This window comes from Ammospiza caudacuta, chromosome 22 (assembly GCF_027887145.1).
Source record: "Ammospiza caudacuta isolate bAmmCau1 chromosome 22, bAmmCau1.pri, whole genome shotgun sequence".
Classification (NCBI taxonomy): domain Eukaryota; kingdom Metazoa; phylum Chordata; class Aves; order Passeriformes; family Passerellidae; genus Ammospiza; species Ammospiza caudacuta.
In genome coordinates this window covers 5,303,763-5,446,581 of record NC_080614.1, presented here as the reverse complement: position 1 = coordinate 5,446,581, position 142,819 = coordinate 5,303,763, and the positions used below count along the sequence as shown (strand labels likewise).

Below are 142,819 nucleotides of genomic sequence, written 5' to 3'. Positions count from 1 at the left end.
TGCAGCTTTACTAAGTGCACTGAATAAAATACCACCAATACTTGAGAGAAGGGATTACCATGAGAGAAGGAGGTTAAAAAAAAAGTGACAGAGATGTGATACTCCAGGAGCACTGGAGAGTGTGTGTCACTCTCTCAAGGCAGGTAATTGCAGTTGCACCTGATCAAAGATTACACAAACACACACACACACGCAGAATCTGGCAATCAAACTGAGTCAGCAGTTGCTGACTGAACCAAATTAATATTGTGAGGTTGAATTAGCCACATGCTGGCACTGTGATTCTAATTGTTTTCAAATACACATTGTAATAAAAGTCTAATTAGCACACATCTCCAAGTGGAGCTGATGGTACCTAGGATGGTTTTGCATTGCTGACAATTAATGAAGGATTATAGGATTATACACATTCACCTGCTACTTCTGGGGTACTTTTCTCCTCATCTTGTTTTTTTGGGTTTTGTGGTAGAGGTGTGACCATGTTCACAGGGGTGTCAGGTTGAGGGAAGAGACGAGGATCTGACTCCATGTTTCAGAAGGCTTGATTTATTATTTTATCATATATATTGTATTAAAACTATGCTAAAAGAATAGAAGTAAGGATTTCATCAGAAGGCTGGCTAAGAATAGAAAAAGAAAGAATGATAACAAAGGTTTGTGGCCCGGACAGAGAGTCCCGGCCAGCTGACTGTGATTGGCCATTAATTAGAAACAACTTTATGAGACCAATCACAGATGCACCTGTTGCATTCCACAGCAGTAGATAATCAATGTTTACATTTTGTTCCTGAGGCCTCTCAGCTTCTCTGAACAATGTCACAGAATAGCTTGCCATTGGGTGATGAGAAGATGGAGTAACTTACTGAAACACAAGGATATAGTACCCACATCCTGCATAACAGATTAATTAATGGTGAAGCTCTTTCCAGCACAGCTGTCTCCATCTCACCTGGCAGGTGACTCATTATTCTGAAGGCAAACAGCAGAAGCACAGGCCATGAAAGGGAGTGTAGCCCCTTCCCAAACCTACCTGCCATTCCATTGCCACATTTTTTCTGAGCCAGCCAGACCCAGGTAAACAGAAGGGAGCCAATTAGGTGCTCATCTGAGTGGTTCCATGGAAAGTTATTACTTAAAAGCTAATTAAAATAATTAGGGGGCATTTTAATTAAAACATCAACGTAAAATGAATGCAGTAGGTATCAGCCCAGCAGGATGCACAGCTAGCAGATTCCCCTTGGAGGCTGCTAATTAGTGTTTGAAGTGACTGCTAACAATAAATAAAATAATAATATTCCTTTAGGCCTTAGAAATTTTAAGAATCTGATTCCTTTTTGTCCAGTGCATGCTCAAGGCTCTATCCCCACTGCATGCCCAAATAGTTTGAAGCAGTATTTCAGGATATTAGAAGATTAGACAGCTGTAGTAACTCAGACTAAATCTTTTTAATGTCCCTGTATTCCTTTAATCTAACAGTCCTTTGCAGCAGAGAGAAAACCACTGGAGTTCCCAGGAACCACACCACCCACTGGGGCACATTGCAGGGCTGCTGTTTTATGTGGCTCCTCTGTTCTCATATCAGGAGCACTTCCATGAGCAGGTTGTTTATGATCAGGAAATGAAAGAAAACCTGATTTTTCTTTACTCTGATACCAGAAGTGTTATAGCCTGGAAAAGTTGCACATCTGGAGATGTGCTGATGGTCCACTGAAAAATACAGAAACCCACACAGAGCTCAAGCCCACCTTGATACTGTGCCTCCCTCTCCAAAGAGGGATGCACCAGCCTTTGTTACCTTTGAAAGTCCTGCAAGTCGTTTTTCAGTTTTCTTGCAGTGGAAAATTCTGAGATCTTTTTTCTACTTGCAACTTTGCTGACTTGTTTGCCTGTGCTATCTTCCTGCTTGGTAAAAACATCTTTTTGTTTGAGGTGGGTTTATCCTTTGCTCTAAGCCATAAAAACCCCTTCTAACCAACACACCCTTTGCTTCCTTGGTTATCCAGTAAGACTGGCTCAGCAATTCTTTTCTTCTATATCAAAACTTGCTTTCATTTCTATCCTTTCATCAGCGTCTACATTTAAAAATCTTTCTGCTAAGCACACATATCTGTGAGACTTTCTTGTCAAACTTTCATCCTTCCCAACATCTAATCTCTCTTATCTAATCCAATATCCTATTCCACAGTGCAACTGAACAGGACAATAACATTTTCCGAGTGCTGGCAAAGCCAATTGCTGGCATTTCTATTTCACATCCATCCATCCATCCATCCATCCATCCATCCATCCATCCATCCATCCATCCATCATCCATCCAGGGACAGCTGCAGTGAAGGATGAAGGACAGGGCACTGGCAGGACACAGTTACACAGATCAGCTCTGCCTTTAGTCCAGGGAGGTGATGCAGCAGCACCAACCCAGCATGAACACAGACTGGGATAAAGGGCTGGGAATGGCTTTGGGCAAAGACAGAAGACACAGTGTTGTTGGCAAGAAGTGAACAGAAAGGGCTGGCCTTGATCTCTGTGCTCTCTGAAGTGCTCCTGTAAGGAAGCTCCAGGATCAGAGGGGAATAAAGGCCCTTGTGCCTTGTGGCCACCAGCTACTGCCTGAATTGATCCAGCTCTGCCCATGGTGACTGTGCAGGCTCAAGGCACACATGAAATATGGGTTCAACACTACCCTGGAGGGCAGCACATCAATAATTGTACCCAGGGACAGCCCTTGCTCTAGAGGAGCAATAGCTGAAATAACTCATTGCTGCAGATCTAAACAAATCTGGGTTGCATTTGCATTTAATTCCGATTTAATAACATAGTTATTGTTTGTTAAGCATGTGCCAATTGATTACTGCAGCAACATATTTATTAAAGAGGAATAATTCAGCTGAAGATGCACATTCTATTCATCTAAATTGAATCAAGCAGATGAAGTGTCATTGAGCATCCAACCCCAGTTTACACGCACTTGGGAAAAATTTCTGCAATCTGGAAGACAAGCTGCTCTGTTCCACAGCAGCCTGTGACTGGGAGGAAGCATCACCCATGAAAGACTTGAGTGTAGGATGCTGGAAGCCAATTATAGCTTGCAGACCCTGAAAGCCACAAAACCTTGCTCTGCCAGGAGCCCTTGTAGTGATGTACAGCAGCTTCTGCCAAGAAGAGCTGTACACACAAAGAGTAAACACAGAAATAAATGAAAAGACACAAAAAAAGAAATCCCAAGAGCCATTGCTCCCATCCATCTTTCCAGTAAAAAGCAAGTTCTTGTTTCCACTAAACTCCACAGAGAGCTGAAAAATCAGGAGGTTGGCAAAGATCACCCCTACAAAAGGTGGAGAAAAGGCAGAGTTCAGAGCTTCTGCCAGTTCTGGGAAGGAGATGTGAGGTATGTGGGGGTGGGGGGAAATTAAATCCCATTTGATGAATATGAAAAACTAATGATCCTCTTCATGGTGGTCTCTGCACACAAGCAGCTGCAAATTAGAAGACTGCTCCAGCCTGGAAATGTCAATTGTATGGAAATGTCATCCTCATTGCAGAGCTCTCCTGGGGCTGCTGGAAACTGCAACTCAACTGCATTGATTTCCATCCCTTTTTCTCTGTCTAATTTTCTTTTATTTTTCAATCTTTTAACCTTTATTAAAATGTTTGAAACAACCACCTTTTCTGCATTCAGTAAAAATTTGTATAACTGTGCAGAAAGGTTAAAGATTTCAATTAGAAAGGTCACTCCAGGATGAGTGTGCAGCTGGATTCGTTTGCTCCCTGCTGTTTGGAACGTTTGATACCCTTGAGTTCCTTCCTGTGCCAGGGCTGACATCTCCAGCTTTTTTAGTCCCAACAAAAATAAACTTTCAGACCTTACTCTTCAAATAATGTAAAATGAAATAAACAATGCAGTAAATCAAAAGAGTCAGAACCCAGCCTGACACCCTGTGGGTCAGGGTGTTGGCAGCAGTCCCATTGGAATTGTGGCTCAGCCCTCCTGCAGTGTCAGGGCTGGTTCTGTTGGAGCAGGGATCCTGTAGAAAAGGATGTATTCTTCCTCTGAAGGTCCAGTGGAAGAAGAGGCAGCTGCTGTTCCTCTGGGAAATCCAATGGAAATCTATCTAGCTGTGCTGGTGTTGCAGAATCTCCAGAATATATCCAGGTAGGAATGCTTGGCTCCTCCCTCTGGGCTCACATCTCCCAATGGGATGTTATAGTTCTTATCAGTCATGCAGTGACATTCCATAGCTGTTATCAGCAATGTCCCCTCTTGAGGGAGGTGTGATTGTGGTCACTCAAAGACAGAGATAAAGCAAACTGCCCACTTGACAATCTGCCATACAGATGGTAATAGAAAACAACTTGCATTGCAATCTTCAACATTCCCCTACCCTAAACTATACCTTGTTTCATAGAAAAATAGATGAATGAATTCCCTGGTGTTGAAATCAGGGAGAAACAACAAAGTGCACAGGAATGACAAGCATATGGCTGGTCAGGAGAGAGGGATTAGGTGAATCACAATTGATTTTCCTCTGTTAATAAGCCATGGAGTGCTTGTGATTGCATCTTGAGGAGATTTATAATTATTCATTGAATCTCAGAAGATAATTAAACTTCATTAAACATAGACATGACAAGTTTGCATAGTAAAGAATAAATCCCAGAGCTGGTTCCTTATCAGAGAGGGAGATACCATGTGGGAGAACCAGGGGAAATAAAAGGATTTTTCACTAAAAGCAGTTTTTGTCCAAACAAGAAACTACTGCCCTCAATGTGTCCTTTTCACTCTTTTCCTTTGTTTTTAAGGGTTTTTTTGCTTTGTCTTTTACACTCTGCTTTTGAGTGGCAGTGAATGCTTTATGTGAAGCCACTTTCCTATTCTGCAGCAGTTGCTGTATTAAAATGTTAAGGATGTTTTAGAGCCAGTGGGGACTGGTCCTGTTGCATGTTTACCAAAGAGTCTGAGATCTCCAAAACTGAAGAAGGAGCAGGGCAGAAGCAAGGGGACACTGGTGTGGGGAGATGCAGTTCATCACCACGTGGATCAGAATTCCCAAATAAATCTCAGCATTTGTGGTAGCAGGGGAGTGCAGATCTCTTTCAAATAGTTTCCTCCCATTCAGTTGGATGAATTTAAAATCAGTTTCAGAAAATCTTTGCAAAGCTTGTAAAGGGATTTCCAGTTCTTTCAGAGAAGAGAAAGGCTGAAGGGACACTCTTCACACCCAAGGTCCTTTCTCTCATATTTTGCAATGACTCACACATCCCAGCTTTGCAATGAAGATTTCTAAAGGCAGAATTTACTCTGGCTCTCACCCCACCTGCTGTAGCACCATGTGTTTTACAGCATTGTCAAACATAATGATTCTTATCCTGGAGAGAAATTGAGTCTCATTTTATATTTTACTACCTAAGAAAGGAGATTTTTTTTTTTTTACTTTCTCCAGTCCACAGTTGGCAGCAACAGCCCAATAAATCTTGTCAAATGCTTTTTTGTTGAAATATTGTCCAGCAAGATATCTGTGAGGCTGGGGCCTGCATAGAGTAAACAAGTGAATGGCTTCCTGATCCATGTCTGAGATGTGTTGAAGATTGCAATGCAAGATGTTTTCAATTACCATCTGTATGGCAGATTACCTTTGTCAAGTGGGCAGTTTGCTTTATCTGTCTCTTTGAGTGACCACAATCACACCTCCCTCTGGGGAGACATCTGCTGATAACAGACTATTGAATGTCACTGCATGGCTGATAAGAGCTGCAGCATCCCATTGGGAGATGTGAGCCCAGAGGGAGGAGCCAAGCATTCCTACCTGGATATAATCTGGAGATTCTGGAACACCAGCACAGCTTCTCCACTGGATTTTCCAGAGGAGCAGCAGCTGCCTCTGCCCCTGGATCTTCAGAGGCAGAGACTGCACCTTTCTCCAGGATCCCTGCTCCAGCAGAACCAGCCCTGACACTGCAGGAGGGCTGAGCCACAATTCCAATGGGACTGCTGCCAACAGCCTGACCCACAGGGTGTCAGGTTGGGTTCTGACTCTGCCAGTGTTGTTCTAGTGTACTGCATTGTTTATTTCATCCTTTATTTTCTTTTTCTTTTCCCTATTAAAGAACTGCTATTTACTGCTCCCATATTTTTGCCTGAGAGCCTCTTAATTTAAAATTTATAGCAATTCGGAAGAGTGGGGAAAGTTTACATTCTCCATTTCAGGAGAGGTTTCTGCCTTCCTTAGCAGGCACCTGTCTTTCCAAACCAAGACAAGAAGGAAGGGCAGCAGGGATAAAGAGTGCTGCAGTCATTGCAGGCAGAGTCCAGCAGCTCTGGGTGAGCTGAGACACCACTGGGAGTTTGTTTCCCATGTTTCATCCAGAATAACATGTAAGCTGCAAAGCTTCCTGGCTCCCAAGAAAGGGGTCTTGTTCAGGAAATGTCACCTAGCCCTGGTGCCAGCACACTCTGCCAATTCTTGTGTTGATGGTGTTCACAGGGGTCTGAGAATGAGGGAAGAAATTAGGATCTGACTCCATGTTTCAGAAGGCTTGATTTTTTTATTTTATGATATATATTACATTAAAACTATACTAAAAGAATAGAAGAAAGGATTTCATCAGAAGGCTGGCTAAGAATAGAAAAAGAAGGAATGATAACAAAGGCTTGTGGCTCAGAGTCTGAGCCAGCTGACTGTGATTGGCCATTAATTACAAACATCCACATGAGACCAATCCCAGATGCACCTGTTGCATTCCACAGCAGCAGATAATCAATGTTTACATTTCGTTCCTGAGGCCTCTCAGCTCCTCAGGAGGAAAATCCTAAGGAAAGGATTTTTCATAAAAGGTGTCTGTGACAGGAAGGAAAAATGATTGTTCTTGCACTGTGGGAGCATCCAAGATGTGCATTGCATAGGTATTACTTGGTGCAGGTTTATGTCCTTTTTGGGTGCTGACAGAGCCTCTTCTAAGAGAGAGATGTTCAGTTTTATTCCTTTGGGGCAGTTAATGAGCCCTTTCCCTCCTCTCTCTCTTTTTCCCCTGCTCCTCCCCACCCTACAACAGCACTCTGTGGGTAATGAAGAGATAAGGCCATAACGACTCAGTGTGTTCTGCTCAGCCCTGTTGTGATGCCTTGGGACAAATAACTGTCACTGTGGGAGCTCTGTCAGCTCAGCTGGTCCCTGTCTGCCTCTCTGGGCTCAGGATGTTTCATTGAACCTTCATCCTGCAAAACCAAACAAAACCTTGCTTTACTGCAGCTTCACTGCCCCACACTTTTCCTGCAGCCATGCAGCAGGAATGCAGCCCTACACACGAACCTGGGCCAGTTTCTGTGGGCTGGCTGTGATTCCCTGTGAGCTGGAAATTCTCCTGAGGCCTCAAGAATAAAAATACTGCTAATCTTGGCTGGAAGCATAAGGAACAGGAAGGAAGATTGATTGCTGGGTAATTAAGGGAGAGCTTTGATAGCCTCATAAGCTGTAAGAGGCAAACCGGAGTCGTGTGGAATCACAGTGGCATGGAGTCCCTCCCTGCATCCTGCCACCCTCTCCTTTTAGGATTCTGAGCACACAGCTGTCCTGCTTCAGGCTTTATAGGCTACAAGTCATTTTAAGGGGAAATGGAAGAAATGAGCTTCCCACAGATGAGTGTGAGAGGAGGCTCAGGGACTGGCTGCAGTGGGAGGGAGCAGGAATTGGCAAGCTGCCTCCAGCCTGTGCCTCACCTCCCACTCTCTGCCTCACCTGATTATGAGGTGTCTGTCCACATAAAGCACAGAATTGCATTCATTTATAGTCTGTGAACCATGGCTCATACACAGAGCAGGAGGGCAGGGGGAGAGGAGACAGAAAAAGGAGGGAATAATGAGCCACCAAGGGCTTGAATCCAACGAGATTTACACCCTTCCTCAGCCATAAACATCTCTGTGGGCTCTATACATAAACACACTTACTCAGCAGAAGCAAATGCTGCCTGCCAGCCTCCAGCTGCTCAGCCTCCCTGCATCCACCAAGAAAAACCCAATTATCCAAGGGGATGCAGCTTCCTCCAGCCCACTCCTCTCCCATTTGCAGTGGTATCCTCACTGGATATCTCATTCACAGCATGTCTGGTGTTCTAAGAAGGACAAAGATAGTTTTTCCTCTTAGTTGAGGCTAATTGTCACAGACATCTTTTATGAAAAATCCTTTCCTTAGGATTTTTTCCTCCTGAGAAGCTGAGAGGAACAAAATGCAAACATTGATTATCTGCTGCTGTGGGATGCAACAGGTGCATCTGTGATTGGTCTCATGGGGTTGTTTCTAATTAACGGCCAATCACAGTCAGCTGGCTCGGGGTCTCTGTCCCAGACACAAGCTTTTGTTACCTTTCTTTTCTTTTTCTGTTCTTAGTTAGCCTTCTGATTAAACCTTTTCTTCTATTGTTTTAGTATAGTTTAAATATAATATATACCATAAAATAATAAATCAGCCTTCTGAAACATGGAGTCAGATCCTCATCTCTTCCCTCATCCTCAGACCCCTGTGAACATGGTCACAGCTTTTTGCAGCACAACCACACCAGTATATCCCCACACAATGGAAAAATCATCACAGCATCTCTCTCCCCCTGCTCCTCCTCCCAGTCCAGCTTGCCACACACAGTTCTTGGGCTGGAGTGGCTTCTGTGACAACAGAAAAACTGCTCATACACCAGAAAAGAAGAAATTTCCACGTGGCTTCAGCAAAGATCTCTGTGAAAAACGCCAATCACTTGTTTATAGAATTTTAAAAGTTTAATAGTAATAGAATGGTTATAAAAGTGGCAATATCATTAGAGTAATAATAATTTTAGACAATTTGGATTAGCACAATACGAGACAATATAAACAAAGAGTTACAGACAGTCCGGGTACCTCTTTCTGGGCAAAATAAGCCCGAAAAAGGACCCACGTTAGCAGAGGATTAACCCTTAAAAGCAACAGCCTGTTGCATATTCATACAGCTCATCCATGATGCATAAATTCCGTTCAAACACGGGATTCTGTCTGGGCAGGGTCCACTTAACGATCTCGGGGTTGCAGTGACCCAGAGAGAGATTCAAACCTCCACCCAAGCCCTCCTTTATTCTCAGAGGAGGTGAATGTGTGCCCAGAGGCTTTGCACAGCCTCACCCTTCCCTCGAGGAGTGACCCAGCTCTCAGCTCTCCTTACACTCTGGGCTGAGCACCACCGAGGGCTCTGCAGCCTCTCCAGCACTGCAGACAAACTCCACTTCTCTGTCCTGACCTTCCTGCTAATATCCCAAACCCCAATCCAAACACCTGCACCTCAGTGAAATTGAGTCAGGATTGCCATGAACTCATCTCCAGCCTCATTTTCCTCCTCCTCTGCCTGATTGTGAGCCTTGCCTGGGTGACAGCTTTATTACAAGCGACCTTCAGCGCTGGCTTTTGTGGGGAAGTGATTTAGAACCAAATTACTGATATATTTCTTTCATCTCCTCCCTCTTACTGAAAGTAGCAATAGCAGCCCTGCAGAGGCTGCCTGAAACAGCATTTTTTAAACACATTACAGAAGGGGAGAAAGAGAGCAGGAAGCCATCCCCCATCACAGGCCAACATGAAGGGGCTAAACTGGTCTTGGAGAAGTGCTGAAACAATTGTACAATTTATTCCATGTTCTCAGAAGGCTGATTTCTATTCTATTCTATTCTATTCTATTCTATTCTATTCTATTCTATTCTATATCATTATATTACATTATATTTATTATGTTATGTTATACCATGTTATGATTATATTATATTATATTATATTATATTATATTATATTATATTATATTATATTATATTATATTATGCCATACTAAAACTATACTAAAGAAAGAAAAAGGATGCATCAGAAGGCTTAACAAGAATGAATAATAAAAAAAAAAAAATAAAATAGTGGCTCACTCCTTGAGTGAGTGTCCAGATCAAAGATTGAAAACCTTGATCCAGCCATGAGACACTCATTCTCCTTTCCAGCAGCAGCATCCCCAGCCAGCCAACAACTCCTGAGCAAGACTGCAGTGTGATGAACCACACAAAAGAGAATCTCTGTGATTCTTCACCCATGTGGGCTCAGGATGTTACGAATAAGAAGCTTGACTAGGCCAATATTCAAGCAGCAATCAATTTATTAATTAATATGGTAAAGTATGAGCAATACAGTGCTGGGTACAGTGGGGGAAGTCTTCCCTCCAACTGCACACCCATAGTTGAGGGCTACAGGTATTTATAGGGGTACTCATCAGCTTTCTCAGCAATTTCTATTCCAATTTTTTTACTCATCAGCAATTTCTATTCCCAGTTTTTACATCACAATTCTCTACACTATTGTGATTTAGTTTTTCTCAGGATGTATCCCAAAAGGATTATCCCCAGGTGGTTGTGGTCTTGTTTCCTAAAGAAGAAAGACAAATCCCATCTGGTGGGGTCCAGCTCCCCAGATGTGTGTCCACCTTTTAATTGCAAGGACTATAAATCTCATAACAGTGATGTCCAGCTTCCCTGGGTCGAAACCATAAATCCTTGAGGTGATGTTCATCTTTTCTCAAGCTGTTTTTCTCTGCTTTATTAAGGTGTGAGATAAGCATATTTCCTTTATATATATTCCAAAGCTATAGTTTCAAGGATACAAGTAATATTCTAAAATTATACTTCAAAAGGTTATTATTGCAAAACTCTTTAAGGATTTACTACAAGCAAAAAGCAACATCCTTAATGCTTTAATTCCAATGTTCCTTAATCAACCAGGGTTAATTGCAAACAAAAGACGGGTTCAAAGGCCTTCTTCCATGCTTTATTTTCCTCAGTTATTATTAGAATTAGAACTGTCCCATGGTGGGTCTCCACACATATCACAATCACAAATACACACATTGCCTGTGTGTACCTGACACGAAACACAGGAACAGAGGGGCAGAGACACACTGAACCATTCACAGAACGGAACCAGGAGCAGGCTGTTTCAGCACAACCATTTCAGCAGAGTCACAGGCCAGATGATAAGAGCCTAATTTACGAACAGAAAACATAAAAGGAAAGCCAAGATTGCAAGCAAAGCAACAACAGAGCGGGCAGTGATGAGAGGCTCACACAAGGGGAGATTGGCTGATGTGTGTGGTGAAGAGCAGCACACAGGGGCATGGCAGGAGGAGATTAACTGCTAACTCTGAAGTGCTATTTCCTGCTGACATTTATCTCTGCCTTGAAATTCCCAGCTGGAGAAGTGAATACAAACAGGAGGAATTTACACTGGCCCCTCTATGCAAATCTAACCTTTGTGCACCTGCCAGGTAGGGAGCATTTATTTACATTCTGGCTCCACTGGCAGAGGGAGTGAATCCAAACAAAGACAAAAAGAATATGGCCCATGGCTGTAATTTCAGGACTTGTTACAGGCATTACAATTTTAATGTGGCAGCTCAGAGATATACACCCCAGGCAAATGGACTGGCAGAAGACCTGTGCATGTGCCAGTGCATTGCTCCACATGGGAATTTCATTGCTCCCATTTCATCCCATTGCTTCATTTCATCCAGAGATGTAAATCAATGACACAGTCTGTGCCTTGCTCATAAAGGACCTCAGCAAATTCCTTCAGCATTATGTATGGAGAGAGATGAATTCTACACCAGATGGATCTGAGTCAAATCTCCTCTTCCACAATGATTTTTTAAGATGAAAATATGTTGAGCAGTAACTGTGAGGTGTCTGGGGGTGAATTTGTCATATTTTGAAACAGAAAGATAGCACTCATATACACTATCAAATTAACAAGTTCATATTGTACTCTTAACAAGTGAAAATGAATTGCCATCACCCCAGACATAAGACTGCCTTCTTTTTGGCATGTCAAATATCTCTTTGCAAAATAAAGTCATTTTAAGCTTTTTACATTAAAAAATCTCTTTTTTTTCCATGTAAACACAATGCAGGTGTCTCTTCAGCAGAAAATAGCACAAGAGCCCTTTGTACAAAAGACCAGGAAAAAAGTAAATGTCATGATAGAGATGAACAAAGACACCTGTTCCTTGGTGCACCATGCCAAATCTTTATTGCACACAGTTATGTGGTTATCAGAAGGCACTGTGTTTAATTCCAATTTGGTCAGCAGTTCATTGGTTGGTAATTTCTAGTGTCTGAAATAGGGGTCTCATCAAGCCTGGTCTCACAAGCTCTTGGAGATCTATTTCACACCCAAGATATCTCAACTACCTTAGAAGGCATAAAATCAGCAGGATGGCTTCTGTGGTAGTGCTGGAAACAAACTTAAGGTTTTAATAAAAGGCAAAATAACAAAACTCTTTACAGAAAAAAACCGAGCCTGGTGCAAGAGGTTCTTGCTCCTGGTAAAACACCTCACAAAAGTGATTCATTTCTTTGTTCTCTTCTTTTTCTAGTAAATTGCTCAGGTGGGAAGTTTTGACTTCTGTCTAATTAGCTATCCTTAAGTTTGAGTCCCCCAGTTCCTATGAGGTGTCTTTTTCACCTAATTGAGGAGAGAAACTTCTGGGCTTTTTTCCTTTTCCAGTTTTGTCACTCCCTCAACATAGGGCACATTCCTATAAGTGTACATGTCCATCAAAACTTCTCTCTCTAATGACGTTTGCATATTTGTCTCCTAGGTAACAAAACATTTTCTCATGGATAAGAGTCTTTCTCCTCACAGGAGCAATCAGTTCCTGCAGGAATAGATTGATATCCAAGCTGATTTTTACAGTTACAATTCTTTTCTCACAGGAACTTATCAGGCTGGCTGTTAGTTGTATTTAGCCAAGGCAACAAGGCCTGAACCATGATTTTACAAGGCCTTTCTTTTGTAAGGTTTTACCTATATGTGACAAGTAAATAACCACATATTCAGCTAAAAGGAGAAGGTTTCAGAAGGATTGCTAGAGCCTTTGCACCATATTGAACTCCATGTTTTGCTCCTCTGGAATGTGATTTGGAGAATTGTTTACCCAGCCTGTGAATTGTTTTTAATTAATGGCCAATCTCAGCCAGCTGTGTTGGACTCTCAGAGTCTGTCACGAGATTTTATTTTTCATTCCTTTCTAGCCTTCTGATGTCCCCTTTCTCTTTCTTTGGTATAGTTTTAGTATAGCATTTTTAATAAAATAAGATTAATTAAATAGATAATATAATATAATATAATATAATATAATATAATATAATATAATATAATATGATATGATATGATATGATATGATATGATATGATATGATATGATATGATATAATATAATATAATATAATATATATTATATTATATTATATTATATTAACTATAATATAAAACATAAAATATAAAATATAAAATATATAATATATAATATATAATATATAATATGCAATATATAACATATAATATATAACATATATAATATATAATATATAGTATATATAATGTAATGTATAATGTAAAGTAATATAGTAAGATAATGGTAAGATATAATATAATAAAATAATAAATCAGCCCTCTGAAACATGGAGTCAAGACTCTCATCTCTTCCCTCGTCCTGGGAACCCTCAAACACCACCACAGCTGACAGCCAAGTATTGATAGAACTGCTTGAAGTCTCTTGAATTCAAATCTAAGTCAAACACTTTGTAACTCATGAAATTGGCTTAGAAAACAAGAAAAGTTTTAAAGCATACCTGGGTGAAATGTTCAAGCTTTTCACTACAGCTGTGAGACTGGAATTGATTTCTCAGCACAACACAACAGCTTCTGGCATGTTGTTCCTCTAGGGTCTCCAGAAGGAGAAATCATGCCAAGTTTGCAGTAATTACTATAGAAATGGGCAACCTTTCAGCAAAGTCAAGTAAATGCTATAGAAAATACTTTATAGTATTTACTGTAGTAAATGCTATAGAAATGGGCAACCTTTGAGCAAAAACCAAGTAAGTACTGTAGAAAAATACTCAACTGATCTCCCATACCTCATGCCCACATGGGACCAAGCTAATTGGTGTCACACTTAAGAGCCTTGTGCACACAAAGCCCCCAGGTTTCCAACATTTTCTTCTATAAAATCAGGTTTCTTTCAGCATCTACCTCCCAGACCAATTTTGCTTAGTAGTACACAAGAGCTGACAACAGCTTTTGGTGATGGGGCTGCAGGACACTGAACCAGGCCCACCCTGCATCTCTGCCTGCCTGGTTTTGTGCAAGAAATGGGGAAAAAAGGATTCATGAAGGGTCAGAGAAAAACAGAACTCCCATAGAATAAAGGAGATGAGAAATTCAAGGTAGTTTTCAAGCAGTTAGTGAAGTCAAGAGACCAAGCTGACCTGAAGTCAGGGCAGCGAGACAGTAATTGGACATTTAAAGGCTCAGACTGAGGTTTTCAAAGCCTTTTCAACAACCTGAATGTTCTTTTTCATTTTACTGGATTCTAGCCAAGAAAATCCTGTGGGCTGTTCTGATACTGGAGGTCTGAATTTGGAAAAAAAGAAGCTAGACTTTGCTTTACTTTTCCTCTTTATATATATAGAGAGATCATTATAAAGAATCAGCAAAACGAGCCAAAAATTTCCTCATCAGAGCACCTGAAGGAAGGGTCAGGAATTGCAGGCTACAGACTTCTCCCACTCCAATTCAAGATATTAGAAAAAGCCCACCCATATGAGGCATTGGGTTGCTTGTCTTTCCAGTAGGAAAGAGCAGTGGTGGAAATTGCTTTTTTCTGTTTTCCAGCTCTCATGAGCTCTGGGATGAGAAGATTTGGAGTTCCAGTTCTGTCAGAAAATCAGCTGCAGGTAAAGGAAGCAGTAAGCAAAAAGTAACTGACAGCAGCAGATAGCTCAAATAAGTTTCTAAATCAATACAATTTATAGCAGAGACAAGTCCAAACACTCAAGTAGAGAAACCCAGCTTAATACGTTTACAGTATTTCTCACTTTGCTTTGCTCGTTTTCCCTTCCCTACTTCTTTCAGCCATGATTTTTTTTTGAGAACTAATTTCTCCATGGAAGTAAAAAGTTCATGTTTCGTTCACCATTTCCTTACAAACTCTTCATAAATTTAATTACCTGTGTGGCCAAGGGGAACTGCCCTAGTCCTGCAGGCTCCTTAGTGGAACTCGGACATGTGGCCTTTCTCTTAGCAGAAAGAAATTATTTTTCCTATTATTGGATTTAACGTGAGGATAAATGAGTGGAAAGCAGATAACAAAATAGCCACTCCCCAAAAAGAATGGACAGAACAAGCCAAACCACGATGAAATTACAAAAACACGTCGGAGGTTTTCTTTGTGGAGGGGACAACTTTGATGGGACAGGTCTTCCCATGGGGATAATCAACGAGGAGCCTAAAGAGGAGATAAAATTCTGCCATGAGCAAAGATCCAGACCAGATACACTCCAAGCCCTCAGGAGGATGCTGAGAAATATTTAAATCTGTTCCCAAACCTAAAGCAGGGGGATTCATTATTGTCCCTGGGAACAGGGGAGAAGTGCTGTGTCAGCCATGAGAGAGCTGCAGAAGGTGCTGGGACCTGGTGGGGAACTCTCCATACCCCATGCCTGTTGTATTTGCTGGGAATGTCCCAACGAGGCAGGAATGATGGATCTGACTCCATGTTCTCAGAAGGCTAATTTATTATTTTATGATACTATAATATATTAAAGAATACTAAACTGTACTAAGGAATACAGAAAGGATACTTACAGAAGGCTAAAAAGGTAATAATGAAAACTTGGGATTCTGTAAAGAGTCCTGACACAGCTTGGCCCCAATTGGCCAGAGAGTGAAAACAACTCACAGCAGAATCCAATGAAACAATCACCAAACTCATTCACATGTGAGCACAACACAGGAGAAGCAAATGAGATAAGAATTGTTTTCATTTTCTCTGAGACTTCTCCGCTTCCCAGGAGAAAATTCCTGGGCAAAGGGATTTTATCAGAGAATGTGAATGCCACACCATGCTGAGCATCTGACTCCACAACCAAAGCCCAACTGCAGCAATGCCAAAGGAAGAGATACTGTGAGAGTGAGATGGTTTCCCTCTCTTTTAAGGACATTTTAAGGGAATGAATAATTCATCCTGAATTACTTTGAGCCGAGGCAACGCTCCACATTACCACCTGATTATGTGTCCCATAAAAAGCAATGACAGGAATTTATCTCTTTTCTTTTGCTGGGTGGGCTGGTGGGGGGATAAACATGCTGCCACCAAATGAGAGTGATGAATCATCCCTCAGTGATTTGGCAGCTCATCCTTCCTAGTGGGAGAAATAGGAAGGAGGATTTCAGGATAAACCTTCAGGAGAGGAGAGAAGATCATGGGGAAGGGAGGGCTCAGTTCTCTTAATTCCCATAGGACTGGGGAGTACCCAGTAAAGGTGTCTGGGCAGAAGAACCTTTATTCTGAGAGCAGTGGATTCTGCAAAGATCAGGTGCCCATTGCTGCTTGGCGATAAGTAAATTATTCTGCTTTATTGTTGACTGAACAGTGGGGCTGGGCTGGAGAAGAGGATCTCCATTAGACATTACCCACAATCGTCCTTTTTTCTGGTATAACAAGCTGTGAGTACATGCCCATTGCTCATCTGGAAAATGGGAGGGAGAGATTTGTCCTGTGTAAGAGCTGAAATGAGAGATGTGGGACTCCAGGGGGTCTCCAAAATGCAGTTTATTCCACCCTGACTCCTTCTTCAACTGCTGGGCTGTGAAAAGAGACTTTCTAACACATATCAGGTGTCAGGACTCAGTGCATCCCTCTGGGTGTCCAGAGTTGCCAAGGACCCCATCAGGGGGCTCAGAGACCCTGGCATGCTCCCCAGAACACCTGGAGATTTGATTTTGACCCCTGGAGCAAGTTGCCAGCTTTGTATGAGGACCTGAAAGTCACACAGGTTTGAATGGTGTAATAACAAAATGATCACAGGGTGAAAATGTAGATTTTAGGATTTTTGGTGTGGGGATTATGGGGACAAGATGGAGGAATCTGGGCATGTCCAGCCTTTCCTCTTCTTCTTGCTCTCCATTTTCTGCAGTGATGTTGGCACTTTGGAATTGGTTTAGAGTAGAGGTGCACTGTCTAACATAGGTGATGGGTATTGGGAATGAAGTGTAAATATGTTATATGTAGTTTGTAGTGTAAAAGGACAACACAGAGAGTGCCTGTGGCTGCCTTGCTGAGCAGAAAGAAAATTTTATAGATAAGAATTAATAAACAACTTCAAGACTGAAAAGTGAAGAGTCCAGACTCGTTCTTCAGCCACGTGGGCTGAAATAGAGACATCCTGCACATTTGGGGACAGCAATTAACAACCAAAACCCAAGACTCAGGGTCATCCTGACCAGCAGAGATTCCAAGAGCACCACAGAACTTTTGGCACTCGTGCAGTGAAAGATGAGGGAGAGAGAAAATCAAGGCAAGGACAGAAGTGAGGACACCGTGTCTGGTCCCTCTGATCAACTTGACCAGGGGAGATGCAGCAAGGACTTTACTGGCCAAAGAGATAACAAAGGACATTACTAGCATAAGAATAACCAGAAGATTGTGTTTCTAAGTGGAGTGGGACAAAGAGGTTGGAGTGGAAAATTCTGTACAAATGTAGTGACTAATACAGGTAAATCATGTAATAAACTGGCTTTGCTTTGCTGGCAGAAGCAGAGTCCACATCAGTCTCTCCTCACAGATACCCCACATGTTTATGGCCATGCAGACAGCTGCAATCGAGCCACACCAAGCCAAAGGCAGCCAGATGCTTGATCGGCTTCCCTACAAGCAGCATGTCCTGGATGAAAGTTTTCTCCCTCTGCACATGCTCCCACCTGTGCCCTCAAAACCAGTTATGTTTCATGCTATGCCATGAATTATCTGCAGCCAGGGGCACCCACAAGCACTGGAGCAAAGGAAACATTTTCTTGTACACATGGACACCTCCTCACCTGCACACCTTGTTCTGCTGCCTCCGTCTTCCCAGCCTGCAAGGGGCTGAGAGAGGATGTAAATCTGCCACAAAAACACCTCCCTCCCACCCCCATGCTGGATATGGGGGACATAAAACACAGCGCAGACTGCTGCTGCTCTATTATTTATGAAGCTTTGGTTATTTCATATATAAATAATCCAAAACTGCAAAATGTTGCTGGCGCTGTAATTGAATATTCATGGGGTGTTTTTGTTGAGAATTTTCACCATCATTCCAAATCCAGCCGTAAAAATAAACATTTCAGGTGTCATTTCAGTTTCAAGTCCTGAGAAACGAAATCTCCTTCCTGCCCTGCTGGCTTTGTGTGTGGGGTGGAACAAACCAGGGTTAATGTGGAAGGCAAGTTCATGCTGCACTGGAAAGAAGTGGGAGCATCCTTCATTGCAGCTCTGTCTGCTGCCTTCTAACGCTGCCAGGATGCTTCATCTGGGGATGTATGCTGCCTGCATGGAGCGTGTGCAAATTCCTTCCCTCCCTTCTAGAAACATTTCTCTTTTCAGGTTTCATCCCAGCCAGCACCTCGACAGAGAAGCACCCAAGTGGGAATCCCTCAGCATGGAAACTGAAAGCATGTTGCTGCCACCCTGTGGAAAATGGTGGCCCAGAATCGTTGGGGACCACTCCAGGTGTTCCCAAGACTTCAGGTGGTTAAAGAGGTGAGTGGAGCCTTCATTAGCCTGATGAGACCCAGAGTGGGAGAAACCAGGGAATTTCCATTAAATAACTTCAGGATTTGCAGGAAAGATGTTTGGATGCTTTACAGGAACAGTTGGTGGTATCAGTGCCATCCCCATGGTGGACCAGGAGGGTTAAATACCTGTGCTGCAGGTGCTTTCAAGGACATCCTTGGCAAATTCCTGACATGGGCAATGACTGAGCATCTCCTGCATTCTGGGGTAGTCAAATGTGCAGCTTCACCTGCTTGCATTCCCTTGTTCTTTCCTACAAGGGTCTTTCTTCTTATGCTTTTCAGCTCCTTCTATTCCACAGACCAAAAAAACCCAAAAAAACCCAAAACCAAAACAAACAAACAAAAAATAAAACCAAAAAACAAAAAAAAAAAAAACCCAACCAACCCCACCTCCCAAAAAAAAAAAAAAAACCCAAAAAACCGCAAAAACCAAAAAACCAAACCCAAAAAAAGGAGGATGGAAGGACTAAGCAAAAGGTAGCAGCACTATCCAAACTCTCCCCTTTCCCTGTTTTCTGTCCACATCTTCTGTGAAAAGGTCTCACAGCTGCCTGCATGACACATAAGCCACTGGCCCAATTCTCCTCTGCAATTCCTTCAGATCACAGCTCCTTATTTTTCAATTCTGTGCACAGAAAGGAAGCAGCAGAAGGAGAAACAGCAAGTTGCCAACCCCTCTAACGCAGCTGTCTCAAAAATTGGGGCATAGGAGAGCCTGGCAGCCAGATCTGAGACCCCCATCCACACAGATCTCCTGTCCATGTGCATGTGAGTCTGTGCCACCTGAGCATATCCCAAATGGGGCCGGAGCTCTGGGAGCCCCTTTGCTTCCAGGAATGATTGATGGACCCTCTCAGTCCAGCAGACTGAGCTGCAGAGACAGCTGGAGCAGGCAGCAAAGAGCACAGCAATCCATCAGCACCAGCTGAGAATCACCCAGGAATCCATCAGGAGCTTCATCATGGTGACATCCTTGCAGAGGCAGGAGGAGAAACAAAGGAAAAAGACAGAGACAGAGTGAGCAGGGAGCAGACCATCCACGCAGGATTTACCAGAACTTCAAAGCCATGGAAGTAAAGCAAGATGACAGACATTTTTTGGGTCTTTAGTGATTGAAGAGGTCCTGTTTCAAAGCCACAAATTACAATGCCTCACACAGCTGAGCAGTGCCCTGAGTGTGTCCCTGCATGGCTGATAAAATTACATCATCCCATGGGGAGATGCTCCACCCCAGAGGAGGAGCCAAGAATTCCTGCCTGGGTATAATCTGAGATTTGGAACACCACAGTCAGGATTCCCAGAGGAATAGGTTTCTTTTCTGCTGGATTCCCAGAAGAGGGCCAGGCCCATCTACACAAACCCTGGACCTTCAGAGGAAAACTCAAAACTCCACCCTTCTACAGAATCACAGCTTTTACAGAACCACATTTGCCACTCCAGCAGGACTGTAGCCACCATTTAATCAGATTGCTATCAACACCCTGACCAAGGTGGTGTCAGGTCATATTCTGACTCTGTCAGTCTTGTTTTGTATTACTGCACTTTTATTTTTATATGTTCTTTTTTTTTTTTTCTTAATAAGGAGAAGTTATTTCTACTCCCATATATTTTCCAGAGAGCCCCTTAATTTCAAAATTATAACAATTCAGAGGGAGGGGTTTTGCATTTTCTGTTTCTAGGGAGGCTCCAGCCTTTCCTTAGCAAACACCTGTCTTTTCAAACCAAGAAACCAGAGTACCAGTGTCACCCTGTTTTTTTAAGATTTTCTAAGCCTTCTGATGTTAACATTCTTGCAGTGAACTTTCTTACACACTTTCTGTAAATAACTCATTGCTTTGCATTCTCTTATAGAGGAAGAGAAATTTGATAGACTGTTGGTTTGACCAGTGTCATTGGAGAGGTGGCACTGTCACCCTCCAATCCACTGTCACTTTTGGAAATCTATAAATGTTGGAGTCAGAAATTAAACTTCCATTTTTTTCTTCACCTTGAGAACGGCAGTGTGTGCTTGAGTTTTTCCATGTCCTGTTGTGACATACCAGGAACTGTTTTCACAGCACAAGACAGGCTGAGCTGTATCCAGCCACTGCCAGCACATCCTCTGGTGCCAACTGAGTCACACAGACTACCTGGAGCCATTTCAGTTTATGATCCTTTTATCTGTCCAGCCAAGGGATCACACACTGCCTGTCCCAAGAAGAATAATGAAGCCTCATACATTACACATCCCTCCCAAGGGGTTTAATTTCCCTTAACCTAAGGGGAGGATTTGCCTTTAGTCCCTTTATTATCCATTTGTTGCTCCATCTACAGCACAGATCACAAAGGAATTATTTTTTTAACTCAGCCTTTGCTTGGGCATCATTAAGGCTTTACACAGAGTCTCATGCTGCTCACAGCTTAGAGAAGTAGAGTGAGACAGAGGCACTGAAGGCTGTATGGCCTTGTTCTGCCTCTTAACAGTGCTCTGCAAGGACAAGGGGATGTCCGGCTCACAACCAGAAAAATTAAATGATGGGTCAAGAGAAATGAAGCACTGACACTTACCCTTCCCTCAGACCCAGGTTTGCTCTGAAATAGGCTGTTCAGACAAACAATAATAGCTCTGGCTTGGTGAAATACTGCTATTCACTGCTGCATCACCTCAGGTTTTGTACAGAAAAAAAGTTGTCCGTATCCAAGCTTAATTCTCAGAATTTTGTGTGTTCAAGTCCTGTAAAAACAGATGATTCTGAGGAGACATGACAGTAGCCTGGTGCAATTTTAAGAACGTGTGTTCCAAGGCACCTTCTGTGTTTATCTTTGTTTGGCTGTAGAGCCAGATGGAAAGAATAAATACCTTGTATGTTAGAAGACTGAAGTGAATTAATAGACTGCTGTGTGGAAAGGAAAGGGAAAGGAAAGGGAAAGGGAAAGGGAAAGGGAAAGGGAAAGGGAAAGGGAAAGGGAAAGGAAAGGGAAAGGGAAAGGGAAAGGGAAAGGGAAAGGGAAAGGGAAAGGGAAAGGAAAGGAAAGGAAAGGAAAGGAAAGGAAAGGAAAGGAAAGGAAAGGAAAGGAAAGGAAAGGAAAGGAAAGGAAAGGAAAGGAAAGGAAAGGAAAGGAAAGGAAAGGAAAGGAAAGGAAAGGAAAGGAAAGGAAAGGAAAGGAAAGGAAAGGAAAGGAACTTTGACTTTTCTTAAGTATACAGAGAGCAGCAACATTAACCAGTGAGCCAAGACTCCTCTGGGCTACACAAGGTGCAAAAAGATACACCAAGACACCTTCTCCATCACAGAGAACATATCCTGTGTTCTTAACTGTTTTAAACATGCATATGCAGGTGAGCTGGGGCTGCTGAATTCTGCTCCTGGCTCTTTCAGTGATCCACAATCCATTTCTTCATATTTCGTATTTGAGGATATTTCTTCAACTGTCTTTGCTTCTCTTCCTATGCAAACTGGAGCCTTACAGTTGAATAAAATAGATTATTTTAAAGACTCTAGATGTCAGATTGGTACAACTCAGCATGTGAGAGAGGCTCTACAAGGTGAAACAAGGCATGCTGTTCTCTGCTTTAACAGCTTTCTGTTCTGGCTAACTCTTTTGATGGCTGCTGAGCACCCTCCCACACACAGCACCCCAATTTACCTGCAGCATGGCTTGCTAAAAACAAACAGCTCTCCTACACACAAAATTTAAACACAAGGAAGCAATAAAATTAAAAAAAAAAAAAAGTGGCCTTACTGTGCATTATAAAATAATGAAACTGGGTTGTATTTTTTTCAATTTGTTTCTACCCCAGATAGTGGCAGTGATCAGCACTTTACAAAATATGCTTCTTCCACATCCTGGCATATGTTATTACTGTTATTAATAGCCAGCTATTCCCGAGGGCAGCACTATGTACAAGTACATTTATTTCCTTCCCAGCCCTGTCATGCCCTTGCTGGTGCTCCAGCTCCCCAGAGCACATCCTGCTATGAGGCAAGGGAGGCAAATGGAAAGTTTGGTACCATTCTGCCACACTCCAGACACAGCTGAGCCTCATTCTGTCACTCAGGATGTGCTTCCTGCTAGTTTTATATCATCATAATGGCATTACCTGTGTCTCATGCCTGAGACCAACCCACCACTGATTTGAGGGATGTTGTGGGGTGTTACCCACAGTCCTTCTATAATGCCAGGAGGGGGTAGAGGTGACGTGGAAACAAAAGCAAGGCTCCCTGTCACAGACATATTTCTGAAAAATCCCTTTGCCGGGATTTTTCCTCCTGAGAAGCTGAGAGGCCTCAGAAACAAACTGTAAACATTGATTATCTGCTGCTGTGAAATGCAACAGGTGCATCTGTGATTGGTCTCATGTGGTTGTCTTTAATTAATGGCCAATCACAGTCCAGCTGTCTCAGACTCTCTGGTCAGTCACAAGATTTTATTATCATTCCATTCCATTTCTTTCCTTGCCAGCCTTCTGATGAAATCTTTTCTTCCATTCTTTTAGTATAGTTTTAATATATAATTTTCTTTTAATATAATATATATCATAAAATAATAAATCAGCCTTGTGAAACATGGAGTCAAGATCCTCATCTCTTCCCTCGTCCTGGGACCCCTGTGAACACCACCACAGCTGCCAGCCACTACAGCCAAAATACCATCACATTCCTTCAGCAAGCCAGGCCACCTAAGGGATCATACACCTTTTGGAAGAACCCCCAGCCTGATTTAAAGGCTCCTAATAAAACACAATCCACACAATCTGAGGTAAATTGCTCCACTACCTAATTATCTCCTTGTGTACATTTTATTCCCAGCATGAGTCAGGCAACATACACTTGCAGCTATTCAATTTCCAGGCACTGGATCTCACTGTGGCCATTGTCTGCTGGATTAATGAGTTTTCTTTAATCAGAAATCTTTTCCTTGTACTTACAGACTGTGATCAAGTCACCTCTTTGGCTCACTTTCTATAAACCAGATGCGATTTCTTGGCATTGCCACATTTCACAGAGTTGTATAAGAATAAATATATACGAGCTGTGTAAGAATAAATATACACAAGTTGTGATCCTACCATGATGGAAAAGAGAGTTTCCAGAAATAGAGTCATTATTCAGAGCTGTTTACTGAGCTTATCTGTACTGGACATAAAATTTTGATACAAAATTCACAGGCTTGAGCAGTTATTACTTTGCTGCTGGCCACATAAGTCACAAGAACAGTTTCAATTGAAGGGCACAGAAGTGTGTGGCTGTTCATGCTGACTCCTCTGAGTGCTTGTGCATGAAGCTTCAAATCACTGCAAGAAACCTCTGTGCCAGCAAAATGCATCTACTTAAATATTTGCAAAAAGAGGTATTGGGGCAAAACTGAGAGTCAGGTTTTCCTTAATATTCTTCTGCTTCTAACGGGAGGAGAAATGTGATTTTGGCAGAACATGGAAACAGACTCAGTGCCCACAACAGGCTTCAGATTCTGATCACAGCTCAGCACTTGGTGAATCCAGGCTGTTCTTTGGGAAAGAAGTCAGCTGAAATCCTTGAGTTCCATCACAGTGGGTTGTTTATAATGTGCAGCTTGCTATTCTGTCCTCATTCCAGCTCTTTGCCTGCTGTTCAGCTTTTATTCCATTCTTCTCATTATGTCCCTCAAAATCCTTTAGGAAGGTTGAGTCTTATTTCTCTTCCCCCCCCCATGAGAGCTCATAAAGCAGTGCTTTAAAAAAATCTGAAATACTTTAACAAACAAAGCAATGTAGCTGAACCAGAAGAATCAGAATTAACTCAGTTCACTTCTTACCTGGTCAGTCCTGGCTTTCTTATTCTCTCAACAAATATACTTCTCTCAGCTTGAAATTGGCATTCCTTTGAAATGTTTTCACACTCTGAAATTGTTTCTAAATGTGCAAATTAGGTAGTGAAAGAACTTAGTTAATCTACACAAGGTAACATTTCATCTCAGCAAAAGTCTGTTATACTTTATATGCCTTTGCCTTCATTTCTCAGGATTTTAATATTCAGAAACACAAATGAAACCTGCAAACTGACTCTTCACCTGGAACTAGAGAGAGTAGGGTGCCAAGACCAGAAGAAAATATACATTTTAGTTTTAGAAGCACATTCATACAAGAGACAATTGTGCAAGTTTAGCAGAGATGGAGAGATACAGCTTCCATACAGATTTCCACACCAAACAATTTGGAGGGAGAAGTGTGAAAACAACATTTGCTTGATCTGAAAAAGCAAGATGAGGAAAAATGGTGATTTAGAGAAAGCTTTTAATGTAACTGCACCTCAAAAAGGCCAAGGCTGTTACGCTCTTGCCTCACTTGAGAATCAGTCTGAGATTCTTGAGTTTAATAGGACAACACCTTGTGTGTCCAGGACACTCCTGATGGTGACAGAGCAGGTCACTGTCCACGTGCAAGGAAGACAACAATGCTCCAATCTTTGCCAAGGCTCTTGGAAGGCTTATCTGACCATTAGGAGGAATTCAGTGCTGCTACAGTTAAACCATCTGCAAAAGCTGCGCTAGCAAAAGACCTTTTAGGAGGTGTCAGCGGTGTCTGTACAAAAGAAAATTACAGGACTTGTCTGTGATTTTTCCCACCTCTTGGCTGGTAAGGCTATCTGGTAGACACTTAAGATCTGGGGCAGAATACAAAGTGACTTTCAACTGCACATTTGTCAAGGATGCAGAACTATGATAGGCAGGAATTTGAAAGCACTCAGCTGCAAAATGAGAATGGAGGTGATTCTTGGCATTGGTTTAATCCTTACCTGAGACAGAATTGGGTCACACTCCTGGGAGCATGCACATAAAGCATTGGCCAGGGAGGAGAGAGAGGTAGCCCTTGTCTTGCCCATTTACCAGCATATTGCAACACTGGAAGGACTTGCTCAAGCTATGAAATGTGTGCAGTCCCATCAGGAGATTCCTGGCAGATTTAAATAGGTTCTTGCATTGTTCCTGGATTGTAACTTCTAAGTGAGGAATAAAGAGATTTCAGCAATCTACTTTGGGCAGAGAAGGGAGAGGGCAAGATTCAAAAGTGTTTGGACGGCTGAGAGGGGTGTAGGTGTGCTTGGGACACTTCTGGGATGCTGCAGATTGGGTTGGGGAATGTTCCAGTGTGTGAGGGTCCCCAGGATGAGATGAGAGATGAGAGTCTGACTCCTTGTTCTCAGAAGGCTGAATATTATATTATATTATATTATATTATATTATATTATATTGCATTATATTATATTATATTATATTATATTATATTATATTACATTACATTACATTACATTACATTACATTACATTACATTACATTACATTATATTATATTATATTATATTATATTATATTATATTATATTATATTGCATTATATGACATTATAGAATGCTATACTAAAACTATACTAAAAGAAAGAGAAAGTATACATCAGAAAGCTTAACAAGAATGATTAATAAAAACTCGTGACAGACTCAGAGTCTGACACAGCTGCCTGTGATTGGCCATTAAGAAAAAAAAACAATTCACATGGAACCAGTCAAACATTCACCTGTGGGTAAACAATGTCCCAGTCACATTCTAAAGCAGGAAACACAGGAGCAGTGTATAATTATCAGATAATCAGGTAATTATTGTTTTCATTCCTCTCTGAGGCTTCTCAGCTTCCCAGGAGAACATGTGACAAAAGTGACAACATTTAATGTCCATCGGTGTTATAATCTACTTTATCTTAACACAATCTTCCCCTGCTGAACCCTCCAGAGTCTTAACTTCTATTTTCATGGAGTTTTTTTTTATTTTTATGACTTGATACTGTGATTACTGTCGCACTCCTGCTCTTTGTGGAAGGAGAAATTAATAAGTTTTATTTTTTCTTGAGCACTTTGCACCATAACAGAATACCAATTAGCCTTCAAGCTGCCCCTTCTGGATTCATTTATGAACCATTGCTCTAACTTTCCAAGACACAGCGCTTTTCAGATCAACAGCAAGTCAGCACATAATGCTTTGTTCCCCTTCCCACAGGGGGAAAGGAGAACATTTTGGGATGGAAAGGAGCCACTGAGGGGGGGAATATATGACTTGTCATATTTATTTCCACAGATGTGCTCCTGTATCAGGGCATCGGCCTCATCGCACCTTGGAGAGGAGGGTTAAATCACTGCCATTTATATGAATTGTTCTCTTCCTTCGCCTTCCTTGCCGTGCTGTTTTTTCAACCCTCATCATCTCCCAAATAGCTGATGCTAAGGCAGCAGGATAAACTGGCTGCATGAGCAGCCAGGCTTGGAGCCAGCCTGCAGAGACAGTGCCAGTATTGATCAGGAAAGCTGTAAAAAATAAACAAACCCCCTGTAATTACTCAGCCTGATGGATGCCACTAGGTTTGTTTGCTTCCTGCAAAGGTGCCAATAGCCTAACGGAGCAAATAGCACTGTTATGTAATAAAACAATGCAGGTGATTAAAAACATCCTGGCAGGGCTATAAACATGAGCAGGATCCATTAACTCTTTCAGTGGAGCATGAGGGAAAGGATGAAAATTCTGCTTCATTCAAGGGGGGACAGATTTAATGGGCACTTGAATAAGAGCTGAGCCAGCAGGTAATCCCATAGAGTTCAACATTGCCCTTTCTTCTGCCATGAAATATCCCCTTGAATATTACAGCATTCTTAAATATCTCAAATTAAACCAGGGCCCTGCTGCACTCTGTTCTTTCTGTATCAAAACCTCAGAGACTTTACTTAAAACAAAGGAAAAAATGTGGAGGTGCCTTCCAGAGGACATCAGGCACCTGATACACAGCCTTCACCTCAACAAGCCTCTGGTACTGGTCTGTCAACAGGCAGAAAGTGGAGAAATGTAATCTATTTAATTTAAAACAGGGAGAAATGTAATCTATTCAAAGTAGGGAGAAATGTAATCTATTTAAATGCATTAAACACCTCACTGTGGGATCTTGTCCTCCTGATGTTCCTTACCTCATGTGAAAAATCCCAATCACTTGTTTTTAAAATTTTAAAAGTTTAATAGTAATAAAATGGTTATAAAAATAATAATATAATTAGAGTAATAATAATTTGGACAATTTGGATTAGGACAATATGAGACAATAAAAACAAAGAGTTATGGACGTCCGGGTGCCTCTTTCTGGGCAAAATAAGCCCGAAAAAGGACCCACATTAACAGAGGATTAACCCTTAAAAACAACAGCCTGTTGCATATTCATACACCTCATACATGATGCATGAATTCCATTCAAACACAGGATTCTGTCTGGGCAGTGTCAACTTCTTCCTCTGAATCCTAATGATGTCTTCACGGATGAGCAAGGCAGGAAGAAGTTCGTTTCTCTGGGTAATGGAGCAATAAATTCTCTTTCTCTGAAAGATTCAGGTGTCCTGTGGCTGCTATCTTGGTGAAAGTCCTGTCTTTAAAACAAAGTATCTTACATAGCATAGTTTCTATTTTAACATTATGTTATACCTAAAACTATATTTAACACACTACTTAAGAGAATTAATACAGCATTACTTTCTAACACAACACATATAATATTCATTTTAATATTTGCAAAAAGCCAATCAGAAAATACATGCATTTTTCACAGTAGTGTGCTAATAGAACCTTTCTGTATTTGGTCAAGTTTCCAGTTTCCCTTCACCATTGGTCAAGACCTTTTTCTGATAAGGTCATAACCTGAGTTCACCTTTTGGACATTGTGCCCTTATACCTGGCTGTTTTGGCCCCAAAGGGTCTTTGGTTATAAAATCATAATTACAGAAAATGTTAAGCACAGTAAAGAAAAAGTAAGGGAGGACTTTCCTAAAAGATTTTTAATGGCAAAAAAGACTTTTCAGTGGAAAGGAAAATTCCCAAGGTAGCTTATATTCTAAAACATATGGGAAATAACATCTCTGAATGACTTTTGCCTAGCACAAATGGGTTTGTAACAACAGTACTGACAGGGTCTGAAGCTGGAACTCCAGATTTTCAGCTTTCACAATGGAATTATTGCACATTATTCTTTCTAAGTAAATTAAACCCATTAATCATCATAATTAGTAATGCTCTCTGTCAGTGATATGGTAACTGAGCTGGTGATTATATTCTACTAAAGAATGATACTACAGCCACTACATGCTGGTTGCTGTCACTGTCTGGCTGTGCAGGAGGATGTCAATGCCCAAGGCTTAAGAAAGATGCCAACTTCAAAGAGATATGAGGGAAGCAAGAGAAACCATCTCTCCCATGTTGGCTTTAAAGCTCCAGGAATGCTGAGAGTCAGCAGAAAAGAACAAATTCATCCTTGGTATCATTCTGCTTGAGTCATTTCGAGCATGACAAAAATGATTTTGGTCCATGAGGTTTCCATCTTGATTTATACCTAGCAAAGACAATATTATTCAAATGTGAAGCCAACTCCAGTCACATATTCCCAGGCATAGGTTTTGTATGGAGTACATGTACAGGATGCTGAGCTTTGGCACAATTGTCCTGATGCTGCTCACATCAACATTTCATCACCCTTTATATTGAAAGTGCATTAATAATGTGATTACCAAGCATGAAAGGTCTATCCATTAATGAGTGGGAGATTTTGCTAAACTTTTATCATGATGCAAGTGTCTCATACCAAACCCTAATATGTAATAATAAGACTCTGGACATGTTAAGATATTTGTGCAATACCATAATCTGGCTGTAGTTGTTTTTATTTTATTTGTTTGAATATATTTTTATTTTATGTATTTTTTATTTTATGATGTTTTTATTTTGTTTGAATGTATTTTTATTTTATGGTTTTTATTTTATGATGTTTTTATTTTGTTTAAATATATTTTTATGCATACTCATAATGTCAGAGGGCAGCCCATGTGCTCGATGCAATGCAACCATAGAAAATGAGGTCCCTGAGGTCTGGCCTGTTCCTCTGACTCTAAACCTTCCAGTTGTCCACCTGTGAGAAAGGGAAACTTTGAAACATTCTCCTCCAAAACTTTCCATCACAACTAAAACCCAGACATGCTGAGATGGAACGAAAAGAACCTGCACCAAATCTTTGGAGAGAAAACACTAAAGAAATTTGGTGTCACTATACAAATTTAGTGTCACTCTCTATACAGCATCTCCATTTATCCCATTTTTGACAGCCCTGGGAGCTTCTGGGATTTTAAGCACTCAGCATACTTCAGTGTAGGCTGGAGAATGGGAGGGTATGTGAAGCACACCAGCAAGGACAGGGAGGTTGACAAGAAAAGCAGAGAGGCATGCAGGTGCTCTGAGTACAAAGGGTTTATGGATGGTTTATCCAGCAGTACACCATCAATCACACTGCTGCTGTCCCAGCTGCGTGAACCCCTGGCAGACAGGAGGCAGCTGTGGAGATGGATCTGCTTTTCTGCCGTGATCCAGTGAGGTCATGATCAGTCATGATCAAGAGCAGCCCTCCTCTCTCATCCAAGGGGGTACATGGGTGTTGTCACCAGCTGGGGGATATTTACAGATCACCAACGGGACGGGGCTGCTGTGGAACTGCCTTGAGCTGTTTTATTTTCCAGCATCAGTCTCATTCCATGGTTATGACAGTGGGAAGAAGCCAGCAGCTCACATCCCAGGCAGCAGACCAAGAACTTAATGTTACAACTCACTTTATAAGTATTTTGACCAATCACACAAAGCAAAAGCACATTGACAGTAGTTCCATCCAACCACTATAAGCACAGATACTTTTGGTTAAAACAGTGCTTGCTTATTTCTAATACAATACCTGCTTGTGAGCCTTAAAACAGAATGCACAGATCTCCTTTATTAAGCTTAAAACTTCCAAATATCTTGCTACATAAACTTTTCTGTAGCTTAGAGAGTTATCCTAGACAAGCATTAAAACACAGATCATTGTTCTATTTGTCCTTGCTTTTCTTCAGTTTAAATATTTTTTCTGCTGACCAATCTCATGGCTGCTGCTTAGCTCTAATCACAGTTCTGCTGCCTCTAAAGCCTGCCTTTTGCAGCTTTCCCAAAACCCTCTGGTTTTGTAGATTCCCACCTGTGCTCAGTTCTGCAAAGGAGTTAGTGAGAGCATCACAAATTGCTCCAGAGCTCCGCTGGCCATCTGCTGCTTCTCTTCCTGGCTTGTTTGGAAGGTCAGTGCAGGGAAGCTGGCACCAGTGGCTCACCCTCTGTGCCATAACACTGTTGCTAGCCTGGCACAAACTTCATGCTCAGTGGGCATCATGGCCAGCCATTCCTGGGCTCAGAGGAAGATGGGGACCAAAATCTTTCAAGTATTTTCAACAGCTTTCTAGAAAGCACTGCACTGTAAGCAGCCTCCTGCTGCCTACAGAGTGCTGGAGGGAAGGATTCTATAGGACACAGTGTTTATCAGCAGCACAGCACCCCTCACAATATGAATCATCACACCCCAGAGCCACAGCCCCTACAATATGTTCCTAAATTCTCAATACAAGCAGCAAAAGATGATGTCTCTGTTTTCTGTTCAGCTCTCTTAGGTGGTCTGTCTTTGCTTGTTTGGGAAAGGAGTTTTTGTGCTTGTAGATTTCTGTTCCTGCCTCTAGATCTACAATAACCCCACAATTGTGATGCCAAGTGGTGCCTGAAGACCATTTCATCACAGTCTGTATAATGTGCAAATACCATTAAGTTAGAGGAACTTTCTCATTAATTCACCAACCCAGTGACAAGGCAAAAATTAACACAATTGATTTTCCCTGCTCATTATCAATCATCCAAGAACTTTGTCACATCTGATCTGTCCCACCTGGCTCTCAGCATATATTTGCCAAATTCAGCATATATTAAACTAATAAAAAACAACAGTCATAGCAACATCTGGACTCAAACCCAGACAAAAACAGTGTAAGCTCCTAACTCCTTTGGTGGTAAATTTTCCATTATGTACCAGTACCCCACAGAGAACCAGCAGTGCCCAGATCAAGGAACAACTGATTACACACTGCCTGTTGTGTTATTTTCTGTCTTTTAAACAAAAAAACCCCACACATCTGTGTTGCTCTAAAAACTTAAAGAAAACAATTCTTAGGATGTTTGCTCCCTAGAAGAAGCAAATTCAGGCATCTGGAATGCAGTTAGTCCCACAAGCTCAGTGTGTCTCCCTGGAGAACCTGTAGAATAGTGTAATCTCTTAAAATCATCAGTTCTCTTTGGTTTATCTGGATTCAGAAAGTTCTCAAAATGGGCTTAGAGATAGAATTATCACTAGATAATAATAACCTGTATGGAAGCTGTGTAAGGGTAATTTCAACCTTTTTTATTAGGCGACTTTGGAAATTTCTAGTACAGATTTGGAAAACTAAGCAGTAAGAGGTTAGAAGGGTATTTCAATCTGGAACTGTTTCTCCAGATAATTGGATTCCTAACCCCTGAAAGGTTATGATCTCAGTTTACTGTGCTGGGATAGAAGGTGCCCAATTAGTCTTTTATGACATGATCCAGCACAGGCATTGCCTGCAAGGTAACAACTTTGAAATCATCACAGCGAAAAAAATAAAGATTTTGCTGATACAAGGAAGTCAGGCTGTGATAGACCAGCTCTGCCTTGTGTTCCCACTGGAACAGGAGAGGGACAAACCTTTCTCCCAGATACTGTAAAACAACAGCTCACAACATCCCCAAAGGATAATATAGTCTATGGGAATGTGCCCCCTGTTGACAGAGTGACAAAACTCTCCTTTGTCCCCTTAAAAAGGAAACAACCTCAGAAGTTTCTCTCCTTGACTAGGTGAAAAATAAATACATCCATTTGTATGTAACAAGTTTTATGGCAGAATTCAGACTAGCAGACCTGCCCAGTGCTACTCCAGCTTAGGACAAGGCATCTGAAATATGCCAGCCAAGATGCTGATGGAGGAGGCAAACCTTAAACCTTTGTTTCTAAAGCTCTCTACATTTTCAAGCTCCCAGAGCAGCATTTTTGATCCAGTGTTTTAGCAAGGTTCAATGCTTTCCTTGCTTCCTGACAAACTGCCTGTGACACATCTCTGAGCCAGCAGGTCCATCTTGATCAGCCATCACCTTAACGAGCAGCCTCTCCTCATTTTTGTTTCATGATAGAGTAACTTGATGGTGCCATACATTTTTAATGCTTCAAATCACTCATGTCCTGGAAAGCCAATGAGTATTCAGCACAGGACAGACAGGGGTTATAGTTTTATTTTGTTTGGATTTGTTCTGCTTTTAAAAAACATTTGGGTCTTCACGAACTCTGGTATGTGAACTTCTCACTCAGGATAGTGCATGCATGAAGCCTGGGAAGGATGCACAAACACAGGTTTCTTTCAGAGGGAATGGACCTGCAGATCAGTGAGGTAAGTGTTGGAGCAAGTCACACTCTCTCAGCTAACCCCAAAGGAATGGTTAACTAGGTCCTTCCAGTTTTTGTCATTAATACAAATGGCCACTGAAATATCTGGATTAGAACACAGGTTTTCCTCAGATGTAGCAAGAATAAACAGTGACAGCATTAAGAGTTATCATCAGAAGACAGTGTAAAAAAATCTCACGACAAATTAGTTCATTTTGAGTCTTACCCTGTGTTCAGAAAAGCACAAAGACCTTGTTTCAGACCATAAAACATGGGCATGATTCTGTCCAGCAATGAGCCCGTTTCCTTTAGACATACAGCTGCAATAATCCAGCCCTGCTGACCTTCATTAAACTTACACATTTTTAGGCAACGCCATTAATTTCACTAAAAGCACTATAAAATATTCAGATTTTTCACTGGGGATTCAAGATGTGTTAAAAGCAATCGACTGAACAGAAGTACTTTTCATAAAGTGTGCAGACATGGCATTCTGTGCCCCACAAGTATACTGAGCCTCACACACAGCTTGCCCACACTCCTTTGAAAACCCAGCCCTCATCTGACCAGAAAGAGTATTAAGCCTTATTAAGCTTATTAATCCATCAGCAAAGGCTTTAAAATTTGAGTTGACTGGCTTTCTTCAAATGCCCATTTCTGCCAGTACCTGCCTAGCCCAGGAGAATCTGTCCAGTCATAATCTGCACAACAGAAATTCATCTGCAGCCACTTATCTTTCAAGTTCCCTTACATCAGAGGAGACTCAATGAGATACAACCAAACATTAAAAAATCCTTTGCCAACACAGCTCACAGGTTCCTGTAGAGAAAAGGCTCTGCAGCAGCAATGGAGGAGCAATGCTGCCATCTGCAGACACTCTGAATTGAAGCTTCCTTATTTGGATGTCATACAATCTTGCATTTTATCCTTTATAACAATCTCTAAATGTGTTTGTGAAGCACAGTGTGCCACTGGCCAAGGCAGGAAAATTTCAAGCTCATTTATGACACACGTGGGGGAGGCATTATGCTGTCACAGTTGTATGGAGCAGTGACCATAGCATAAAAACTGGCAGACCATCCTGGTGAGGATGAAAAAATTCATCTTTATTAAAGGTACAAAAGTTCAGCTGAAACCTCCTTACAAATACTGCACAGTACATGGCACAGAAAACTGCATCAGAGAGAATCCTGCACATTGATTAATATACCAGAATTATTCTAAGCCTGCCATTAGTAGGAAATGATCACTGCTACAGAACTGTTTGCCTTGGGATAGGGAAGGACAGGACTATGTGATTCATAAAAGGACTTTTACACCAAAAAAAGTATGATTTTTCAGGCACTTCCACTATAAACATGGCAGATTGTCCTAGATTGCAAGGCATTGTGTATTCTATTTGCCATCAGTTAGAGGTGGGGCAGTTATCTTGTTAGTTGGGCAGTTTTCTTTATTTCTTCCACAAACCAATCCTCCCTCAGGGAGACACCTGCTGATAACAGCTATTGAATGTCAATGCATGGCTGATAAAAATGCCATCATCCCACTGGGAGATGTGAGCCCAGAGGGAGGAGCCAAGCATTCCTACCTGGATATAATCTGGAGATTCTGGAACACCAGCACGGCTTCTGCACTGGATTTCCCAGAGGAACAGCAGCTGCCTCTGCCCCTGGACCTTCAGAGGAAGAGACTGCACCTTTCTGCAGGATCCCTGCTCCAGCAGAGCCAGCCCTGACACTGCAGGAGGGCTGAGCCACAATTCCAATGGGACTGCTGCCAACAGCCTGACCCACAGGGTGTCAGGCTGGGTTCTGACTCTGCCAGTGTTGTTTGCTTTCACTGCATTGTTTATTTTATTTTTATTTTCTTCCCTAATGAAGAACTGTTATTCCTGCTCCCATATCTTTGCCTGAGAGCCCCTTAATTTAAAATTTATAGCAATTCGGAGGGGGTTTACATTTTCTATTTTAGGGGAGGCTCCTGCCTTCCTCAGCACACACCTCTCTTTCCAAACCAAGACACAGATGAAGACCTTCTTTCTTTTGTGACCATGTTTTAATCCATGTGCAAAAATACAAGTTGAATAATATAAAAGAATCAAACATAGCATAATTAACTGAGTAACATTCAGACAGTTTATTGGGTAAGAATAAAGGCCAGGAGTGCTTTAGAACACATTAACAGATGGGCTACAGATCAGTTCATGTACCAGCGCACATTTATCACACAGCTCATCAAGAGTGACCTGAAAGAAGTTTCTAAAGTTTATATTCAGGGAAAGTAGCATGGGACAGGGAAAAGTGAGGTAGGGGAAGAGACCCAGCATCTTCATCACCAAGCAAACCAATAAATGAACCTCTCTTACCACTCACTGATTATATATGAAGATTATTTTGGCCTAATTAAATTGTTAAGTCACCCTTTATGTTAGTTTGTATCTAAAATGTTTTCTAGTACTAACAAGCCTTTTGGAAAGCACAGAGATAAAACTTTTTACTTTTACTTTCAAAGCTCTTTAGGACAATGATGTCAGCTCAGCTACCCTGTAAGTTAGGCAAAAATTAGCTGTTTTCTGAGACACAGAGAAGTTAAATGACTTCATCAAAACCATGGTGAAGAATGTGTTAGTTATTACTAATATCCTCAAGAACCTGGAATGATACTGTTTTCAAAGAGAGGGAATTGGAGGCAACCAGCATCTGCTAGTAAGAAATTACCAAATTTTCATCTCAGTTTTACTATTAAATACTTTTAATTCCCCCTACCTCAGAAAGTGTTCCACACATATATTTCTGTAATAATGAGCTGTTTCATCTTAGTAACAAAAAGCACTGGTCCTTTCTAGCCCTAAGTAGAAAGTATCCTACTAGTCAAGATAGGCAGTCAAGATACAGTAAGAGTTACATACTCCAATGATCTTCCCATTATTACAATTACAGTTATCAAAGACACAAGCCAAGTTACTTTAAGGAATTTAGTTGGAGTGCTCTAGTTCTTGTAAAAGAAGTAAAGATAACTAACCATTCTTTGAAATGGAAAGCTATTAAAAACCAAGCTATCCTAAAATGAAGCACACAGCTGCCACAAAGGGCAGGATTAACCCAATAAACTTGAATATCCCCAATTGCAAGGTTAACAGATTTGTCAGCTCAGCCCTTACTTATCCCTACAAAAGCTATTGGTTTGCAGAAATGTGAAATGGATATTGGAGCTTGGTTCTTCTTCATTCTGTAGGTCCACAAAGAAGCAACAGTAGAAACTGTTGTGTATACCTGCATTGAATAGTTTCCAAACCTTCTGGATATCTCCCTCCATCTGAGCTGAACTCTTGCATTTTCTCCTTGTGTTTTTAATCCTAACAAGTATTTTGCTGTAGCAAGCAGCTGCTGAAGTGCATCTCTTCTTGTCCAGTGCCTAGCCAGATTAGAGAGATCATCTGCTCATTTTAATAAATAAAAGATGAAAGTGTGGCTCATTAAATAGGCCTGCAAAGACTCCTCCCCATTAACTACAGCTCAGGTATAACTGCTGGGTAACACTGGATAACATGAAGCCATAAAATGAATCTCTAAATAGCTGTGCCATGTAATCTGGTACCATCAACTCAGCTTTAGTGCTGCCAGTACAACCCACTGATGGCACACTTGGCTCTTTCAGATTTACTCCATGAGGACATAACTCACCTGTGACAGATCCATGTGAGTTTATTGCTACTTTATTGCTCCTGTGTAAAATGGTTCACACAGTTGTTCAAAAGCAAGGCCGTGGCTGGCACCAGGAGCTCTAGTTCAACACCTGTGTCAATCCCTCTGAGCTTATCACAGCTCCTGCAAAGAAGCTTTTCAGGAAAATCTGTGCACAGGTACTAAATAACTCAGAAGAGAATTCAGTTGCCACTAAGTAATGTGTTGTGGATCAAATCCAGCTTTGCACTGGAAGGCACATATTTCTTTCCCCATTGTGTTTGGCATGTTTTTCACACAGCTGCTGAAACAATCAGCTCTCCAAAGGGCCACATGAACAGCAAGTGGCAAGATCTGCAGGAGAAAACAGAGCAATGCTGTAAGGTATAGAGTGGGGAACTTCCCTTCAGAGATCTCTTAACTGTGATTCAGTGACACAAACTCTGGACTCCATTAGGAAAATCTTGTTAACAAAATTGGTTTATTCCAGTTTCCAGTCCTAATTTTTATGCAGAGCCAATGCAATAATCCAGATTTGTTTTATCTAACAATATATCTTTCTTCTTTGGTGAACCGGGCTTCTTATAACAAGACTATGAATAATACTCTAAATAAACAGAGAAAAACAAACTGGGAAAAAAAAAAAGCTATTTTAACATCAGGAATTTTTTTCCACCTATGTATCCATTAATCCATAGCTACTCAGAGAAATTTGGCACTCTGTCAGCTCCTCCTAACTCAAAACTTGCCATTACAGAAAGTAAATTCTAAGCAAATACAAAAATGGAAACCATTTGGTTTTGTACCCATTAAGGGCTTTCCAGTTGCATGGTTTGCATTTACAGCTTCAGCTTTTGTAGCAGAATACAGATTTACTGGTTTTGGCCTAAAGTTTGTGCAGTGGGCTATTTGTGCTCCATTTTAGCACTACAACCCACAGAGATTTATAACTCTGACATTTCTAGACTGTATGGGACAAGCAGAAGCAATAGTTCATGAATCAATATCTAGTGCATTTCAGGGGGCTTGGAAATAAAAGCTCAAAATTTGGCTAGGAAAAGCAAAACAAAACTTAAAACATACTACAGATAAGGATGAAATACACTTACAAGAGAGTGAATTAATGGCACCTACATTGTGATACTAAACATTTGGCAGTGTTTTCTGATTCCCATATGGGACCCACTGGGCTCCTTCACCACTATAAAAATAAAAGTTATAAGAGGAATCATTGTGCTTGTGAAGTGAATGGGGAGTGTGATTTGAGGGTCTATCTCTCATTGAACTGACAGTGACAAAGTTAGGCAGCAAAAGGATGAGGTTCTTTAAACATTTCCTCGACTTTATGTCACCTTGTTCCTCAAAGCAAAACCACACAGTTCTCCCCTTCTACAGAACTGATAAATCACTTTTTTGACAGTATAAGCTGTGTTGTATAAGCTATCCGAGACCAGAAATCATAACATTCACTACCAACAGTGCAAGGTGGTCTTTCCATTCTTCTCACAGTGCATAATGAGCCATTTATTCATAACATCCATGTTAATTGGCATGAAGAGTGAATTATGAAGCTTCACCCTACAGCTCTTTTCACAGTTTGGGCAGAGCACCAGCTGGTGCCAATGTAATGCCAAAAACATAGAAAAGGCCCAGCAGCAGATTGAGTTTGGCTGTCCTCTGAGGAATTTTGTTGAAGTTCTGGCTGCGGAACTGTCTCTCCAGTGAGAATGCCATGGGGATGGTGAGCAGGGGCAGCGCCATGCTGATGGTGTAACGTGTGGCCAGCACACAGAAAATCAGGTAGGGCAGGAAGAGCAGCACAGTGTAGAGCATGTAGGAGAAGGTGGGGCCGATGAGGATGGCCAAGGTGACAATCCCAGCCTGCCGGTCTGACTCCATGTCCCGGGTGTTGTTGCTGTGCAGGATGGCCTCGGTGCTGAGGGCCAGGGGGACAGCGTAGAGCAGGGGGGTCAGGGACAGGTAACCCACCTGCACTGCGTGGGCAAACTCCACAGCCAGGGGCCCAAAGGTGATCAGAATCACCACATCGCCAAGGGCAACGTACTTAAATCCAATTCCTGTGGCAAGACAAGAATAAAATCAAGCATTGTTGAATAATTCAAATGACAGAAGAGAATGGAGACATAACAGTTCAGCCTTTCCCACAGGAATACTACAAAACAACCAAAACACATGTAGCTATGGACAAGAAACATGTTATTTCTAAGATAAGAATTTCTCCAGACAAACAATGTAACAAAAACTGAGGGCCACTGTGGCATTCACATTGTCTGAAAAAAAATCCATTTGCCCAGGATTTTTCTCCTGGGAAGCTGAGAATCCTCAATCCTTATTTCATTTGCTTCTCCAGTGTGGAATGTGTTTGGAGATTGTTTACCCACAGGTGATTGTTTCATTGGATTTTGGTGTGAGTTGTTTTGACTCTTTGGCCCATTACAGCCAAGCTATGTCAGGACTCTGGAAAGAGTCACAAGTTTTCATTATTATCTTTTTAGCATTCAGTAAGTATCCTTAGTTAGGAAGAACCTTAAAGTATCCTTTCTGTATTCTTAAGTATAATATAGTATTATAAAGTAATAAATTAGCCTTCTGAGAACATGGAGTCAGATCCATCATTCCTGTCTTCATCTGGGTTTCCCAGCAAATAAAATAGGCCAGGTTTCAATACCCACCTAGAAATACCTGTCTCTGCAGAAACCTTTAGAAATAAGGTACTTTTTAGTGTGATCATGCACACTAGAACCTGATCCTGAAGAAATACAGAAAATGCTCAGAATGAAGTGCAAAACTGGCAAGATGCTTTCAGGGAAATGCACATAACTGAAAGTCTGACAGTTAGAAACTGAGTTGCTTTTCCTTCTCCTACTAATGATGTTTGTATCTATCCAACACAGGATGGCACTGAAATATCCTTGTCTTATTAAGAAAAATCCCAAACTGTACTATAAAGCATTCACAGTGAAGCTCCATCTAAAGAATAACAAAGCAAAGTAACATTCCCACCAAAGGAAAGAAAATGTGCCATTAGCTACACTGCTAAAGGACATGAGATAAACTTCACAAAAAGATTCAGCAACAGTTCTGATAAGCATCTAAATCCATATATCTAAACAATAATGCCTCAACACCACGATGCAACTGAAGATCTTGGTATAACTCTTCCCACAACATTCAATTGTAAAGAATACAAGTTTACATACCAGCACTTCAGGAAATACCACAAATATTTTATTCCATTAGACAGATCACGTGTGTCTTCTAGAAACATCTTGACCATTCAGCTGATTCTATCACTTCTACATTCAGATTCACAAGAAGCAGGGTGCAGCACTCACCTCCGGTATAAAGGAAGGAGCTGGAAAGTCCTCCAAAGTAAATCAGGGCCAGGTGCTCCAGCTTGAGCGTCGAGACCGCGTAGAGCCCAGCAGCGCAGACACAGCCCACGGTGTAGAGAAAGACTCCAAACCGCACTACATCCTGCGGCTCCAAAATCTGGTCCACCAACGTCCTGTCATCACTCTTCTTGTGATCGATGCCTTTGGAGAAGTCATAGTAGGTATTGACCAGGTTACCGGCCCCGTGCACGGCCAGCACGGTCACGGCGCTGCCCAGCAGCAGCCCCGGGTCCAGCGCTCCCTCAGCCCGGTACGCCAGGGCGCTGCCCAGCGCCACAGGGGTGAGCGAGGCGCTGAAGCTCCACGGCCGGAGCGCCAGCACATAGGCCGCGCACTTGTGTCTCCAGCTGCCGCCGGCGGCCCCGTCCGCGCCCGCCAAGGCCGCGCCGCCGCTCTCGCTCCCGCGGGGGCTCTCGGCGCTGATACTGATCTTCTGCACCAGCTCTGCCGGTCCCATGCTCGCCCCGCCGTCTCGCAGCAGCAGCACCTGGAAGGGGAAGGGCCGCGCGTTAGCGGGGCCCGGGGGGAGCTGGGGGCGCCGCCGCTATGGCGGCCTGAGGGAGACGCCAGGGCGCCGCCATTACCCGCCCTGCGAGACCGCCAGCCTGCCCGGCCCCGCCACCCCCGCGGCCGTGTGCGAAGAGTTCCGCACCTGCCGGCACCGCCCCGGCGGACAAATTAAAAGGAAAACGAAGCGGCGCACGGCGTCATGCGCGGCGGCGACGGGCTCACCCCGCAGCACGCGGCAGCACCACGATTCATGTCAGAGCCGCCACGGAGCGCCCGAAATCTGGCGCAGACACAGCCGTGTCAGCCATGGCCGCTGTCATGGGCACGGCCGGACACATTTCAGCGGAGCACACCGGGCACGGCGGCGCCTTGCTGCCTGTGCGCATGCGCAGGGCTTACACCGTAGCATGGCTTCTGCCGGGAAGGAACTTAAAGCCTTCAAGCTCCTCTCGTGTCACCCCTGTCATGTCAGGAACACCTTCCGCTGGCCCAGGCTGCTCCCACATGGCCTTGGACACTTCCGTGGATAGGGCAGCCACAGCTTCTCTGGGCAGCTTATGCCAGGATCTCCCCAAACATTTTCCTACATTTCCTCTCTTCTAGTCTGAACCCATTCCCCCTTGTTCCTGGTTAAGAGTCCCTCCTTGTATGTCCCTCCAGAGGCTGCTCTGAGATCTCCACACAACCGTGTCTTCTTTCACAACAGCACCACACAGCTCGGTGTCACTTGCTGAGAGTGCCTCAATCCCACTGTCGCCGACAAAGTTGATGAATACTGTCAGCCCCAGTACCACCCCCGAGGGACACTGCTTGTCCCTGGTCTCGATGCGGACAATGCGCCGCTGACCGCAACTCTTTACGTGCGGCTATCCAGCCAGTTCTTTATCCAACGAATAGTCTATCCATCAAATCCATGTCTCTCCGGTTTAGAGACCAGGATGTCACGCGGAACAGTGCCCAGCTCAAGCAAAGCCGCTTGTTCTACCCTATACCCATGCTGCAGCCCGGCCATAGCCGGCACCTCACGGAAGGGCGGAAGCCGGCATCGGGAGGGTGGGCCTACTGAGTAAACCCAGCCATTCTATTGGTCAGATGCGCTGCCACTCAGTCACTACTGCCTTGATGATTGGTCAAAACCCGACTGTCCTTGCTGTTCCTTGGGGAAGGGGCGGAGCTTCCAGGTCTTCTTCCCCCTTTCCCTTTTCCTATTGGTCAGATGTGATGCCGATCACTGCATTCCCGAGATCCCATTGGCCAGCCGCGGCTCGCCGGCGCTGCAGGCGCGGCGGCGGGGCAGGCAGGGGGCCCGGGGCCCGGAGTAGGGGAGGCGGCGGCGGGTGAGTGAGGGCGGCGGTGCCTCTCATCATCATCATCGGCTCCCCTTCCCCTCACCTCCCGCTCCCCGCCCTGCCCGAGCTCCCGGCCGCGCGGCCGTGCCCGCCTCGCCCCGCCTCACCCCTCCCTCACGCTCGGCCTGCGGGGCTCCCCCCGCACTCGGGCCTGCCGCGTCCCGCCCGCTGCGCTCTGTGGCCCTGAGGGACTCCCAGGAACTGCCCCCGGGCTGGGTTGATGGGCGGCAGCGATCCCCCAGCTGCTCTTTGATCCGGGGAGCCTCTGCTGGGCTCCTGCCAGCCGCCAGCTCGCCCATGGTCCCGCTGGACAGCTGTGAATCCGCTTGTGGAATATTTGGGGAGAAACAGTTGAAGTTCTGGTGTTAGTGCTTGCTTTGGTCTTATATAATCTGAACATCGGGGAGTGGGGGGGAGCGTCAAGCGTCTGAAATGTTTTTGATATAAAGAAAAGCTGCTGAGAAAGTTTGTTTATGTGTCGTGCTAGGAACCCCCGTGTTGCAATGATTGGTGTTGCTATAACTGGACTTCCCATCTCTAAATATCTGCTGGAGGATGTAACACTTGCCAGTGCTGAGCTTTTCTTGTGTTGGTGTCACACTGAGGTTTCTGAGAAGAAACTTGGATGGAAGTGTTCAGGGAGGGCATATGATAGTGATATAATCCTGGGAATGGTTGTGCTTACTTATTATAGGTGATTACAAACCCTAATTTCACCCTGCTGGTTTTCAACTGTTGCATTACCCTTGACTTAGGATTAGATCACTTACTGTGATGTATTTTGGTATTTGAGGAGCTAGAGGGAGGGCTGGGAGTTGTGATATGGAATGATACACTTTTATCATGGAGCGTAATGCCTAAGGAATACAGTCATTACTTTTAATTTTATAGTTACCAACACAGCATCTTTACGGGTATTTTGAGAACTGTCAGGAGGGACAGCCTTAAGAAAGAAGCTCAGAGATTTCAACTCAAGCAGTAAGAAATGTGTCTCTCTGAAGAATTTACAGGACTTGATGCCCCTGAGCCCCAGCACAGTGCCACCATGTCGGGTACTGTGTCCATCCTCCAACAATTTGCCAATGGCTTGAAGAGTCGCAGCGAGGAGACAAGGGCCAAAGCTGCCAAGGACCTGCAGCATTATGTCACCATGGAGCTGCGTGAGGTGGGTGCTGCAAGTGGAATTATTTGTCCTTCTGGAGAGGAATGGGGTGGCTACCTTGGAAATGGAGATTTTTGGAATGAGGAGATGGGGTACACAGAGAGTTTATCTCTGCCCCCTGGCATGGAGGAGAGGTGAGCAAGTTGGTGACACAAAAGGTGTACCAGAATAAGTAAACTTGCTGCATATAGCTCACAAATAAGAGAAATTATTTTGAGCTTGTAATGTATTTTGATTTAATTTCTTTCTCTTTAAGTGGCATAAGAAGCATTGTCTTTATGGAGGTTTTGGAGCAGAGGGGAGAGAGAGAATGCTGAAAGCTGATTTGAACTTTTTGCTTTTACAGATGAGTCAGGAAGAATCCACCAGGTTTTATGATCAGCTGAACCATCACATATTTGAGCTGGTCTCCAGCTCTGATGCAAATGAAAGGAAGGGTGGCATTCTGGCTATAGGTAAGTGAAAGTGCATAATGCTTCTGCTGAGTTTTCTCTTCATGCAGCTAACTTTAAGGAAAGATTTTCAAAAGGAATGAGCTTTTGTGGTTGGGGCCTGATGTCTGACAGCTCAGGATACTGGGTGTGTTCTGGTTGCTGGCTCTGAAAATCTGTGTGAAGTGTCAGCATGGGAGCTACTGAGAGTGGCTGAGAACCTGGTACTTAATGGGCCCTGAGCTCTTCTGGGAGTTGAGCATCAATTGTGAATGCTGAGCACATGAAAATTCTGTTCTGGAGCTCAGCTGAGAGCACCTTGTGCTGCCCCTTTATATGTTTCATGGTAGGCTGACTTTCTCAACTCTCTTCCATCTGGAGAGATTCTTGTTATTTAAATTTCCCTGTCAACTTCCATCCCCAAGAGGGGCTCACAGAGCTTCTGCTTTGATTCTGATCAGCCTCTCCATTAGTGGCTCTGGCTGTGTGCTCTGAGATTTCACAGCTGCCTGAATCCCCACTCTTGGGGAAGTCAGCTTGCAGAAATACTTTGGAAGCAGCCTGTATTGTAGCAGTTACTTTTTAAATAGCCAAGGAGATGTTTATGGTTTAGGCCCTAGACAGAATCATCCAGTCCCAATGTGTTTGAAGGCAGTGTAAATCCCTTAGAGGAATCTTTATTGATAACATCAGTTCTTAAGCTGACAGTATCACATTCAAGTTGTTTTGTGAATTTAGTGAAAGGTGCCAGTTTGGCAACCTTGGACACTTTATCTACAAAACAGATACAGCCCAGGCACTGGCAGTGAAAGCTTCTGCCATGCTGGTGTTTGATGAATTGCCTCCACCCTCTCCAGGAGAGACAGTCTCTGGGACTGAGGAACAGAGCATTTCCTTGGGTGTTCAGTCTTTGACTTTTCTTGTGAGGTGGACTAGCTACAGCAGTTGCATGCAGATGGATGTCTTTCTATTAGGAACAGTTCTGTGATCCCAGGGTGAATTAATTTTTCCTCTTCTAAAACTAAAAATTGTGAAATTTATGAGGCTACCAGGTGCATTTTTCCACTCACTTAAAAAGTTCCGGTTTTTACAAATGGTGGCCCTTTCCTGTGCTTGATTTTTTTTTTTTATTTTTTGTGTGGATTTGCAATTTAGGGGGGCTTAATGGGAGTCTTTAAGGAATACTAGCAGTCATCCAGGGATTACCCACTGTCTGCCTCAGTGACTCTTGGGAGAACTGCAGCACATGCAAACTGCAGCGTTGCTCCCTTTCTCTGCAGCGAGTCTTATCGGTGTTGAAGGAGGTAATGCCACCCGTATCGGCAGGTTTGCCAACTACCTGAGGAACCTCCTGCCATCCAATGACCCTGTTGTGATGGAGATGGCTTCCAAGGCTATTGGGAGGCTTGCAATGGCTGGTGACACCTTCACAGCTGAGTATGTGGAGTTTGAGGTGAAACGAGCTCTGGAGTGGCTGGGAGCTGACAGGAATGAAGGTCGTAGACATGCAGCTGTAAGTGATGCCTTTTTTGTTGTCATCAAATAGTTGGGGTTAGTGAACAGTGGTAGGAAACATGCACAGAAATCTGCAGAAAAGCCTTGGTCAGGGTGGGAATGGTTGCCAGTCCGTGTTTGAGAATCTGTAATGCCCTCATGGCAGACAGAGTGCTGCTTCATTGCTTCTCCATTAACCCAGTGATTAATGAAGAGCATGACACTGTTATGTCAGTGTGGGGATGGAAAAGCTCACAGACATCCACAGTCTAAACAAATGGTACTGCACTGTAAAAGTTATGAGGTTTGTGTGCTCATCTTTCAGATTGTTACTGTTTCCCTCCCCCCGTGCAGGTCCTTGTCCTGCGGGAGCTGGCCATCAGCGTGCCCACCTTCTTCTTCCAGCAAGTGCAGCCATTCTTTGACAATATCTTTGTGGCTGTGTGGGATCCCAAGCAGGCCATCCGAGAGGGAGCTGTCTCTGCCTTAAGAGCCTGCCTTATCCTCACCACACAACGGGAGCCAAAAGAGATGCAGAAACCCCAGTGGTACAGAGTAAGAAAATAACTTTGTGTTCAAGCAGCCCCTTGTTGAAATGCCAGTTTTCAGAAGAGCTGGCTAAGCTAAGAACGTGTCACCTTTATCAGTTAAAAAACTGCCTCTCCATGAAAGGGTTGAAAACATAATGGCTTCTAAAGTGAGTAGCTCCTTTAGCTTACTGCTGCAAAAATAAGCAAGATTTAACTCCTTCAAGATTACATTGTTCTATCTGCACCTCATCTTCAGCAGTTGAACTTGACCTAGTTTTATAGCCATGCAATTATCTAGTGTCATCTCTTACTAGTAGAGGGTTTTATTAGTGTAGATAAAACATAAGTGTGAAAGATAAGAATTCTTTTGGCTGAACCTTTGCTGCCATTGTCACATGAATTCAAGCTTGGTGATATCAAGTAAGTTTTAGGCAGTGCAGTCAGATGTTATGAATTTGGATTTCTTGTAATCAAATAAGTACTGCAGACAGTGATGAAGCTGATACCATGCTGTTTGATTAGTGCTGCTGAAAATGCTCTGCAGCAGAGTCCACAACTTTTGGGTAAATCAGAATTTTATTGTGTTATACTTCTTTTATTACTCAATTGAGGTTTGTGGCTACTCTTGGAAAATGCAGAATGTCACTAACTCTTGACTGGCAGTACTACTTCATTTCCACAGACTTGGTTTCTGCATTGTCACTGAGATTATTATTTTTTTCCCCCAAGCATACATATGAAGAGGCTGAGAAGGGCTTTGATGAGACTTTGGCCAAAGAGAAAGGAATGAATCGTGATGACCGAATCCACGGTGCCTTACTGATCCTCAATGAGCTAGTGAGAATCAGCAGTATGGAGGGAGAGGTGAGCAAAGGAGTGATTAGGGGCATTGATTGAGAGTGCATAGCAACTCTGCAGGCTGTGCAAATATCCCATAGTGTTGCAATGGGGTTGTTGGGTGGAAAAATCTGAACATGGAGTCGAGCATTAAGGTGTGTTAGAGAAATAAAAGGGACAAGTTTGGGCTGAGGAGTTAATAAGCTCCAATGGAAAGTCTATTAACTTGATTAAATACAATGAAAAATATTTTTTCTGTGGAATGAGGAGTCTCTTGCATGTTAGACACTCAAATACTTTTGCTGGATTTTACTCAGTTGATGTTTTACAGTCATTTGAATATTGATTATACAGGGTGCTATTCAGGAGATTTGGGTAATACTGTACTGAGAGTATGTGACAGTGTTCACAGGGGTCTGAGGTTGAGGGAAGAGACAGGGCTCTGACTCCATGTTTCAGATGGATTGATTTATTATTTTATTATATATATCATATTAAAACTATACTAAAAGAATAGAAGACAGGATTTCATCAGAAGGCTGGCTAAGAATAGAAAAGGAAATAATGATAACAAAGGTTTGTGTCTTGGACTCTCTGTCTGAGCCAGCTCACTGTGATTGGCCATTAATTAAAAACAACCAACATGGGCCAATCACAGATGCACCTGTTGCATTCCACAGCAGCAGATAATCATTGTTTACATTTTGTTCCTGAGACCTCTCAGCTTCTCAGGAGGAAAAACCCTAAGGAAAGGATTTTTCATAAAAGATGTCTGTGACAAGAGTATCTTAATTACTTTTTAATGTTTCTCTGCTTTGTGCAGCGCCTTAGAGAGGAGATGGAGGAGATCACTCAGCAGCAGCTTGTGCATGACAAGTACTGCAAAGACCTGATGGGCTTCAGTACCAAGCCTCGCCACATCACTCCCTTCACAAGCTTTCAGTCTCTTCAGCCCTCTCAGTCAAATGCTTTGGCTGGTCTCCTGGGGTACAGTGCTCACCAAGGAATTATGGGCTTTGCAACCTCACCTGTCCCAGTAAAATCTACGTTGGTGGAAAGTCGATGCTGCAGGGATCTGATGGAAGAGAAATTTGATCAAGTATGTATTTGTTCTTCAGCTTGTCTCCCAACATTCTCAACATCTGTTCTTGCAGAGGAATTGCACTCTGTGTTTTTACTTAGGCAATACCAGCTAGTATTGAACTGAACCTTCAAAACTCAATATTTACATGTACTGTGGTTTTGTAACTGCCTGTCTTGGGGGAAATTATTTATTTCCTTTGGAATCAGTCTTGATTATCCTTTTCTTTGAGGGACTCTGAAGCTGAATGTCAGTAGAATGCCTAAAAGCACACAGGTAATAAACATTTGTGTGTTACTGCCAATGGCCATCCCTTAAAGCCTAATCTATTTCCTTCCAGGTCTGCCAGTGGGTTCTCAAGTGCAGAACCAGCAAAAACTCTTTGATCCAGATGACAGTTCTCAATCTGCTCCCACGACTGGCCGCTTTCCGTCCCTCAGCATTCACAGGTGACAAGACAAATGCTTGGCTGTTAGAAATGTTGCTGAGTTTGGGCTGGAAGTTATCCAGATCTCTGGTCCAGATGAATTTGTGCAGCACACCAAATGTGGTGCTTGTCTGATGAGTGCATTCCTCTTGGGGAATGTTCTGCATAAGTGTGACTTGATAGCTGATGCCAAAACGTTGCTCTGATGAAGAAGTCTATTTTCAGAATTTGATGATCAATACCATAAGACATAAAAACCTCCTTTTTCTGTTTTCTCCTCAATATGTCAGACTTAGAGGAGAATTCTCTCATTTTCTGACTCAGTATATGCCAAATATTATTACAGTTCTCTTCCTTTTTCTCTGTTGCATGTGCTAGGAAATACCTGCCAGCTTTAAAGCAGTTTAGTTGATTTATGAAGCAAGTTTAGGAGAGTATCAGAGTTGGAGGCAAGTCACCAAGCTGGTCTTGGTTGGTTGTAACAATTTTTGCCTTAATTATTCCAAATTTACAATCAATCACTATGAAACCAAGATGCTTGGATCTTATATGTGTATAAAACCTGTTGCAGTGGGGATGTTTTATAGCTCTTTTATTCTGGTGATTTTTCTTTTTAAAAACAAAGCCTTCTGTAGTATGAAATATTTATTATATGGTGACATGTTTGCCACTGATCATATCAACAAATTTAATATTACTGTGTCTGTTTTCTAGTTTTACACTTGTAAAGATTTAGTTGGAAATGTTATGCAGCTGTATAAACCTAAATGAATTCTAATATCTGTATTGTTTTCTCTTGTGGGCAGCTGATCAGTATCTTCCAGACACCATGAATCATGTTCTCAGTTGTGTGAAGAAGGAGAAGGAGCGAACAGCAGCCTTCCAGGCCCTGGGTTTGCTTTCTGTGGCAGTGAGGTCTGAGTTTCAAGCTTACCTACCAAAAGTCCTTGAAATCATAAAAGCAGCTCTTCCCCCAAAGGACTTTGCCCACAAGTAAGTGTGTGGAAGTTGGAGGAAGAAATGGAAACACTTGCTCTTTATGTAATTTTTGTAATGTGAGATCAAATTCTTCAATTAAAATCAGAAGTGTTTCTGTAAGAATGATAACACAAAAGGAGGATGAGGAAGATGTTTGGAAAATAGCAGCTCCTTATAATTTTGTGGTCCTTTTCCAGGAGACAGAAGTCTGTGCAGGTTGATGCCACAGTCTTCACCTGCATTAGTATGCTGGCACGAGCCATGGGACCCAGTATCCAGCAGGACATCAAAGAGCTTTTGGAACCTATGCTGGCTGTGGGCCTGAGGTGAGCATAAATCTGGATTGCTGTTAGCTGCAGGATGGCACTGTCAGCCATACAGAGTGAGATCTTGAAAGTTTTCAGATTGATAAGGAAGATTATTGCTTTTAAGTTGACATAAGTGATCTTTCAGAAGACCACTATAGCTGTTTGAGAAGAATGGTATGTTTGAACTGTTCATGTGTCTGTTATTTAAGAGAATTCATATCTCAGTAAAGAAATCTTGTTGTAGAACAGCTAGTCCAAAAGTATTCTCCTTTATTTTCCACTATTCAAACTCATTTGGCAGCAACCTGTGAGATTTTTGTCAGCATCTGACAGCCAGCAGACTTGTGTCATATCAAACTGGCAAAGAAAGAGAGCTGAAGTGCTGAATATTTGCTCCTGGCTTCTTTCACCTTTGTAGCTGACAGTTCTTACTGGAGGAATTAATTAAGTTGTTATTATGGGAAGGTGTGGAGAAAGTTTTCAGGTAGCACAAGGCTGTTTAAATTATATTGTCATCTGGAAGTGAATTTGTTTGCTTTTTGGTTTAAAAAACAAAAGTGTAAGAAATCTTTTAGATTTTAACAGTTTTCCAGCACCACTGGCTGATGTAGTGCTGTGTGCAGCAGTCCTGGGACTTTGCTCACCCAGTTTCTACAGGAAGGTCACCTCATGCCTCAGCTCACACAAGGACCCTGTGCTCTGCTGGCAGGTGTTGCTCTCATATGCAATCTCTGATTGGCAAAGGCATAAATAAACAAAAAGATGAAATTTGCACATCATTGTTTCTTTTCTAATAATTTTTGCTTGCTTCTTGCCCTCAGCCCTGCTCTGACAGCCGTGCTGTACGACTTGAGCCGTCAGATCCCACAGCTGAAGAAGGATATCCAGGATGGGCTGCTGAAAATGCTCTCTCTTGTTCTGATGCACAAACCTCTGAGACATCCAGGCATGCCAAAGGGCCTTGCCCACCAGCTGGCCTCCCCCAGTCTCACCAACATCCCAGAGGCCAGTGATGTGGGGAGCATCACCCTTGCCCTGCGCACACTGGGGAGCTTTGAGTTTGAAGGTGAGATGTGTCACCAGCCGGGGGCTGTACAAATCACCAACAGGACAGGACTGCTAGGAACGTGCCTTGAGCTGTTTTGTTTTCCAGCATCAGTCTCATTCCATGGTTATGACAATGGGAAGAAGCCATCAGCTCACATCCCAGGCAGCAGACCAAGAACTTAATGTTACAACTCACTTTAAAAGTTTTTTTACCAATCACACAAAGCCAAAGCACATTGACAGTAGCTCCATCCAATCACTATAAGCACAGATACCTTTGGTTAAAACAATGCTTGCTTATTTTGAATACAATACCTGCTTGTAAGCCTTAAAACACAATGCACAGAGCTGCATTATTAAGCTTAAAACTTCCTAATATCTCACTAGATATACTTTTCTGCAGCTTAAGGAGTTATTCTAGACAAACATTAATACGTGGACTATTATTCTATTTGTTCTTACTTTTCTACTTCTTACATAATTTTTCTGCTGAGCAATCTTATGGCTACTACGTATCTCTAATCACAGTTCTGCTGTCTCTGAAGCCTGCCTTTTGCAGCTTTCCCAAAACCCCCTGATTTTGTGGTGAAATAAGGAAGCAGGGGGCAAAGGCATATGGGAAAGAAACAACTGGGGCATTGGAGTAGAGTACAAATATCAGAAAAATTCTGGGAGCATGTTCTTTAAACTCCTATTCTCTGGTGAAACTGATAACTGAGGTGTAAACCTGTGTTTTAACCACCCATCTTCCTCTTTCCAGGCCACTCCCTGACTCAGTTCGTTCGGCATTGCGCGGATCACTTCCTGAACAGCGAGCACAAGGAGATCCGCATGGAGGCCGCCCGCACCTGCTCCCGCCTGCTCACGCCCTCCATCCACCTCATCAGTGGCCATGCCCACGTGGTCAGTCAGACAGCAGTGCAGGTCGTGGCTGATGTCCTCAGCAAGCTGCTTGTGGTTGGAATAACTGACCCAGGTTAGTGGGGGATTCAGAGAAAAGGGCTCTCCTACCACGTGTTAATTTTATCATTAAAAGGTGAGCAGGTGGTGATGTTACAAATACAAATAGAATTTGAACATATTTGCCACTACACCTAATCTGTTACTCTTGGTAAATTAGAAAAGAAAGCCTCCCAGTTTCTTGGAATTAATAGAAAACTAGCAAAAAATGCTCCAGATGTGCCCTTGGTAATCCTTTGAACTAAGCAGAGCACTGAGACTCCTTTTGCTGCTGTTCTGAGTCACAGCCTTAAATTTTGCAGTTTGGGAAGAAATTGGTCCTTCTTGTTGAAACTTTTTACTTGATTTTTTTTGTTCTTTCAGTTGAACTTATCTCAGATTGCCACGTAGCATCCAAAAGTGGCACTTGCAGGGGCAAGAGATTGGCACTGTGCTGACTTGGGGCTTTGTGTGTGAAACACTGATGTAATGTCTTGCTCTAGGGAAGCTGTTGTGAAGAATTTTTGAGGAAAGGCAAAAAAAGTAACAGGAATTTAGTAAATTTAAAGAGAAATAAATGTGTTCTTGCAGACCCTGATATACGTTTCTGCGTCTTGGCTTCTCTGGATGAGCGGTTTGATGCTCACCTTGCCCAGGCTGAGAACCTGCAAGCTCTTTTTGTGGCCCTGAATGATCAAGTGTTTGAGATCCGAGAGCTGGCCATCTGCACTGTGGGGCGCCTGAGCAGCATGAACCCTGCCTTTGTCATGCCTTTCCTTAGAAAGATGTTAATCCAGGTGAGGAGGAGGAGGGATTCCTGCAGGGAAAACAGAGCCATTGATGTTGAGACTAAGGTGGTGTTAAAGAACTGGGCTATCTAGCTGTAAGTGCATGGAGAGTGAGGGGAATCAATCTCTTTTGGAAAGTAGTTATTGCCCAGCTTAGTGGGTTTCAGCAGATCTTTCTCATGATCATGGTTGGACTGTAGCTCTCTGGATGTATTAAAAGGGAAAGGAAGGGTAGCAGGTATTATTTCACCCTTAATTATCATGCCAGAGTGCTTTCCATCTCTGTTGAGGAAGAATGTTGTGTGGTGCTTCTGGGTGAATGCGTGGTACCTCTTTGTAAAGATTTTAAACAGATTTTAGAGCCATCACTTTTATGCTAATTAATTTTAGCTTAATTTACGGAGTGCAACGTAGAACAGCCTTTACAAGTCCTGAGTTGTGACAGAAAGAAATGCAAAGAATTTTTACCTGCCTTTATTTTTCTGGTTTGCTTGCTTGCATTGTCTCCTGTGCAGATTCTAACAGAGCTGGAGCACAGTGGGGTTGGCAGAATCAAAGAGCAGAGTGCCAGGATGTTGGGTCACCTGGTTTCCAACGCTCCACGCCTCATCCGTCCCTACATGGAGCCTATCCTGAAGGTAGAGTCTCTACATTTCCTGGTAACTTTGGAATGAACTGACAGCAAGTGGTTACATGACCCTCAGGAACTACAGTTCTTTTTGCTTCATCATAGCAGGAAAGAAAACAAATCTACATCTACAAATCTACATCTACAAGTGGTGTAGATGTTACTCACAGGAAAGCACAGTTTAGCCCAGTTTAATTCCAGATTTGCATAATGTTTATGACACCCAAGTTTCTTTTACTGTTGAAATTCTTACTGTGATTGTGGGGTCAGGTGTAAACAAAAGGAAAGATAATTTTGTGTACTCTTTAAACACATTCTGATTTCTCCCACTGTCATCCACCAGGCACTGATTGTGAAACTGAAAGATCCTGATCCAGATCCCAATCCAGGTGTGATTAACAATGTCCTGGCTACCATAGGGGAGCTTGCACAGGTAGGGATACACTTCAGATCTCTCTTTGCCATGCTTGTTAAGGTTTTGGGAATGCTAGATGAAGGATGAATTTTTATCTTTCAATAGGTCAGTGGGCTGGAGATGAGGAAGTGGGTGGATGAGCTCTTCATTATAATTATGGATATGCTGCAGGACTCCTCCCTGCTGGCTAAAAGACAAGTAAGTGTTTACAACTGTGCTAAACTTGACCATAAATGTGACCATAGCTGTAACAAAATATCCACACATCCCATCATAGCTGCTAAAATGAAACTTTAAATCACTCCAGTCTCTAGTGGAGTTATAGTCATGGTACACAGGTGAGTGTTTACAGTGCCTGTTGTGACATAATTCAGAGGAAAAACAAGAAGGAAAAGAAAGCTGTTTTTATTGGAAGGCTTGGACTCGCTGAATTGAATGTTTATTTGAATTTTACCTCTGAGTGAGAGCAATTGTGACAGCCTGAGACATTGTTGATTATTACTTTCTTTACTATTGCTTATAGAAAAATGTTCTTCATAGAGGCTTTCCAGCATAGACTGTGATTTGCAGTGTGATCCTTAAATGCTCAAAGAAACTTTACAGAAGTTGAATGACTGATGTATTAAAAGACATAATAAATTCCCTGCTCAAAACTAATCTTCTTTGGGCTTCATCTTTGCAGGTGGCTCTTTGGACACTGGGACAGCTTGTGGCCAGCACTGGTTATGTTGTAGAACCATACAGGAAATACCCAACTTTGCTGGAGGTGCTCCTGAACTTCCTGAAGACTGAGCAGAACCAGGGCACCCGCAGAGAGGTATGAACATGAAACTATCCCACTAACTTAGCAAAGCTCTTTGGGAAGAGAGAGGTGCCAAATAAATGTGCCTGCATAGATTTGAGGCAGGGAGGGAGAGAATGTTGTTGTGACTGAGCAAAATGCAATAAGCAGAAATAAGAGAGTGCATGTATTAAGTTAATGAAATGGCTTCCAGAAGCTGGATGGAAAGCACTGTTTTTTCCAGGCAGTCACTTTCATTCCAGATCTTGCCTCTTAAACCATCAGGATCTTTTTAAATATGGGGGTTTGAGTGTTGTCTTTGGCTTTAGTGATTAAGTTCTGGTGAATTGTCTTTGTGTCTTTTCAGGCTATTCGTGTGTTGGGGCTGCTGGGTGCTTTGGACCCTTACAAACACAAAGTGAACATTGGCATGATCGATCAATCACGAGATGCTTCAGCTGTTAGCCTCTCAGAGTCCAAATCCAGCCAGGATTCTTGTAAGCTAATCTCAATTTCTTTCAAATAGACAGCTTTATCATTTACAAACAGATCTTGACTGTTTTTTACCAGTTTGTCTTTTCTTCTTCTTAAAGAATTGTTAGTGTACATGTTTTCAACTTACACCTAGGTGTTCCTGAACCCATATTCAGGATATATTAAGGCCTAGCTCATGACACTGCCTTCTTTCTCCTAGCTGACTACAGCACCAGTGAGATGTTGGTGAACATGGGCAACCTCCCTCTGGATGAGTTCTACCCAGCTGTCTCTATGGTGGCACTGATGAGAATTTTCCGAGACCAATCCTTGTCCCAACACCACACCATGGTAGTCCAGGCCATCACCTTTATTTTCAAATCTCTTGGACTGAAGTGTGTGCAGTTCCTGCCCCAGGTCATGCCAACATTCCTGAACGTGATCCGGGTGTGTGACGGTGCCATCCGAGAGGTGAGTGTGCCAGGGACCTCTCCTGCCTGCTCCACTCTGTGAAAATAAAAATCCATTTCCTTGGAGAGACTCTGGCTGGCTTTGGGCATTGCTGTGCTGTGTGTTGATGCCAAGCACACTGCAGAAATGAGGTTCAGCTTTGCTTTTTCCCTTCTGTGAGCAATTACTGGAATGCCCAGTGCAAACAATTTCTCTGCTTTTTATTGAAATGGCTGCTTCTGAGCATAATCCTTGGAAGGCCAGTATTTGATTCTGTGTTTTCACCAAGCTGTTCTTGTTCAGAAAAACATCTGTGCAGCTTCCAGATCTTCCACTGATCTGTGTTAATACTCTGTGGCAAACAGTATTATTAAATAATAGGGGTAGATTCTTCAGATTTCTGGTGCAGTCATTTACTTTGGCTCATCTCTGAGAAGGAAAAATCAAATTGATACAGCCTGCTAACATTTAAAGCAACATGGGTGTTGCTTCCATAGCAGTGCTTTCTCTTCCTTCCCACTTAACTTACAGTTATAGAAGGAAATGAGAATTGTGTGAAGATGATGATGGGCTTAAGGCTCACCTAACCAGAGATGGCTGCTGTTTGCCAAGGCTCTTCTTCAGGCAGCCAAAAGCTCTGGGGTGTGAAGAGCAGTTTGCACTTGTTATTGCTGCTGTGTTTTATAGGTGCTCCCTTAGCAGAATCCCAGCTCTGCTATAGAACTGCTGTTTTCTCCCAGCCTGAACTGCTACTCAGATTGTGAGGAAAATATCTCATGTGTGGGTTGTCTGAAGTTCTAGACCTGACTGATCTAACTTGCTTGAAAGCTATGCACTTGTGCACACTCTGTTTAAAAATTTTCAGGTAAAAGAAGATGGTGAAAGTGTACTGGGGAGAAGAGCTGAGGTGGGTAAGCGTGACATAAAGCCTAAAAGAGGAAGGTCCTTGTCCTGTATGTAAGCATCCTCTCACTACACCAAAAGTTAGGCACAGTACAGGAGCTCAAAATTCATCTTTGAACATTATAAATGTATGTGTACTGTTCTCACTAAAGAAGCTGAGATTATTTCTTTAGTTCTCATGAAAGTGTTATCTCTTTTTATGAGCTCCATATTGTATTTTGTTACTCTAGTCTTCAAAAACTGCATGAAGAAATGAAATTTAGTAGACAATAACTTACATTTTCCTGGTTTTTGTAGAGACAAAATAGACTACATCAATTTTACATGGACAATTTAACCCACATGATTTCATACCAATTTAAAGAGTAAATTCATTGTCACAATTGGATGTTTAAAATTGTAGTGTGGTGGAAGGAATTGCAAAACTGTCATAGTGTATCCAAATAAAATTGTCTAAGTCAAAATTCTTCTTGGTGGTAAAGAATGAATGGTGTAACCAACCATCTTTTAAAAAAAATGCAGTTTTTCTGGCAAGGACCTAACTGAGTTCCCCAGTAACTTTTCACCAGTAGATCTTGTGGGGGATGTGAAAAATTACAGAAGGAGTATCTTAAAATGTGTGTCAGTTTGGTTTTCAGGCAGGGGGAAAAGTCTAGGGGCTAAATTTTTGGAAGCATCCTTCAAACATAAATTACAATACACTGTGATTGAGGTGCCTGTGCTTGCAAGTCTGTTCTGACACTGTAGATTTGCTGGGACTTTATAAACCCCTGTTTGTGTACTGGAGGGTCTGAGGCTTTGAGCTTGCAAAATTATTCTTTAATGCAAGCTGGGGGGAAACCCAACCAATAAACCCAAAATCACTTTTCTTCCCTGCTGCCCTCTTAAAAACCAACAACAATAAAAATTAACCCAAAACCTATAAAAACCCACAAAACCCAAACTGCTGAGCTGAAGCTGCCAAGAATTTAGCCCCAGATTTTGAGCAGATGGGAGCTGTGCATGCTATTTGTTTGATAAATGAGCTTGTAATTCCCTGTGAAACTCTTCACCCAGTGACTTTAATATTTGGATAAGCTACACTGATTATTACACATTTCTTCCTTCCAGTTCCTGTTCCAGCAGCTGGGAATGTTGGTGTCCTTTGTGAGAAGTCACATTCGGCCCTACATGGATGAAATTGTCACCCTGATGAGAGTGAGTGCAATCTTTATCCCAGTACTTTACTGTCACAGAAAGGTGCTCAGTCTTTTTCAAACAACTTATCAAAAGTATCAGCTACTTCAGAAGTTCATATGAAGTGCAGAGTTGTATATATTTGAAGTAATAATTGTATTTTGAAATACCATTTATTTGAAGTTACAATATACATTATTGGTGGTAACTGAAGTAAGTGTAGCTTCAAGTTCTGATAGTGGCTGAGTTCTTTTCATCACTTGGATTTTGTGCACTTACTACTTTCAGAAACACAGTTTTAGCAGGAGATACCTGGAGTTCATAAATAGGTGTCATTTCACATAATTTTCACTAAATATTTGCAAACTTGTGGAAGGATTAGGAAAAAATCAATTTTCCAGAGGTTGTTTTCAACCACTATAAATGTACTGGAAGTGCAGAGTGTTTTAAAAACAGAAAGTACAGTCCTTCCTTGCAATCTTGAATTTATCTACAGACTGTCTCCTACAGCTTGCTTTTCCTGTAATTGGAATTCAGGAAATTGGAATTCTTCAGCTCAGCTGAAGAACTGCTGAAATTTTTTTTCCCTTTTTTTCCCTTCTTCTGTAGGACTTCTGGGTTATGAACAACTCCATACAGAGCACAATTATCCTGCTTATTGAGCAGATTGTGGTAGCTCTAGGAGGTGAATTCAAGCTTTACCTGCCTCAGCTCATCCCTCACATGTTACGGGTCTTCATGCATGACAACAGTCAGGGTCGCATTGTGTCTGTGAAGGTGAGTGGGGCTGCAGGGGCTGCTGTGCCCTGGCACTGCCCAGGCAGCTGTTCCCAGCCTGTGCCCATGTTCACAGGGCTCTGAGGATGAGGGAAGAGAAGGATCTGACTCCATGTTTCAGAAGGCTTGATTTATTATTTTATGATATATATTATATTAAAACTATACTAAAAGCATAGAAGAAAGGATTTCATCAGAAGGCTGGCTAAGGATAGAATAAGAAGGAATGATAACAAAGGTTTGTGGATTGGACAGAGAGTCTGAACCAGCTGACTGTGATTGGCCATTAATTAGAAACAACCATATGAGACCAATCCCAGATGCACCTGTTGCATTCCACAGCAGCAGATAATCATTGTTTACATTTTGTTCCTGAGGCCTCTAAGCTTCTCAAGAGGAAAAATCCTAAGGAAAGGCTTTTTCATAGAAGATGTCTGTGACACCAGCCTGCTGTGCTCAGCTATTATATTATATTATATAATATATAATATGTTATATATTATATTATATGTTTTGTATTATAGATTATAGATTATAGATTTTATATTATATTACATCTAAACTGAATTTGCTAAGCACTTAACTATGCACACAACTGTACAGAATTTTGTGACTATCAGCCAAGAGTCCCCACACACACACACACACCTGGCCCTGACAGGCCAAGGAAACAAAACACCATCACTTCACTATCACTATCACAATCTCCTTATTGCATTCTACTTTGGTACAACACATGCACAGCAAATGATGAGAATTGTTTTTCCTTTCTCTGAGCTTCAGAGAATGTGAAACCCAGAAATATTCTCGGGAAGAATTGCGACTGGCTTTTCTCTGTGAAGAGAAATGTGGCAACAAATGCTGACTTGTTTGAAATGGATCTCATCCATGACTTTGAGTCACACTGGGTCCTTTTGTTTGAAGGATTTGATTCTCCCCCTCTATTCTACTCTTGTGAGACCCCACTTGGAGCATTATGTACAGTTCTGATGTCTTCAATGTAAGAAGGACATGAAACTGTTGGAGCAGGTCCAGAGGAAGACACAAAGTTGATAAAAGGACTGGAGCACCTTCCCTATGAAGTCAGGCTGAGAAAGTTGGGCCTCTTCAGCCTGGAGAGGAAAAGGTTGTATGGAGATATGAAAGGAGCTGTAGGGCAGCCAGAGAGAGACACTTTGTCAGGAGCTGTAGTGACAGGAGCAGGAGTAACAGGTACAAACTGAAAGAAGGGAAATTTAGGTTATACATTAAGAAGACATTCTTTACTGCATGGGTGGTGAGACACTGGAACAGGTGCATGGAATTTATGGATGCCCCAACATTGACAGGGTTCAGAGTCGTGCTGGATATGGCCTTGAGCAACCTGCTCTAGTAGAAGGTGTCCCTGCCCGTGGCAGGAGGGTTGTGACTAGATGATCTTTAAGATCTGTTCAAACCCTTTGACATTCTAATCTTCTGTGATTTTTCTCTTCAGCTCCTTAATGCAATCCAGCTCTTTGGAGCTAACCTGGATGATTACCTTCATTTGTTACTACCTCCTATTGTAAAGCTGTTTGATGCCCCAGATGTCCCTGTGGTGGCTCGCAAGTAAGTGCTGGTGGCTTTGCAGTCTCTCTCTTTGTAATTTTACCTGAGATATCCAAGTTCTGCAGTAGCTGAACATTTACAGTTAATTACCATTTAGTCCCTTCCTCAGCTTTTCTGTGTTAAATCATTGTGGAAGGTTATTTTTGTTTGGACATTACAGCAATGTTACTAATTTTTTGGGTTTCTTGGTGGGTTTTGGTTGGTTGGTTGGTTGGTTTGGGTTTCTTTGTTGTTGTTGTCTCTTTGGGGTTTTTAAAATTTTCTGATTCTCACCTGCCAGTGTTTTAGTCACTTGCAAACTGTCCTGCAAGTCCTAGCTGCTTTAACAGAGTTCTGAGGCCTGTTTTTTGTATTGTTATTAAACCTAGGAGGACTGAGCACTTTAATAATTTTTCTTATTTTTTTCTTGACACTCTGAGATAAGTTCTTCCCTGTTTTTTCTCTGACTTAAGAGCTGCTCTGGAAACAGTGGATCGCTTGACAGAGTCCCTGGATTTCACGGATTACGCGTCGCGGATTATTCACCCCATCGTACGAACGCTAGATCAGAGCCCTGAGCTAAGAACAACTGCCATGGACACCCTCTCCTCTCTGGTGTTCCAGCTGGGAAAGAAGGTAATATTATTCTTTGGCTTGAAAGCTCACAGGACGTGTGACTGTCCCAGAGATCAAGGCTTTAAATTTGAAATTTTGTATGTAGTCACGGATTTCCAAGAGAACTGATTTTTCTTCTCTTAATTGTTTCTGGAATTGAGAGCTACAGAAATTAAACTGTCAGAATTTGTTTCTCATCAATGAAACAATGAGATGGAATTTTACTGCTCTTGGTGCCACTGAGTAACAAGTTTGTGATGCATTCCCTTTTACAGTACCAAATTTTTATCCCCATGGTGAACAAAGTCCTGGTGCGACACAGAATTAACCATCAACGCTATGATGTGCTCATCTGCAGAATTGTAAAGGTAAGCTGACAGGTGTACACTTGTTTGCACTTTTGGGATATTGTCATGTTGAAACAAATGTAGCTGGAACCTTCACTTGGATTTGCTCATAAAATGAGGAGTGGTTGTTGCTCTGTTTCTGTGTTAAGTGCAGCTTTTTAATGCAACTTTGAGGTTGCAATGGGGAAATTTTTTTGTCTACTGATATTAAATATTTCCTACAGAAAAATCATGTCAAGTTCTAGGGAAGAACTTAGACTTGTAGCCAGTGTCATCGCTATTCTTTTCTTAAATGTGAATTTATCCTATTTTTCCCATAGTTTTTGGACTTGAGGAGACCTTGTTATCTCAGTATTTTCTGTGGAATGTGTTACATTTTAAAAATTTAGTAACTGCTTTACAATTTACAACTGGTTTACAAGTCAAATAGTCAATAGTGCTTGTTTCAATGTACATTATTTTGGCTTTTTATACTGGGAGCTGAGAGTTCTTGACAGTTACCTTGAATAGCAAAGGTACATAATTTAGAGTTCTCTGGCTTATCAGGTGTAATCTTTATGACAAAACATGCTTATTTACTTCACAGATTTTGCTGCAAGATTTTGCTCTTTTTTTTGGCTTGTCAAGAATTGCTTCTGTATGTGTGGGTGTGATCTTCACTGTAAACCAATTCTTGTAGGGTTACACTCTTGCTGATGAAGAGGAGGATCCCCTGATTTATCAGCATCGAATGTTGAGAAGCAACCAGGGAGAAACTTCAGCCACTGGTCCTGTGGAAACAGGTCCCATGAAGAAATTGCATGTGAGCACCATCAACCTGCAGAAGGTAAGACCAGAACCTTCACAGTGTGAATTTGCTGCTGAAGGGAGCTCATGTCTCACACTGAAGGAGTTTTGTCTGATGCATCTGAACTTCATTTATTTAAATTGCTTTTATGTTGCTTTTCTCTTCTGTACAAAACTGAAGTCAAAGTAGTGTCTGAGACTCTTTAAAATTAGAAGGTGAAGAGCAACTTTTAAGATAGTGAGTGGCTGTGAAGTAACCTTTACACTTGCTTGTTAAGTATGAACCAGACTTTGTAGATCACAATGAATAATCTCTTGCCAATAGGGACATCTTTTTCAGAGCCTCTACCATTTTTTGTATTTTTGCTTTTGCTCCTCTTCTGCATTTTGTTGAATTTCTCATCCTAGTTCTACATTTTCTTGAAGGCAGAACTTAATAGCTGAGCACTGGCTAGTTTGAACAGTACATGCATGCAGCACACAGTTCAGTAATGGGATGGATTGGTTTGAAAAGGCTGGAGTTAAAAATGTAATTCTAGATGCATTAAATATTCTAAGCTGATGTTACAACAGTGCCTTCAGCTCAACGTGTATTTTTGCAGAGAAAGGATTGTTCATGTTAAATGCTTGCCATGTCATGGCAGGAATGCATTTAGGGAAGATTTCTTAGACATGAGACTTAAGTACTGCAGATTATCTGGTAAAGGTAATGGATTTCAGGAAATTGAAAAGGAATTCTCAGCATGTGGTTTGGAGCTGTGAGGAAGTAATGCTGCCTGCTGATGGATTTCTTGTGCTCTTGGATAATTAAAGCTTTGTTTGGTGAATTACCTTCCTTTGTACTGCAGGCCTGGGGAGCAGCAAGAAGAGTTTCCAAGGATGACTGGTTGGAATGGTTGAGGAGGCTGAGTTTGGAGCTGCTGAAGGATTCTTCCTCACCATCCCTGCGCTCATGTTGGGCCCTGGCTCAGGCCTATAACCCCATGGCTCGGTACAGAATTTCTGGGTTTTTATCTCACTTGAAATGGCAGATGGAAGCCGGATATTATAAGGAAAAAAGAAAGTTATTTAGAAGCTCTTAGGTTTCATAAATAGAGACAGTTCCTGCTTTGGCATAAATCAAAGAGCCAACAGCTTGATTTCATTCCCACCCTTCCTAGTTGGCTGCTCCATGATGTGCACAAAATCTTTCATTGAAATTCTGCATGTTAGTCCAGAAAGAAGGTAATGCACATAAGTGAAGCTGGAAAAGCAGCAGAATATGAAATATTTGTATTGAGTATTTACTGTGGGGAATAAAAATGAATCTGTGTGGAATAACTGCAGTGGTTTTTACAACCAGCATATTTGGAAAAACTTTGATAGCATATAATAGCATAATATTTCTATTATTGTAGTATATATACCAGCCTATTCTGTATTTTTTAAATGAAGTTAGCTTTATCAAACTAATCACTGCTTATTGCAGGGAGGCATGTAAGTGTATTTTTAGCTCTCTTTGGGTAAGAAGGTGAGCCCACTGTCAAACAGACTTTTTCTCATGAATCCCCACCTCACACTGTTTTGTGTTCCTCCCCAGAGACCTCTTCAATGCTGCCTTTGTTTCTTGCTGGTCTGAACTGAACGAGGACCAGCAGGATGAGCTGATCCGAAGCATTGAGCTGGCCTTGACTTCTCAGGACATTGCAGAAGTCACTCAGACCCTACTGAACTTGGCAGAATTCATGGAGCACAGTGACAAGGTAGAGATGCTGTTGGGCAGCTCCTTCTGTTGCTATTTTGGTGGTTATTCTGTGTGGAACTCATGGCTATGTAATACTCATCCTGTTTCTGATGTGTGTGTCCTTCCCAGGGCCCCCTGCCTCTGAGAGATGACAATGGCATTGTCCTTCTGGGGGAAAGAGCTGCCAAATGTCGAGCTTATGCCAAAGCCCTTCACTACAAAGAGCTGGAATTTCAAAAGGGTCCCACCCCAGCTATCCTGGAGTCTCTTATCAGGTAGGACCATAACTGGTGAGATTTCTGCTCTTGTAGTAGCTACAATTTAAGATACCACCAGGATTAATCTAGGCAGTTCTTTGGACTTTACTCTGTCACAAGATGTTGTTAAACTACTTGAAAATGTGCAATTTTAGCTGCTGAGTTCTGTCCTTCTACTGTGTGGTTAAAACTATGATAGATGTTTTGCAGGAAAAAGTTCTGATTCCCCTCTCTCACCCTTCCAGTTCACTATGGAATGTCATGAAATGGCTGCAGGTTAAATGAGACAGATTTCTATACCTGCATATAAATAAGTCAGAAAAGTTGAAGTTCTTAATTAAAATTCCTCATCACATTCTGCTGATTTAGCTTAGATAGGTGTCATTGCTCTCATGTCAGATAGAAGATATTATAAATTGTGTTGTTTCTGAGCTTGGTCAGTGACACAGATGTTAGCCTGAAATAACCTGCACAGGATTTGATGCTAAACTACATGGTTTAAAATGTGAGTCTCTATTCCATATTACAGAAATGTTAGCTCAGCTATTTGAGATGAACAAATTGATTTTGGTTGAGCAAAAACTTAACTTTGTCTTTATGCAGTGAATTTTTCAACCCTCCTACTTCCTTGGAATTGTGTTTTCCAATTTTTTTCTCCTCTATTATTTTTTCACCCTTCATTCTGCCTCATGTTATTGAGAAAAATAGAGAATTCAGTGTATTTTTTTCTTGGTCTCAGTTGCTTATGCAGTTGTTTTTTTGTGTATCAAAAAGCAAGTTAAGGAGCAAAGAATTGACATAAAGCACACTTAAAAATGAAACAATTTATTAGAAATGAAAACATTTTAGAAACCTTTAAAAATCCATTATAGACCACAGTTAAAATAGTTCCAATTATAGTTCCACACAGTTGAAAATTGCATTATGAATATTCAAACATATGTAAATTCCCAAGACATCTTTCTCTTCCATTTCACACAGGACTGAGCAACCTAATCTAGATTCAATCTCTCTTCAAGGTGAATAAAAATAGATATCTTAATTATAATGATAATTTTCCAACATATTCAAGCAATGGTAGGGCTATAGGAGGAGTCTCATTCTTTTTTAACTTTTATCTTTAACACTGTGTTATGTGAGGGAGAAGTTTACTATTTTTGACAGATTATCTCTAGGTAACTTCCACCTGGGAAGTTGGAACAGATTTTGGTACTCCTCAGTCTGCTGTGGTAGCAAACATTCCCTTACAGTGAAATAACTTTTGGCACTTAGGGATTGATTCTCTGGTGTTCTGCTCATGGATACAGTGGGTTTAAGTGTTGGAGTTGAGTTTTTTGGCTTGCTAAGCTGCTGCTCACTCTCAGCCTTACTGATATACAGCAAGTTTGTATTCTAACCTGAACACAGGTTGGGAACAGCCCAGGAAGTTGTTTTTCTAGTTTATCAGCATTTAGGTGATCTGTGTGGATAGAAATAAACATTGGAGGACCCATGGGACAAATCCTCCTCCAGTGTTACTGTTTTTCAGGGCAGCCTCTAGTGGGAATGATTTGAGGCAGCAGCAGGAGGTGGCAGTAAAAGGTCAGGGGAGAATCTGGACAATGCAAATTAACACAACACTTTTGAGCTTTGTTCTTTCTTCTGTGGGAAAGTAAGCCACTTACTCTACACTAAAGAAAAGTGCATCAGGGGCACTTCTGATTGATTCCTCTGGCTTGAAATGAGTCTATAACTTTTGTGGTTTGAGTACTTCTTGAAGGAAGTTGCTTAGCAGTGCTTGCTCCAGACACTGAAGGAAAGGAAGCCAGGAGGCTTTTGCTTTTCAGTCCCTGCCTATCTGGTTAATAGTACTAAGGCAACCCAGCAATCACACTGCTAGTGAAAACACACCCCTGGCTTTTCTGAAGGTGCTATAAGTGCATTCAGTTCTAAGCTACTCTAACACAATATTTTTCCCTTTGGAAAGAGCCTGAAGAGAAGGAAACAAGCCTGAGTCCTGATAGTACTGGTGGCTGTGACTGGTGTCACAGTGTTTGTGTACATCACCAGTACATAGCTGTTGCAGGTATTGGATGAAATAAAACATTACTTGGCTGTTTATTGCCCACCTTTTGCATGGTGAAGTCATGCAGCTGTACAATCAAGCATTGATTTCTTCTATGGTTTGAAATCCTCTGGCCTGATCTTCATCTCCACTCTCTTGAGGGAGTAGGTGGAGCCGTGCCACCCGTACCAGGTGATGCCATCCATGTTCTTGGTGTGCTCTCCTCTGCGGTAGTAAACCCCATTCAGGTTGGAATCTGTGCAGCAGTTGTACCAATACCCACCTTGTCAGGACAGAGAAGAGATTCCTGGCATTAATTTATATTAATTTTATTTACATCATTAATTTGTATTAATGATTACTTCTTGTTCCAGAGGACAGTGAGCAGAGGGCTGTAATAGTTGAGGTTGCTGATAAATTTAAAACTTAACATAGACATTTAGGAACTTAGGGGCATTACAGCTCTATAGTCAAATTAGTCCACTAGCTTTTAATTTATTTGCTCATTCCTCTTAGAATATTTCCTTGATGTGTTTCTGACTCAGTGAATTAGCATAGGAAATTAATCTGGGTAATTCACTCTAGAGCATCTTAAGGTGTTTAAAAAGTTCCTGAACTCTCTGAGTATTTACTGAGACTGAGATCAACAGTTTTATTTGCATGTTGTGTGGGACACAACGGGGAAATTAAAGAGCAGGATGTAATGAAGATAATTATCTTTGACAGAACTCAAAGATACTAAATTAAATTAAGAGAATAACTTCTGAAATTAGAGGCTTGTAATAGGGTTGTAATAAAGATCACAATAATAGGGTTGTAATAAAGATCACAATAATAGGGTTGTAATAAAGACCACAAGTCAAGTGAATGTGGAGGTGAATACAGGAGAAGAATTACAGGTGCCTAATACTAGGATTTGAAAACTTAAAGAAATAGAAGAAAAAATAAGAACCTGATAGATATTAAGGAATAACTTCCTGTCTCACTGTATTTTATCAGCATGTGAGATAGTCTGGCAGACACTATAATGGACTGGATAACTTAATGTAGGGGAGAGCACTCAGTTATTTTAAGAGTACTGATGTCTGTAATACACAGTCCGCTGTGGTATTTTCTGGGTCCTCTGTGGCAGGAAGGAAATTATGAGTCTGAGTCCACATTCTTGGAAGGCTAATTTATTATTTTATGTATTATATTATATTTAAGAAAGCTATACTAAAGAATACTTAGAGAAGGCTTAACAAGATACTAATTAAAAATTTGCCACTCTCCAGAGCCTTGACACAGGTGGACTATGATTGGTCATTAAGTTGGAACAATTCACATGAAACCAATCAAACAATGACCAGTTGGATAAAAAATCTCCAAACCACATGCCAAAGCAATAAAACACAGGAGAAGCAGATCAGATAATACTATTTCCATTTTTCTCTGAGGCTTCTCAGCTTCCCAGGAGAAGAAATCCTGGTGAAGGGATTTTTCAGAAAACATGATGGTGACAGTCTGGCTCTGTAAATCAGCTTTAACTGCCAGGTTTCCCACACAAGTGTATTGTCCAGAATGGTTCACCTCTCCCTTGATTTGCCATTCAGATGTTACTAATTGCATGGAAAAGAGGGAGAGCTGGGCTCTCTACACCTGACCCAAGCAGCTCTCTCAGGACAGGAAGGGATGCAGGGAGAACCTTCTTAGGCACAACAGGACAAAGCAATTACTTACAAGTGGATGATGGATTGGAATGGCTGAATACTTTTTTCAAGAGCTGGGGCATCACTGGCTTAAGGCCTTGTTGAAGACTAGATTGTTAATTTTGTTGGTGATTGTAATTATTGCCCTGTGTCTCCCTTGTCTGCTTGGATTTTTGCATTGGGCCCTGCAAAAATCCTTGTCAGCTGTGTTTGTCACTCAAATACAAAAAGAGGGAAGTATGGAGGGGCTTGACAGCTGGCCTGCAAACAAAGCTGAGTAGTAGAAGAAATAACTATTGATGATTTTCGAGTGTATCTATAGCAAGGAAGAAGGCAAGGCCATCAGCATGGAAACAGATTAGAAAAGATACATGAAAATTTTTATAAGTCAGACTATATGCATAAGTAGATGTGTATACATGCCTTATTAAATTTCTTTAAAACTTTTGCCAATTATATTGATGCTAATTGCTTTGCACCAATGAGTATAAGTTATTATGATGTAATTAATGACTTAATGACTTAATCACGCTTTGTTAAAAGCATATAAGCTGGATGTCATGGTGACTACACCAGGTGCAAATCTGAGCACTTATAGGTTTGACTAAAGCCTTTAAAAAAACTCAACTTCCTTTTCAAACCACGACACTGAAGAACATGCAAAATAAAAACCTTTTTTCTTCTTAGACCCTAATTATTGGAATAATTACCAATATAGCCAGATGGGGTGTGCCTGAGCTTGTCTGGCCCTTGGTGCTGAACCAGACAGTGGCACTGTGATGTTTCACCCCACAGACACTTTGGGCTGGCTGGGTGTGTGGTGTTTCGCCCCACAGACACTTTTGGCTGGCTGGGTGCTGCAGTTGGCACATGGAGACAAGTCCAGGCCTGCAGGAGCTCTGGTGGTGGTGGAATGGAGCCTCCTCCATAACAGGATCTGCTGCTCAGGTTTCCCTCTGGCGGAGAAGCTTTAAGGTGATGGTGAAGGACATGAGTCGGTTCTGATGGAGAGTTTTGATCCAGAGCAGCACCTAATCACATGTGTGTGTCACATCCAACCCACCAGTGACATTTTGTGTGCTTTACCTTTCCGGAACTGGGCACAGTCATCCACACACTTGTCGTTGTCCTTGTCCTTCGTGCTGAAGGCTGTGTTGTTGTGGTAGCGCAGGGAATCCCGCCCGGTGTTGCCGCTGTAGTTGCCCACAAAGAGCCTGTAGCTGTTGATTTCATTGCTCAGGGTGAAGTGCCCATACTGGGCATAGCGTGTGTTTCCTTCCCAGTCCTGCACACAGGAGGGGAGAAGCAATTAGTCCTGTTAGAGCAGTTGTGAAAAAGACCCAACATCCATGGTTATATACATACATTTTTACTGTCTCAGACTGCAGAAACCGCTCTGTTAAGGCAAAGGAACTTTCCAGAGCAAAGTATGAAACTTGCAAATTTTATTTGCACTGGTATTGTACAATCTGTAGGAAACAGATTGTGTAGTTCCAGAGTAGTTCCCTACAGTGGTAGTTGTTGATTTCATTGCTGAGGGTGAAGTGCCCATACTGGGCATAGCGTGTGTTTCCTTCCCAGTCCTGCCCACAACAGGGGAGAAGAAATCAGTGATGTTAGAACAGTTACAAAAGAGACTCCAACATCCATGATTATATACATGTCTCAGACTGCAGAAACCGCTCTGTTAAGGCAAAGGAACTTTCCAGAACAAAGCATGAAACTTCCAAGTTTTATCTGCCTGGTACTGTACAAAATTGTAGGAAACAGATTGTGTAGTTTCCCACAAAGAGCCTGTAGCTGTTTAATTCATTGCTCAGGATGAACTGCTGGTATTGTAGTGTGTGTTACCTTCCCAATCCTGCACACAACAGGGAGAAGAAATCAGTGCTGTTAGAGCAGATATGAAAAAGACTTCAACATCCATGATTATATACATGTATTTTTACTGTCTGAGGCTGCAGAAACTGCTCTTTAAGACAAAGGAACTTTCTAGAGCAAGGCATGAAACACTTGATAAAACTTGAAAACAAGATAAAATTTCCAAGTTTTATCTGCACTAGTGCTGTACAATGTGTAGGAAACCTGATGTGCAGCTCTTGCATTCAGTATCCTTGTGTCAGCATGCTGCCTCAAGTAATATTTTTCCTCTCTGATACAGTGACTTTTAAATATTAAGTGTCACTTTCACATTTTCTGAAAAAATCCCTTCACCAGGATTTCTTCTCCTGGGAAGATGAGAAGCCTCAGAGAAAAACCAATATTGTCTCATTTGCTTCTCCCTGTTTTGCTGTTTTGGAATGTGGCTGGAGATTGTTTAGCAACAGGTGCATGTTTGATTGGTTTCATGTGAATTGCTTTTACTTAATGACCAATCACCATCAGCTGTGTCAGACTCTGAGGAGTCAGTCACGAGTTTTTCATGATCATTCTTTTTAAGCCTTCTGTTTGTACCTTTATTTTTAGTATAGTTTTAGTATAGCTGATATAATGTAATGTAATATAAAGTAATGTAATATATAATATAATATAATATAATATAATATAATATAATATAATATAATATAATATAATATAATATAATATAATATAATATAATATAATATAATATAATCAGCCTTCTGAGAACACGGAGTCAGATTCCTCATCTCTCACCTTGTCCTGGGGACCTCACAAACTCAACAATTAAGCCTTCCAGTTTATACAAATCCCATCCCTCAAAGATATTGTACTATGAACTAGTATATAAAGTACTATAAAGTATATAAAATGAAGCTATAAACTAGTGTAAGTCAAATTCAAGCCTTGAGCAGACTGAAGAAATTGAGGGTAACACAATGCAAACTCTTGCCTGTAATTAAAGCATGCAAATTCTTTGGGCCTCCTAAAAGACAGGAGATGATGTCTGGTACTGGGGAATAAAAAGGCCTTTTGCTGCTGAAATTAAGAGTTTATTCATTACCTCCAGCTCTACTCGCAGGACAGTGGGGCGTCTTGAAAGTCTGTAGATATTTTCATTTCCCAGCCAAAAATCTCCCCTAATATTGCCAAATCCTTCCTTGTATTGTTTCCAGTCCCTATTGAACGATGTCAAACCAACTTTCCGCCTTTGGATGACAGTCCAGCCTCCTCCATCTGTCTCCATGTCACAGAACACCTGGAACACGAAAAAAAGGCAGTGGGCACTTGTCAGTACCCTTAGGAAGGTTCAGCTCTCTTAACACAAAGCATTGTTACAGATTTCACAACCTGAAGAAACTTATATGGCAAAAAATTATTAGATAAACCCTTTTTCTATTTTCTCTCTTAAATGTACACACACTCTTCCCATCCTTTTAAGTTTGCTTACATAAAAATGCTGATGGCAAGTGCAGGGTACCAAAACTTAGTGTGTGCTTTTTTCATCTCTGAAATGAAATTATTGAAATCGATAATTTCTTGGTTATATTTTAAAAAACATGTAATATACGTTGTGTACTGAATATTACCTTACCTCCAGATCTGGAATTCCCAAAAATTCATCAGGAGGTAACTTGTAAACGCCAGAAATTCTGTAGTTCCTCTGGTAAAGTGATGAGCAGTCATAAACAGCATCTACTTGAATCAGAACCAGAAAATGAGAATATGAGCAGCAGGAACTCCTCTTCTGTGAAGGTGCTTTCTGCAAATTTTAGTTTGTAGTTCAAGGAGAAATGAAGAAGGCTTTCCACAAGTCTAAATGTTTTCCTGAAATGGCTTCATTATGAGGAGTGTATGCATTGGCAAAGGTGTTGAAATACTGAGATTTTGTGATTTTTATTAATTAATTTATTTTTTTTTTTAACCTCTGCTGTGCAAAAAGACATCTCTGCTTTCTTATTGCCACTGTGTGTCTGTGCTGGAAAGTATATTTGCTAACTCCTTAGTCAGTAATAAAGATTGATCCAATAAATGTCCAAGCCTTCTGTGAGGTGCCTGTTTTGAGTTGTGAGCAGGTTGACCAGGTTTGAGGATGAGGAATATTTGTTCAGCCCTTTCTGCACTGGCATCTGTGACAGAAAAAGTGCTTTTTAACTGCACTCACTCAGTCTGTGAAAGCCTCTTCCTCCTGGTGCAGGAGCTGGCTTGAAGATGGTAAAATGCAGAGCTATTCTGAGGAGGATAAATGAGCTGAAGCAAGGCTTTATAATGTCTGACAGGTTTCAGAAATGTCTCTTACCTGGTGAGGTGAGAAACATCTGTCCTAAATTCCTTCTGAACCAGTTTCTGCTGTGTTTAACTGTTTTTTCTTCAGCTTTAAAGAGCCTTGTTTTGGTGTGACTTTTTTTAAGGCCTACTGTAAATAGTGATGTGTCAAAACCAACCAGGTAGAACTATTTTAGAAGAAGAATTAAGTAAATAGGTTTAGAAGTTCTTCATTAATGTTAAGAAGACTAAATTAAGTCTTTTGGCAAACCCAGTTGAGACTGAGACAATTTGAGCTCTTTGCAGTGAATTTCATTTGAAGGGAAAAGTCAGCAAAGAGGATGCTTTCAAAAATGTCTGTTACCTGGTGAGGTGAGAAACATCTGTCTTAAATACTTTCTGGGCCAGTTTCTGCTATGTTTAACTGTTTTTTCTTCAGCTTTTAAGAGCCTTGTTATGGCATAACTTTCTTTAAAGGTCTACTGTAAATAGTGATGTGTCAAAACTAACCAGGTGGTTAGAGGAAGAATTTCCTTCCTTTTAGAGGAAGAGTTAAGTAAATAGATTTAGAAGTTCTTCCTTAATGTTAAAAAAACATGAAGTCTGTTGGCAAACCCAGTTGAGACTGAGACAATTTAAGCTCTTTGCAGTGAATTTCATTTGAAGAGAAAAGTCAGCAAAGAGGATGCTTTTTTCTAGAAGTGCCTTTACAGGTAGCTGAACTAAAAATGCACCTGCATTCCACATTTGGTACAGGCCTGTGCAATCACTGTGTGCAGTGACATTTTCCCTCAGGGAAGAGAATTTTGAAGAATTTAACTGTGGTCTGGCTAGGTATAAATCACAGTTTGTATTCTATATCACAGTTTGTATTCAATCTACAGCCTTGTAGATCGAATTTTTAAGAATTCAGCCTTGAATTTTTAAGAATTATCATTCAAAAATAATGGATAACTCTTTTTTTTTTTTTACTCTGGTTCAGAGATAGTCATAAAGATACTAAAGATACAAATCTTTGGTAATTCCTGGAGAGCATTTCTAATTGTTTTAACAATTTCTAGTCCCCTGTCAGTGCTGTGAGCTCAGAGGTTTTTACTGCCAGAGCCATTCCCTTACCAAGCCAGCTCCCCTTCTTTTAGGATTGCTAGTGTAGTGCTCAGAAAATGAAATATATAACAGAAAATGAATACAGACTGAATTCCTCACTGTAGAAATGCAATATCTGTTCAGTTTCTGCACTCCTTAAAAACAGACCTAGATCTAAAAATACAGATGAAGAAATTCAAGCTACTTTCCTCAGAGTCACTGCCTCAGCAGCAGTTTTCAGCGTGCATGCTTGCTACATTAGCAGGACATGCTAGCCCTAGGAACCAGGCATTAACTGTGCAGTGAGAGGAGTATGTGGGAGCTTGGTGACTCCCTCCTTACCAGCTGATGTCTGTGTGACCATCTGAGCTGCCTGCAGCTGCATGATGTCAATCTGGTTGTTCATTTGGGAGTATTTGCTCTCGGCGTCGACGAGGCGCGACTCCATCTGCTTGGTGCTGCCTTCCAGCTCCATCACCTGCATCACCACGTTCACCCAGTCCCCTTCCTGCTTCTTGCTCAGCTCCTGCAGCATCCTGCTCAGGTTGGCTACCTGCAGCTTGAGCTCCTTGATCTCCTCACAGCAGCCTGGCATCTTCAGCTGTGCGCTCCCGTTGCTCATCCTCCTCTTGGGAGGTTTGTGCAGCAGGGCTGGGTAAATCACCACAGACACAGTGACAATGCAGAGCCATGCCAGCTGAACCCTGGGTCTTGCTGGCATTTTTGCTTACAGCAACAGAAACCTTCCAGCTGACTGCAGGAGGCTGAATGCAGCTGGGGTAGGTGTAAAATTTCCTGCAGCAGCCTGGTACCTTCCTTGCTTCCAATGAAGAGAGGCTCTGAAGGTGGAGCCTGAGGAAGTGGCTTCTTTTTTTTCAGACACCTCCTGTCAGAGCCTATGCACTTTAAAAGTCTGTCTCAAAGCATCTTATATACTATTTTTCTGTTTACCTCCACCCCCCTGAAACTATGAAGAGCTTGCTGGCCCCTCCCAGTTCATATCAGGTATTTACAGGGTGAAATTGGAACAGGTTTCAGCCAGGAAAGGTTGGGGAGAGCAGGAGAGACTTCCCTCAGCTCTGTCTTGAAGGGATGTGGGAGAGGGCTAGGAAATGAGAAGAATTTCCAGCAATTATTGCCTGTTGGATTGGAGCCCTCTTGGTGACTAGTTCTGGCATTTCAATAACATGAGAGCATTAGAGATGCAGAATGTGAAAGGGCTGTTCAAAATGGGTGAGTTTATAGAAGTTCAAGGAAGGTGCTGTACTAAAATTCTGAACTGTTAAAAGATATAAAAGAGGAGGGGAAGTTGCCATCTCAGCCAGCTGAGACTGGACTATACTCTGAACATCTAAAAATTAAAATTTACTCTAAAATATACTGTTTATGTAACTATGGATATTTTAATTTAACTCCCTAGAAGGTAGCCCTGGCTGCTACAAGTCCTACTACAACCCAAAAGTTGTAGGTGGTAACTCTATCATTGCATCATTTCTTAATTTAGGCAATATTTTAGCAAATTAATTAGTTAAGCATCTAATCCCCTTCTCTGGATACTGGGTTCTCTGCAGTATTAATGTTGTAAAATCCACTGCTGTTCTTTTAGAAATGGGATATCTGAGGGTGGGATGAAATGAAATCTGCAGAATTTGTAAGTAAAAACTCACTCCTCTGTTTATTCAAGTGAAAGGACATTAAGTAATGGGGAGAGTCTGTGTAAAATTGACACAGGGTGGTTGTTTTTACAGGCAATGTGATCTAACTCCAGTGTTAAGGAGGCCAGTTCATTAATAGGATTTTGAGAGGAAAATCTAGGGTTAATTAAAATATCCAAAGTTACATAAACAGTAGATTTTAGAGTAAATCTGAAATTTTTAGACGTTCAGAGTATTAGTCCAGTCTCAGCTGACTGAGATGGCAACTTCCCCTCCTCTTTTATATCTTTCAACAGTTCAAAATTTTGAACTGTTGTCCAAATAAAACCATTTCAGCAAAGGTGCAGCCTTTTCCAGAAGGTCTGCAGGCTTATTTCTAGATCCTTCTGGATCAGTTTTTGCTGCTCAGGCCAGCTGCTCTGTAATTGCCCAACATGAGGGTTCTTGCATCTTCCTGTAAAATTTCTGATTATAATGGCAGAAATAAGATAAAATAAAGGATTAAATGCCTCATGAATCTGCTGCTTGCATAAACACTGTGAAAGCTTCTTGATGTCCAAGGAAACAAAAGAAATCTTGCGCTTCTTACAAAGGACATTAGCACAAACCCAACTGACACAAACTATCCCATCTTGGCTTCTTTTGCTGATCCAAAGTGGCTGCAGGATTTCTGCTTGATTAGGAACCATTAGAAAAGCCTTGCTGACCTGACATTTGCTTTTAAAGAAATAGAAAGCACAACTGCTTCTTGCAGTTTCTCTCCCTCCTCAGCTCTGATACACTTGTTGCTTGATGCTTTGTTATTGCCTCTGATTTTCACTGGGGCTGTTTAATGGTTTTTCTCCAAAACAAACCCACAGAAGTGTGAAGATGTTGGGAGATAAAATCATCAAAGCACTGCAGGAGTGGAATATGAATCCAGGTGTCTCATAAACCTGAATTTTCATAGGGAAGGAAGAGTGAATCTTTATGAGGAGGTCAGAATTAGAGCTCTCCAAACAAGCAGTTGTCTTGTGGGTCACTGGCTGCCTGTGTGCTGTGCCCAAGGGAAAACAAGTGAGTCTGTTGTGTCAGCCAGTGAGGGATTGGTGAGCTGAGATATTGCCAGAGATATGAAGTACAATTTGTTTAAAGCACACAGGGCACCTCCAGAGCAGACCATAAGCTTCAATCCATTTTTGTCATGGACATTCCAGAAAGCTTCCATAGCAAAATTGCTTTTTATACTTCAGACCAGAAAGTGCCACTGCACACAGATAAAAGCCTAAACCTGAATTTTCATAGGGAAGGAAGAGTGAATCTTTATGAGGAGGTCAGAATTAGAGCTCTCCAAGCAAGCAGTTGTCTTGTGGGTCACTGGCTGCCTGTGTGCTGTGCCCAATGGAAAACAAGTGAGTCTGTTGTGTCAGCCAGTGTGGGATTGGTGAGCTGAGATATTGCCAGAGATATGCAAGAAAAATTTGTTTATAGCACACAGGGCACCTCCAGAGCAGACCATAGGCTTCAGTCAATTTTTGTCATGGACATTCCAGAAACCTTCCATAGCAAAATTGCTTTTTATACTTCAGACCAGAAAGTGCCACTGCACATAGATGAAAGCCTGACCTTTTTGTTCTGCCTCTAATCCTGTCTGAGCCCTCTTCCAGCTGGAGCTTCTGTGATTCCCAGAGGCAAATTCTTCACTGGCTTCCTGAGATGAGAAACATGTTTTTGTCAAAGTTGGAACAGAAAATAGGACAGGCCAGACTCTGCTTCTCTGCCCCAAAAGGCCACCCTGCTGACACCCCCATTGTGTTACACAGGACTTCAATCCACACCATAACTCTCCTGTCTTGGACAGATGTGGAAGAGGGGAGCCACTTGTAGGTCCATGAATTCCCTCTTTATACAAATTTTGAAAGGATTCAAGATTGAATCGAACACACATGTTACAAAACACCACAAAAAGGCCTCCAAATCCCTCCTCTAAACTAATTGGAAATAAGTCAGGGTTTTATTTTGGATTCAGCTTCTAATTTGTATATCCAAATGCAAACCATCTTTGATTTACCTGTTTTGAAAGAGAATACTTTGTTCTGTGTAAGAGGGTGACAACAGACATATTGTGCAGGAATGGAAAAGCACAAATCTTCCCATCTGTCATTATTTTAGAGAAAACATTCAAAGAGATTTGGGCAGAGACATCCCTTGGCAGAGACATCAGCCTTGGTGGAATTTGACTTCTTTATGTATATTTGAAAGATGGGTCTTTCCCAGTTTCATGGAGAGCTGAATATGGTCACTGAGGTAGCAATAGCTACAGGTGGGTGGGAGTAATTTTCAGGTTAGGTCAGTAGTTGGAGCTGACAAAAGCTGTTTTGCAGTTCTCTGCTGTTCTACTTAGGATTTGAATTCAGGATCCTGGTACATTTTGTAAAGAGGTAAAGTTTGGGGCATAGCTGGGGAGAAATCAGTTCCATGATTGCTGAGTGGGTCCTGTTCTTTCCTTTCCCCAGTAGAGATGGAGAAATTGAGCATCATCATTTGGCCTGAAATCCATCACCCTCATTTTCCTCCATTGTATTTTGTACCTGGGAATACTGTGGTACATGATAGCTAAAAACACAAGATCATAAAGTCAAGAACATGAGACAAATCCTTTTTGACTTCACTCATGATGTAATTCTGAAGTGATTGGGAGAACTGAGGCTAATCATGGTTTCAATTTGTATATGCCATGTGTTTATAATGTTGATTGATGTTACTAAATTCAAATATATCATTATTACTTGATTAGAAGCAGTTTTCTCCTGTCCCTGGAGGGCCAGATTAAATTGGAGGTGAGTTTAAATGCTTGCCTTCTCTGGGAAGCTGTTCTGGCAGGTGCATGCAAAGCTGAGACAAGAAGAAAAGCTCAGTGCCCTGTGGCTATTTATTTGGTAGCCATTCCTTGCAAACCTTTAATATGCATCTGGCAAATCTTAAATCTGGAATTCCTGGTGCTTGCTGAGGTGGCAAAGGCTCCCATCAGCTCTCAGCTGGCCCATTATGGAGCCCACACTGTTCTGTCCTGCTTTTCCCTCCCAGGAGGTGTGAAACTGCTCACCTTTGGCATTGGAGATGCTCATAAATGCTCCAACATTTACTCTGCTATAGCTTTATGGTCAAATAAAAACATTTATGGTTTTATTTTAAATGAGGATTGTGTTGTAAATCTCTGAAATTGTGTTGTAAATCTCTGAAATTATATGGGACAGGTGGAACAAGAGAGAGGGCTTGATAAGAAACAAAACACTGCTACTTCTCCTTTCTTTTGTGATTTCTTTTTTATTTAAGGCATCCCCTCTTTGCATAACCAATACACAAAGACTGGCTCTGTGTTTCACCTTTTTTTGCTAAATATCCTACTTAGCAATTTTTTTCTTCTCTGCTTTCTGGCTAATAAAAAGTAGGTGATACAATAAGTGATTCCTTTTGCAGGGTTAGCTAAGAAATTTATTGAACATTTTTCACTCATTTTTTTCTTCCTGATGATGACTTTTTTTCTTTCTTTTCTTTCAAATAAAAGCTGATTAATGTTTTTATTTGACTTGCAAGCATTTATATGCAGATTGGGAATTTTGATGACTGTGTGCAATGTGGTGTCTCCTTGCTGGAAGCCAAAGGGGCTGCTCTGGCCTGGAAGCACTCAATCACCACAACTCTTTATTGAAAACATTTCTTTCCTAGTATCAGTTTCTCAAACATTTTTGTTCCCAGAATGATAATATTTTTCAGTGGCATGATGGACATGCATTGGTTTTCTGAGATTTCTTGAGTCAAGGACTGGGGGATGCCTCAAGACAAATAAATAAATCATAGAAATGGGGAAAATGGCCATCAAAACCAATTCCTTTTGCCAGAGGATTATCTGTTCCCCCAAGTCTCACAAAGCAGCAGTGCCTTCCAATCCTAGAAGCAGCTCTCAACACTTCTTCAGAAGGAAAAACAAGCTTGGCTGAATCTGGTAAAATCTGCCATATTAGAGAATTTTTCTAAGCAAACTTGAGGAGACTGAAAAAAATAAGATATTATCTGCTTGTCTAGATTCTGCATACAAGCTGCTTTATTGCAGAAATAAAGTTTCTTTGTTATGTTTGGGATGCATTCTGGCAATAGGAAATGTGTGTGCTCCCTCATGGATAAGTTTGGGATTGCTTGAAAAGGCTCTATTAAAATAAAGGGTTTCTTCTTCTAATTTTTATGGGAAGATGAGGAAAGTCTGCTTGCTTCTGAGTTCTTGAAAATTTAATATATTTTGAGTGACAGAGAATATTGTCAATATCAAAGAGAATGGAAGACTGGAAAGCTCCCAGGATTCTAAAAGAGAACATTTCTAGTAAATATTACACATTCATGCCTTGGGTTTGTAGGGGAGAAAAAGCTCATTATTTGCATTCTTTTCCCACTGAACACAATAAAGTTGGTGTTGTGGTTTTGGTTTTCCAATTTAAGATTTCTCCAATTTTAAGATTTCCCAACCAATGCTGATGAGTGTGGCAGGTTTGGTGCTGGTTAATCACCAATGCAGGTTAATCATTGCTGTGAGGTTGGATTTTGATTCCCAGTTCATCTCTGCTTTCTGTTTAAATAACCTTTAAATATCCAAGCAATAGGAATATATTTCTCTTAAGTATTGTTCTTTTTTGTGATTCTAGCTCAGTGTACATGTAACCTCTACAGTTTTGATATCTTAATAATCAAGCAGTAGGTTTATGTGGCTTTTCACTACTAATAAAATTTGAAGCTTTAAATTTTTTGACCAAGATTTTTATATTAGGAAGTTTCTCAAGGGTAGTCACTTTTTATAGGGATAGACTGACAGAGCAATTGGAAAATGTTTTTCATCAGAGGGCTTGTTTACATTTTAATATCCCACTCATTTTAATGTCCCACTCATCATGATCAACTGCTCCAAACAGGTCAGGGTTGGACGTGATTCTGACTACAATACAAATACTGTTTAATAAACAGGAGGAAAATTTAAATTATATTGTTCTGCATAATCTAATTATGCAGTGAGCCCACATGAGCTGAAATCATACCTAAATTTTAGCGATAAGAATTATCTTATTATTTTGCAACTGATTTATGCTCATTTAGAGGGAAAGTATAAGGATCCTCTGTTTTGTTTGTTTTGCTAATCACTTTTTTTATTGAATAAAATGTGAAATGAAATGGGTATTAAGCACTGAAATTAGTGCATTAGTTCAAAGTATATAAAAGTCTAGTTATGACTTTTAAGTCTAGATATGACTTAGGAAGTCTTGTTATTTCTGTGGTCTCCCACTTGCAAGCATGGGGCCATCTTGAAATAGCTTCAGTATATTTTAGTAAGTTTGTTAGCATTGAAAAGACATAATTTTAAAATCTTTCCCTTGAGTATTGGTACTAGAAGGCTCTGCTGGCCCATAGCAGGCAGTAGAGCTGAATTCTTGGGTGTTTCCTGGGAGATATTACCAGTGCCCTACCAAACCTATACCTAAAATGTTCTAAATGCCCTAAAAATGTTTTTTTACACCCTCCTGCTAAGCCTTCAAGTAGGAGACAGTGGTGGAGGTTTTTTCTAGCTTTCTAACAGAAATGAACTGATGAATATGTTTTTCCCTCAGTGGATACGGAGAACAGCTGAACTTTTCCTTTAATATTAAACTTAACATTATTCTGAACTAGGAGTAATTGCAAGGAAATCTGTGAGTAAACAAAGACTTAAGTTACTGCTCCAACAGCATTGGCTCTCTCTATCTCACATCTGAGAGATGTTTTCCCACCTTCTCCTTTAATCCTTTAATTTTGTAATTATCTTTTTCCCGATAGAAGGAGGAATCCATCCCCTTGATTCTAATCCAGTCAACTGCCCCGATTTCCAGCAGCAGCACTGTGGCTAAAAACCCCTGGCAGCTCTGCCTGGCTGGAATATGAGCCCTCAGGGCCTTTTCTGAATGCCTGGATGCTTTTCTGCAGTGTTTTTGTTTCTGTTCAGTCTCCAGCGTGGTGGCTAGAAAACAGCTCTGTAGTGCTTTTAGGAGCGTTATGACATTTAGGGAGATTCTGTCTGAGCACAGATTCCTGAAGTTTGGAGGGACAGGAGCAGTGCCTTCATGGAAGGAAGGTGAATAGAAGGAAAGTACAGAATGTTTTATTTGCTTAATGTTTGTTTTGAATGTACCAGGTTAAATGGTGTGTATAGAAAATAGGCTGGGAGTGTATTGTACTTGTGGGTGCCCCAATGAAGGGAGGAATGATGAATCTGACTCCATGTTCTCAGAAGGCTGATTTATTATTTTATAATACTATATTATATTAAAGAATACTATACTATACTAAAGAATACAGAAAGGATACTTACAGAAGGCTAAAAAGATAATAATGAAAACTCCTGACTTTTTCCAGAGTCCCAGCACAGCTTGGCCCTGATTGGCCAAAGAGTGAAAATAACTCACAGCAGAATCCAATGAAACAATCACCTGTGGGTAAACAATCTCCAAACACATTCCAAAGGAGCAAAACACATGGGAAACAAATGAAATAAGAATTGTTTTCATTTTCTCTGAGGCTTCTCAGCTTCCCAGGAGAAAATCCTGGGTGTAGGGATTTTTCAGAAAATGTGAGTGCCACAGGAGCAAGGAGTCCCAACATTTACTGCTTTTGCAGAAATGGTCCTGAGTACAGGGAAAAGCAGCTGCTGGGAGAGGCTTATCCCAGTCAGAGGCTGTGAAAAACGCCAATCACTTGTTTTTAAATTTTTTTGAAGTTCAACAGTAATAAAATGGTTATTAAAATAGTAAATATGATTGGAGTTGGACAATTAGGATTAGGACAATATGAGGCAATAAAAACAAAGAGTTACAGACAGTCTGGGTACCTCTTTCTGAGCAAAATAAGCCCGAAAAAGGACCCACGTTAACAGAGGATTAACCCTTAAAAGCAACAGCCTGTTGCATATTCATACAGCTCATCCATGATGCATAAATTCCATTCAAACACAGGATTCTGTCTGGGCAGTGTCAGCTTCTTCCTCTGAATCCTGACAGCATCTTCAGGGCTGAGTGAGGCAGGAAGAAATTCGTTTCTTCTGATAATGGAGCAATAAATTCTCTTTCTCTGAAAGATTCAGGTGTCCTGTGGCTGCTATCTCGGTGCAAGTCCTTTCTTTAAAAAAGTATCCTACACAGCATAGTTCCTATTTTAACATTATGTTATCACCCAAAACTATATTTAAGACACTACTTAAGAAAATTAACACAGCATAACTTTCTAACATAACACATATAATATTCATTTTAATATTTGCAAAAAGCCAATCATAAAATACGTATTTTTCATAGATGCTTATCCTAGTCCACTAAATTACCTGTCACTGCTCATTGTGTTGTAGGTAATTTGTTACAGGAGAGTAATTTATGATTATTAACAACTACTGCTGTCTATTCTTGTAAATCAAAGTCTTTCTCCTTTCCCTCCCCATCTTTTCCTTCCCTTTGCTTCAACCTAACCATAAATAGATTTGAGACAGTTAATTCTGCTTTGGACAGTCAAGAAAGTTAGAAACAAAAGGAGTAATTGAGTGCACCAGGAAGTGGCAGAAGAGCATTGCTAATTGTCAGATAATAAAAGAAAATGGTCAATTTTGTCAGGAAGTGTTGTCAAGAAAGATAACTTGGAAGTAATTAACTGTCTGACATGCTGGAATGTGTCTGCCAATGGCTCTGTAAGTCATCAGCTCATGAAATGTGACAGCCATTTATGACTTTCATGAGGCTGCTGCCAAGCTTTCCCTTGGGAAACTAGCTGGAGTTTGTGTGGTCTTTGACTACTGTGTTAAGAAAAAATGGTCTTAGGTGCTTCCTATTGTTGGGTGCCAGTCATCTTGAACTGTGATTGTGGCTAAATCTCATTTTAGTTCAATCTGAAGGCCCAATATCCAGGAGTATTTTACTTAACCTTCACAGGTATCCAGAGTATGTCTGGGAGCTTGATTCTTTACTTGTCTCCAGAGCCAGGAGGCTTCCAGAGGCAGAAGAAATGCAGCACTCATTTGAAAAATTTCCCCTTTTTTTTGTCTGTGTATTACTCCCTTCAATACTTCAGATTTGCTTCTCTTCAGTGATCCCCTACCCTCTTGTAAGGGGGAAGTCATGGAGCCATCCCAATAATAAAATAAGAAAACAAATGTGAAATAGAAATTATTTCAGAGAATAGCTGCACATCATGAACTAGAGAATCAGGTTCAAGAGCAGCCTATTTGCTTGTGCTTCATAAAATTCAGCAGGCCTTGCAGCACAAGTGCTTCCCTGGTACACACTGAGGATTGGCTGTGATGGCAGCAGTTGCTGGCATGTTCTTGAAAACCAGCAAAAGAAAAGTGCCAGTGCAGAGGCTTTGTATGAAATATGAAACTGAAATTAGGGTTGCACACTTTATGTCATTTCCTGGTGACATTTGTCAGCTATTTTGATGATATAGACTGTTTCCTGCATCATTGATTTTTAGAGGAGCTGGTAGTCTGTTTAAGAGAATAGGGAGGGAAAAAGTTAGTACTGTAAAACTCTTAAGTACAGCTGTTTGAAAAATCATGCCTTTAAAATTATTGGCAGCTATTCTTCTGTCTATGCTGGCTGTTACATAGAATTGACAATCATATATATCATATCTTTATTTTGTGTAACAACTCTTCAGACTATGTGCAGAGAATGTGTGCACCTATTGTTTTGAAAATATATGGTCATTGTGTGCCTTATTCAGTTTAATTGTTCATGTGGAAGTCTAAACAAGGAGTGTTCCATTGGTAATTCTAAATGATAGACCTCGGTGTTATCAAGGAGAAGTTTCTATCAATCCCTAATATGCCAATTGTGTTAAATCATCTTTCTTTTCCTCCCTTTCCAGCATTAACAATAAACTCCAGCAGCCAGAAGCAGCTGCTGGTGTGCTGGAATATGCCATGAAGCACTTTGGGGAGCTGGTGAGTCCTGCTGGATAATCCACTTCTTCATCTCTTGTGTTTTTATGGTTTCTGGACTTGATTTTTGGTGGGTAGGGGTGTGTTTTCTCAATCAATCACATCGAGGTCCTATCTCTGCTTAAATATTTTATTGTTCATAAAGAAAGGCCTTTATAGGGCCTTTCTTTAGGTTTTTTTTAAGCTTTTTTTTAGTCCTTTTTCTTAGTTCTTTTCTGTTCTAAAGAAAGGCTGCTTACAGGGATGTTCAGTGGGCACTTTGCAGCAAATGCTGGATACAGGGAGGGCTGCAAAAAGCTGATTTGGAGGAGAATTTTGCAGCTGCTGTTGGTACTAAATGCAGCTGTGAGCAACCAGCAACTTGATGACACAAGTCCTTTTATTTAGGATAAGCTGGGAAGGGAGGGAGGGAGTTCTTGTTCTAAGCTTAAAGGATTTGAGAAACTGCATCAACACCCTCAAGATAAGGATTTAATGGAAATTCACCTCTACTCTCTCTCAAAAGTGTTCATAGGTATTATTTAGAATAACAAGTTAACCAATCCCTCACCAAAATCAAATAAACCATTTTCTATTTGTTGTGTGTCTTTCTCAGAGTGATGTACCTTTTATTATTTCTTCTCATTCTATGAGGCATTTAATTTGTGTTCAAAGACCAAACCACCTATGCTCTCCTGGTAAAAAAGATAATTTTGCAGTGGTAATTGTTGCAGTGTTTTAGAATAATTAGGAAAGGAAGGCAGCCCTGGAAGCACAGTAGATCAGCCTCTCTTAATAATAACCACCAGAAAGTGGGAACAAGGTATAAGCACAAAATGGTGGAAACCCTCTGGTGTAGGATTATGTGTGATTTTGACCTTTCTGGGAGAAGTACAGACTTCAAAACATCTTTGCAGCTTCTTATAATTCCTTGGGTGGATGGAGCAAAGTTCTGCATTACCTAACTCTGACTTCACTCTTCAGCAGCAACAGTCTAGCAGTAAATGAAGTTCAAAGCGCAGAGCTTGCCAGAATTGAAATTAAAAGAAAAGAAATTAAGAGGAGCTGTGAGCTCTACTTTCAGGGACTTAATTGAAATATGACTTAGCTGAGAATTTAAAGGGCTGAGTGGAAGACCTGGCATGCAAATTGTGGTTTATAGTGACCCTGCCCACAGGTCTGGGAAAACAATCTGCTCTGCAGCCTATGTCAAGACATGAGCTGCCAAAGACTGAGCAGAAAAACACTGGCAGAGAAAAGCATGGAAATCTATTAAGGCATTTTATTTCTTCAAAATGAGAAACAAAATCTAGAAAGAAAGACTGAAGAAAAGGGTTTAGCCACTGCTTGGCTAACTTTTAATGGCTTTGCTACAAACCATTGCCTTCCCTTGTGAAGGGTGTGATTGGGCCCCAACTTCAATTCTGTGCCTGCTGTATTAACTAATTGCCTAGCAGTAGCCAGATGCAAAGTTTGGCCTTTTTTTCTAGTTGGTCATTCCATTCCTGAACACAGGGCTGTTTTTCTTGTTTGAATGCATGTATGTGCAGCAATGGGAAGTGGAATATGTTATAGATTTACCCTTTTTCCTGTTCCAGTCACTCTACCTCTCCAAAAAGGAAAGCACCAGCTGCTGATCTGGTGTTTCAGTGGCACTGAGTGAGGGAGGTGATGTTAGATTAATCCCTCTGGTAAAACATTTCTGGGCAGGTGGAGCAGTGCCAGGATTCCAGTTTTCTCATTAGCTCAAGGCTCTTCTCTGTGTCACAGAAGTCCCTGAGGTTATTCAGAATGATAACAGGATGAAGTGACCAGCACAGACACAGAATTTCCTAGGAAAAGCTGTGGTAGTTATACACATTAATCCTGCTGTTTATTTTTTTCCCTTCCCTTAGGAAATCCAAGCTACCTGGTATGAAAAGCTTCATGAATGGGAAGATGCTCTGGTGGCCTATGACAAGAAGATGGACACAAACAAAGATGATCCTGAGCTGATGCTGGGACGGATGCGGTGCTTGGAAGCACTTGGGGAATGGTAAGAGGGGAATGCCTGAAGACCAAGGAAAATGGTGTCTTTGTGTCCTCTGGATGCTGTCTGCAGGTGCAAATTTTTTGCCTGAATTTCTATTTACTCCCACTTACTCTGAGTATTTGTGTGGCTTCTCACTTTGTTCATTGAAGTCAGAATTGGTAATGACATCTCTGAGCCTTTTGGGACTGGCCATCTGGTGAGTTAAGGTCTCTCTGGAAGAGAATCTGCAATCTTACAATCAGGTCAACCCCATTTATAACAGAGAAAGACATTGTAGATAGAGGAAACTACATATTGTAGGTAGAGGAAACATTAAATATTGTAGATAGAGAAAACATTGCATATTGTAGATAGAGGAAACATTAACCAAGTAAAACTTTTCAGAAAGAATCATAAAAGGAGCTGATTGTGACCCTCCTTTTAAACTCTGATTAAAACATAAACATTCTGTCTTTATTCAGTGTCAGATCTATGCTTTGTAGAAGCATGAGGTTTTCCTTTTTAGTCTTTTTCAGTTTTTTTAAGCCTTGTCTTTGGGGACATTTATTATTTCAAGTTTAGTGTCAGACATCTGTTGTCAACACAAAACTGATTCCAGTCAGTGTTTGTGACCGGGTGAGCTGCTGGTGACTTACAGCTTGCTACTTAACTGGGGGCTTCTGTTTTTTCTGGCTATTTAATTAAAAGAAGATAATTGGAGAAGGCACCCTGCTCACTGTGGCGTGCAGTTGTAGCCAGGGGCAGGTGTGGGTTCATCCAGGTTCCGCCTTTCTACTGAACTTTGCCTATGACAAGCTGTCTCCTGATGGGTCCTGACATGAACCCAGGGGATGGCACCACAGTGAGGAGATTCCTCTTCTCTAAAGTCATTTTACTGCTAGGAACAGAGCTGCTTGAGAAACACAATTCTGGCAGCATTTTTCTGCTCTTTTTCTATCCAAACAAGGGTGAGATATATAGGGTGTAGCTTTTCTGCTAGTAGGGAAAATAGGTCTTCTTACTGGGCTTTCCTCAATCAGCTTTTATACAAGTAGGCTGTTCACACCAGGGATTTGAAGAATTTTTCCCCCCTGCAGGATGTGTATTTGTGTCCTTTCTGAACCTCCTACTTATTCATGCATCAGCAACAAATCTGTGCAACAACAAAAGGACAATTTTCTTCTGTTGGAGCTAATACCATGAATATATTGGTAGTCTGTAGTCATGAGAGCAATCAGAGTCTCCAAATTCTCTTGTGGGGCTGGACTCCAACTCTGTGCAGGTGTTTTTACAATTCAGAAATGCTTTTGCAAAGTGCTGTCTGCTGCCCTGCAGCTGACTCTGGAGATGTCATCCTGAGCCTGAGATTCCATGGTTTGGCTGCTGGTACTCTTCAGTAGCATTCAACCTGACTGCCTGTGCTGCTGGAGTCTGCTTCACAGGATAAGGCAGATAATCTGGAATTATTGTGCAGCATCACTAGTTCTGTACTCTGCTGTGGTATTTTTAGAGTACACCCAAAACACTCTTAGCCTGATATAGTTATTCCTGTAGGACCTATAGTGTTTATCAGCATCTATGAGGTCCTGATTTACTGCTGTTGCTAGGTTTGGCTTGGCTTTACATTTGCTTTGGGGTTTGTTTCCCTCCTGGGCCATTAAGCTGTCAGAATTACTATCTTGCCTGTGGCAGCCCGTTGGTTCTGTTTGAATAACTCATCTCCCTTTTGGGAGGGGAGAGGATAACACCAGGGAAAGCAAATTGTGCTCCCTCACAGTTGGCAGCTGTTTCACTGCTACAGAGTATCCAGCCTGAGAAATCCTGGAACTGCAACACCCGGGGTAATTGGTTCTATTAGTGCAGCCTTCACAGTTGATTTGAAAGAAATAATATAAAAAATCCTGCTGCTTCCTCTCCACTGGAGATGAAAGACTCAGATGCCCTCTGAGATCCTGCCATGACAAGTCTTCCTATGAGGTTACAGCCACATTCATTCTTCAGTCTGTCTTCAGACTTGTGTTAATTCAATATGTTTGCTAGTAGGAGCCATGCCCAAGCTATCCAGATCTATGTTTCTTCTACTGACACTTACAAAAAATTTAAGCATCCTTTTTTTGGTGGTGGCTTGTTTATTTTCTTGAGAATTTTTTTTCTGTATTTATAAACTGGCATTATCAGTCCAAATTTAAAGCAGGCATTAACAGTCACTGAGGAACAAATGCACAGTTCTCTTTGGATGTGTATTTTCAAAACATAGGTGTACCTTGAAATTATTTTCTGATGATAGGATATTTGTCATCAAACTAGCATGGCTGAGTTGGCCAGAGGAGCCAAATATAAAGTATAAAAAGAAGAGTGGGGCTGGTTGTTGTCTTATCCATGGGAAATGGTTGTTTAATGAGGCAGAATTCTTGGAAGAGCCTTTTTCCTGATCAGAAATTGTGGATTCTTCTTAGGGGGCAGCTCCACCAGCAGTGCTGTGAAAAGTGGACCCAGGTGAATGATGAGACTCAAGCTAAGATGGCCAGGATGGCTGCTGCTGCTGCTTGGGGCTTAGGTAAGGTATCCTCCTGTGCTGGCCTGCAACAGCCCATGAGATGCAAGCACAGATAGATTTAACTTATTTCAGAACTACAGAATGCAGGAAACAGCAACATCAAGTAACCACATTATTGACATTGGGAAATGAAGTGTGTGTTGTATTTGTGAGGATGTTTTTACCCTCGTGGCAGGAAGGAATGATGCATCTGACTCCATGTTCTTAGAAGGCTAATTTATTATTTTAAGATACTATATTTTTATATTATATTAAAGATTTTAAGGTACTATATTTATATTATATTAAAGAATGCTAAACTATACTAAAGAATACAGAAAGGACATTTACAGAAGGCTAAAAAGGTAATAATGAAAACTTGGGACTCTGTAAAGAGTCCTGACACAGCTTGGCCCCAATTGGCCAGAGAGTGAAAACAACTCACAGCAGAATCCAATGAAACAATCACCTGTGGGTAAACAATCTCCAAACACATTCCACTTGTGAGCACAACACAGGAGAAGCAAATGAGATAAGAATTGTTTCCCTTTTCTCTCAGCTTCCCAGGAGAAAACTCCTGGGCAAAGGGATTTTTCAGAAAATATGAATGTGACAAGTGTCATTCCATATGGAAGTCCTTTGGAAAACTTGGATTTACATCAAGTCTCCCATTGTAGTCTCCAGTAACAGAGAGAGCAGATAATTGATTGCTTAAATTTTCACTTTTGCTTGGCTTTGCACTGAACAGAACTCAGGCTGGAAATAAGATTAAAATACTTTCTCAGATTTGTGGCAAATTCTTATTCAGAACAAGAACATTATCTGCAGAACATTTTAGAGGTTATGTCTGCAGAGTAGACAATCTTAAGTGAATAAATCTATAGTGGTCCAAATGTCCATTTGTGTTGTTAGCAAGATATTTTCTAGAGAGGCTGATGGATCACTTGCTCTCTGCCAGCCTTTGCTGAGAAAAATTCATCTTTTGCTTTGTAGGGCATTCATTCATTCAAATGTTCTGGAAGTGTCAGAATTTGAATTGTTTCATCACAAAGAATGAAAGAACCTTTGCCACCAGGATAGCAATTTGTCTAGAAGAAAAATGCTTTTTTTCTTGTCTGTAGCTGTGTATGTTTATGTATCTAACAGTGTCCCTACCAAAGACAAGCTGTTGGAGAGCTGACTGAAATGCAAAAGTACCACACAACACCCAGGCCTAGGCACTGATGTCTAAGCATTATATCATAGATCTGTTCTGCTCCCACACTGCAGGGAAAGCTGTTGTGTTGCTGAGGGTATTTGTGTCTCTGTGTCTCTGCAGGTCAGTGGGACAGCATGGAAGAATACACCTGCATGATCCCCAGGGACACCCACGATGGTGCTTTCTACAGGGCTGTGCTGGCACTGCATCAGGACCTTTTCTCACTGGCTCAGCAAGTAATTATCCTCTTTATTGGTAGCCCAAAATTTGGTTTAAGATGTTCTAGGCTGCAGAGTTTCATGGAAAAACAGCCTGTGATAAATCAGTTGGCTATAAGCTATGAATTGCCCAATAATGTGTTTTCCATGGATATATTAAACCTGGGTGATAGATATTTCCAGAAACATAGCAGTGAATGTATTGACAGATAGCAGTGATCCAGTGCTGTAGAACATTAGAATTCCTCTGTCATTTTTTGGCTTCTTTTATTCTGTGCCTCTTTTCTAGACAGGCAGGACACAAGGATTATCTCAGCAGAGGTTCTGTTCTAAAGGCATTGATTGTAAATTTCCAGGAATGCCTGAGACACCTGTAAGATTCCTAATGGATTTTTGTGCACTTCTGTCTCTTACAGCTTTTCCAGTGAAGTGCTCATATATATCATGTACAATAATCTTAATTTTTCTGGTAGCACTGATAAATCTCAAATCTTAAATTGAGGTACCAAGGCAAGGAATGAGTCTATTAAACAGAGCTTGTAATGATTGTATTTGTAATGATTGTATTTGTAATGCTTGTTTGTCACAAATAAGATTTGCAGGGTGACTCTGTAGATGTGAAACGTGTTGTTTACTTTCCAAGGAAGCTCAAGTCCCATTTCTCAAAATTCTGTGCTGGCTTGCCAGCTTAGATAAAGGAGTAATTCAATCTATGCTGTCAAAACCCATAGATAGATTTTTGGATGATGTGCACAGTAAAATTAACCAGGCATTCAAAAAGGTAAAGTTTGTGATTAACCTTTAACATTTTAAACAGGAAAAGCTATAGGTGAGAGGTTATATAATGAGTAGAACTAGAGCAGGATTTATTTCATGCTTGAAGAGCCTGTCTTAGTTTGAGGATGAGGAATGAAATTTGCTGTCCTGTAAAATTCATAAAATCCTGTTGGGTTATGTAAAACAGTGAAAGCTATTTTCTTGCACTGTGTGGTATCAAGAGACATTTCTTTAGGCTCTTTTGCACTAAAATGTGAACCTTTCCTCCACAAATGTTAATGATGATCTCTACAGTCATAGTAGGATTGGAAATACTGCAAACTTTGATTGTCTAGGAAGACAAACTTCAAACTGTGCAGGTGATGAATGAAGGTCCCTTGACTTCCCTTATCTATGCCCTGGCCACTGTTTTCCTGTCAGATCTTTCTATTTATATGATCCTTTCCCAGAGAGAGCAAAGTGAGAACGATGCCAGCTTTGTTCATGAGATGGAACAGCAGCTTGAGCAGTTGACTCTAGATAAAACACACTACCTTTACCCCAAAATCTTCTTCTATTTCAGTGCATTGACAAAGCCAGAGACCTGCTGGATGCTGAGCTGACTGCCATGGCAGGAGAGAGCTACAGTCGCGCCTATGGGGTGAGTGCAGCTCTCAGAACCCAGGACATCCCTCTGGAACCCAGGACATTCCTCTGGACCTGTTGGAACCCAGGACATCCCTCTGGAACCCAGGACATCCCTCTGGCTGCCCTGGAGGAGTCCAGACCCTGGCAGGGGGCTCAGAGACCTTGGCACAGAGTCAAAAACACCAGTGCCTTCAATTTTAACCCATGGAAACAATTCCCAACTTTGTGTGAGGATTTACAAGCCACAAGAGTTTGAGTAGAATGATAGTTAATTTGTCACAGGGTGAAAAAGTAGAATTTTGGGGTTTTTAGAATGGGGGTTCAAGAGGCAAGGTGGAGGAATCTGGGTGTGTCCTGTCCTTCTTCTTCTTGTCCTCCATCTTCTGCTGTGATGGTGGCACTTTTGGATTGGTTTAGAGTAGAGACAGAGTGTCTAACATAGGTGATAGGTATTGGAAAATTATTGTAAATAAAGTACACGTCGTTCTTAGTATAAAAAGCCAACAGCACCCCAAGGGCAGTCAGTGTGCCACAAACTGACCTGCCAGACAGATCTCAGCAGGTCAGAGAAAGAATGGAATAGATTAGAGAAAATAAACAACCTTGAAAAGCAGAACTGACAAATCTCAACAACTTCTTCAGCCACAGGGCTGGAAAAAAGAGACTTTCTAATAATTTCAACCACACAAAACACAAGACTCAGCCTTCATTCCCTTCCTTCATTGCTGCTTCAGACTATCTCTAAAAGTTGCATAAAACTTCAGAGTAGTGCTTGTCTCCAACATTAAGACCTATGTAGGCCCACAAGTTAAATGGCATTTGTCAGATAAAAAATGCAACTGTGCAGGAGCAGCTTTGGGATGAACTAAAAGTGAGTGAAGTGAGGTCCACCCCCTCAAAAGAAATAAGAATTGACATTTGGGATGTCAATAAGAATTGACATTTAATTTGAGTTTGAATCAGCAGGTCATCTAGGTACCAGTATATAGCAGTTGGTCCTTTATCTCTTGGGTAGCCAATATACTTCAAATTTTGATGCCAAAATACTGCTCCTTAATGATAGATTTGTTCTGCAGTGATTGGGATGGAATGTGATTTTTTCCCTTCAGGCCATGGTATCCTGCCAGATGCTGTCAGAGCTGGAAGAGGTGATCCAGTACAAACTTGTCCCAGAGCGCCGTGAGATCATCCGCCAGATCTGGTGGGAAAGGCTGCAGGTACATCCCTGGAAAGGTCCAGGATGGAGATGCTGATGGGCTGGCATGAATAGCTTCCTTCTGAGTCAGTGTGGTGGCTCAGCAAATGTCTCTTTCCATCCATACTCACGTGGCTGTGGGCTCCATCTCCTTTGTGCTTCTCATTGCCTGGGGTTTCATTTTGGCTTTTGTATTTTCTCAAATTAATGTTCCTGAGTTCTCAGCTCATAGGACACTTTAAAAGGTTGAACTAAACCTTGAAATAGATGTGTACAGAAAAGAGACACTAGTAACATCCCCAAGGCTGCTCAGTATTGGATTATATCTGGAGATACTGGTTTAGATCAAGCTAGTTTGAACTTTTTACCTGCTGGCTGGATTTTAAGTGAATTCTCTCCAAATGTTGGAAAACTGGTCAGAGAATTCACATGCTTGTAAAATAAAAGATTGTCCTGTTTTGGACCTCTTACAAGAACATTTCCAGCTGATTGGTAACATTTAGGGACATTGCTTAGTGGTGGAATTGGCACTGTTAGGTTTATGGTTGGACTTGATAATCATAAAGGTCTTTTCCAACCTAAATGATGCTATGATTAATCTTGACCTTTCAGAAGAGACTTTTAGCAATGTTGGTTTTCCAGTATTAAAAGAGAAGTTTGTGCCTTTCTTACATTAAACATCAAAAATCCAAAGTATCTCTGAAAATTTAAATCAGACAAATATTTGACACTTTTTCCTTACAAGAGGCATCCCTGCAGTGAAAGTGAATGTCCTCAGATGCAGTAAAATGTTTAATAACAGTAAACTGTTTAAATAAAGGTGGGTGATTCCTGTAGGAGAAGGGGGTAAAAAAAGGGCATAACTGAGGTGAAATGCTGCCTGAAGGAAGAACTTCTTCCTGGCAGTGCTAGAATCTGCCACCTTATGAAAGGCTGCTGTATATTTTTTAGCTGTTTGGGAAACTGTGGCAAAGCTTTTAGTCTCCCATCTGCATTCCAGTCTGGAAAAGCTCAGGACTATTCCACTGGGGTAGAGAAGCTGAAGTGGCAGGAAGTGTAATGTCTGAATATAGCTTTTTATAGTTCTGAAAGCAGTACAAGCAGTTCTTGAATGTTTTATAGGTGTTTTATAATAGTTTTTAAATGCCTGTTGGAAGAAGTTTATTTGGGTATTAGGGAACAAGCTTTTCCTAACTTCCCAATCCTCAACTTGGGAGAAAAGAAAAAGTGAAAGAATAACTTCTTTGGTGCTAAAGTCCTTGCTGTCATTGGAAAATCTTTTGTTTACCTCAAAATCAAGTAGTTTCTGGTTGAATAGAAACTTTGGATAGACTGTTACCCTGTACTTGGCCACTACATCAAGCACCGTGGATTTAGTTGTTACATCCCTTCCGCAATTCTACGTCTCTGTAATATCCTTGAATGTTTGAAAAACAAACTCACCCTGCTCTGTGTTGTGCCTCTCCCATCAGACAGACAAGAACCAGACAGTGCTTGCACAAGCAGCACAGCAATTGGAGCTGCATTTGTGGCAGAAAACCAGTTTAGAGGTGCCAGCCTCCAAAAGGAATGCATGCAAGGCAGAGAAAAAGGGCAATGACAAAAATACCTTTGAAACCATTTGGTTTTCTACCATCTCCATGTTGAGATTTAAACCAAAAATAGGTGGAGAAGGCACTTTGACTCACTTTGGAGTCGTATGAAGAGTTTTTCTGATTCATTAATGTGTTTCAGCTTTAGGAGCTTTTCTCCTCTTTCCGTTAGAGGAAAAGCATATCATTAGATATGCTTAGCATATCATTTGCATATCATTACACAGCAGGCACTGAGCTGCCTGCAGATTGGGAGAGTCAGGGACTGAACCTTCCTCACACACTGCAGTGTTAAAGAAATAGACTGTTGTAGATTCATGGTGGGCCCTGTGTCAGGGAGGAATGATGCATCTGACTCATGTTGTCAGAAGGCTGATTTATTACTTTATTATACTATATTATATTAAAGCATACTATACTGTACTAAAGAATACAGAAAGTATACTTACAAAATGCTAAAAAGATAATAATGAAAACTCGTGACTCTTTCCAGAGTCCTGACACAGCTTGGCCTCAATTGGCCAATGAGTCAAAACAATTAATATGAAACCAATGAAACAATCACCTGTTGGTAAACCATCTCCAAACACATCCCCCACATGAGCACAACACAGGAGAAGCAAATGAGATAAGGATTGTTTTTCTTTTTCTCTGAGGCTTCTCAGCTTTCCAGGCAAAAAATCCTGGGCAGAGGAATCATATTCAGAGAATGTGAATGCCACAATAGACAGTTCCTGTGAATTATGGGCACAGAAGTCTCTATCTTGATGGAATTCCCTTCAGATTCTGAATCAAGGTTCTGTGCAGTACACTGGAGACCAAACACTCACAAATTCTCTTTTTTCCTCTCAGGGCTGTCAGCGCATCGTGGAGGACTGGCAGAGGATATTGATGGTCCGATCTCTTGTTGTGAATCCTCATGAGGACATGAGAACTTGGCTCAAGTATGCCAGCTTGTGTGGCAAGAGTGGGAGGCTGGTGAGCATTGTCAGGCTCTGTCCTCTTCTGCAGGTTTTGGGATTATTTGCTATACTGTTCTGCTTCAGCCTTGAGCATTCCTAAATGCTTTCATTGCCCAAGTGGGATGGGCTCTCCTCTGAGGAAGAAATAGTCAGAAATTGTTGAAATGGTAAAATTGTAACCAGTATGAAGTTCATGCTTTTAGCCAAGGTTATTTTAGTGGGACTGATATACCTGAGAGCTCCTGGGCCAATTTTTCATTGCATGCTGTAACTGGAGGTCTTTATGCACTACTGGCGATTATTAATAATCTCTGCTAGAGCAGAGAGTCACATCTACAGTGTGATGTCACTGTTGAACATTACAGTCCTATTTTAACAATAATCACAAAATTTATCACCAAATACTTGAAACAGAGAGAAAATAAATAGTGTAAATACTTTACACTTTCTGCTGGCTTCTGAAATGAGAATCTAATGCTCTGATCCAAAGGAAGATATATGGTTTATCATGTGGTATCCTATGAGTCCAGGGAGTCTGCTGTGTCTGTGTTGTATCTGGAGGGTCAGAGGTACTTTTTTAGTGTAGGACAATTCTGAAGCAATATGAGCTGGAAGTAACAATGACAATTATGTTCTAACCTGCTTTTTGTCTTTGCCACTTCTCCAGGCTTTGGCCCACAAGACCCTTGTCCTGCTCTTGGGAGTGGATCCCTCTCGCCAGCTGGATCACCCCCTGCCCACAGTGCACCCCCAAGTCACCTATGCATACATGAAGCACATGTGGAAGAGTGCACGGAAGGTACAGAGCACCCTGCTTGTTCCACTGCTCAGCTTTTGTGCAGTGTTAGCTCTTCATGCTCCCAACAGAACAAAGGCAAAGCTGTATGTTTTACTTTTGTTCCCCTAAAACAGAGTAACTAATTCCTTTCCTTATTGTTGTTCAGATCATAAGCTTTTTTTATTTCCTTTGAAACTCTGTAATGCAGAGAAAACCTGGCCCTAATTTTATTTAATATATGGAAATATTATTTTTACTAAACCAGTACCTGATACCTAAAAGATGCAGCCAGGATTGATGGTCAATAGCAGCTCTTTTGTCCTGTGTAAGTTTGCTGCTTTTTCAGTGAATTTTCATCCACTGTTTTGATTGCTGGGTCTCAACACTGTACCTGTGCTCAGGGTCACATGCAGAAACAGGGAAGTTAAGGGGGTTTATTACCAGTTTTAGAAGTAGAGGGGAGTTTATTATCAGTTTTGGAAGTAGAGGGGAGTTTATTGCCAGTTTTAGAAGTTCCCTGAACAGTTTGCACTTAGTTGCTGAGCAGAGCTGATTTTTACTAAAGAAAATTTCCAATTTTATAGGAAATTTCTAACTGAAAGACAGCTGAAAAATACCTAGAGTTTGTCATGGGAACACTTTGGCACCAGAGAGCCCAGGGTGAATGTTTTTGACATTGCAACACAGGGAGAATTTACATAATCAAATCCAATAAGCTTCAGACTGGATAAGTTATCTTTTTTTTTAATATACATTAAAGCCTCCATTTATCCTCATATTCTGCCACATCTTCTTTATTTTTTCTGCCTTGGCATTGCCAGCACTGGAGCAGAGCCATTGCTGTGGGAACATTGCCACAACTAACTGTTCTTTATTTGAATTAAAAAGGCAGAAGGAGCTGCTGTTGGCTCTGTAAAACAGTGAAATTGCCTCTTACCCTCTCTAGTAAATGACCCCAGAAGTATGTGGGGTCCCTGCCTGTCTCTGTGAGGGAAACTGTGTTTGTGGTGTTTGACTTGTGGTCAGCAAGTAGATGGACATGGTGCAGTGGTGGAAAGCAGAGTGAGAGAAGGCACAAAGATTAAGGGGGTAGGATAATGGGTCTAAAATTAGCTGATGGGACAATAAGTGGACCCCTTGAAGATGGGGAAAAAATGATACCAAAATAGATAAATAATACATAGTTACACCTGGTGATGTGTGTAGTTTTATGTAACTCTGTATGTGTTCATTTGATTTGGTATTCTAAGTAATAAGCTGCTGATATAGGCTGGTATGGTGGGAAATTACAATTTTTCTTTTCTACTCAGCCGTCCAGGGTTCCTTTGTTGACCTAAAATGGCAGTTTTCAGTACTTGTCAAATGCAGCAGGAAAAAAGCTGGCATCTAGAAAGAAACCAGCCAAATGGCACTTGCAAAGCTCCACAACAGTCTTCTTAAACAACAGATAAAAATTGATATGTCAACCCTATTGCATTTCTTCTAACAAAGACCTTTGCCAGCAGCTGCATTCTAAGCCAAATCCCACAGAAAAGATGCATACAAACTTAGGAATTTGTTCTGGAAAACTTGCTGCTTTCAGTCTTCAATGCTCCATCTGCCAGTTTATGGCCATCAGTTTTCAATATTGATGGAAACTGAAGACCAGATTGCTGGGTGTATCTAGATATGAGAGGGCCACATAAAAATATTCTGTAGTAATTCTGTTTGGCAAAATATTTTGTCTATTTTTAATGGATGTCTAGCATAACTGTTTATAAGACCATTATTTACACCACCCCAAGTCCCTTCTGTCTAGGTTACCAGTTATGGAATCCACCATATTAATGTTATGAGTATGATCTTTTATTTTATTTCACCCTGGGCTGAATGCACCATATTAATGTTATGAGTATGATCCTTTATTTTCTTTTATTTCACCCTGGCCTGAATGCACCATATTAATGTTATGAGTACAATCCTTTATTTTCTTTTATTTCACCCTGGATAATACCCTTTTTCCTCAGCACTGAGTTGTGCATGCTGATATTTGAACAGGGTAGATGAGGCATTTGAGCTCAAGTGGTTTTTGTCTCTAACATAGCTCATTTCTATAGACACACAGAAGTAAATTAGGTTTCTAACTACATATTATGCAGTTCTTAACCTGAAATGACCTTGCAGATTGCAGGAGATTTACTCTTAATTCTTTCCAGTGAAGCATGAATGCATTTTTTTTTTAATTTTTTTTTAATTTTTTATTCTTGGGTTCTCCTACCCCAGAATAATTTCCAAGGAATTTTAAAAATGTATTTTCCCTCAGAATTTGGTAGTGAAAGTTGCTTTAGCACTACTGCCCTGTATAATATTCTGTCAAAGGAGTAATACACATTTGAACTTCTTCAATAACTTTAGGAGAAAACCAAACTTTAATTTGTTGAAACAACTCATGATGTGTACTTCAAGCCCAGACAAAGCTGAAAGGTTAGCAGAGAAGATCAGAAAGCTGCAAGTTTTCCTTCAGGCATTATTTTCTCAAATTGTCATGGGTTTGGTTTTTGGTTTTTTTTGGTTTTTTTTTTTTTTTTTTTTTTTTTTTTTTTGTGGGGCTTTGTTTTTTTTTTTTTTTTTTGGTTTGGTTTTTTGGGGGTTTTTTGGTAGATTTGGGTTTGGATTTTTGGGGTTTTTTTTGTTGTTGTTTTTGGGGTTTTTTTGTCTGCCCATAGCATATTATAGGTAGGCTTCTCTGGATTTGTGATCCTGTCTGTTCAGGATTGTCCTGGTCAGATCCAGTCTGTAAGCTATAAACATTTGATGGTTGCAATTGCCAGGCTAAGTTCATGCTCAGCTGAAAATGCATCTCTGTATCTCCCAGGGACATTCTCTGCTGTTGGAGCTTTCTCCCTGTACAGGTGACTATTGGAAAAAAAAAGGCTCCCAATATTACCAGTTAGATTGTGCCTGGGCCAGTCTGACCCTCGCTGCTGGGCCAAAGGCAGCAACTGCGGTGTATCACCCCAGAGATACCTTGGCTTGCTGGTGGTTGCAGCTGGGCACTGAACAAGTCCAGGCTTGTTGGAACCCCGTTACCTCAAGAGAAATAGCTTCAGGCGATGGTGAAGAGAAAAAGGAGAGGATTCTGCTGGAGGGTTTAATGTCCAGAGGTTTATTCCATGGTTACAGAGGTCTGAACGTGAGCAAGTGCTCCAACAGAAACCCGACCGACCGCATGGTCTGATCACCTTTTTAAGCTCAGGGACAGGGGGAGGGGAGGTACAGGTGAGCCACCAACCAGGTGAGAGGGGCAGGGTCTCAGGGGAAGATGACACCCAGACAGGCCAATGACCCCTGGGCATAGGGGCATCCTTTGAACTTGACCAACCACACGACGCCTTGCTGGAATGTTAAGTCTGAGTGACAGGACTCACTCAGCATGGGGGTAAGGGGGAAGGGAGAGAGTATAGGCACACCTGGGAAAGTGACCTGGAAGGCCAAAATGGGACAATACAGCACACCACAACAGGTGACCTTGTTGCTTTGGCAGAGTGGAGTTCTTGCCCATCATGAGTTATGGTCAGTCATACCTTTGGCTCTCTGTCTGTATGACAGTGAAGGTGTGCTGGCACTGGAAGGATGCAGTTATTTGTTCCTCAGTTTAGCAATTTCAGAGACAATAAGAATCTCTAACCTCCTCATTTATTTAGACATACTTAAAGTGTAAAGTGACTTTAGAGGGATATTAATGGGTGAAAAGCTTTGAAAGAAAACAAAACCATGTATTTTTATTTCTGTGAAAATCACTTCTACATTGTCTTTCTCCCGTGAGAAATGATATTTAAGCCTGTGGTGCTGACTGCCTTCATCCTTTGCAGATTGATGCATTCCAGCACATGCAGCACTTTGTGCAGACCATGCAGCAGCAGGCCCAGCACGCCATCGCCACTGAGGACCAGCAGCACAAACAGGAGCTCCATAAACTCATGGCACGGTCAGCATGGGCACCCTTCAGCTCTAACTCAAACTGAACCCTTTCCTGAAGTGCAGGGTCCCCGAGGGTGACACATTTCAGACAAATTCTTTGATTAAAAGAACAGGATTTCTCATTTAGCTGCTTTGGTGTTATGTGGTGGTGTTCACAGGTGTCCCAGGAAGAGATGAGGATCTGACTCCATGTTTCAGAAGGCTGTTTTATTATTTTATGATATATATTATATTAAAACTATACTAAAAGAATAGAAGAAAGGATTTCATCAGAAGGCCTGAAAGGAAAGGAAAGAATGGAGTGATAACAAAATCTTGTGGCTGACCAGACAGTCCAGACAGCTGGACTGTGATTGGCCATTAATTAGAAACAACCACATGAGACCAATCACAGATGCACCTGTTGCATTCCACAGCAGCAGATAATCAATGTTTACATTTTGTTCCTCAGGCCTTTCAGCTTCTCAGGAGAAAAAATCCTAAGGAAAGGATTTTTCAGAAAATCCTGTGACAGTATTTCATTCTTATCTACCATGTAATGTTCAGTAAATGTCACTGGGGCACATCAGCCTAAACAAGATTATATTTGTTGCTGGTGCCTGGTTGTATTTTTCCAGCCCTGGGCTCGTTGGCAGGAGCAGAGCTCTCAGCATGTCTGTTTCTTTGCTTTTCAGGAGATTTGGTAACTGGGAAAGAAGCACTCCCCACACAAGCCTGGCATATCTGTATGAAGTGCACAGGCTGCCAAGCACAACAGCAGTGCTTTGGGCAGTAGGTGCCTAGCATGTGATGGTCTCTTACAATACTGTTGCATAAAAACCCTTTTTCCATTTTTCTCTGTGGATCTGTAGATGCCAGATCTGGTTTTTTTCAGTTTAAAGTAAAAATTGCATAGTGCTTTCTATTGAATGTTTGCTCTTTTTGAAGGGAGGTGTGCATTCAATTTGCTTTTATGAGGATGGGAACCCTTGGTAAAACCATTCTCTTATTTTTTCAGTGACTATAATGAAAAACAAATTTGTAATCATTTGCATACAGTATTTGTCTTGCACAATGCTTTCTGGAAAACTCAAAATACAGAAAGGACAGCCATGTCCTAACTGTGGCATTTAAAGCCTGCTGAGGGAGCAAAGTATTAAGTTTTGGGCAAACCTTGACAACCCCACCCTGCTGCAGTAAAAATGTTATTTTTCCTTTCCTCTAGGAGGGAATGACTTAATGGGGTTCTGGCTGGGGAAAGAACAGTTCCCCTGTGTTTGCATTGTTTGTTTGTCTCCCCAGTGTTCTCCCCAGAAAGCTCATTCATGTGGTGCTCAGTAAGCTCAGCAGCACATGTATGATTTATCAGCACAGACTGATGAAGTCTTTCAATGTTGCTGTTACCTACTTCTTACATTTATTTTATAACTTATACAGATGAGGAAAAAGTTTGATCCCCACTTTTCCTCTTAAATTAAACCTTCAACTAGTTAGTTTCACACTACAAACAAGATGGAGATATTTTGAATCTTGCATCCAGCCTGCAGGAGAGGCTACCTGGCTGAATTCACCGCATGGAATGTCCTTTAGACTCCAGACAGCAAGTTAGCCTTTTAATCCAGAGGCTTTGTTTTTTATTTTAGCTTTTGAATCAATAATCCCTTTGCTTAACTAGGTGTTTCCTGAAACTGGGTGAGTGGCAGCTGAACCTGCAAGGCATCAATGAGAGCACCATCCCCAAAGTCTTGCAATATTACAGTGCTGCAACGGAGCATGATCGCAACTGGTACAAGGTCAGTACAGAAAATTTCCAGATAAATTTTATCAAATCCCATAGTGCAGGAAAGGAAGGTGTTCATTGGAAGACCTCCCATAACTGTCTGCCTTGTTACTGCCAGTAGGATTAAAAAAAAACCAAAACAGAACCAAAAAACAGAGAAAGTGGCCCAAGGTAATCCTGAGATTTAGGCCACAATTCAGTTTCTTATCTTGCTTTTGAGACTCTCTCCTGTTGTCAGTTAGCAATGAAGGAGAAAGAAAATGGAAAAATTTAACTTGTTCTCAGTCAGTATACTTGAAACAAGGAAAGTAGCCCTGTTGTTAATTCTCCAAAGAGCCTTTGATTTCGTGGTTGTGATATCTCAATTATTATTTGGTGCCAGATCTTCTCTGGGGCAGCCATCTCTTGTATTTTTTTCCCATTACACATCCCCGAGGCCTAACATATTAATTTTCATTTTAGCCTTTGAAAAATCAAGCTATATGCAAATATAATTTAATTTTTGGTACAGAGCTCATTTGCTTTACTATTCAACAGGGAGTTCCAGGCCAAGAAGTCAACATGATATTATTTAAGATAATAAGACAGTTCAAATTAAAAAGCTTTGTGTTGTCTGCAGGATATTACTTTGCAGACACAGAAAGGTTGGATTATATTTAACAATTAGGAAGTGCCAGTTGCAGAAAGGAGTCTGACTTGTGTTCTGTCCTCTTGGCAGGCCTGGCATGCCTGGGCAGTGATGAACTTTGAGGCAGTGCTTCACTATAAACATCAAAACCAGGCCAGAGATGAGAAGAAGAAACTGCGTCATGCGAGCGGCGCCAGCATCACCAGCGCCAACACGGAGGGCAGCAACAGTGAGAGTGATGCAGAGAGCACTGAGAACAGTCCCATCCCATCCCCAGTGCAGAAAAAAGTCACTGAGGTACCCTCCTTCCTCCCTCTTCTTCTTGAGAGATTGGTATTTACTGCTTAGACACAGGAAAAAAATCATGGGCTAAATTAACACAGATGATTATTAGCTAAATGGGCTGTGATAGGGGATACAGAGCATTAACAAATTCTGCTAGTTAGGCCCTTCATGGAAGACTCTGAGGAATCTCTTTCATTTACCAGTTATAGTAAGGTAGTTTTTAGGCTGAACAAACTGAAGTATAAAACCACTTAACAGCATTTTCCCTGCCTGCCTGAAAGATCTTTGTGTAGTCAATCAAAACATAAAATTCTAGGAGCAACATGTCCTGTAGGAGAAGAATAGGAGCAGAAGTCAGCTACAATGGGGATTAGGTCTATATTTCCACATATTTCTTCCTCTTTCCCCTTCTTGAGTTTAGGATTCATGTGGGCTGATGTGCTTGCATAGAACTAATGCAGCAATTTCATTCCAAAAGGATTTATCCAAGACCCTCCTGATGTACACAGTCCCTGCTGTCCAGGGTTTCTTCAGATCCATTTCTCTGTCTCGAGGAAACAACCTGCAAGACACTCTAAGGTACATAATAAAGCACATAGTAAATGAAATCCAGCTGATAAGAACACATGGTTTCAGATTAGGTAGAACACATTTCTGCCCTTTTTTGTTATGGTTGAATTAAGTGAATGCTTTGGTCCAGGCTAGTTTTTGTTGGATGGATTATCCCTGCATTCTGATGGCTGTGGGAAGAAAAGTTCCTTGTAAATAGGATTTGGGTTGGGGGTTTTTTGTTTGTTTGTTTGGGGGTTTTGTGATGGGGTTTTATTTGTTGGTTAGTTGGTGGGGTTTTTTTGTTTTTGTTTGGTTGTGTGTTTGTTTGTTTGTTCCTAACAAAAGTATTTCTCTTTTTCAGAGTCCTTACTCTGTGGTTTGACTATGGTCATTGGCCTGATGTGAATGAGGCTTTGGTGGAAGGAGTCAAGGCAATCCAAATAGACACCTGGCTGCAGGTAAGTAACACAAAGAGAAATCACAGTTCTGGGGTAGTTTGGGGATTTGCTGCATGATATCTACTATGATCCCTTGGTGAACAGTCCTCCATAGGTGAGTGCTGAGAGCAGTGTGCAGTGCAGTCTGTGACTGATTTAACAAGCATCTTGAACAGAAAAATGAGAAATGTTTCTGTATTTATATGCAGATTAGTGCATATTAATGAGAAAGAATGAAAATTTGTAAATTAAAGATGACAAGCATTCAGTGGTGATCAAGTATAAAACACCACTGTCCTGCTTTGATGTAGTTCACAGTCTATTTAAGGATTGCATTGTAGAATTTGATTCTTGTAATTAAATTTAAAAATACTTTATTTCCTATTTAAGCATTATACTTAAAGAAGCATCTTTCCTTAGTAGGATCCTGTGACAGTTTTGCACAGAACAGTTGTAATCTCATTGAACTGTTGTACATTTCTCTTGGGAGCCTTGTGTTACCCTCTGAGCAACTCAAAAATGAGTGGTGGGCTTCCCTGTCTCCTTTAGACTGTCAGGTCTCTAGGAGGGGGCAGAACAGCTGGGGCACTGAACACATGAGGTAACAGGTGTCACCACATTTCTATTCACAGAGAAAAGCAAGGCACAGCTCTTCCCAAGAATATTTCTGGGTTTCACATTCTCTGAACCTCAGAGAAAGAAAACACAACTCTTATTTGCTGTGCCTGTGATTGTGCAAAGCTAGAATGCAGCATGAGGATTGTTTAGCCAAAGTGATGGGGTTTTGTTTCCTTGGCCTGTCAGGGGCAGGTGTGGGTGTGTGTGTTGGGACTGTCACGAGATTCTTTGCCATGTGTGCAGAGTTGAGTGCTTGGCAGATTCAGTTTAGATGTAATGTAATATAGTGTAACATATTTATTTATTTATTTATTTATATATATACTTACTTTATTATACTAAATTTTATTATACTAAATGTATAAATTAAACTTTATTATACTAAATTTATCATACCAAACTACTTTTATTATAATGAAGTAATTATATATTTATATAATATATAATTACTTTATTATAATATTCTATACTATATTACACTATATACTTTATTATACTATATTATTCTATACACTACACAGGGTAGAATAATATAGTATAATAAAGTATATAGTATAATATATAGTATATATGTATATATACTATATATACTTTATTATACTAAATTTTATTATACTAAATGTATAAATTAAACTTTATTATACTAAATTTATTATAAAAATTACTTTATTATAATAAAGTATATATTTATATAATATATAATTACTTTATTATGCTATATTATTCTATACTATATTACACTATATATTTTATTATACTAGATTATTCTATACACTACATAGTATAGAGTAATATAGTATAATAAAGTATATAGTGTAATAGTGTAATATATAGTATATATGTATATGTACTTATATAAATACTTTATTATACTAAATTTTATTGTACTAAATTTATTAATTAAACTTTATTATACCAAATGTATTATACTAAATTATTATAATAAAATAATTATATATTTATATAATATATAATTCCTTTATTTTACTATATTATTCCATACTATATTACACTATAAACTTTATTATACCATATTATTCTATACACTACACAGTATAGGATAATATAGTATAATAAAGTATATAGTGTAATATATAGTATATATGTATATATACTTACATATATACTTACTTTATTATACTAAATTAGTATAATAAAGTAAATATATCTTTTTATAATATTATTTTATTATACTATATTATTCTATACTATATTACACTATATACTTTATTGACTATGTATAGTCGATATATAGAATATAACACTATATTATTCTGTACACTACACAGTGTAGAATAATAGAGTATAATAAAGTATATGGTGTAATATAATGTAATATATAGTATATATGAATCTATACTTATATATATACTTTATTATACTAAATTATTATAATAAAGTAATTATACATTTATATAATTACTTTATTATACTATATTATTCTATATTACACCATATACTTTATTATACTCTATTATTCTATACTCTATGCAGTATAGAATAATATAGTATAATAAACTACACAGTATAACCTAGTATAATAGTGTAATATAGTATAGAATAGTATAGTATACTAAAGTAATGAGTTAGCCTTCTGCTATGAGTGGAATCCTCCTCATCATTCTCTCCCCCTCGCTGGGGGCTGCCTGCAGATGCTGTAGACAGGAGTGTTTATTCTCCTCTCCTTGCTGCCAGGTAATCCCCCAGCTGATCGCCAGGATTGACACCCCCCGGCCGCTGGTGGGGCGGCTCATCCACCAGCTGCTGACAGACATCGGGCGCTACCACCCGCAGGTGAGCCGGGGGTCAGAGCAGCAGTTCTCACAGTGCTGCACAGGGGTCACAGCAAGGGGTAGCAGTGAAGATGGGGGCAGTTTCTGTTGCTGCTGCTGCTGCTTTCACCTCAGCACTTCACATAAAAAGGGAAGGAGGTGAATGAGCCATGCAGCCTGGAAGAACTCTTTGTGTAATGTAATTTAATGTCTGCTGGGCAGTGCAAATCACCTTAAATGTCTGAGAACCTTCCTCACAGGTTTTATCTAAATTTCTTTCCAGTGTGGAATATCACAAAATCCTATGACCTATTTTTGTTCTTCCAGTTTGAAAGAGGCTCTCAATGTCATTCTGCTATTCAGTGAATTAAAGTCTTGACAGCCTGTTGTTGGATCAGAAGAATTTCAGTAGTAAATTCCTATCACTGCTTTTCAGAAGCAAGCTTGCTTCCTCCTGTTGATTCCTAGGGCTAATGTTAATGCTTTGCTAATTATTAATGTAGCTGTTCTTTGGGGTTCTAAAGTATTATTGGTTGCTGTCCCTTGCAGGCTTTGATCTATCCTTTGACTGTGGCCTCTAAATCCACGACCACTGCTCGGCACAATGCTGCAAATAAGATCTTGAAAAACATGTGTGAGCATAGCAACACTCTGGTGCAGCAGGCAATGATGGTGAGTGCTCAGTGTAGCATTGTGTTATGTTGGATGGATGGATGTCAGTTATAGTAACACAAAATGACCATTCATTGTTGATTCTCTTCAAGTGTAATTAATTTGAGGTATTTGCAACTGGTAGAAGTTACAGTATCCATGTAATTTCCAGAGAATGCTTCCATTTTACAATAATTCACACACTAAGTTTTTGTGTTTCCTTATGAATAAATTTAGAGAAGAAATACATGAAAAATCTTTGTTCCATAAAGAGGTGGTTTTGCTTAATGGGAAGTAGAAACAAAACTTACTGAGCATAGCATAGAAAGAGTAATATAATTAATTTGATAAAGATTTCTATGAATAAATGACAAATAATGCTTCAGGCCAAGCTGCACAAACATGTAGAAAATTTCAAAGGTAATAAGAGGTGAGAAAAGCATGGTTGGCTTCTTACAGAAAAAATGTGCCATCACTATGGTTGTAGAAAATTTCAAAGGTAACAAATAAGGTGAGAAAAGCATGGTTGGCTTCTTACAGAAAAAATGTGCCATCACCATGGTTGTTCTTGTGGCTCCCTCTGGCTTCCAGGAATAAATACTTCATAACATTAGAGAAGAGTTTTGCAATTTTAAGTCAGGACCCAGTCCCAGGGATTTCTTTAGAAGTTTAATCTTTTTTTCTGTCCTAAAACAGGTGAGTGAAGAGCTGATTCGTGTGGCCATCCTGTGGCATGAGATGTGGCATGAAGGGTTGGAAGAAGCATCTCGTCTGTATTTTGGAGAAAGAAATGTAAAGGGAATGTTTGAGGTGCTGGAACCACTTCATGCCATGATGGAGCGAGGGCCTCAGACTTTAAAGGAGACATCCTTCAATCAGGTATCAGCAAATGGCCCAGAGGTGTTCTGCAGTAACAGCTGTCCCAGATGTGTTACGAGAACCTTTGCCATTTAACACAAAAAGTGAATCTCTTGGGACTCATTATGTTAGTTGCAGATTTCATTATTGATGTTTATCTTCAGATCTGTGTCACTTTTGGTGACTATAAGAGGCCATGGTAGTCTGAATTGCCCTGGAGTCTTGTATTGGCAGGGTGTCTGATAGGGACAGACTGCTCTGCTGTTAATTATTCTGCTTTGTTCACAGTAAGCACTAGCACAGATAACAGAACTCACTGAGCTTGTAAGCTTACTGTTAAAGGGTGGTTCTAAGCATTCAGTTCCTCCTATAATGAAATCTACTTGTGAGCAATGTTGTTTGATAAATTCAATGCAGATCTTGGATCCAGGAATTCCTGGATCTGCTATAAAAATGCTATAAAATTCTAATCTGCTATAAAAATGTGAGATCAAGTATTTGTAGTGCAGCTTGAAAAGAGACTGATGCTCTTTGTGGGTGTTAAGTGGGCTCCACCTGTTACACTACAATCTGTTGAAATTCATTTTTCTGTTGTTTGAATCCCTAGGCCTATGGCAGGGATCTCATGGAAGCTCAGGAGTGGTGCAGGAAGTATATGAAATCAGGAAATGTCAAAGACCTAACTCAGGCTTGGGATCTCTATTATCATGTGTTCCGACGGATCTCAAAGCAGCTGCCACAGGTGAGGGAGGAGATTCAGATCTTTGTGGGTCTTACAGTGCAAGGTGTCAGTATACCAACCTTTGCTTTATGTTTTCTGGTTATTCAAAACATACTAATTAGGTATTCTGGAAATAACTGCATAGGGTTTGCTGCAATTTTTGTGTTTATGCACCAATTCCTGCAAATACCTGAAGTATTGGTCACGGCCTGAACTGTTTTAGGTCCCTTGACAGCATGAACACTTCAGATGCTCCTGTGAGATTGAACTGAAATTCTAAGGGGTTGTATTTCTTTTGGTTTTGGTAGCTCACTTCTTTGGAGCTCCAGTATGTGTCACCAAAACTCTTGATGTGCCGGGATCTGGAGTTGGCAGTGCCAGGGACGTACGACCCCAACCAGCCCATCATCCGGATCCAGTCCATCGCTCCCTCACTGCAGGTCATCACCTCCAAGCAGAGACCCAGGAAGCTGACATTAATGGGTGAGACAGAGCAGTTTTCACTTTGCTATTCCAGTATTTAAACAGTTGTTGCTCTTAGGTCCAACTATATATTTACCTCTACAACCTTTCCTTTCAGGTGAAGTTTTTCTTAATCGGTCAAATGTAGCCACGATATTTTCTGAAAAATCCTTTCCTTAGGATTTTTTCTCCTGAGAACCTGAGAGGCCTCAGGAACAAAATGTAAACAATTATTATCTGCTGCTGTGGAATGCAACAGGTGCATCTGTGATTGGCCCATGTTGGTTGTTTCTAATTAATGGCCAATCACAGCTGGCTCAGACTCTCTGTCCGAGACACAAGCCTTTGTTATTCATTCTTTCGTTTTCTATTCTTAGCCAGCCTTCTGATGAAATCCTTTCTTCTATTCTTTTAGTATAGTTTTAATGTAATATATATCATAAAATAATAAATCAGCCTTCTGAAACATGGAGTCAGATCCTCATCTCTTCTCTCATCCTCAGACCCCTGTGAACACCGTCACAGTCTGACTGCCACACTTTCCACTTTTGGGTGCATGTGTGTTTATTCCTGTCTGTTTATTCAATGAGAATAAACTTTTGTGCCCTAATTCTTTTTGCAGGAAGCAATGGCCATGAGTTTGTATTCCTTCTGAAAGGCCACGAAGACCTTCGCCAAGATGAAAGAGTGATGCAGCTTTTTGGGTTGGTCAACACTCTGTTAGCAAATGACCCAACTTCTCTTCGTAAAAACCTCAGGTGTGTGCTCGGTGTAATCACTGAAAATGCTTCTGCATTTGTGACTCCTTACACAGCTGCAGCTTTGCAAGTAAACCTTGGCACAAGCAGTGGTGTTGGGAAGAAATGGCAAATCTTGGAACTAAGTTAATTAAAAAGGAAACCAGCGTTCATAGAAATCAAGCATGGAGGAAATGTATCAGAAGGGATTGTTTGTTTTATTTAATTGAAGTCCTGTCTTGTAAATTGTTATGGTCTTTGAAGCAATGCCTATTTCAAGACACCTTGAGCACTTAGGAGCCTGAGAATGGGGTTTTGCCAAAGATTTTTATTTTAGTCTCTAAATAGCTTGGTGAAGAGTCACTGAGTGCAATTCTGCAGTGTCTTCCAAGCAAGAACACATCAAATATCCTGTGCAGATAACAGATCACTGTGGGTGACATAGCACGTACCTTCTGAAAGAAGCCTTTCAGTGAAAACCACATAAACTTTGAGCTTGTCTGTGGATTACCTGGCAACAATCTGTGCAAAATGTGTGTTTGAAATCTCTTTGAAAAGACAAGCAGAGCAATATTTGACAATTTGGACCGGAATCAGATTTAACAGTAGTTGTTTTAAACATCTCAAATATTAAGTTACAATCTACAACAATTTGAGCTGTGATTTTCTATTTTTTCCCACAGCATCCAGAGATATGCTGTCATTCCACTGTCTACAAATTCAGGATTAATTGGCTGGGTGCCCCACTGTGACACCCTGCACGCTCTTATCAGGGACTACAGGGAGAAGAAAAAGATCCTGCTCAACATCGAGCACCGCATCATGCTCAGGGTAAGGAGCAAAGGTTCTGGTACATTCTTTTAGCCCACCAGTGTCTTAGTGAAGGAAAACTATGCAAGGCTTCTTCCTCTGCCTCTTTTCTGATTGTTACAATAAATAAAACATATTTAGATGAGAGTTAGTGAGCACAAGGTGTTGCTATTTGATAAGTGGTGTGTGTTGGGAATTTTGCATGGCTGTGACGTGTCTCGTACAAGGTGCTGTGCTGCTGGAATTACAAACATTGTGTCTAAGCAGCAGGACCAAAATTGGGCAGATTGGAGAAAGTGAACACTACAAGAAAATTTGAAATCTCCTGTCAAAAAGGAAAGCCCAGGAGACTTATTTGGATAATGGTTTTTGAAAAATACTTACCTGTGCAGATTTTTAGTTCAATAGGGCTGTGGGCTGCTGACTTTGTGGATACTAAATCATTTGCTATCCCATTTAAAAACAATTCTTCACTGTTATGTGATTATCTCACTGTGTTTGAAACAAACTGGTCAGTTTAAGTATAAACTTGATATGAAATTATTTGTGATGACTGTGTTTCTCACAGTACAACCAGAAGCTACTGGAAGTGGCTTTTTAACTTGCTGAATGTCACTTCTGAATTACAGATGGCTCCAGACTATGACCACCTGACTCTGATGCAGAAAGTAGAAGTATTTGAACATGCTGTCAATAACACAGCTGGGGATGACCTTGCCAAACTGCTGTGGTTAAAAAGTCCAAGCTCAGAGGTGAGTGCAACACCAGAACTGGCAAACAGCAGAGTGTGCAATTATCTTCTCTGCAGAAAGAGTGAGAGATGGAGTTTATTTATCCTAAACCCCAGCTGTATCACTGCAGAACATGTATTTTGGTTTATTTTTTGTATTTTTAAATTTTATTTTATTTTTAATTTATTTTGGGTTTCTTTGTATTTTGTTTATTTCTATTTTGTCTCCACTTTAGGTATGGTTTGACAGAAGAACAAATTACACCCGTTCACTGGCTGTGATGTCAATGGTTGGGTACATTTTGGGCCTTGGGGACAGGTAAGTAAAGCTGTAAAGGTTTCTTTTATTTAAAAACAGAGATTGTGAAGGCATCAGTTCATTCCTGAATCTGTTCTGTTCTTGTGATAACATCTTCCATTGTGGTTTCTGCTGAGTTGTAGTGATACCATCTTTCAGGTCTTAATTATTTTTATATATAATATAATATAATATAATATAATATAATATAATATAATATAATATAATATAATATAATATTATATAATATTATATTATATTATATTATATTATATTATATTATATTATATTATATTATATTATATATGCTGTTATTTTCAGCACTACAGGTATGAAATGCAATTTGTGTATCTTGAGTACAAGTAAGACCTTCTTCCTTTTTGAAGTGAATGCACATGGAACTACATTAAGGACCACCACAAGTTCTAATTTTGCCCTTTCACAGAATGGGAAATCTTTCTCCATCCATTTTGTTAACAATATAACTTCCAAAATACTTTTAAAGACAATGTATATTTGATTTAAAGTCTCTAACATGAAGTTATAAACCTTTGAAAATTGAATTAAGACAAAATTGGAAGATGTAAGCATGAATTCAGCACTGTAGTTTTGCTAGTCTGGATTGATTTTCTTCTCTGTTGGTGGTAAAACAATTTGTGTTACTTCAAGTGCAGCATAATGCATTACATTTTTCTACACTAAAAAAAAAAGAAAAAGCATAAAACAAGTGGAAAAATTTATCCTAACTGAAAAATAAATATTCATATCCAAGAAAGGTACTGATCATTCTTGCCCAGGAGGTTATTTATCTTCCAAGATGAGAAAATCTCTTACTTGTGAGAGGTAATTACAAAACACACTGTCAGGAAAGTTTCCTGGTCATCCTGAGATTGAAGATCTCAGACAAGCAAGCTACCACTGGCTGCTCTTGTTTATGAAGATAAATATATTGAAGCTGCTGTGATTTACTTTGGGTTTTTTGTAATGGTCTGTCACTGATGGTCTGGTTTTTGTCCCACTCCTTCACCAAAGACACCCTTCCAATCTGATGTTAGACAGACTGAGTGGAAAGATCCTGCATATCGACTTTGGGGACTGTTTTGAGGTAAGCCTGTGTATTTGGACATGACATTTTCAGTAATATTTCACATTTTCTGGTGGAACAGAAATTAATCTATAAGCCAGGACAAACTGACCTTGGAGTCTGATCCTGGGCAAACCCTTTGGCTCTCTTTTGAGCCTCCCTTTATCTGTCTGTAAAATAAAAGACACTTTATCTCAGAAGCATGTCATGGGGATTATGTGACCACTGGAACAAGCAAAGAAATGTTAATGGAAGTTTCATGGAAGTGTCCATGAAATTTCACTTCCATTAAATTTCTTGGAGCAATTTAAGCTGCTGATAGGCAGTCTGTGTTGCTGGGCACTTGAGTTTTCCCTTTGTTATCAAATTTATCATCCAGCTTCTCTGAGTAATTTGTGAAAACTGAGGAACATAGAACTGTGACTTTATTTCCTATTTGGAATAAAACCTTCAAGATTGTAGCAAAAAGATCCCAGTACTTAATACTGGGATCTTAATGCTGGGTTAGGTTAAAAGTTAATTTTTAATAACTTTTTTAAAGTAAGTTAGCTATTAATTTACTTGGTCTCCATCATCATGTGTTTAGGTTGCAATGACAAGAGAAAAGTTCCCTGAGAAGATTCCATTTAGATTAACAAGGATGCTGACAAATGCTATGGAGGTAAGAATTCCCTCTGATTTGGAGGGGACTGTTCCTAGGGAAAATGGCAACCATTTCTCAGTTTCTCATGGGTTTTTTTTGTTGTGGCTAAACTTTTCCACTCCTTAAGAACCTGAGGTGTTAATATTTAAGCTTGGTTTTCTGTGAGTTAACGTTGCCTGTGATATCTGCAGTACATTACAGTGCAAAGCAACTTTTTAGTTAGAAAATAAAGTACCCTGAAATTCCTCTAATTTCTTAGGCCTTCCTTAGTTTCCCCATTTCAAACAGCTGTTTCTATCAAGCAGACACAGTCAGTTGCATGGTACTTTATAAAGATCATCCTCATGGAGGAGAGAGCTTCTTAGTTTGTAATTAATGTATGTCTTCTATTAATGAACAAAGCATAGACAACTCCAGTTCCAAGCTACTTCCTGCTCCCTAAGTGTTGCAGAGTGAACAAAGCTGTTGATTCACTTCTTCTCCTTCCAAAGGTGACAGGCCTTGATGGGAACTATAGGATCACCTGTCACACAGTGATGGAGGTGCTGCGTGAGCACAAGGACAGTGTCATGGCTGTGCTGGAGGCCTTTGTCTATGATCCCTTGTTGAATTGGAGATTGATGGACAGTAAGTGATTCTGATAAAATACTGACAGCAAGAGAATATGCATACAAGAAATCAAGAAGCCTGAAATCCAGTGTGTTTTCAAACAATCTGATCTAACTGTTAGTTTGCATGTGCTATTGCTGTGTGCACACAGTTTTAGGGATTTTAATATGAAATGACAGCAGTGATCAGGAAATGGAAATTATTTTCAGGTGACATCAAATCTGGAGAAGGAGAAAGGCAACCAAATCTGTATTTTTTGTGGACAAATTTGCTCTGAAACACTGCAACTGCAGTTCATCCTTTCCAACTCCTTGTTTTCTTGCAGCAAATACAAAGGGCAATAAGCGCTCCCGAACAAGAACAGACTCCTACTCAACCAGTCAGTCAGTAGGTGAGTAGAAAAGATGGAAGATGTCACAAATATGCTCTTCAAATTAGCTGATTACCAGTCTTGCTAATGTTTCCAGAAGAATATTTCAGCTGCTTTTAAGCTTCATATTTATGCTTTTGTTGTTTTCAATAGAAATGTTGGACAGTGTGGAATTGGGCGAGACATCCCATAAAAAAACTGGAACCACAGTGCCTGAATCCATCCATTCCTTCAGTGAGTTTCATTGTTGTTTCTATACTGATCCAGAAACTGTTCTTAGATCAGAAAATTTCATCATTATCCAAATGCAATTATATGAGATGGGACAGATAGAGTCTCTTGTCAGCATAAAAATTATCTATGTTCTCAGGTCCCACGAAGAGTTGTATCTGTAGAAAATGCATCTAGGTTTGCTCTCAAAATAGTATTTGGAAAGGGCACATCTAACAGCAGTACAAATGCTTTTATTGCTCAGATGAAGTGCTTATTCTGTGTCCTGTTTCTCTCTTTTAGTAGGAGATGGTCTGGTGAAGCCAGAAGCCCTAAATAAGAAGGCAATTCAGATCATCAACAGGGTTCGAGATAAGCTCACTGGTGAGTGTTTGGTTTTGTTTATATAAAAGACACTTAAATTCTAATGGATCAGCACTGTCCTTGGTGTTTGTATTTCGTATTAAACCTTTAATTTAGCATATTCTGATTAAGTGGATGAGGCCATTTTCCTGGTTTTGTCCAAAACCCAAGTACTCTGCCTGCATTTAGATGCAAATAAGTTTGAACTGAAAAGTACAGAGGTGTTTGTAACTACAAAGACTTAATATTTTGCATGTATTAGCTGGTTAGTGAAAGTTGATTTTCTACTGTCCTGGCTTCATGGTTTGCAGTATTTAGTTGCAAAATTTTACACTTTTAAAGTTTATAAGAAACTACTCCCCACCTGGCAGAAAATGTACTGAAGGGATTAGGACCAGGATTTGTGACTCCTTATGTGGTTTTTTTCATCCTTTAATTTCAAAGGCCGAGACTTCTCTCATGACGAAACTCTCGACGTACCCACACAAGTAGAACTGCTTATCAAACAAGCAACTTCTCACGAGAACCTGTGCCAGTGCTACATTGGATGGTGAGTTTGTCACTCAGCTAACCTGGAAAAACTCCTCTGGAACAGTCTGAGCAGGGAACTGCTAAAGAGAACCTCACTGGAGCTGTTTATTTGTAGGAGCCATAGCACATTCTGCATCTGATCTGGTAGATTCTGCAATCCCATGGCAATAGACACAGACAGTGTCTAGGAAGTAGATTGCCATAGACAGTCCTCTAGGAAATCTGCTGTTATAAGTAGTGACAAGGGTTTTACATTTTAAATGTTTGAAATAAGCTACACTGAAGGATAAAACAGAGATGATTTAGTGTCATTTTGAGAGTTAGATAACTTAGAACTCTGCTTAAGGAAATAAATCTCTTTCCTGCTAATGTTTAAAAGTGATAAAGATCGCCTGGCACCTTTGCCTGTGCTCACATGGTGCCTAGTGTGTATGGAATCTCAGTCCTTCTCAGTGTTGTCTTTGTGAAACTACATGCAAGTCAACTTTATTACAATATCTTTATTTTCTTTAGGTGTCCTTTCTGGTAACAGGAGATTCCAGAGTATGCACAGCCTTTTATTCTGGAGGCTTTTTCACTCCAAACTTGCTCTTCTACAAACACGAATGGAACGTTGGACTGAAATACAGCCTTTGTCAAATATTTTTAAATGTAAATGAAAAGAGTTATTGTATATCAAAAGTTGGTGTAAGCCAATGTATAGCTGCTGTTGGAAAAACAAGCTGTCTGAAACAAAACACTTGATTTGGGTTTCCAGGACAGTGAAGACTGATTGTACCACAGATGTCTATGGTTCCACTTTGTCTTTGGGGAACTGGAGATCCATTGAACATAACTATACGGGTTTTCACTCACTTTGCAATGTAACTAAGTAACTTGCAGATTAATTATTGCCCTGTCATTCCTGTTGATGTGGGTGCAGTCAGCTACATGCGCTTGTGCAGGAGGCTTCATTTAGGTTTGGGGGGAGCTGCATAACTGGAAAGAGAGATAAGTAGAATTTTACCATTGTTTCCTCCTGTACCTTGTTTTCAAACTTGATTCTTGGCCCAAAATTGGAAATTGTCTATCTGCTCATTACACTAGTTCAGGATTTGTGTTTCTGACTAGATCAGGGTTTTGAGCACATCCAAGATTTGAAAACCTTGAGCCTGAGCAAAGTTGGGGTGCCTCTGTGCAGAGTGATCGGTGGCACATTGGATGCAGGGTACAAATAAACCACTTAGGAGCCTCCTGCAGTGTCTGGGTTAAAAAGCAGTGTTGGGAAATAACTAGGGAAAGTTAGGGTTTGGCACAGGAGGCAGATGGGGGAGAACTGGTTGTAACTTGAAATGGAAAATAATGGCTATTAAACATGAGGTTGAAGGTGAAGTCATGATTTATGAATTAAAAATATTAAAAACAATGCACAAAATACAACAGAGTAGCCATGTTTAGATGCCATGTTGTATTTGCATATTTTTGTGCCAATAAATTACATCAAAATGTAAACACTTTGGCTGTGTTCTTGTTTATTCCTAAGTCTTTCTTAGGCAGGGACAGGGAAGCAGATTACAATTTTTTTTTTAAGGTTCCTGTTGCCATTGATTTGTCTTTTTGTACATCACTTCAGGTCATTGGCTTTATTTCCCTTCTGACAGCAGCTCAATTAAGTCTGTCAGTTGTATAAACAAACTGTGACTGTGCAACCCCAAAATTTTTGTTTTCCAGAAGATGAGATGTCATCTGTGTGATAAGAACATCAGTTTCCTTGGGCTCAGGGGCACAGCATGGAGTGTTGGATGGGATTCCCTGGGCTTCCCCAGCTGCTTGTGCAAATGCTGCACTGCAAAAATGGGAAATGGGCAGGTGGCAGTCACAAATTTGGGTATTGGCCCTTGCCCCTTTCTGGGCATTGGTGTGGCTATCAAGGACACAATATAAGAAAGATTTTTAAGCCCTTAGAATGTACAAAGAAGGGACACAAAGATGGGAAGAGGAGCCACTGAGGGTCCTTGGTCTGTTCAGCCTGGAGGAGACTGAGCGGAGACTAATGGCAGTCTGGATCTTCCTCCTGAGGGGAAGAGGATGAGCACACATTGATCTTTGCTCTGTGGTGACAGGACCAGGACCAGGGAACGGCTGGAGCTGTGTCAGGGGAGTTTTAGGCTGGACATCAGGAAAAGGTGAAAAGGTTCTTTCGCCGGAGGGTGGTGGGGCACTGAACAGGCTCCCCAGGGAATGGGCACTGCCCAAGGCTGCCAGAACTCCAGGAGCATTTGGACAACGTTCTCAGGTGGGATTGTCGGGATGTCCAAGAGTTGATGATCCCTCTGGGTCCCTTCCCTTCTGGTGCTGGGTGTTTATTTGGGAAAAGGCCGAATGTGCCGCACCGCAGCCCGGCCGGGCCGGGCGGCCTTCAGGGCTCCCCTCAGCGCCTTCCTCCCGCCCCGCCCGGGGCTGTCCTGCCCCGTCCTGCCGCTGGGGGCGCGTGCGCTCCCCGCTCTTCGCTCCCCCTTCCGGCCGCCAGCGCTGCGCTCTCGCGACTGCGCCCGATTCTCGCGACAGCGCCGCGCGTCAACATGGCGGCAGCCGGCCGTGAGGGGAGCCCGGCGGGGCAGGCGGGCAGCTCCAGGATGCCCGCGGGCACGGAGGGAAGCAGCACCATGTCGGCCATGCCCGGCTTCGACAGCCCCGACGCCTTCGTCAAGGTGCGGTGGGAGAGGGGCAGGGGGGGCGGGCGGGGCACTGCCGCTCCCGGCGTGCCGTGTGCGCTCGGGCCATGCCGGGAGCTGTAGTCCTGTCCCGCGGGGGCCGCGTGGGGATCCCAGCCGGAGCGGGAGGCACCTGTAGGGTGTCCCCAATGGCAGGAGGAGGGTGTGGGCCAGGCCGGCGGCTGCGGGGGCCAGAGGGGTGTATCGGGACCTGTTACCGGCCTGGGTCGGGCCCTGGCCTTGTCAGCCACCGGGTGTTCCTGGAAATGCCGGTGAATGGGGACCCTCGTGAGGGCTTGTCGCCATGCGAATTGTCCCATGCCTTATAAATGGCAGCGTTAGCCCCCGTGTGTTTTACCTGTGCACGATGCTGATGCCGGAGAGGGAATGGCTGCCAGATCACAAATAGGAAGCGTTGCAGGGATTTGGGGTGTTTTGTTAGAGTAATAAAGTAATTATCTGCGTTCCTGCTGCTTTAGAACTGTAGAATACTCTTAGTTGGAAGGCTCCCACAAGGATCTTCCAGGAGTCCAGCTCCTGGCTCTGCACAGACACCTCCACAATCCGACCTTGTGCCTGAGAGGATTTTCCTAAAGCTCTTGGAGCTCTGGCAGCCTTGGGGCCATGACCATTCCCTGGGGAGCCTGTTCAGTGCCTGAACACTGGAGGATGATCAGTAGTAGTTTTATAATCATTTAGTAGTTCTATAATGAAGTTTTTGGACTTTCATTATTTAAAGCGATCTAAATGTGAAAAACGGCAATCCTTTTTTTTTAATTTTTTTTAAAGTTTAATAGTAATAAAATGGCTATAAAAATAGTAATACAATTAGAGTAATAATAATTTGGACAATTTGAATTAGGACAATATGAGGCAATAAAGACAAAGAGTTAGGGATGGCCGGGTACCTTTTTCTGGGCAGCACAAGCCCGAAAAAGGACCCACGTTAACAGAGGATTAACCCTTAAAAGCAACAGCCTGTTGCATATTCATACACCTCATACATGATGCATAAATTCCATTCAAACAGAGGATTCTGTCTGGTCATCATCAACTTCTTCCTCTGAATCCTAACAGCACCTTTGAGGTGGGAAGAAGTTAATTTCTTCTGATAATGGAGCAATACATTCTTTTTCTCTGAAAGATTCAGGTGTCCTGTGGCTGCTATCTTGCTGCGAGTCCTTCCTTTAAAAAAAGTATCTTACATAGCATAATTTCTACTTTAACATTTTGTTATAACCTAAAACTATATTTAACATAGTACTTCAAAGAATTAATACAGCATCACTTTCTACCACAACACATATAATATTCATTTGAATATTTGCAAAAAGCCAGTCATAAAATACACATTTTTCACACTAAATAACTATGTGAAGTTACTCCTAGTGCAAAACCACACATTAGAACCACGCAGTTCCAACCAACCAGGCAAAGTGCATTTCTACCAAAGAGTATCCTGAGTAAACACAAACAAAACACTGACAAAAAGCCGATAACGTTGCTCTTTCACAGTATGCTCTCGGCACAGTGGTGGCTGCAACAAAGGCATCCAACGGGCTCCCCCAGCCTGGAGATGAGTACGATTTCTACTGCAGCTTCCCTGGGTTCCGCGCCTACTGCAGCACCCAGAGCGACCGCCTGCTCCGCTGGTAAGGGCCCTGCTGTGTGGGATCTCAGCACCTCAGGACTGAGGTGCAGAGTGGCCGAGACCACCCTTGGGGGGCTCGGGAGTCCTGGAATGTTGCCAGAAGTGTCTGGTGGCTGGACTTTGATCCTACACAGGAGACGACACCTGTATGAGGATAGGAGGAATTCACTGGGGTAAATGGTGAAGGGATAAGTTAATTAGAGTGTAAGACACAGGGTTTAGGATTTCTGTACAGGGGGGTCTAAAGAAGTAAGATGGAGGAATTGGGGCGTGTCCTGTCCTTCTTCTTCTTCTTCTTGGCCTCCATCTTCTGTGGTGATGGTGGCACTTTGGGATTGGTTATTACTAGAAGTGCACCGGTTAATAAGGGTAAAAGGTATTGGGGAAAAATGATAAATATTGTACACGTAACTTCGGGTATAAAGATAAGTGACCGCCCCGGGGGCTCGCAGTGTGCTCATGGCTGGCTTGCTGTGCAGACCTCTGTCGGGCTGAGAGAAAATCTTTTAGATAAACAATTAATAAACACCGAGACCGAGAAAAGATCAGAAGTCTCTTCTTGTCCTTTGAAGCGCGGGCTGTCCAAGGCCACCCTGGGCCTTTCCAGGCCACCTAAACAGCCGAGAAACCGACACTGCTGCACCTCGGGGCTGCTGCTGACAGCTGGCAGTCCAAACCAGAGGGCAGCCCCTTCTTTGGCACCTTCAAACATGTTAAAGAGCTGGTTTATTTCATACATCCAGTTTTAGCTGCTTCTCTAGCACTTGGCAGCTGAAGTGGCAAGCTTAAAGAGGGCATTTCATTACATTGCCATGAGGAGCTGTGCAGAGAGGAGCACCTGATACTGAACACATTAGTCTGTCCATTTTAAAAGTCGTGTTTGTGAGAACCTAATTCTAACACTTTAATACTGTATAGTTGCTTTTTCTTTTACTGCTCATGTGATGATATCTATAATTTGATTTCTTTTCATGTGATGATATCTATAATTTGACTTCTTTAAAGCGTAGAAACTGTAAGAGTAGAAACTATAAAGTGTAGAACTGTAAAGTGTAGAAACTGTAATTTGACTTCTTTAAAGTATAAGAAACTGTAAGAGAACTGGATGTTTTAATGTTTAGATAGCCTGCATTCAGATTGCTGACAGCTTTTCTGTTCTCTTGCAAGCATGAGCCAGGTGATGCAGTACCACGGCTGCCGGAGCCTCTTGCAAGATTCCAGCAAAGTGACAGGGCTGGAAGATAAATTTGATATGCTGGTTGACTCCAATGATGTCATTCTTGAAAGAGTGGTAAGCAAATTATTTCTGGATGTGGTTCTTAAAAAGTGTTCTGTTGCCACAAGTTTTCTTTTTTTTTGTTGCAAGAACTTCAGTGGCACAGCTTCCACAATTAGTCACTATTTCCTCAATTTTATGTATTCCCTTTTTATTTTAAAAACCCCAAGTGTATTCCCTTTTTATTTTAAAAACCCTTCCAAATGCCAGGCCAGAGATCACAGCAGCTAAGGTAGGAGAGCCAAGGGGAGGGAAGGTAATATGGGGTGTGTGAGGAAACTAAATGCAGTTTGACATAAAATCCTCACAGCCTGAGAACATGTCTGTATATTTGAGAGTGCTTCTCTGAGGAAACTCTTCCCCCTGATCTTCAACATACTCCTCCCATGTTTGTCTGTCTTGTGTTGCACAGAATTTGGGGGAGATGGCTATGGAGATACCTACCTACATGATTTTCTTTACTCAGTCTGACTAGAGTGTCTAAGTGTGGTGATTTAACAGGTGCTTCACATTGTTTTTCTGGATTTTAGAGTATTTTATTGGATGAAGCATCAGGAGTGAATAGAAACCAGCAGCCAGTCCTGCCAGCTGGGTTACAGCCCCCACAGATGATTGTTTCCAGCTGGAACCGTAAGGTGAGGCCCCCATGCTCAGTTTGGCTGTGTTAGCTCAGCTGTTCTCCCAGCTGTTCTCCCAGCTGTTCTCCCAGCTGTTCTCCCAGCTGTTCTACCAGCTGTTCTACCAGCTGTTCTACCAGTTCTCCAGTGGAGTTGAGTAGTTAAATGTTCCCTCATGTTTTTTCACACATTCTAAGTACCTCTCTCTTTTTCTCTTTTTCCTATTCATTCAAACTTGGTTCTGAAATCTTTATTCTTTCAATTGCCATTCCAGTTTCACATGCTCAACAGCCTTTCCTGTGCCTATGAATTCAGGATCTTGAGTCCCAACTTTTTTTCCTTACTAAAAAAAAGTTACTCAGTTTGAAATGTGGGATATAACTCCTCTGAATTGTTTTCCTCCTCTGAGGAAAACAATATCTGGTAAATCATGTTGGTTTTACCTCTGTTTATTTATTTTTTTTTTAAATAGGCAGGAGAATACCACAAAAGATCTCAGTCTGAAACATTCCGACTGCTTCATGCCAAGAATATTTCTCGACCGCAGCTGAAGTTTCGTGAAAAGATTGACAATTCCAACACTCCCTTTGTACCTAAAATTTATATCAAACCAAATGCTTTGAAGCCTTTGCCTGAAGGTAAGGGGTTTATTTTTGGGGGGGTAATTTGTTGCAAGTATTTGACACAAACCTGCCCTCACAGTCTAGAGGAGAAATCACAGACTATAAAAACAAGTAGCAAGAGATGTTGAACGTTTGGGTGTAGTGATCTTGGTGACACTGTTGTTTCCATATCTGTCATGACAGGGTAGATCAGCAAACAGCATCTTCTTGCTGGTATACAGCAAATAATCTGTTCCAAACAGATAATCTGCTGCTGCTTTTTACCACCTTGAACATGCATGAGAGTCACTTTTGCATGAGAAGTCTTGATTAGACTAGTTGGCTCTACAGATATTCTTTCAGATGGATGAGCTGCAGTATGTATATGAGGACATCTACCTTTGGTTCTGGTGCTTTTCAAAGCTGTCAGGAATACATTCTGCTGCTGCCAGTTCATCTGTATTCTGCACTGCTGCAGTTGTAGTTTCAGTAACCAGGAATGATTGAAAAATTTTTCTGAAGATTTTTCAATTTCCATCCAAGCTTTTAAGCCAAAACCACCTCGTGTCTTCCTAAAAACAGCCAAGTAACTGAGTTGTTATTTCAGGTACAAAATGACAGCAAAAGCAGCAGCACTAAATTAAGATTTTTGATACTGTGTAAACTCTTGTGGTGGGTGGAGGGGGAGATAGTAGTAGGCTGAGAACATGTTGTGTGGGGGACCTAGTCCAGTTATTCCATATTGGTTATTCAGCCCTCACAAAAAGTGGACGGCAGAGAAAGGAGCGCCCTGAGGACTTGGATGTGCCAGCTGCTTTGGCAGACTTCATACATCAGCAGAGGACGCAGAAAACTGAGCAAGACATGTAAGAAACTAACCTGCCAGCAAGGTGCTTGGAGTCCCCTGGGTGAACCTGTGTGCTCAGATTGTGCTGATGCTCATCATGTATAACAGTTCTGCATGTGTTTGTGGCCACGCTACATTGTATGTGATTTGCTTTAGACCTCTGCAGTTACATTAATCTGCTTTAAAAGAGACAGAATAGGGAAACAGCCATAGCTCTCAAAGCCTCTGTGCTCTGTCCTCATAAAGAGGACTGGAATTTAGTCTCTGTGTGTCTCTTCCTAATTTCCACAGGTTTGCTCACCCTTACCAGTATGAACTGGAGCATTTTTCTCCACCAGACGAAGTTCTCAAGAAACCTGAACTCCAGGTTGGTGCCCACTTTAATTTTGAGCTACAGATTTAGTACATTTAAAGCCATAATGATAAATTTCATGTTTGAGGGTGGAGGTTGGGATTGGGAGTTGACAATGAATGTACCATGCCTAATTCATTTGCTCTGCCAGATGTACAGGCCCATTGAGGAAACACCCTGTCATTTTATCACCACACTGGATGAGCTGGTAGAACTAAATGAAAAGCTTATGACTTGTAAAGAATTTGCCTTGGACTTAGAGGTAATCCAGTTGCATTTTATATTTAGAAGTTACACATGTACTTTTAGGAGCTAGGAGACCATTATATTCTTCTCATGGTGGGGTGGGGTGGGGGGTGGTTTTCTCCTGGGTTTTGTACTCCCTGATATGAAAAGACAGTTCCTGACATAATATCTGTCTGATATTATCTATAAGGTTGAATTAAACTGTGTCAGTATTAGAAGTTTTCCAATGGCAGGGCTGCCTGTGCACTTCTTAGTGAATTTGATCTTCTTTCAATTAATCCTTGTTTTTTTAATGTCATCTTAGTCACTGCAAAGAGAAAGTTTGTTCATCCAGTGTCTTTTTTTCTAAAAGAGGTCTTGTTGCTCTTTCTTCCCTCATTTAGAATGCCATTTTATTTTATAGTATTTATTTATTTTATAGTATTGTTTCTGTAATGAATCCCAGCTTCCATCTCTCTTCCCTGTTACCAGCACCACTCCTACAGAACCTTCCTTGGCTTGACGTGTCTGATGCAGATTTCCACCCGAACAGAAGATTTCATCATTGATACACTGGAACTGCGCAGTGACATGAACATCCTCAATGAGACCTTCACAGACCCTGCAATTGTGAAGGTCAGCTGCAAGATTCACCAGATTTTTTAAAAAAAATATTATTATTATTGTTTTAGTTTAAGCTTTCTTACAGTTAAAATCACACTGTGTGCTCAGTTTTGATCACTCGATTTAAACTTTCTTATAATTAAAACTACACTGTGTGCTCGGTCTTGATCACTTGATTCTGCTTTCACTATAATTTGTTCAGGAGCTTCATTTCTTGATGTGAATTGCTTGCCAGATGCATTTATTTAGTAGTTCTATACTTAACAGTAAAAAACAGAGAAAAGAAATCTAGACACATGAGTATGAAAGCACAGCACTACCAGCCTGGAGTAGAAATGTTCTTCGTATCATCCCCAAATTTTTATGCTTTTCAAGGTCCTTCATGGTGCTGATTCAGATGTGGAATGGCTGCAAAGAGACTTTGGTCTGTACTTGGTGAATGTGTTTGATACTCACCAAGCTGCTCGTCTCCTCAATCTTGGCAGACATTCTTTGGATCACTTGCTGAAGCTGTATTGCAATGTAGATGCTGACAAGAAATACCAGCTGGCTGACTGGAGAATACGGTAAAAACTGACCCTCAGATGGGCTGGAGCTGCAAGGTAGCACTTCTCCTTGTTTGCATTGCTAGAGCTTCTTCTTGCACGAAAAATTATGGGTTAGTCTCAAATTGAATGAGCACAGCATTTACCTGGCTGTGCCCAAAGTTTTTGAGTATTACATTTTCCCACTTTTTTAAAATTAAATTAGGTCTTTTTGGAAAGATCTTCAAAGATGAAGTAATGAAAATCTGGAAGCCCACTTCTTAGGAACAGTTCTTAATCACTACAGTGTTACAGAGACAGTATTTGCTCCTCTAGTGCCCCCACAAAAACATTTAATAACCTGTGCCAGGCAGAGCAGATGGTGTTGGAGCAGTGATCTTGACTATGCAGGTGCACCCTGCCCACCTCAGAGATCTCAAGTGTACTTTTGTAGGCTCTGCAGAGAGAAGAGGGCTATGACAAATACCATAGCAAGCACTTGTGCCACATGATTTAGCTACACATCAATCCTGCTCTCCAGCACACAAACAAGGATGTGAACTGGACAGTGCACAGCATTTTACTGCTGGTCCCTAACCAATCCTGCAGTACCAAAACAGATTTTCCATGTTAGCTCTTGGCATGTTTCATATGCATTTTACCCTAATATGCCTTTTAAGAGAAAACTAACAGTTTCTTTAAGAGAAAAGTAACAGTTTTAAGAGAAAAGTAACAGTTTGGCAGGACAGCTGAAATATGTTGGTGTAATTCTGGCTCTTTTTGTAGCCCTTTGCCAGAAGAAATGATCCGGTATGCCCGTGAGGACACTCACTACCTGCTCTACATCTATGATAAAGTCAGGGAGCTGCTGTGGGAGAGAGGGAAGGAACAGCCCACACAGCTGCAGGTTGTGTGGCAGCGCAGCAGGGACATCTGCCTAAAGGTAAAGCTTCACCTGCTTTGATTACCTGCACCTATTCTATGTCTTTTTCTTTTTGTGTGTCTGAAAACATCTGCATGTACTCTCAGTCATGTGCAGTCACTTTCACCAGTTATGGTCCTTGGACTCAGATGCCTTCCTGCTCTTTTTTGAATGTTAGTATTCCTTGGCCTCACAATGCATTCAGGTGTGTCTTTTCTAAGAGATTTGTTACACTTCTGGTTCTGCTGGATGTTCCTAGAAGTTCAAAGCCTCATGGAGCTGCATTCATAGACAACTATATGGTGCCTGTGGAAAACACTTTGTGTGATGTAGTAAAGCTTGATGATAGTAAAGCTGCTCCTGATTTTGATGAGGGTGGATTTCCCCTGACAATGGATGAGATGTGTGTTTTTCAGGAATAGGCTCCTACCAATAGTTTAGGATAAAAAGCTGAAAGACACATTGTACCTGAGTGAATTTAGTAAAGACACATTGTACCTGAGTGAATTGAGTCCCCTGATGTCCGTGTGAGACTCTATGTCTGAGAGAGGCAAAACAGAAAGCTCACAAGTGCTTCTTTTTTTCTTATCCAGAAATACATCAAGCCCCTCTTTACAGATGAATCCTACCTTGATCTCTACAGGAGGCAGAAAAAGCACCTTGACACCCAACAGCTGGCAGCATTCAGGCTGCTGTTTGCATGGAGAGACAAGATAGCACGGCAAGAGGATGAGAGCACAGGGTAGGAAATCTTTTGTTATGAACACTGACTTAATGCTTTAGTAAATATCTTGGATTATGCCCCTTCCACCCCTGAGATGAGACAACTTTGTTACCCCTAGAAATTACTGTACTACATCAGGCTGCTTGTTACACAGAAGTTCTGTTATGTTTCTTTTCTTTTTAAATTATTTCATCATGTCAGACCTTGTAATGGGGGCAGAGTTGTGGACTTTGAAGGTGTTTTTAATTGTTTTTAACATTCTGTTACATTCATACCACCTCTTTGTGTTGTAGGTATGTGCTACCAAACCATATGCTGTTGAAGATTGCAGAGGAGCTGCCCAAGTAAGTTTTGTTCACACTGAAGGAGTCTTACTTGATCTTAATATCCAGCAAGTCACTCCCAAGTAACTTTTGTTCGCACTGAAGGAGTTTTACTTGATCTTAATATCCAGCAAGTCACTTCCAAGTGTGTAATTACTTCTGCAGTTGATCCCTTCCTTCCAGCTGTCAGTACTGCTTTTCTCTATAGCTGTTCAGTGTGGAAGAGAAATAAATAGCAGTACTCCTTCAGAAGGCTTCAGATGTCTGGGATACATCACTTGGATTGTATTGCACTAATAAACCACATTCCTTTGCATTGCTCTGTGTTACACATTCCCTCTGAGATTCCTTCACTTTTACAGAGCAAGAGAGGGGTGAGTGCCCCCAATTTGGATTTTTATTGCAGTTCCTAAAGAATGGGGATGGCAAGGGACAGATCCCTTAAAACACCCAATTTATACAATATTTTCCTCAAACATTTGGCACTCATCACCTAACAACCATACTTGAGAATAAAAACAAAATACATCTTTAAAGGCAGGTCTGCTGCCTGGCTCAGCTTTCGTAGGTGAATACTGAATGAAATGATGATGAGAGCTGACTTGATGGCTTCTCCTCATCTGCACAAACCTGCAGAATTTCATTACAGAGATTAATCTGACTTGTCTTGCTCTGTCACAGTCAGGGTAGTGGTTATATCCTTTAAATGCAAATGCCAACATACCAGCCATGAATACAGCACACTGAATTTTCCTCCTCTCTCTGCAGAGAATGCCAGGGTATCATTGCTTGCTGTAACCCTGTCCCACCCCTTGTTCGGCAGCAGGTTAATGAATTGCATCTGCTCATTCAGCAGGCTCGAGAGATGCCTCTTCTCAAGGTAGGAGTAGCTTGTACCACACAGGAAACTAATCACTGGCATCCCTAAGCCAGGCCTGGAGCTGAATGGTGACCTGTGATGATGTGTATGCTGAAAGTTGCTTTTTGAACACTGAATTTTGTAGTAGAACAGAAAGATGTGTTGTAACTTCTTGCCTGTCTGCTATGTAATGGCTTACACACAGTGTAGTTTCCTGGAGCAGTTAATGAACAGACACTCCTTGAACAGAACAGTTTGTCATATACTGTACATCACATTTGCCTGTGTGAGGAAGAACTGCACCTTGTGGAATTTGCTGGCCATGTAAATGGACTCATAAATATTTTACAGCTATGGTGAGGCAAAAGAACCAACCTAGGTGTTAGAAGTTAATCAGTTAAAATATATCAGCAGATGCTAGGCAAAAGAACCAGCCTAGGTGTAAGAAATTAATTAGTTAAAATATATCAGGAGCATGTTGATATTAATACAGCTTTCATCCATATCAAAAAAAACATGTGAGCAAGAATGTGCCCTCTCTGTGTGAGGTGTTTGAATGTATAGCCAAGTGCAAATACTGCAGGACTAGAAGAAAGTAATTTTATTATCCTGCTAGCTTGTAATAAATGTGATGAAAACATTGATAAGGTGGCCAGTCTAGAAGAAACAGGGCTTTTAAGTGACTGACCTTTCTCTCCCATTCTAGTCTGAGATGACTTCAGCAGTCAGGAAGAGAGCACCTCTGCCCAACCCTGAGGTATTGTTTGCATTGTATTTTTACTTTGTGTCTTAAGCCTTAAACTTGGAAAAAAATGTATCCAAATTCTACCTGCTAGTAAATTGCTTCTCTCATCCATTTTACAAGTTTCTCTGGTTTAGCTAAGTGGTTCTTATCTGTACCAGATTCATAATATTACCAGTTGTTAACTGTTATTTTACAAACCACCATAAAGCAGCCCTTAAGGTTTCATCAGCAAACACTCTGGCTGCTGGACAGTTTCATGTATGTTGAATATTTTGACTGAGCTGTAAGAGAGGTTTCAGATGAGTTTCTAAGGCTGACTCCTCTCTTGTCATGTACATGAAGTGCAGCATCTCATTAACTCATGGGTGTTTGCACAGGTAGCCTTTTGATGCCAGATGAGCTACACTAAGAATATTCCATCTCTGAATTTCATCCCTTTTTTTTTGAATTTTCATTAAAGTGTCTCTGCAGTATGTGAAAATAATAGATTCATAGTGTATCAATGGTGTTTATAATTTGAATCTCTCTGCAGAAGCTGGAGAATGCCCTCTTTGGACCACATGACAGCTCACGGATTCCTATGGAAGATTTTCAGAATAACTCTGCCTTAGGTAATTTAGAGTTAACCTAAAAGCTGTGCTAATAATGCAATGATGGAGCTTTGACATGGGGAAAATAAGCAATCCTGAAAAAACTTTCAGGGAAACCTCATGACACAAAATAGCAGTAAAATACACAAGACTCTAATAAAATTTTTGTCTCCTTTTCATGCAGACCCTGCACTGGTTTTGGAAGATGTTTGTCTCTTTTCAGACAGTGAGAGGACAAAGGATATTCAAGATAATCAGCCAGAATCAACATGTCTTGTTGCTACTACCACTGTCAGCATATTCAGTGTAAGCAGTATGTTTGTGACAGTGTCAGTATTGAAATACTAAAAAACAGATTTAATAACCTGATAAAACTGTGTGGAAGTGTTGAAAGAAATAAGATGGAAATGCATGGCAATGGTGCTGACTTTTGACAGGCATCAGGCCTAACCAAAACAAATGGGTTAGGAAGCCAGCAAGGTTCCTCCATGTCTCTGGAGGGTCACTGCTCTCAGTAGAATTTCAGAGTGAGAAGCAACATGGCATGAAGTGGCAGTAGCCAAACAAAAAGAATATTTGGGTTAATATTTCTTCCTTTTGTTCTTTTCTTTTAAGGAATGTGATGAAAACGAAGGGAATAAGAAGACTTTGACCACTGCACAGCGGAAAGCTCAGCTAATAATGGAGTCCTTTGAAAATCCATTTAAAATGGTAAAAGCTCCTGATAGTGGGATTCAGATTACCCAATGCAGAGGGTGCCCTGAGCTTGGTTTTCAGCCATATCAGAAGGGCTTGATAGAGCATCAGCTGCTGCTCTCTGACAGGAATCCAGGGATTGTCCCTGCAGAGACACATGTGTGGGATTGTTTTCAAAACACATTAAAATACCTCTTGGATACAAGTCTTTCTACATAGTAAACAGACCATTCACTGTGGTTTTAAATCTAGTTTTAGGTTTTTCAGGTTTTTCATCTGTCCTTTATAGCTAAGATTAGTAAGCTGATTCTACTCTTGTAATGAATCAGAAGAACAATAGAATGCTATTACACATTTGGAGTGGTAGATTACCAGAAAATAATACCAAAATTTTTACTGGTGTGCAGTTGCTGGTTGGTCTGTTGGGGGTGTTGTGGTTTTGTGGGGAGGGGTTTTTAGTTATTTTTTTCTTTAGTATTTCTCTTGGTAGCTGTGGTGACTTCTTTTTTTCCACAAGGTGTTCTATCTGTAGAATATTTCTTCAAATGAACTCACTGATTTACAACAAGTAGCATTTTAGCAATGAGCTAAATGTCACATGCTGTGTAAAGCAATTTTTTTTCCTCTCTACAGTATCTACCTCCAGAGGAGAATTCTGCCTATGTCTCACAATCTGCAAAGTTTGACCCATCATCAAAGATTTATGAAGTAAGACTGGTGCTAAAATTTCCTGCCAAGTAGTACAAAAGAAACAAATAAGTAGTTTATTTTCCATTGGGACCCTCAGCAATATAGATTTTTTTTTGTCCTTGGATACTTCTTGAGAAACTTAACATATTTCTGTGACATTTGTATCCTTAAAGAACCAGGGATTGGAGACATTGTGCTGTATAGTCCCTGTCTGTCAAAGCTGAAAACTCTACTGAAAATATGTGCATTTGTTTTTGAGGCTTGTTTGTAGCTTTGAACTTTTAAAGCATTTGGTTTTACTTCACATGGTACAGCACATCTTAATCTCTTTTACAGTTGAATTTGATCGTTTGTACTCAAAATGAGCACCAGTGTTAGCAAGTTTATAAACAATTCCTTGCCATGAAACCTTAAAGAAAGTGTTTCCAGGTAATATTTTTTCATTGCAGATCAGCAATCGATGGAAGTTGGTGAGTCAGGCACCAGGACAGAAGAAGCCCAAGAATGAAACCAATAAGAAAGCAGCCCAGCAGCCAGGTACAGCCACTCTTCCCTTCCTTGGTGTGTTTTGAGACTTGATACAAAACTGCTTTGCTTGCTTTTTCTAAGCCCCTGGCTAACTTACTCCTGCTTTTTACAGTAATGCTTCTTTGTCTCCATAGCTGCCCCTGTCCAGACACAAAAGTTGAATAAAAAGCCAGCACAGAATGTTGTATCTGTTCGCCAGCAAGCCATGGTATGTCGTAGAATTCCTCCTCCAGCCATTGCTCATCTTGACTCTTATAATTCAGAATGAAACTCTGAGCCCTGTAACTGAAATACCTGAATATTTATAAATATCAATATAATTGATAGTAGCCTTTGTGTGGTGCTGCCCTGGGTGTAACAACAGGCTCCTGCTAATTGTGCTGTGCACATGATCCCATCCCTCCATGTGTGCACAGGGGATGTTTTCCACTGCTCCTCACTTCCTTTAAGGCTCTTCAGTTGTTCTGCATAGGTTCCCCCAAATATGCCAGTGGGGCCACAGCAGATCTCAGCTTCCCATATCCCGTGAAATGACAATTTAGCTTTTTATAGAAGTCTCTACTGTGAGATACAAAAACAATAAAATAGCAGTTTAGGCCCCAGGAAGAGCACAGAGATTCTCCCCAAGCTATTATTGCCAAAGGCAAGAGCAGTCACTGAAGCCTGGCTCCTTGGGGCAGTTAATTTGCCCAATGAGATGTTTCACTCTCCTTTCTTCAACTTACCCTTTTTTCTATTTTGTGGGTTGCTTCCATAGCAGGAACAAGCTAATAGGAAGAAGGAGAGAGACACAAGTGAAATAGGAGCAGAAACAGGAGCAGAGCTGCCAACGCAGGAAAAGAAACGGCAGAAAAAAACCCAGCAGCCAGAGGAGCTGGAAGCACTAAGGCAGTTCACCCCCTTTGATTACAGCAATTCCAGCTTCAAGGTGTTTGCAGGTAAGATCTGATCCCTTCTAGAGTGCTGCACACTGGAAAATGTTACCAGCTGAGACTTGAGAGGGCTGTGTGAGTGTGGGTGCCAGTGCAGTACAGACTGTCACAATGTACTTACCTTATAGTGGGGAAATAGTTCCAAAAATTGACTTGAGGAATGTGCACTTTAGTATTCCTCTTGTATTTGGAAACAATATCCTGAAATAATTGGCCAAGTGGGTTGTGGATTTGGATTTTGTTTCTTTTCTCTTATCTGTTTAATTGGAGCCAGGGGCTGAGAGGCAAAGGAGATTTGACTCCTTTGTGAAAAAGGAACTATTCAAAAACATCTCCTGCCCTTAAAAGATTGTTCTGCATTTTGCTGTGTGGGAGGCTGTAGTGAAACCTCCATATCATCAGAGGAACACTGTGGGGAATGCATTGTTCTTTATAGAAAATTTTAATAACAGCTTCTCCCCTCTCTCTCTTAGGAGGCAGCAAATCAAAACAGTCACCACAGTTTGATCCTGCCAAGCAAGCTCACACAGGCAAGGTATGAACCTGTCATGAAAGGGGGAACTGTATGTACCCAGCCAGGGGCTCTCTGGGAGGGCAGATGATATTTTGTGCATCTGCAGAATGTTCCCTAACAGCTGCTGAAATGCAGCTTCCAATCCCAAGTTCATTATTCATTATTTCTTCCCATTCAGGAGGAGCTTCCTTGAAGTCCCTCAGATTCTCTTGTTGTTTCCCACCTATCCATACATTGCTCACACCTATGCCTCTATACATCACAGGCATGACATTTGGACCACAGCAAACCACCACAAATTCCAGTTCCACATTAAATCCTCAAAAATCACAGGCATTCCAGTGGTTCCAGGGCATGTCAGTTTTGCATGCTGCTTATGTACCCCTCCAAGTACTGCTGTTAGAAACAGTCTCAGAGAGTTTTTACTTAAGTTATTGCTAATTGAGATTGAAAAGAAGAAAAAACCCATAAACAATCAAACCATGGCTTGCTGATGAACAGACACAATTTTTTGTGCTGCCTTTTTATGCCTATTTAGGGAAGTCTGTGACCAGCACAGGGAAGTCAGTGAGCAGAGTTCTGTGAAATTGAAAAGATCTGGCAGCACATGGAATATACTTGGGAGGAACTTCACTGTGGTGATGTTTTATTTATTTGTTTGTTTCTGTGTGCAGAAATTTGCTGGAACTAACAAGCTTCAGCAGTCTGGAAACCGGAGCATGTCCTACCTGGTGGGGAAAGCTGAAAGGTGGGGTTTTATCCTGTCCTCATCCAGATGGAGTGTTTGCACACCCCTGCCCCAGAACCTCAGCTATCGTCCTCTACTGCTGTGGGAACTTTAGCATATGTTCAGTGGAACAGATTGCATCACACCCTGACATCAGTTTAAAGGACAAAAAAAGGAAAAAAAACCCAACAATTTAGGATTAATGCAAGACAATTAATGCACAAATTTAGATTAATGCAATGACTGGGTGGAAGGTTTGAAATGCTGAGGTAAAAGTTGGTGTTACAGGGTGTGGGAGTTGCTTGCTTTGATCAGATAGGTGGAAGTGGAGAACATCTGCCTAGCTGGGGAGGAATAAGAGTTCTGCCAAATATGAACATTCTTATTGTGGATAGATACTTAGTGTTTAGCTTGCAGGGTTTGATTATTGTGTGTTACTTTGTCATAAGAGAGCCACACCACGTAAGGGCAGCACTGGAGGGAGAAGGGTGCTCTGTGCCTCAGGGCCCTCTCTTGATAGAATCATTGTAATATGGTTGGTTTTCAATCTTGAGTAAATTTACTGCAATAATTAAAGTGGTTTTTAAACTCTTTTGCAGGGGTTCGACACACCACTGGCCAAAGAGATAATCTTTGTTACAGGACCTGTGGGAGTTGCTGCTGAATGAAACAGTAATTAGAAGTGTTACCACCATGAGGAAGCAAATGCCAGTCATTGATCACTTTTTGTACAGGAAAGTTTTTAAAACCATTAAAATCCTTTTTTTTTCCAAAAGGAAAAACATCTGTATTGATGTCACTTTTGTTATATTCACATTGTTGTTTTTTTTTTTTTCTAATTATACTCACAGTGTTGCTTTGTTTATAATTTTGAAAGTTTATCCTGTGTCCTCTAACACAAACTTGTCACTTCTTGGAGCTCAAACCCAGCAGTTCAGAGAAGGAAATGAGGCCAGAGTGTCTTTCATGATAGACCTTGCTTACAAATTGAACTGCGCAGCTCATCTCTTACAATACAAGGTAATACAGAAAAAAAGAAGCTAATACAGAAAAAGAGAGTGTTTACCTCACAGTGTTGGTGTATTTTAATGGAAAGATTGTATTTGTACTACTCTTTCTAGAAGGAGTATCAGAAACAGTATCATCAATATTGGATGGGTCAGTGACAGTTTATTCTGATGAAGACCTCTGACATTTTAACAGGACTTTGTAAAACAAAGACTATGAGGAGACTTGAGATTTAACTTGTTTTCAATCTTTTTCTCTGTTTCTGGGAAATAAGAAGTGGAAGGAACAGAGGAGGGGTTTTTCTCCTTAGGTATCTTAGTGTGAACAGTGCTGACCAAGCATTGTAATGGTAGAACAGTCTCATTCTTATAAAATCTGCTTGCATGGCTGAATATTGGAGAATGTTTTTGTAAAGGGGCAGTCAAATAGCAATTGTCTCCAAGTGGATTTGCAGGGGCTGCCAATTCCTTCCTTGTCAGCTTTATCAGTTCTTATTATTTCTTTAACTTGAAGAAATTGCAAAAGCCCCATCGGTCCAGGGAATATTAATATCTGAGGTTTAAATCCTCTACTTTAAATTCCAAGGAAAGAGACATTTCAAGGACGGTCCTAATTTTACTCTTTTTCTGTTTTCCCTTTATGAATTGCAAAACGTTTTTAAAATGTCTTTAATGGAAGTGACTGGCAACTACATGCATGCTTTATTCACTTGGTTGTGCCTGTGCAGTTGTAGCACTGGAATCCCCTACTGTGAGGTTGTTTTACTCTTGTGCAGCAGCTGTTGGAGGTCTTTGTGTAACCTGGTTGGAGAACTACTCTCAGTAGAACCTTGGTGCATTTCTCTGCACCTCACAGAACACACCACATTCTGTAAGCCCCTCACCTGGACCCACCAGCACTAGAACTGAATCTGCTTTTGCAATATCCACAGAATCATTGATGGGTGAAGTTGGTAGGCACCACAGCAAATCATCTGGTCCAAGCTCCCTGCCCAAGCAGGGTCATCTTGGAGCACATGGCACAGGATTGTGCCCAGATGGAATATGTGCAGTGGAACAGTCTTCTATGGGCAATCCATTCCTGTCCTTGGTCACCCACGTAGGAACGTTCTTCCTAATGTTCAGCTGGGACTTCATGTGCATCAGTTTCTGCCTGTTGCCTTGTGTCCCAGCACCACTAAGCAGAGCATTAGTTCCCTCTCCTTGGCATTTTCCTTTTAGATATTTACACATTCATGAGTGCCCCCTCACTCGTCACTTCTCGATGCCCAACTGCCTCATCCTTCATCCTGAGAGATGCTCTCACCATCCGTCCTCATGCAATCCAACACAATGCATCCTCATTACTTAAAACACCCCAATTAGACTTCGTTTTCCCGAAAATTGCTCGCTGGCGGTTCCGCAGGCGGGGCGGCGCGGCGCTGAGGGCTCGGTGTGCTCGGAGCAGGGGCTGTGGCGGCGCGGTGCCGAGGGCTCGGTGCGCTCGGAGCAGGGGCTGTGGCGGAGCTGTGCCGAGGGCTCGGTGCGCTCGGAGCAGGGGCTGTGGCGGCGCGGCGCCGAGGGCTCGGTGCGCTCGGAGCAGGGGCTGTGGCGGCGCGGCGCCGAGGGCTCGGTGCGCTCGGAGCAGGGGCTGTGGCGGCGCGGTGCCGAGGGCTCGGTGCGCTCGGAGCAGGGGCTGTGGCGGCGCGGTGCCGAGGGCTCGGTGCGCTCGGAGCAGGGGCTGTGGCGGCGCGGCGCTGAGGGCTCGGTGCGCTCGGAGCAGGGGCTGTGGCGGCGCGGCGCTGAGGGCTCGGTGTGCTCGGAGCAGGGGCGGAGCGATGCGGTGCCGAGGGCTCGGAGCAGGGGCTGAGGCGGCGCGGCTGCGCTCGGGCGCGCCCTTTCCCCGTGGCGGCGGGGGCGGCCCCGCTCCGCCCGCCCGGCCCTGACGCGGCCCGGCCGTCACGGCGGCCCCGCCAATGTCGGCGCGCGCAGGCGGGGGCGGCGCGGGGCCCTGCGCGCGGCTCCCGCGCCGGTGCGGTCGGGCGGCGGCGGCGGCAGCCGAGCGCAGGTGGCCCGGCCCGGCGGCGGCCGCTCCGCTCCGCGGCGGGGCGGGATGGAGCGCGGCGCGGCGGCGCTGATCCGCGAGGGCTGGTTCCGCGAGACGTGCCGGCTGTGGCCCGGCCAGGCCATGTCGCTGCAGGTGGAGGAGCTCCTGCACCACCAGCGCTCCCGCTACCAGGAGATCCTCGTCTTCCGCAGGTGCGGGAGGGCCGCCCGGGGCGGTGGGGGGATGGCGGCGCCGGTCAGCGCCACGCGGTGGGGCCTGGCGGCGCGGAGAGGGGGCGGGGGAGCGCGGCCCCGGCCGGCTCCAACCCCGCTTCCCCGCTCTGCCCAGCACCACCTACGGCAACGTCCTGGTCCTGGATGGGGTGATCCAGTGCACGGAGCGGGACGAGTTCTCCTACCAGGAAATGATCGCCAACCTGCCCCTGTGCAGCCACCCCGACCCCCGCAAGGTGAGCGCTCCCCGGCCCGCCCCTCAGGGCTCCCCCAGCCCCCGCAGGGCTGCCGGGGCCTGTCCTGGGCCGGAGCAGGCTCCGGGCCCCGCGGTTCGTGTCCGGGCAGCCGGGCCCGCAGCGCCTGCACGTCGCTCTCCTTGGGCCCTAGAGCCGAAGTTGCCGCGGGCCGAGCCCGCTGACAGCCCACGCTGTGCCCTCTTCCCTGCCAGGTGCTGATCATCGGCGGCGGCGACGGGGGAGTGCTGCGGGAGGTGGTCAAACACCCGACCGTGGAGTCCGTGGTGCAGTGCGAGATCGATGAGGTGCGTTGGGCTCCCGGCTGCTCGGGGCTCCTGGGCGGGCTGCCCGGCATGGCAAAGCCAGCCCGACTTCACATCACCCTCGGGAGCTGCGCCTTCACCTGCTGTCTCTCGTCAGCACCAGGCGCGTTTGCTGCTGGTTCTGCTGGCGTGACAATGACAGCGCCACCTCTCTTTGCCTTACGAGTCATCTACGTGGCAGCTGGCTGCCTCTTCTGTGTGATTTCTTTCACACGCACACGATTGAGGCCCTTCCAGGCAGTCGTGGGCCAAGCACGGGATCTGGAGGAGTGCCCTGGCTCTGTGGAGATGCTGCTGTTCCCTCTCCTTCACTGCCGAACAGAGTGCTCCCGGCAGAGGAGGATGGCTGCTTGGTTGAGCATTCTCTTGCAACCAAAATCAGGAAATAAGCAGCAGGGATTTGCTTCTGTGATAGATTGGCCAGTTGCTTTATAAATGATCATAATTTTGTGTCTAGTACAACAAACTTGGAAGGGAGAAGGTCACTACCAATTAGAGCATGTTGGGGCTTTGGCTTAGTGATGGTGACTGTCAGGATGTGTGTGCCTGCTGAGAATCAGCCTGTGCCTGATAACCTGTGTGCTCACAGAGCTCTACAAGTGACGGTGTTAGGATGTGGGCTGGTAACTCTGTCACACCCCTGAAGTTTGCTCTTTTCCCAGTCCTCCTCTCAGCCAGTTCTATTTTACTTTACTCAGCCTTTTCTCAGAAAGTTTTGCTCAGAGTAAAGCTCTTTTAAGAACAGGAAATTCTGCTATATGAGATTGTGTGCTCTGTCTGCCAGCTAAGTAGGCAAACATGCCTGGTTTTAACAAGCACTGCCTGACACCAGCATATTTTTTTGGTTTTGCCATCTGTGAGAAGCTGCCAGTGTTTAGTACAACTGCAGTGGCTGCCTAATGATTTTAGAGAAAAAATTTTATCTTAATAATGTCTGTAGTTCAGAGATGGGGATATTTCTCATCTTGCATTCAGAAACTTGCTAGCATGGTTTTACTTAGGAAGAAAAATAAATTGATTTATCTGAGATCACCTATGCAAGTGATGTTCTGTAGGAAAAAGGAGCACAGAGCAGTCTGACCTGCAATCACATTTGCTCAGTTCCTCAGGGAGCTTTTGAAGCTCCAGGTTTTTGTTGAGCTTGGCATAGACAGGACAACAGTGTCACTGAACCCTGAGGCTGTAGGAAAAGGCTGAGAGGAGCTGGCTGAAGGTGCTGGCAGCTTTTGTGGCTTTCACTGGCAAATCAGGCTTGAGCTGAAGGTACTGAAGGAAATTACTCATCGTGCTGTTCTTCCAGTCACAGCTGCACAGCACTCTGAGAAGCAGCTTCTTGTGAGCCTCTGACCCACTTGTGCTCTCTGTGTGTTGCAGGATGTGATCCAGGTATCTAAAAAATACCTCCCAGGGATGGCAGTGGGCTATTCCAGTGCTAAGCTGACATTGCACGTGGGAGATGGTTTTGAGTTCATGAAACAGAATCAAGAAGCCTTTGATGTGATTATCACAGACTCGTCTGACCCCATGGGTAAGAATTGCAGCCATAAAAGGGCACTGTTTTCCACATACCTCTTTCATTTTTTTATTCTGCCTACCTCTTGGACGTTCTGCCAGTCTGCTGAGGATCCTTTCAAGTGAAAAGATTGTTGCCGACTTGGAAACCATAAAATTGTATCAGCAGGCCTTCAAGCCAGCTGTTACTTTTCTCTCCTCAAAATTCAGCTCCAGCAGCTATTTCTTCAGGCAGAGTTGTTCCCTGAGTGGAAGGGCAGCTTTGCACATGTGCCTGCTGATAAAGCAGTGGCTCACACACTTGGTGCAGCCCCTGCCCTGAAGATAGCTGGGGTGAGGCTGCTGTATTTCTGAAGGGGGAAACTGAGGAACAGAAGCACCAAATGTAGATATAGCACCTCATTTTAGGAACACATCAACAAGTCTCAGTCACCTTCAATCTTGGCCTAGTCAGCACAGAGAGAGGTATCTCTAAAAGGCAGTTTGGAGCAGGAGTTCTGCTTTAAAAAAGCAAGAGGCAGCTGCTAAGACTTTGTTTAATAGGGGACCTAGGCTTGCTATTTAGCAAAGCTAAAATCCTGACTGTTTTGCCCTCCTAGGGGTCCACCTAGGCTCTAAGCTTTTCTTTATTCACCTTTCTCCCAGGTCCTGCAGAAAGTTTGTTCAAAGAATCTTATTACCAGCTGATGAAGACAGCCCTGAGGGAAGATGGGATTCTCTGCTGCCAAGGTGAGGATGCTGCCCCTGGGCAGAGGCTGATGCCAGAGCTTCACATACCAAGTGTGAGGCACAGAAGGGACTCTTCTTGGGGAGATGAGATGCAGGGAGTGAAACATGTCACCTCCCAGGGAAAGCCCAGACCAATTCATTATTTGTCTGGGCTTAGCAAAACTGGCATCAAGGTCTGTGAAACTACATGAGCTGGACAGGTTGGAACTTGGAACCACTGCTCACCTGGCACAGTTCTGTGCAGAGCAGAGGGGCAGCTCTCACACACTGCCTGCCTTTCTCCCTGCAGGTGAGTGCCAGTGGCTGCACCTGGATCTCATCAAGGAGATGCGGCAGTTCTGCAAGTCCCTGTTCCCGGTGGTGGAGTACGCCTACTGCACCATCCCCACGTACCCCAGCGGCCAGATCGGCTTCATGCTCTGCAGCAAGAACCCTGTGAGTGCCTTTTCCAGGCCCTACCAGCCTGCCTGTGCCTTACAGAGCTCAAGCTATGGCATTGAATTCTCCCAGCTGTGGGGCTTCAAGATTCTTGAATTCTTGATTCTTGAACCCCGTGACTTCCAGGCACCTCAGGGGCCCTTTTCCATTCTCTACAAACCTGCCTGAGGCTGTCCCTTGCAGAACTTGAGCTATGGCATTCAATTCTCCCAGCTGTGGGGCCTCAAGATTCTAGAATTCTCAGTTCTTGATTCTTGAACCCCGTGAGTTCCTTTTCCATTCCCTACCAGCCTGCCTGAATCTGTCCCTTGCAGAACTTCAGCTATGCCACTGAAATCTCCAAGCTGTAGGGCTTCAAGATTCTAGAATTCTCAACTCTCAATTCTTGAACCCCGTGAGTTCCACACACCTCAAGAGCCTTTTTCCATTCCCTACCAGCCTGCCTGAAGCTGCCCCTTGCAGAACTTCAGCCATTGCATTCAATTCTCCCAGCTGTGGGGCTTCAAGATCCTTGAATTCTTGATTCTTCAACCCCGTGAGTTCCAGGCACCTCAGGGGCCCTTTTCCATTCCCTACAAACCTGCCTGAGGCTGTCCCTTGCAGAACTCAAGCTATGGCATTCAATTCTCCCAGCTGTGGGGCCTCAAGATCCTTGAATTCTTGATTCTTGAACCCCATGAGTTCCACACACCTCAAGTGCCCTTTTCCATTCCCTACCAGCCTGCCTGAATCTGTCCCTTGCAGAACTTCAGCTATGGCACTGAATTCTCCCAGCTGTGGGGCCTCAAGATTCACCTGGCTCTGCCACCCAGAGCTCCAGTGCAGCCTGCTCAGTGCTGAACGATGTGCAGAATTGACCAGTTGCTTTAAAAATGGTCATAATTTTCCATCTAGTACAACAAACTTGGAAGGGAGGAAGTCACTACCAATTTTTTTTTAAGGTTTTGGCTTATTTGGTGGTGACTGTTACAAAGCAGGCACCTTCTGAAAATCAGCCTGTAACTGGTTTGATGATAACTTATCATCCCTAAGAATAAGTCAGAGAGGAAGCCAGACCAACTGGAGAGTGCACCTGGAAGCACAGCAAACCTTCAGGATCTCTGTTTTCCCCCCCAGAGAACACTGACCCTCACAGAGGCCTCCAAGTGAGAGTTGGTGTTGGGATGTGGGCTGGTAACTCTGTCACACCACTGAAGTTTACTCTTTTCCTAGTCTGCTTCAACGTGGCTGAAGGGAAGCCCATGCCTCCCCAGAACTCTCTTGAAGGGAAAATAAAAGCACCAAAGTCACCACTGTGCACCTGGAATCATAATTCTGCATGAAAGGAACAAGTGTCAAAAAAAATAATATCTAAGATAGAGTTGGACAAGCCAGGGAGCACAGGACAGATTTCTGCAGCAGCATGCTAGACAAGGAAACTGTCCAGTGTTTTAAGATGGTTTTTAGATGATGTTTAAGATAATGTTTAAGGTTTAAGATGATGTTTAAGATGATGTTTAAGGTTTAAGATGATGTTTAAGAGAATGTTTGAGGTTTAAGATGGGTTTGGGGTGCCAGCATTGCTGCTGCTGCACGTGGTTAACCCGGGATGCTGGCAGCATGCACCGTGCCCAACATGGATTCTCCTTTGAAGAGCAAAGCCTTGTTCCTTGGATGCTCATCACACATCTGTCCCATGGCTCATGCAGTGTGACCTCATGCACTGACATCTGTGCACAAGTGCTGGTCACAGGAGTTAGAGAACACAAACCCCAGCCCTTGGTGCTGGGGCTGCGCAGAACCTTTGGCCTCATACCGAAACAAAAAGTTATTTGTTTGCCTCTGAGTCATCTCAGTTCTCTGCCGTGCATCAGGATGCCTGTCACACAGCCTTTGGCTTCTTTTTTGTTATAAATGAATATTCCAATTTAATAATTAAGTATATTATTAAATAATCAAAATATAAATTTGGAAAAAGCCACAAGGGATTTGACTCTGAGGCAGGTGATCAGAGTTGGGGAACCCAGGATTTGGCCTCTATCACACCACAGTCCCCATGGGTCTCCAAATGTCATTTCTAAGGGGTTTGTTTTATACAGTATTTTGGGCTCTGCAAGGGGCCCTTCTTTAGTATATTTTAGCACATTATTGTAGCTTTTCTTTCTTGCTGCCACATTTCTCAGAACTGGTGGATAATTCCTGGAATCCTGTCAGGCAAAAACTTCCTGTCATAAACTTCTGACAATGCCTATCAAATGCCTCCTGCTGGGGTCTTGTCAGACAAGAAAACCCCTTGAAATATCCATCCCTGGAGACAGTGTCTTCCTGGTGTTTTAATCTCCATCCTTATCACGTAGCCTATTACTGCTCGTTGCCCAACACTGGCTTTGTACACAAAGTGCTGTGGTTTTAATTTCCTTTAGCACTAATTATTTTACAACACATATTACATTATCCAAATAGTCAAAGGTACTGACTTTGCTTTTGCAGAACACAAATTTCCGGGAGCCAGTGCAGCAGCTCTCACAGCAGCAGGTGGAGGAGAGGAGTCTCAAGTACTACAACTCTGACATTCACAGGGCAGCATTCATCCTGCCAGAGTTTGCACGGAAGGTAAGCCAGCCTCTGCCACAACACCTCCCTCCAGGGTGAGACAGGAGTGGGAGTAGGATTTCTTGCAGTCCCAAAGATTTCTGTGGGCAAGTCAGAGCAGGACAGCGTTTTGTATGACAGGGCAGAGTATGAGTCAGGCTGGGAAGACTGGAGTTCATTTAGGAGCTGTTCTTTGGGCTGTTGTGCCGTGCCTTGATGACAGATCACTCCTGCTTCACCTACCAAAGCCAGGTCCAAGATGATTTTTACCAGCAATTCAGAGACAGGCACTTATTCACATCCCCCTTTGAAAGGGATCTGGGAATAGCCCATGCAAGGTTACCAGAACCTTTCAGTCTGGGGCCACAATCTCTTTCCAACAGCCTGTGCCAGGTCTGTTAACTGCACAAGGCTTGCTCACTTGTAAAGTCCCAGACACACTGAAAGGAAACCCATGCCTCCCCAGAACTCTCTTGAGAGGAAAATAAAAGTACCAAAGTCACCACTATGCAACTGGGATCATTATTCTGCTGCATGAAAGGAACAAGTGTCAAAGAAAATAATATCTAAGATAGAGCTGGACAAGCCAGGGAGCACAGGACAGATTTCTGCAGCATCATGCTAGACAAGAAAACTGTCTGGTGTTTTAAGATGGCTTTTAGATGATGTTTAAGATAATGTTTAAGGTTTAAGATGATGTTTAAGATAATGTTTAAGGTTTAAGATAATGTTTAAGATAATATTTAAGGTTTAAGATAATGTTTAAGGTTTAAGATAATGTTCAAGATAATTTTTAAGGTTTAAGATGATGTTTAAGATGATGTTTAATGTTTAAGATAATGTTTAAGGTTTAAGATGATGTTTCCGACCCAAACTATTCTGTGCTCTTCTGATTGGCTTTAGAGGCAGAGCTGGTGTTTCACATTGGAAAGCTCCAAAACTCTTAGATAAAATGTGCTTGATTGTTTTGCACAAACTAGAGGATAAAGAAGGGATGCTCCAGTATAGATCAGTCTTGTTTCTTGAAGGATAGCCTGTATTTCCACATTATTCCATTATATGCCCACTAGGCTGCAACTGCAGCTTCCAGAAAAAAATTCCTTAGAATTTTAGTAATTAGAATTAGAGTGTTGTAGGGATGCAGGCAAATGCCATAACTGTATTTCAGAGGTGGTGATTCATGTTTCCCCTCAGCCTGCAGAGCTGGGGCAGGTCCATGCTGACATCTGTCTTTGGCTCTCTGCAGGCCCTGAGCGATGTGTGAGACCCTGAGCTGCTTCCTTGCTCCAAGTTGGACTCTGAGATCTTCAGTGATGTGGCTGGGATCTTCTCAGCAGACTGCAGATTTGCTCTCCACTGTGTGGGATTGTTTAACCCTTGGCCAGCCAACATTCCCTCTGATGTGTTAAGGATGATGGGGCATAAGCCAGATAAGACTATTGGAAAGTCCAGTGACTTATTGCCTGAGGTCAAAACTGTTCTTTCCAGTGCTGGAAATGTAAGATATCTTTTTCCTTTCATCCCTGCACCCATTCTAAATTCTCCCATCCCAACCACACTCCACATCCCTCCAGCTGATGTGATGTATTTATAACTGACACATATTTCTGTCTGGTGGGCTGGGAACAGTCCAAAGGGTCCCTGACTCAGCCTTAAGCACAGAGAGAGAAAGAGAGAGGGAGCTTTGTGCACAGTTAGCTCACTCTCTCCTCGTGGGAGCTCCCTGCTGCTGACACTTTTGGACTGGTAACAGGTCTGAGCATCCCACTGCCCTCCTGTGACTCCTGCCCTGCTCTGCAGCACAGCTGGAGAAGCCACAGTGCAAACTGTTGCCATTCACCAGAGATCTCCCTCCAACCCTGATGGAGTAGCAGTATTAAACACCAGCCAGGCATGCTGGCAGCAGTCTTGTGGCTTTTTTTTTTTTTTTTTGTTAAGGTTGCTCATTTTCTTAATTGGTTAGAAACAGAAGTGCTGAGGTGCCAACAGGCTGACTGCTGTTCTTACCTCTGCCCTCAGAGAGGTTCCAAAGAATGTTTATCAATATGGTGATGATAGGTTTTATATATACATATGTATATGTGTATATATATATATATGTATAAAAGCAAACCTTAGCTGCATTGCCTGATGTTCAGTACTGATGTTGGGGAGTTGGTTGTGCTGACAAATCTCTCATCTCAGTCATGCTGAGATGCCTCAGGCCTGTTTGCAAGTCCTTAGGAGGCATCATTATTTCCAATGCTGCCCCCAGATGCACAAGTTGTTTTCCATTGTACACTGTAAGATGGAGCTGCCTTCACTTCTTTACTTCTGTTCTGAAGATTCTGTCCCCCTGCACTGTGGGAATCACCCTCCCAGCACAACCACTGTGCCATTGTCACTCCCTTGCACTCAATTAAACACTTGGCTCTGGTTAAGGTGACATCAGTGTGGGTCAGTGTTTTTTTGGGGGGGGAAAACAGAGATCCTGAAGGTTTGCTGTGCTTCTAGGTGCACCCTCTAGTTGGTCTGGCTTCCTCTCTCACTTACCTTCAGGGATGATAAGTTATCATCCCTAAGAGGATTTGTGGGGTCAGTACTGTCCTGCTTTCTTCCCTTACTGATGGGACATAGCACTTTTTTCCCAGTGTCTCCTTCTACCACCAG

General features: G+C 41.8%; 5 protein-coding genes across 5 annotated transcripts; 3 read left to right on the top strand and 2 right to left on the bottom strand.

The window, feature by feature from the left end:
• Positions 1–37,123: 37,123 nt before the first annotated feature.
• UBIAD1 (UbiA prenyltransferase domain containing 1) lies at positions 37,124–40,558 on the bottom strand. Its single transcript, XM_058818681.1, has 2 exons — positions 40,018–40,558; positions 37,124–38,739 (listed from the first exon to the last, which is right to left on the bottom strand). The coding sequence occupies exons 1-2, from the start codon at positions 40,532–40,534 to the stop codon at positions 38,252–38,254; spliced, it is 1,005 nt and encodes a 334-aa protein (XP_058674664.1). The 5' UTR covers positions 40,535–40,558; the 3' UTR covers positions 37,124–38,251.
• A 1,318-nt stretch (positions 40,559–41,876) lies between these two features.
• Positions 41,877–114,894, top strand: MTOR (mechanistic target of rapamycin kinase). The gene is made up of 59 exons (XM_058818885.1): positions 41,877–41,924; positions 42,938–43,101; positions 43,445–43,553; positions 44,810–45,042; positions 45,378–45,578; positions 46,283–46,417; positions 47,214–47,489; positions 47,812–47,920; positions 48,705–48,891; positions 49,074–49,202; positions 50,006–50,250; positions 50,992–51,207; positions 51,762–51,967; positions 52,474–52,596; positions 52,930–53,019; positions 53,107–53,199; positions 53,684–53,818; positions 54,150–54,279; positions 54,477–54,727; positions 55,572–55,613; positions 56,720–56,806; positions 57,395–57,562; positions 59,037–59,149; positions 59,602–59,764; positions 60,019–60,111; positions 60,770–60,916; positions 61,725–61,867; positions 62,456–62,618; positions 62,729–62,874; positions 82,401–82,476; positions 84,348–84,487; positions 86,920–87,020; positions 88,318–88,433; positions 89,755–89,832; positions 90,929–91,036; positions 93,459–93,584; positions 94,236–94,367; positions 98,198–98,313; positions 99,961–100,078; positions 100,784–100,990; positions 101,457–101,557; positions 101,892–101,988; positions 104,281–104,379; positions 104,907–105,029; positions 105,705–105,887; positions 106,474–106,608; positions 106,896–107,070; positions 107,672–107,807; positions 108,470–108,617; positions 109,226–109,348; positions 109,563–109,645; positions 110,657–110,729; positions 111,295–111,369; positions 111,843–111,978; positions 112,286–112,351; positions 112,484–112,564; positions 112,844–112,924; positions 113,348–113,453; positions 113,948–114,894. The coding sequence occupies exons 2-59, from the start codon at positions 42,982–42,984 to the stop codon at positions 113,961–113,963; spliced, it is 7,608 nt and encodes a 2,535-aa protein (XP_058674868.1). The 5' UTR covers positions 41,877–41,924; positions 42,938–42,981; the 3' UTR covers positions 113,964–114,894.
• Positions 65,014–72,559, bottom strand: ANGPTL7 (angiopoietin like 7). The gene is made up of 5 exons (XM_058818886.1): positions 72,181–72,559; positions 70,082–70,185; positions 69,551–69,745; positions 67,675–67,873; positions 65,014–65,183 (listed from the first exon to the last, which is right to left on the bottom strand). The coding sequence occupies exons 1-5, from the start codon at positions 72,557–72,559 to the stop codon at positions 65,014–65,016; spliced, it is 1,047 nt and encodes a 348-aa protein (XP_058674869.1).
• A 1,101-nt stretch (positions 114,895–115,995) lies between the features above and the next one.
• EXOSC10 (exosome component 10) lies at positions 115,996–131,875 on the top strand. The gene is made up of 25 exons (XM_058818752.1): positions 115,996–116,124; positions 117,643–117,779; positions 118,946–119,069; positions 119,585–119,689; positions 120,144–120,309; positions 121,028–121,139; positions 121,412–121,487; positions 121,624–121,734; positions 122,190–122,333; positions 122,697–122,887; positions 123,632–123,788; positions 124,361–124,509; positions 124,785–124,835; positions 125,583–125,694; positions 126,380–126,430; positions 126,951–127,029; positions 127,193–127,314; positions 127,624–127,719; positions 128,338–128,412; positions 128,844–128,931; positions 129,057–129,130; positions 129,680–129,860; positions 130,328–130,389; positions 131,043–131,116; positions 131,695–131,875. Exons 1-25 carry the CDS (start codon positions 115,996–115,998, stop codon positions 131,723–131,725), a joined length of 2,697 nt encoding a protein of 898 aa, XP_058674735.1. The 3' UTR covers positions 131,726–131,875.
• Positions 131,876–134,123: 2,248 nt separating this feature from the next.
• SRM (spermidine synthase) lies at positions 134,124–142,573 on the top strand. Its single transcript, XM_058818780.1, has 8 exons — positions 134,124–134,340; positions 134,477–134,597; positions 134,810–134,902; positions 136,295–136,448; positions 137,078–137,161; positions 137,451–137,596; positions 140,069–140,191; positions 141,417–142,573. Exons 1-8 carry the CDS (start codon positions 134,195–134,197, stop codon positions 141,432–141,434), a joined length of 885 nt encoding a protein of 294 aa, XP_058674763.1. The 5' UTR covers positions 134,124–134,194; the 3' UTR covers positions 141,435–142,573.
• The last annotated feature ends 246 nt before the right edge of the window (positions 142,574–142,819 follow it).

Excerpts from the sequence above, each read along its gene's own strand:
- UBIAD1 (XM_058818681.1), bottom strand. The coding sequence starts at position 40,534 with ATGGGACCGGCAGAGCTGGTGCAGAAGATCAGTATCAGCGCCGAGAGC. Across the intron at positions 38,740-40,017 it reads CTCCTTCCTTTATACCGGAG|GAATTGGATTTAAGTACGTT; the intron begins GTGAGTGCTGCA and ends GTCTTGCCACAG.
- MTOR (XM_058818885.1), top strand. The coding sequence starts at position 42,982 with ATGTCGGGTACTGTGTCCATCCTCCAACAATTTGCCAATGGCTTGAAG. Across the intron at positions 57,563-59,036 it reads GTCGCATTGTGTCTGTGAAG|CTCCTTAATGCAATCCAGCT; the intron begins GTGAGTGGGGCT and ends TTTTCTCTTCAG. Across the intron at positions 108,618-109,225 it reads AGCACCGCATCATGCTCAGG|ATGGCTCCAGACTATGACCA; the intron begins GTAAGGAGCAAA and ends TCTGAATTACAG.
- ANGPTL7 (XM_058818886.1), bottom strand. The coding sequence starts at position 72,559 with ATGCCAGCAAGACCCAGGGTTCAGCTGGCATGGCTCTGCATTGTCACT. Across the intron at positions 69,746-70,081 it reads TGGGAATTCCAGATCTGGAG|GTGTTCTGTGACATGGAGAC; the intron begins GTAAGGTAATAT and ends TTCGTGTTCCAG. Across the intron at positions 65,184-67,674 it reads CTGTGCCCAGTTCCGGAAAG|GTGGGTATTGGTACAACTGC; the intron begins GTAAAGCACACA and ends TGTCCTGACAAG.
- EXOSC10 (XM_058818752.1), top strand. The coding sequence starts at position 115,996 with ATGGCGGCAGCCGGCCGTGAGGGGAGCCCGGCGGGGCAGGCGGGCAGC. Across the intron at positions 121,488-121,623 it reads TCAAGAAACCTGAACTCCAG|ATGTACAGGCCCATTGAGGA; the intron begins GTTGGTGCCCAC and ends TTGCTCTGCCAG. Across the intron at positions 126,431-126,950 it reads CACCTCTGCCCAACCCTGAG|AAGCTGGAGAATGCCCTCTT; the intron begins GTATTGTTTGCA and ends ATCTCTCTGCAG.
- SRM (XM_058818780.1), top strand. The coding sequence starts at position 134,195 with ATGGAGCGCGGCGCGGCGGCGCTGATCCGCGAGGGCTGGTTCCGCGAG. Across the intron at positions 137,162-137,450 it reads TGGGATTCTCTGCTGCCAAG|GTGAGTGCCAGTGGCTGCAC; the intron begins GTGAGGATGCTG and ends TTCTCCCTGCAG. Across the intron at positions 137,597-140,068 it reads TGCTCTGCAGCAAGAACCCT|AACACAAATTTCCGGGAGCC; the intron begins GTGAGTGCCTTT and ends TTGCTTTTGCAG.